Source organism: Lynx canadensis, chromosome A3, assembly GCF_007474595.2.
Source record: "Lynx canadensis isolate LIC74 chromosome A3, mLynCan4.pri.v2, whole genome shotgun sequence".
In the NCBI taxonomy this organism is placed as follows: domain Eukaryota; kingdom Metazoa; phylum Chordata; class Mammalia; order Carnivora; family Felidae; genus Lynx; species Lynx canadensis.
In genome coordinates, this window is record NC_044305.1 from 73,927,330 (window position 1) to 74,071,508 (window position 144,179).

Consider the following 144,179-nt stretch of genomic DNA (forward strand, 5'->3'; position numbering starts at 1 on the left):
ATGCTTAATTGACTGAGCCACCAAGGCACCCTGATACAGTTCTTGATGTGGATAAGTACAGTGATTTTGGAAGTCATTTGAAGATGGTAGAGCCCCAAAATGAAAGAAGTTGAGATTTCTGAATCTGTGCTTGGAAACCATTGCCTGCTTATCAGGTTATAGGAGCCAGAAACCTAGCTTGGGTCATTCCTGACATGTCCTTCTCTCTCACTCTCCACATCCAAGGCATCATTGAATTCTTTATTTTGTCTCCTGTGTATATTGAATTTGTTCACTTCTCTTCATGCTTTCCACCAACACTTTGTCCAAGTTAACATATCTTTTCGTGGACTGCTGGCATAACTCTATAACTTGTATACATTTTGGCCCTCTTCCAAAACTTGTTTTTCCTTTATCTCCTCTGGTGCCAGGTGCTGTAAGACACATTGTATTGTGATAGGCCCATTGGCCTTGAACCTTTGTACATGCTGCTAACACAGAGGGCAGTAGAAATATTTCTAGAAACTATTTCTACACCCTCTAGGAACTGGACTGTATATATAGAAGTGACTGTGAATTGTATAGATATATCCCACTAAACTGAAACTAAATGTACTCTGCTGACTTCCCCAGGCTGGATTCTCAATGCTTGTGACCACTCTAGAGCCATCCAACATGAGGAGAGATGTGATGTGACAAAGGAGGAGGGGCAGGCCGGGGGCAGGGGGCTAAGCTGAAAGAGCAGTCTCAATTCAGCTAAAATGTGTTACTTTTGCAAAGTTTAAAAAAAATATGACCATGTCAACACATTGCTAGAGTCTCTTCAGGGCCTTGGAAGAGACTGGTGCAAGGGAAGGGCCTTGAAGATTTAGCTTCATTAGCTTCCCTGAAAATTCACCTTTGAAGGACAACTAATTTTTTTTTTTTTAAATTTTTTTTTTCAACGTTTATTTATTTTTGGGACAGAGAGAGACAGAGCATGAACGGGGGAGGGGCAGAGAGAGAGGGAGACACAGAATCGGAAACAGGCTCCAGGCTCTGAGCCATCAGCCCAGAGCCTGACGCGGGGCTCGAACTCCCGGACCGCGAGATCGTGACCTGGCTGAAGTCGGACGCTTAACCGACTGCGCCACCCAGGCGCCCCAGGACAACTAATTTTATACAATGGTCTGTAGTTGGACTTGTGATATGCTCTGGAATCACTGAGGCTCATGGTGTTAACTATATGATTCCACTTTATATAACATCTTGTGTGTCTTTGCATCTAATTTGGAACCATGTGTCTTGGACATGGTTGGTGCCTAATTTGTTAAGTGATACTTAGAGGAGAAGAAAACTAGAGTAGAAGAAGAGAAAGACAGAGGAAGAAAGAGAAAAAAAAAGATGGAGAACCACCAGGAAAAGTCCAGGAAGAGGTTCATGTGATTTGAAGCCATCAGGCCAGTTACATGTGCTTCAGATGTCAGACTCATCACACAGTGTGCTGACCTCAGTCAGCAGATTTTCATGCCTCCCCCAATTCCTTCAGCCACATGGGTTTACTGGGGGCTGCAGTAGAAATTTCTAGCTCACTGCCAGCATCCAACATCAAGCCTCTGTGTCTCTTCTTGTCTGCCTGTGCTTTCTCCAGTGCTAGGGAGCTCCCTCTCCTGCAGGTAGTTTTAAGTTATAAGTGGGTGTGGTGTTAGTGCCCCTGGGGGCAGCCCTCACAAGAGGTTGGAAGTTGGTAGATAAATGTCCCAGCCTAGGAAGCTCCTGGTGGGATGATTTTGGGGTGAGTTCCACAGAATTTCTCAGAGGATCCTAAAGGAAATGTGTACCAGTTTCCCATAGAAGTGATCTACTCATTATCTCACTCATTTATTGGCATCTCTCCTTTCCTGGACTCATTTTCCCTACTTCCTTGCCTGTTGTTTCTGAGTTAACCTCTCAAACTACCCACACTCAATTCTTGTGTGAGGGTAACACAAACCAAGATACCTGGCTTAAGTCACACGCAAGTAATTTACCACTTAAAGAAATGGAATCTAAATATTAAAATAGAAAAACATGGAATACAGTTTTTAAAGGAAATAAATAATTTGGAGATACCAAAAAAACTCAACAAAATTATTTATTTGTGTTATATGCATCTGTTTAAAAATAATGCTGAGATTCTGCAGAAATTTGGTTTCTATGGGGAGATAAAAAAAAGAACTTAATTCTTACATTCAGGTCTTTAAAATTCTCTTGAGTTTGTATTCCAACTCTGGCTTATTAAAGAAAGGGGTCTGTGCTCCGTTAACATACACACGCACTTAAAATATAAACAGCTTAACTAGACATCTGTGTTGACTACATATGAGAGGCAGTTAACTTTTTGCCTTGTTTCTGTTCAACGATCTTGATATTTTAGTCTGCTGGCCAGATGAAACAAGATCAGTTTTTTGGTACCAGATGTGTCACAGTTTGGGTTTGTATTTTGCAGGTGCTCCCCCCAGCTGGGAGTATGGAAACGTGCCATCCTTCTGAGATGATGATTCGGGATAGAAATATAAGTCTGTTAAAAATAATTCGACATATTAATGGAAGGTTTTGTCCCTTGTGGACTTCTTATGCATACCATATGAGCAGGCCAGCAGCTGTTCTATATTTTAAAAGAAGAGTTAGAAGTTAGAAGCATACATGGCTATTCAAAACATAAGCAACTCCTTGGAGTCATGGAAACAGGATTCAACAATAAACTTGTATTTGTGAGGCTTCCCCAAAAATAATAATCCCACTGGGCTATGTTCAGGTGGTCTTTCTGAATGATCTTTCTATTTCCATCATTTGGATTCACCAAAACATCTCCCTTGTAGAGGCAAAGTGGTAGAGACGATTATATTTATTAGACATGGGGATTGGTTTCCAGTTGATTTCTACCCTTCAATATTTACATTATTAAATTACAATAAAAAAGCCCTACTTGTTTTGCCATTTTTGTTTAAACATATTGTGAAAGAACTAAAAGCCCCACTGAGGACTGAGTTGTTAATAAAATGAGTCATCTTATCTTATTCCAGGTGATGATGTTCATTGTTTCTTCCTTTAAAAATCACCTAATGAATATTACCTGGTGTCAAGGAATGGCAGTAATCTTTACATTAGCTTCTTATCTTACACAAATCCTATGAAAGGACTCTTACAGAGTCTTTTTGGCTCAGCTTCTGAGCCAGGAGAGCGTCAGCCTCATTCCCTCCTCACCACTGTTGCTCTCAAAGCTCTTCCATGCAGAGAACTACATCTGGATCTTTAGTAATGGACTTTATCTTTTGGGAATTGCTGTCCTTTCCAGTATAGTAATGTCTACATGACTGGTTCTTGATTTTGAGTTTCTAGAGTTTAGGAGTATTTTGTGTAGCACAATTACTTCTGCCTCTCTGGAGCTTTTAAAGAGAACAAGTCAGCTAAAGTTTAAGAGAATAAATCAGAATCAGGTTGGTATCTGTGTTATTTCAACACAATTGCACATAACAGCAGTGGTGACAACTGGTCATGACAATCAGCAAAGCTGGTCCATGATTTGGGGTGGATGCTTTGCAGGAAGAAGAGCGATTGCTTGTTGGTGTTGGAATTTGGAGTTTGGCCAATGAAAAGAGCTCTAATCTAAGTCAGAAGACCTGCATTCTAGGCACAGCAGTGTTGCTCAACAAACTGTGACCTTGAGCAAGTCTTAAAAATGAGATGATTTGACTAGGTGGCATCTAAATTTAGATTCCTATTATTATTGTTAAAAAGAAGTGCATGTAATAAGAGATTTTATGTTTGGAGAGGGTGGAGATTACAAGTTGTCAATGAGATTAGTCAAGAGGGAAATTTGGCACCTGAAGGGAATGTACTCTGTTTTGAGGCAATCTTAACAACCAAGAGGCCTTTCGTAATCACTGTCAGAATGTAACTGTCCATTCGAAGAGCATGGAAGTCTCTGAGCCCAGGTATAGTAACAGAATGGTGAAGTGATGGAAACAACTAGTTGTGACCTCATTCCTGAGACTTACTAAGAATATACGTATTTCCCTGGAAGCATGTTTGGAAGTGTGGGAACCCATGGCTGGATGTTTTCACTGATGAAACAAGGCAAAATGACTTTTAATTTAACATGAGTTTTTATATTTCAGTATAGGTGAAAAGGAGCAAAAACATGCATAATTTAACAGCTTGAATAGTAAAAAAAGAATTACTTTGAATTGTAATTTAAAAATTTGTAGCTAATTTGGTTCTTTACCTCCATAACAAACCCACATTGTGAAGACCTGTTGTGGGGAGGAAACTATTAGTTTTCTCTCCCACCAAGGCCCAGTGCTTCCCAGTAGCCATTGCATACAAGGAATGTTCAGATGCTTTGAAAAATTTGGCAAATTGAGCCACTTTATCTCTCAATGCAGCCCAGGGGTGGGGTTAGTTATAGTTGTTAAAACTGAAGGGGCACCTGGGTGGCTCAGTTGGTTAAGTGTCCGACTTAGGCTCACGTAATGATCTCATGGTTCGTGGGTTTGAGACCCGTGTTGGGCTCCATGCTGACACCTCAGAGCCTAGAGCCTGCTTTGATGCTGTCTCCCTCTCTCTCTCTGCAACTTCCCTGCTCATTCTGTCTGTCTGTCTCTCTTTCAAAATAAATAAACATTTTTAAAAAGTGAAAAACAGCTCTGGTGTCGATATCTCAGTTTTATGGGTAAAGAAAAACCCAGGGCCCCAAGAGCGAAGTCTCACAAGTAGTTAATGTTAGAATGGAGTCTAGAATCCTGGTTCTTCTCTACTACATCACACTCTTAAATGTTGCAAGGGGTTACCATAGAAGTTGCTCAATAAATGTTTGCTCCTGAATAATAATGACTCTGAAGATGAATTTTTCTTGTAATTCCCATCTAGGGGAGCTGGTTTAAATCAGTGATTCTCACAGAGGAAGGGGGGAGGGAGTCATGTGTAGTTTGAAAACAAAGCAGGTCTTTGTCTTACTGCTTTGGTTTGTTTTTAGTGAAGATGTTTACTTTATTTTGAATTTCAAATTACATTAAAAAGAGAACATGAGATTTTTATGTTGCTTTGAATGGTTGTATCTGTAAGGGAGCTCATGTGTTAGCTTTCCAAAGTTCTTTCCAGGATTTTGCTTCTGTGAATTGAAAAACAAAATTTTTTTCACTTGCTATTTTTTTTTTTTTAGTTAAAAATGAAACTAAGAATGGGTGATTTAGGCTGTGAAATGAGTGGATGAGTCACCTAGAAATCCGTTTCCTTTTGATAGGTAAGATAAAAAGGAATTGCTGGTGGAAACAACTGATGTCTATCAACTGATGAATATGAGACAGGGAAAATGAAGGATTCCAGAAAAATTTGTTTTTTGCTCCTTTTTCAACTTTTATTCTTGCTGCAACCTGCACCCCCCACTTTACATGTGCCACAGGATGTAGTGTATGTCCTTCTTGTAAGGAACAAGGAGTTAAGGATTTCTTTAGAATAGATAACATCTAAAGAAGGACCAAGTGAGAATGACGGGAGGAAGGCATCATATGTATGTTCTAGACCAACGGAGTTTGACTTCTTGACACTAAGACCCCCTGCTTCCAAGGAATGACACCTGGGCCCTTGTCTTTATTCTAACCAGTCCCTGGATGCCTGAGAGGACACGTACACCGGACCGCAATCCTCAGTAAAAATCCCCAGACCCCAAGCAAAGACCAGATGCTCTCCTTTCTTTTCTGGATTTCCCAGACACTCCATCTGTATCTTCTCTCTCTATATCTTCAATTAACTCTGCTCTCACTTCTTGCTGGCTCATGTTTGATTTCCATCCTGTGCAAAGCCAAGGACCCTCTTGGCTGGCCCTGCAGAAGCCCCTCTGGGTCCTTGGACCTGGTCTGCCAACATCAAATGGATCAAGTGTGGTAATACATGGAATATTATTCGGTCATAAAAGGGATGAAATATGGAAGTACATGCTACAAAATGGCTGAACTTTGAAACACTATGATAAGTGAAAGAAGCCAGACACAAAAGGGCACCTATTGTATAATTCTATTTGTATGAAATGTTCAGAATAGCAAATCCACGGACAGAAAGTAGACTAGTGGTAACTCCTATCAGTGCTTGTGGGTTGGGGAATGAGGAGTGACTGCTAATGGATATGGGGTTTATAATAGGTATGAAACTAGATAGTGTTGATATTTGCATGACAATGTAATGTACGAGATGGCACTTAGTTGTACACTTTAAAATGGTGAATTGGATGTGTATTTTACAATTAAAAAAAAGGAATTCTGTGACTCTTCACTATATCAACCCTTTTCATGTGTTTATGATGTGTGAATAGGGCTAGGCTTTGGGATGAAAGGGCAGCCATCTTGCCTGCAGTTAATGGTTTCTATATGTCCCAAATATACATATATATACACTATTATTTTATTATTATTATAAAAACATATATAAATTATTACATATTATATAATGTTTTATACATTAATTATGTAATACAGAAATAATTTATATATTTATGTATAATATATAAAATATATTATTCTATAATATATAAAATATATTATCCTATAATATATGTTCTATAATATATAACATATAATTATATAATAATATATATAATTATAGAAGATATATGTCTGTTTAGAGGTGGGGGTGGAGGGTCAGGGCTTATGTATAAATATTTCCGAGAAATTCCTGTTTCTTCTATAATCCTCTGTGGAGTCACAGATAAGACCTTGCCTCCTTATTTAAGCACAAAAATCTGTTGGAAGAAGATCTTAAACTTTCTTTTTAAACTCTCACCATTCCCATAACTGACTTGAGAACTGTGACTACATGTAGAAAAATCAATAGACTGATTAAAACAGAAAAGTTTAAATCAAGTCTTAACTTATCTGGACTGAAAGTGATCATGCAGATGGAGTGAACAACGCACTCAACCATCCTGCTGTGTTGTGGCTGGCTGTTTATTCTGCTTCCTCATATGGCTCTTGGTTAGACCTATTCTCTCATCACTGTTTCTGTGCCCCTTTAACAAAAGCCCATCCTCTGCTCACACAGGAAGTTTGTTTTGTTTCTTGATTTCTTGGTGAACTTTCCTTTTGACAATTACTGCACATTTAGTCAACTCTTTGAGAAACACTTGTTTCAGTGTCGAGGTTACCTGGGGGTCAGAAGTTATTCATATGTGCTTTCAAACGGGATGTAAGAGAAAATTGGCTGCACACCTTTTTGGGGCATGATTTTAGCAGTCTTTTTGTTTCCTTATCTCCTAGATTATCTCTTAAAAAAATCAAATGGTTGTTCTTGCTCTGGCAGCTATAACTAATTTTTTCCCAGACAAAATTATATTGGCTGTTACTGGTTACCTTTAAAAAACTTCCAAAGATAGAGTGATCCTCTAAAAGAATATTTATTTTTATTTAAAAAATATAATACATCAAAGAGAAGCAGTTACACTTTAAACAAGACATAAAACCTTTTCATTGAACTCAGAAGGAGGATAATTTGCTTTAGTTCACTGTCACTCTGGATGCCAAGAAGAAGAACAATTTCCATTTTATTCCTCTGTGAGCGTCAGAAATAAAGATGAGAAATTTTAGTTATAAGTGAAGTCTTAGAATTTTAATTTTATTCAGAAACTAAAACTTCCTCAGTACAATACCTTTTCTTCATTTTGTTCCACATCCTGTGGAAGTCCTGAATTCAGGGATGTTCTTACATTTACCGAGTGTTAAGGATCGAATGTTTGTGTCCTCCCCAAATTTACATGTTGAAATCCAAATCCACTTCCAATGTGATAGTATTAGGAACTGAGGCCTTTGAGAGATAATTAGGTCATGACGGTGGAGCCCTCATGAATGAGATTAGTGCTCTTATAAAAGGGACCCCAAAAGAGCTCACTCCTGTCTTTATACCATGGGAGGATATGAGTTTGCAACCCTGAGGAGAGCTCTCACCAGAACGTGATCATGCTGGCACTTTGATCTTAGACTTCCAGGCCCTAGGTTGTGAGAAATAAATTTGTGTTATTTATAAGCCACCCAGTCTATAGTATTTTATTATGGCAGCTTGAACTGATGAACACACTGAATTTGCTTCTTCAGGTCAACTCCACTATGGTTTAAAAATAATTTATTTTCTCATCTACTCTCTGCATATTTCTTCACATAATAATTGTTCTATGGCTACCTTATTCATTTTGGAAATTTTGCTTACTTTTTTGTTTACATTCATAATAAAAAATTCCTGACAAAATTTAAAATATTCAACAGAAACCAGCATATTATACAATAATTATTTATTACTAAGTAATAAACAACTGTGTTTACACTGATAATGAAAATAAAAAACCAACACAAATATGGCAGATCCTCATTTTCTAAAGAAATATATCTTTATTGACTTTTTCCATTTTGTTACAAAGCAGTTAAAAAATTCATCCTTGAACTTGCATGCTGTTCAATGTTATGAGGCTGCCTCCTTATGAGACTGTCAGTGGGGCTGTAGTAAGTTTCCTTAAGCACCACAGAAGATAATCATTGCTTTGTCCCACTTTTACAGAAAAGAATCCAAGTTTCATTGGATAGAGTATGCTTAGCTCTCTTGAAGAAGACCAGTTTAGTGGATTAATGTATAATTTACATACAGTAATAAAGACAAACTTTGAATCTTTACAGATTAAATGCCCACTTTATACCATGGTGTAATTGTTTGAATTATTGGTGAGTGTACAGCATATAGATGTAGATGTACTAGATACGTCTATAAATAAAATAGTGCTTTATTGTAACAATATTCTTTGGCTGATTTAAATGCCTATAGTGGACTCTTAAAAGACTAAAAAGAAAATGGCCCCACTATTATTGTCAATCTTAACACTGAGCTTGTGCGGAAGGTTCCTATACTGTTGACTGTTAGCATCTCCAGGTCCACGATATATTCTCTTGGTCCTGATAACGACTTCACCAGCACAAGCATTGCACTTACAGGACTTGTTTGCTAAAATAAAAGAAAAAAGAGGGAGGGAGAGGAGAATTTTTCTTGAATTGCAATTTCTATTATTTGTGAGTATACCTAATCCTATAAGAATTAGGCGAAGAATTTTGAGGGTAGAATAAAAGTCACTACTTAACTCCGCCTTGGTTTCAATCTTTCTTGTTTCTTTTTCCCTTGTCCACACAATAGTCATTACTTCCAAGTTACAGGGACCTGCTTTTCTGATAGTTCTGTGTTTTCTATACATCCCTCAGTATTAATTTTTCTCTTCACTTTTATTGATAGTACCAGTCTTTATAGAGACTGTAGTTCAGGTGAGAATGTGATAATGTTTGAACTGTTAAACAAAATTATCATCTTTCACTTCTTAGCATTATGTATTTGTTTACATTCTAGTAGGTGAAGAGACATGTAAATAGTTAATTTCAATAGAATATAGCAAATGCTAAGATATATGAGGTTATGTAGGGTATGTATGAAGATACACTAGGTGAAAAATACAGGGGAAAAGAGGAGGGACCCTAAAGCATTGAGGAAAGGCTTTTGAATGTGTGAGGATAGTCACCAAAGATAACTGGAAGTTTTGTTAAGAAGTGTGTTGAGGAGAACTGAATGCAGTTTCATTCTGATGAAGAATGTGATGAGTGCTGGAGAGTAGAAGGAGATGAGTTTGGAGGGGTAGGTTAGTAGATGTGCGAATCTGAATGCCAGAGGAAAGCAGGGATAGAGACAGAAGATTAGGATTTAGCAGTCACTTCAATGAGTGTACACTAAACTAAGGGACAGAATGTATGTGCGATAAGGCTGGATCTGGGAGAAGCCAATATTTAAGGAGTAGGCAGAGGAGAAGCCATTGAGGGAAGCTGAGAAGAAGCAGATGATTAAATGGGAAGCAAATGAATGCCAGCAGTGTCCAACAGAGTAGTGAGGCTGAGGGAGACTGGAACTGAAAAACGCCCTCTGGATTTAGCAGTACGGATGTCATTGGTGGCTTTTTTTTTTTTCAGAGCAACTTCAGTAGGGTAATGGGAACAGAAGATAGAAAGGTGACCAGGAGGTGAGAAAGCAGAGACTGTGTTTACAGGCTGTGCTTTAAGAACCTTGGCTGGGAAAGGAGAGGAGAACAAGGGCAACATCTAGAGGGAGGCAAGTTGAAAACGTAGGAGGTAAATGGGAGTTCGATGGAGCAAGGTTCTAGAGGAGATGGAAGGAAAAATACAGGTGGTGGATTGGCCTTGATTGACAGAAGTGAAACCTCATCTTGGAAAAACTCAAGGGAGAAGGTAAGAAGGGGGACACATGAACTTAATTTGCAGGGGTGAGTGGGAAATTCAGGTAATTCATGTCTGTTGGTCTCAGTGGTTTCAGAAAAGTAGGGGAAGGGTCCAAACTTAAAGCATGTACAAACTGAACTCACCTTCCTCTCCACACTGGTTCCTTCTTCCCTATCTTAATAAATGGCACCACCACCATTTACTATTGCTTAAGGCAGAAACTTATCTTTGGAGGTTATCTTTGGTGATTCCTCCTCCTCCACTTCCCCATAGCAAATGACTTACCAACTCATATAGTTCTTCCTATATCTTCATAAATCTGTTCACTGTTTTTGGACTCACTGCTACCACTACCACACTAGTACTGCATCTCTTGAACTACTAACTAGTCTTTTCATTTCTATTCTTGTCCTACTCCAATCCAGGCTCTGCATTGGCATCATTTTTAACATGATAATCCAATAGCAACTTCTCTACTTGAATCCTTAATATGATCCCTAAGGCCCTGCTCATCTCTCTAGGATTCTCTCAAGCCACTCCACTGACAGCACTTGGAGTTTCAGACCACTGGACTGCTTTTATTCCTTCTATTTGCTAGTCTTTAATTGCTAGTCTTCAGCTTAAGTCCACTTCTTTCAGGAGGCTTCCAGACCATTACTATCTTCTTAGCAGTTGACCTGTTAGGCATCCAAGTGCACTTGCAACTCCCTATTGTAACATTCAGCATAACTGTGAGCACTTGCTCAGTGTCTTGACTATGACCTCCACTGGGGTAGGGATTGGCTTGGTTTCATTCACTGTTGTGTCTCTAGAATCCAGCAGGTGCTTGCCCCTTGAAGGTAATAGTAATTCCTTGAAGGCTTTGGTTGAATTAATTCTTTCATTTAAAAATATTTTTTGAGCCCCTGCCAAGTGCCAGGTACATTCCATGTGCTGAGTATAGAAGAGTGAATCAACAGGGGAAGTCTGTTTTCATTACACCCATACTGTAGTGCATGACATAGACCAATGAATACTATGCAAAGTGGTGATAAAGGCTATGAAGAAAATAGGCTCAGTAAGGCATAGATACTGGGTGGTATGGTTGGGGAGGATGGTATTCTGCCTTCTAGTTTGTGTACTACTTCTTTATAATATGTCCCCTTTTCCAGGGAAGAAGGTTTTCTCAGTATTCTCCGAAAAGGAATATAAGTAAAATCCTATATCTTAGAATCTTCAAAGACCAGGTCCAGTATCATGACCACCAAAAAACATTCTTTGTCTATTCCAGCCAACATTAATTCTTTGATGTCTTGGACCACGGAATTAGACATAAAATTGCTCCCTTTCCCTGCCCAAAGGTGTTAACTTTCGCCACACAGCAATATTTAAAGCTGTTTAAAATAAGAGTGTATTACATACACCTCACATCGGTCTGAGGGTACAGTAGGTGCTTAATTAAGGCCTGATGATTGACTCATGCCTTCTACACAGGTGGGTTTTCAGTGGAGAAATTTTGTAGCATTTAACCCCGCTACTTTTTGAATTACGTGATAAGAAATAATCTTAGAATGGCTTTTTATTTCAAATAATTTTTGTTTTAAATAATTTAAATTTAGTCTGGGATTATAAAAATGGCAATGTTTTATATCACTTATGGGAAAAAAAGATTTTACTTGAGAAAAACACTGTGAGAATTTATATTGAAAATATCAAGTCGATAAATGCACTGCTATGAATCATAAAACTTGTGAACTGCTATGTTTATTGCAAGGAAATAACATGCTGGAACTTTTGCTTAACTGTCGCATTATGCTAGAAATTTTATTTTCTTAAACTATAGCTGAAAGTTGCAAATGGAAAGTTATTTTTTAAAAAGATTTTGAGATGAACCTGTTTTATTGCCATGGGTTACAAATAATGTCATTTGTTTGGGCTAGAATTATTAAATTGGTATTATCTGAACTGTGTGAAATTCATTTAGAGTAAACGTCTTACAAATATCTAGTATATCTCAAATTGAAAGCATCAAATGTTAAAGAAGTTTATTCTTAGCTGTTAGAAAAAAAGAATAGCAATAGATTTGGGGTTGGATTTTTTCTCTTCAGAAGTTGGTCATAAGAAATTAATCATTTCTAATTTACTGGCAAAGAAACAGAATCACATAATTCTGGAGTTGGAAAGGAACTTAAAATATCAAAGAACAGGATAAACATGTAAACATTAAAAATCTGTAAACTTCACCACAAAGATGAATTTCCCAATTTACTTTTCATGTTCTCAAAATGAAATATTGACTTTAAAATTTGGTTAAAAATGAAGAGTGCCCAAAGGAGTTTTGAGAAAATTGTAACTGGATGAATAACATCCTTAGCGTGAAATAGTTACCGTAACCCTGCAAACTGCTTGGTGGGGTGCCATCATTTTCACATGAAGTGGTGAGCCGTATTTGAAATATGTCAGAATTTTAACCTAAAATGAACTTTTTGAGCCTTTGCAGGGGGCCTGGAAGGCTGAGGCATCAGAGTCAGGGAGATCTGCTCGGAAGCCCTTGGAAGGATGAGGGGGTGGTGAGAGCCAGTTTAAAGGAAGAGAGGCAGGGGCATGGGGAAGCAAAGATAATCCAGGAGATACTGTGAAGAAAGAAATAGCAGAATTTAGAGAGAGATTTCATCTAGGCAGTGAAAGAAATGGAAAACACAAAGGTGACCTCACATTGTGTGCCTGGAGGTTTGGCAACAATGGTACAACTCCTGGCACATTTGGTGCAGGGGGTTGGGGTCATTTTTCAGGGACTTCCAGGTTTCAGTTTTAGTGTGAATGGAAATAATTTTGCAGGTGTGACAAGGAATTTATAGTTTCTGAAAAGTTCTCCAGGAATTAATTTTTCTATGTACAATTGAATAACTATCACTGATTTGTGGTATCTATTTGGGGTATGTGTGTTTGTGTAGGCTTGTGTTCTGTAGGTCACACACAACTCCATTAGAGTCTTCAACTCGGTTTCTGAGTGACTTTAGAGAAGCTCCTAAATCTGAGTCTCACTTTTCTATAGAGATGGAGATGAAATGTTAGTATCTCTCTGACAGTGTTACCAAGGGGATTAAACGAGATAATGCACACAGGAAGACCTTACACAATGCTTGCACATAAAAACTCTTTAAATGTTAGCTTTCCTTCCAAGTGAATACCACCAAACAGCAACAGCAAACTTGCACTTTTCCCAACAACTATGGCTGCCCTCAGTGTACTCACTCTTAGGTAGAACTCTCCATTTTCATTTCCAGATTTAATCCGAAAAGTATTGATAGTATTGGCATAAATGGTTGTGGCCTGTATCTGGAAGATGTCTGATGGCACAGACCTATCAGATCGGATGCTCATGTATTTGTAGACTATGGACTGGGGAAGTTCTCGGCACACCGCACTTGAGACTGGGCAAACACATCGGCTGCAGAGAAAAACAGAAATATTTCCAGTTTGGCTGGTAAGACCAGAAGCTTCCTGCTTTCAAAAGTTCTAATTTTCTCTTACTTCTCTGATGTTAGAATGTACGGATCTTGACAAGGATTTCGTGGGTAACAACGGAAGCCACCATGATAATTCCAACACATTTCATCTTCCCGACAGTCATTTGTGGTCTCACACCTCATTATATCTGTAGACACATAGGTAAAAGAATTTACTGATGTAAATAAATTGTGTAAGTGGCAAATTCAGGTTTTGTAAGGTAAGAGGTATATGGGGATCTAGGTTAATTTCATTTGTTTTTAGACACAAGACTGAGTAGGACTTGCATTTAATTCATTGCATTTAATTCAGGACAGATGTAGCTAAGTCATCCTAGACAGATTAGTATGTGTCATTTGAGAATATTTTTTATCAAGCACCTATTGTTCATCTGTTGAATTCAAAGCCAAATGTTAGCCATTGGCCATACTTATAAAAAAGTGAAAGAGGGGTGCCTGGGTGGCTCAGTCAGTTAAGCATCTGACTTCAGCTCAGGTCTTGATCTTGTGGTTCATGAGTTCGAGCCCCACATGGGGCTCTGTGCTACCAGCTGAGAGCCTGGAGGCTGCTTCGGATTCTGTGTCTCCCTCTCTCTCTGCCCCTTCCCTGCTTGCACACACACACACACACACACACACACCCCTCTCTACGTCTCTCAAAAATAAATAATAAACATTAAAAAAAAAAAAGTGAAAGACACCAGTTCTTGCCCTTGGGTAGATTGTAATTTAGTTAAGAATACAGATATGGCAATAATTATAAAATAAAATGGAATTAAACAAGAGATAGATATGTGCACTAGCAGATTAGAAGCGGAATTAAATTCTGCCTGGAGGGTTAGAAAAGCTTCAGGAAGGAAGAGGCATCTCCGTATGGCCTTGAAGTGTGGTGGGTAGACAGGATTTCACGGTTGGGGTAGGGAGGTTCTTCCAGTGTAGAAAGCAGGAAGCAAAATCTATGGAGAGGGCATCTGAATGTGTGGCTCAGGAGTTCCCAAAAGAGGTGACGCTTAGAGGTGTGGACATGCGGGTGGAGTACAGCATGCAGGTGGAGACTTGATGCTCTGGGAGTGGATGACACTGTCTGGAGGAAGCATAACACAAGAAGTGAAGCTATGAAGTGTTCCACCTTGGGCAGCATAGATAGCTATTTAGAGACAGTGTGTTAGAAGGGGAAATAAGAAGGGGCTCTGATGAGAGGCAACCCAGAGAAGAGGCAGTGTGAGGAAGCCAGAAGGGAAGAGAGCCCCAGAAAAAGAGGGCCACAGAAAGGCCAGGCTGGACAAGGACTGGTTTTAGATTTGGGAATTAGGAGCCTTCATATGACATCTGAGAGAACACTTTCACTGGAGAGCCATTATATTTACAACACAACAGCAACGAGAAATTATATTAATGTTAACATCCCTGGCTATGTCTAATCTCCTGTTACATTTGAATAATGATTTAGATTTTATTCAATATAAGCCTTTCTGAATCATTCCTCCTCATAATCAGGTACGTTCATTCATTAATTTACTCATTCCATAAGTAATTTACTGAATCCCTGCTGCAAGCCAGCAATGGGCTAGTTGCTGGGATTTAATCTGTTTTTCCTATTCAGAATCTCATACCTCATGTTCTTTTGGGAGACCTTTGTTGCTCTCTGCTTTGCATTATTGAAATCTACATGTTTGTCTTAACCCTTCCATTAGCTTATAAACCCCTTGAGGGCAGGGCTGTAGTATCCATCTTTATATCCCTTCATCACCTAGCATTAATGTAACTCAGGGGCACCTGGCTTTTAAGAAATATTAAATTGAACTAAGTTGTTCTTCACACAAATCATGTAGACATAGGTGAGAAAGATATTATCTCTATTTGACATGGAAGAAAACAGATAAGGGTTAAGTAAGTTGCCCAAGTTCATACAGTTAGTGACAGGCATCTTTCCACTGTAAGATACTGCATCCTCTAAATGAGAATAATTCCATGCCTTGTCTTTGGAGGAAAAAAAAATGTATTTTTCCCTTCCAAACTGGCCAAAGCTATCTGGAACCCAAGAGAGACTGGAAGTTTCCAAGAGTTTCCAAGAGTCAGTTATAAGAAGTGTCTTCTTTTGGAGTGGCTATGGCTAAAGAAAGAATTTAGATCCCTTAGAAGAAATTACAATCAACTTGTCCTTTCAATATTCTTCACTCCTCTGAAAAATAAAGATGCTGTTTAGCTACAAGGAAAACTAAGACTGGTTTGTTATGTGGAGACCAAGAAGGGCAAAAGGAAACTTTATGTAATAATTTCATTTATTACTTCCATTAATTTAGAGCCTAGCATAATTAACACCTTAATCATTCTGGAATGTTTTTCAGAAATTATTAATAGTATTAAAATATTTGATGAATGTGTGTCTGTGTGTATGTGTATTCTCTCTGTTTCTCTGTCTTTCTCCTTCTCTGTGGCCTCCCCCACCCCATCCAAACACACACAGTGTTTTCATTTTTGCAAGGCTGTGGAAATGAGAACAGTTATTTCATCCTCAAAATGAGCTTTTTGTGTAAAGGTAAGAATCTGAACTCTTTCGTTTTTACTTTAGTCTATGGACGACGTTGGGAAGAGATGATTTTAGTGGAGAAAACCAATTGCTTTGTACCTTAAAAGAATGTTAAGTCTCTCTTATAAAAAATGTTTTTGGCTTAGCCAAACATTCTGAAGCTGCATATCTTCAAGATACAACACTCATGAATCCCTTATTTGCAATTCTAGTGCATTTTTCACCTTTAGTTGTAACTGAAATGTTTTCATATACTAGAGTAAGCAGGTAAGATTCCACTGTATGTTAATTTGCTTCTGTCTTTTGCTGAGGATCAAATCCATTTGTGATAAAAAAACACATAGACATTTTTTTGCAGGACTCCAGGGAAATTGGTTAGGACATCCCACTGGCTAACATTTTCCTCCGTGTAATATTCATGTTAAAAGTCTTAGTTAGGCTTTAAAAAACAAAATCATTGGAATGCAATGTTTTCCCACAATTAACATTAAAGTCCCCAGTAACCTGGAAAGGGGATTAAAGGGGTTCATTGTGCAATGAATGCCATTCTGATTATGCTCATATTTAGTAGATGGAGTCTAGTTGAATGGCCATATGCATACTATAAAACCGCAGGTCCTGGGTGTTCCGGTGAATTAATATTTTCCTATAAAATCATGATATAGACTGAGAATCCCTAGTGTCTCCTTTCCTTGGTCTTTTCCTTTCTTGAAGGATTTATTGCTCCTGTATGTCCTTTCCCAGTTCTGATTAAAAAGGACTCTCTAGAGAAGATTTGCTACTAGTCACTTACATGGCTAAGTACATGTTACAAGAACATCTTGGGGGTGCCTGGGTGGCTCAGTCGGTTAAGCATCTAATTTTTGATTTTGGCTCATGTCATGATCTCACTGTATGTGAGATCGAGCCCTGCATTGGGCTCTATGCTATCAGTGCAGAGTCTGCTTGGGATTCTCTCTCTTCCTTTCTTTCTGCCCCTCCCCTGCTTGTTCTCTCTCCCCGCTCCATCAAAATAAATAAACTTAAAAAAATCTTGGATTGTAAGGCTTTATAGTTTATGTAAGGCTTTATAATTTTTATGTATATTATTTCATTTCATTCTCACAACTCCCTTTTCCAAAGTTAATGGTCAAAGATTTTCATAATTTGTTCAGAATTACATAGAAGACTAGGACTCAGATTTTCTGTCTTCAAGTTTAGTCATTTTTTTTTTTACTTGTTCACTGCTTTATGTAAATGTAGGGGTTTATACTAGCCTTTCTAGGATTATCTATACTTTTGGTTCTATCCAAGCAAATCTTTTCCCTGTTAAAGAAATTTTAAACGACATTGTAGCATTGGAGGTGTATAGGTGTGAAGATTACCTGAATGTTTATTTTAAAACTGGACCCTAGGATATTAGCTATTTTTGGATCTATAGGGTTTTTTTGCTGAAGAATTCAAGCTCATTTTAAGACACATGAGGCTGATTTTCTCAGTACCTAAATTACTACCCAATTTATAATCTTGGTATTTTAGAGAATTGAGACTAGTTTGAGGTTTGCCTAACCCACATATTAAGTTTATTCTCTGGACTCAAACTCATGGCAAGATACTTTAATAATTGAATCTTTTTGGGTTGGTGATTAAAAGATGTGTATCATAGAGATTATATAGGCTATATAGAAGAGATATCAGTATTTTATTAAAATTACATCTTAAGAAAGAAAAATAATTACTTTAAATTTCAAAAAAGTCAGTGGTAACTGAATAATACCCTTTTGATGAGATTTGCATAATGGATGATGAGCAAGGGAAAAAAGAGTTCAAATTATATGCAAGATGGAAAAAATGAAAGTCTATGGTAGAGAATCCTGTAACTCTGTCCCTGCTTTTCCTGGTTAAAAATGAACACTTAACAGATAGGAAAACAATAAGCTTACCTTGACATGTTCTACTTCTCACCACTTGGTATCCCTGGGGGCACATACACGAGAATTTCCCAGGTTCATTGACACACTGATATTGACACAGGTAGCTTGAGGTTCTGCATTCATCAATATCTGTTGAATTAGATAAGAGCAAGGACACAGAGTTGAAAAACGTACAGGTCACTACTTTGGTAATATTTTTAAAGATAAGGTAAGAGGGTAAAAATACTATAAACTCTAAAACAGAAATATAATACTTTATAAGAAGCTCAAAGGAAAATTATACAATATCAGCTCATTTCCCCTAGAACTTTGCCACACATCAGTTTTATTCAATTATTGCTGAGAGTTTGGCAAATCTCAGACCTCACAATACTGACTGAACAGACTGAATGAATGAATTGGGAATTCAAGTGAAGACTGCTTTGTATTTCCCAATGGTGATGTCTTTGTAGTTTGCTCAGAAGGGCAGAAGCAGCTGTCCAGAGCCAGGCCCTTTTGGTTTTGAGCATAGTGGCATGATGTGAAACCTCTCCAGGTGGGGTATGACCTCTGTGGCCCCAAGTAAAGCTGGAAGGAAGTCAAAGACATCAAGTGTCAATGGCATTCCCCTCAGGATGTCTTAGCCTTTTGAATTGCACAGTGGAACACTCATGGGCAATGGACTCTGAAGGTCATCCTTCCAATTAAATGGCCCTCTTTTTACTCATGTGGAAAGCGAAGCCCAGGCAACTTAAGAAATGTGTGCCCAAGTCAAACAGTGGCAGGAATAAGACTACAGGACAGGTCTCTTGGTTTATATTATAATGTTTCTGAATGTGATCATTTCTCCTCAGACTTAAGTGTGTGTACCAGTCATCTGGGATTCTTGTTAAATGCAGCCTCTAACTCACTAGGTCTGGTCTGGGGCCTGAGATCTCTATTTCTTGCAAGTAGAGAAAAGGAAGTGTCAATGCTGCTGGCCATCAGATCACTTTGAGAAGCGAGACACCAGAACACCCCTTCTAATTATTAGACCCAGTCTGTATCTAATATTTCAGTTATTTTGTCCCTTCTCCTTTCTCTTGGTGACAAACTAAAAAGCCAATGTTATCACAGAACTTAATTAAAGAATAGAATTCCCATGGATAAAAATTTGTTTTCATAAACAGGTACATAATTGGATAAAGCAGCAGAAAATATAGGGATTGAACTGTTATTGCAAATTATTTGGAAAATATTTCACCTTCACAGTTGAGCCTGTCACTGCTTAGTTCGTATCCTTGATTGCACTGACAGATGAATGAACCAAGAATGTTGTAGCATTGCTGAGCACATTGATTGCTGGCATCACATTCGTTTATATCTGAAAGGAAAAGTTATATACACTCATATATCTATGTCTTCAACCATATCCTTGCTCTTTTGTACCTATGTCATCTAACAATAAGTGAATAATTCCCTAGTTGGATTCTTTGCCCTGCAGAAGCTCACTGGAGAACATCCATTCAGGTTTCATATTTGTTGGAATAACTTCAAACATCTGCCATACACTTCTTTTAGAAATACCAGAATATTTCTTTCTGGGGATGACAGTTAGTTTTGTGTTTGATGAGTCTTTCCAAAAGAATTTAATGATTCTAATAAATATACATTCCAGCATCTATTTTCTTTTATTGTTGTTCAAATGCAAAGTGCCAAGTCTATAAATAATTGATATAAGACATTTGTACTGATACAGTCTCTCAGCATGCTGTGGTGAAGATTTATCTGTGCTATTTATTACTTTTTAAATGGGTTCTGTTAAATTCCATTACAATTATAGCATAAGCTGTTGAGACCCATACAGAGTTTTGCAATGCTCCAAGGCACTGAAAATGTTGTGAAAAGGCATTTTTCCTGCACTAGATTCTTTCCATGTCATGCCAATCTTAAAATTTGTGCCATGACACTGCATTCTGAAAGGGGAGAAGAAGCATGTAAAAATCAGATGCACTTTCAGTGGAAAGTTTATGTACTTGAACTTGCAGTAACCCTTTGGCACCTTCAGCATTTATATCACACACTGCTGACTAATTGGTGTGCGTATATCAGTTGATCTGTAGTTTTTTATATTTTTGATAAACCCACAGAGGACAACTAAAAACCAACATTAACAAAGTTTCCATTCACATCTTGATGTGTTTTAAGAGACAAATTGGTTACTGTCTTTTCAGCTTTGTGCAGGGAAGATGATGGAAATCAGTTCACTCAAGAACACAGAAAAACTGGAAATAGAACAACATGGTATGACGTTTCCTTTTTTTGAAGATAGAAATCAGTCAGTATGGCAGCGCCCCAAAAGCTTACCTACACAGGTATAGTTGTTTGCGGCCAACTGAAACCCAGGACTGCACTGGCAATAAAATGATCCTGGTGTGTTCACGCATCTTTGGTGGCAATATGGAGGGATGGTGCATTCATCTATGTCTGGGTTATCAGGCACACACACAAAGAGAACCAAATTATTAACTATCCATAGTTGTTAGCTCTTAAGTTCTCAGCAGGACATTATCTAGGAAACCTAGCTGGAGAAAATCTCCCTTAAAATAATTGTCCCTATCTTTTTAAATTAGTGTTTGTGTTTTAAATATACTCTGCATTCTGCAGCTGAGTGAGATGTTAGAAACAAAGACTTCATAAAGCTGGTTGAGTGGGTTGAGATTTAAAGACAGAAGAGTAATTATGACTATTTCACATATATATGAGTGTTAGTTTGGGGATCTAAAAAATTATTTGTAACGGTAAAAGTAAAAAACTGCAGAAGAATCGAGCGATGTAGCATAATCTAAGCGACAGGAGGTGTGGTCTGCTGCTCAGCTGGTTACATTGGCAAAGTCACATAAACGTCTGGTATCTCGGTTTTTTTCTTTTGTAAAATGTGGATAGTAATACTTGCTATGTGTATCTTATGAAGTTTCTGTGAGAATCAAATGAAAGAATGCCATGGAAGGAATAGGACGCTACACAAATTACCTCTTGAGAGTGACCTCTGACACACTGATGAAGTGTTCCAGGCTGTGTTCTCAGATAAATATTTCCAACTATAAAATGCTCAGCTGAGAACTTGCAGAGTAGGATTAACATCTTAGAAGCATAATAAAATTTCATTAACTCTACGCTTTGTGACAATTCTAACATGGAGTGTGTGATTTAAAATAACAATTATGCACGTAATATGTAAGACTATGTAGTGACACTAACTTCTGATAAAAAACAAAAACAAAACAATAATGCTGAACCCTTCTACCTAAAACTGTGGAAGGCAGTATGCTCAAGTGGCCTCAGGATAACCTGAATTGGAATCTTTGTTCTGGCAATTACTAGCATGGTCTTAACCTCTCAAAGCTTCCATTTCCTCCTCTGTAAGTGATAATACTACAATATGGTCGACTTGTTGGGAGGATAACATGAAATTATGTAGGCAAACTTTCTTGCACAAAATGGGTAAAAATAAATGGCAGCTATTATTAATAAGCTGCAAAATAGATTTGATTTCACTTGAATATTGAAATAAAAGGTAATGATATTGACATGGCTTTCTACCTCATTTATTGAGGTGTTTGCTCAAATGTCACTTCAGGGAGGCCATCTCTGCCCATTCATATAAAATAGCTTCTTCTGCCCCATCTGTTCCCTTTTCCTACTTTATATTTCTTTGTAGCCATTGATACTCCTTGGGATTGTGTTATGTGTTTATTTGCCTCTTGTCTGTCTCCCTCACTATAATGCATGGCAAATAAGACCTGTATCCTTTTGAGGCAAAGGTAAAGTATTTTTTGTCTGTTCACTGCTGTGTGCTTAATACCTGGAACAGGGTCTGGCATAGTAGGTGCTCGATAAACATTAGTTGAATGAGTGTAGACTTCATACTAATTAAGAGCAATTTTAGCATGGTTCTTCCTAGTACCCAGTATTATAGCCAGGTGCCAGTACTGACAGTTAGTTTCTATAAATGGTATCTTCTAATAGCTCCATGAGGGCCGTGATTCTGTAAACTGTGTTTGTTCACCATGATGGCCCAGCACTTAGAACAGTATGTGGTATATAGTCAGCCCTCAGTAATACTTGATGTATGTCTTCTCAACCAGTAAGCATCTACTGAATCACTGTTATTTGCAAGTGCTGTGTTTGGCACTGCTGGTTTTTAATGATGATAAATACATGTACATTGTACCTTGTCTAGCATGGAAGAAAGGCATGAAAACATATTACTGCATGGAATGATAAGATCAACAATAAGAAAGCTACACAAGGTACAGAGAGAGCACCACTCTACTCAAGGTGTGGCCTGCTGACCACTGCTGATCCATGGACTATTTGGACCAGTCCACGACAAATAAGTACAGAAATTCAGAATATGTATTTAGGAATAGCAATTTGGTATTGCCACAACATTTTTATTGTATTTTACAGTAGTATTGATCTGTAACAGACTAGAAATTTACAAAAAAAAAGATCCATCAAGGGGCACCTGGGTGGTTCAGTAGTTAAGCCTCCTACTTTGGCTCAGAGGTCATGATCTCACAGTTCATGGGTTTGAGCCCCGCGTCAGGTTCTGTGCTGACAGCGTGGAACCTGGGGCCTGCTTCCAGTTCTGTGTCTCCCTCTCTCTCTCTGCCTGCCCCCACCCTCCCACCCCCGCTCACACTGTCTCTCTTTCAAAAATAAATAAACTTTAAAAAAAAAGATCCATCAAAGTTTGAGAAGTACTGACAAAGAGGAGGGAGTAACTAATCATATCTGGGTAAATCATGGAAGACTTCTCAGAAGAAGTAACCCTGAGCTGGGATTTGGAAATTGAATAGGAGTTTGCCAGGGGTGCGTGTTCCTGGTGCTGAAAGAGCTTATGTACAGACACTAAGGTGTGACATTGTGTGATGTATGTGCGGAACTATAACTAGTGGACAGGACTGAAGTGTAATATTTTGTGGGGGAGGGGAGGTATTGATACCACAGAGGATCTGATGGAAGAAGATCTTATATGTTCTGTTGACGAATGTAGAGTTGGTTCTGTGGGTGAGGGGAACACCAGGGCAGCCCCATGATTAGATCTGAATTTAAGAATGTTTCTTCCTGCCATATCATATAGGGCTATAAGAATACATTTTATTTTTAATTGTTCCCGTAGTAGGTTGAGTTAGTTCTTTTTCTATACCTTTTATACCCTAAGGTGTTTATTCTCCTGACTAATCCAGTGGGCAAAACTTTGGTGCCTGTGGAGTTTTCCACACAGTCTTTTCCTAAATCACAGCTTCAGTCCCACAAATTCTGGGCCTTTCTCAGAGGCTGGGCACCAATCCCAGCACCTGGGCACAACCCCATGGCAGGCAGAACTGGGCCAGGGCCCATGAGGAGCTCAGTGTTGACATCCTGATGTCAACAGCCAGCATTCTCAGGCGAAAATTGATGCTAGCTCCCTGTCCCCACATTCTTATCCTCTGTTACTAAGAGAAAAGAAGTACTCTCCACTGATGTATGGTAAAAGCGGTATGTAAATCAATGTCAATATCATATGAATGCAATTGACACAGGGAGTCAATTTAGAAAGTTTTATTCCTGGTGCTGGACCTCATGACTGATCCCAGAACACATTTACTTTTTACTGTTTACTTCTTATTTTCCAGTCAGCCTCCTCATACTATATTCTTACAGTCATTCAAAAAAAAAAAATGCACAGAGCATCTACTTGGCAGGCACTCTTCAGAGACTGGGGAGACAGCAATGACACAAACCAGATCTGGCCCCTGCCCTCAGGTAGCTCAAGTAGAGCTCTCAAGTAGAGGCACATGCTATACTTGGCTTTGCGTTCCCAGCACTACACCCACTTGCAACATAAAGAATGTTTAGTACATGTCTGTTAACTCATCACATAATGATAGTACACAGCTATTCCACCCAGGACCAGGCGCTGTTCTAAGCACTCCCACATGTGAGCTCCTGAGGTAGGGGCTAGTATTATCTCCATACCACAAAGGAAAAAAGTTAACACACAGCCTATGTAAGTCACTTGTGAAGAGCCTCAAAGTGAGTTGGGGGTACAGCTGGGATTTGAACCTCACCATTTGCCCTATAAGCTATGCTATTTTATGAACTAGTGAATAAGGTTCATATCATCAGTGTTTTAGTGCTATGGCCCCCAAACAGCTAATTTAAAATGATCTCCTTGGTTGCTTTTGTGGTCCCATCCATATGCCAAATTTATGCTTTTGCTTAGTCTACCATGTAACCAACACTTTATACCCAGAATACGCTCACCCTTTAGGTTAGCTCTTTCTCATTAATGTGGAAAACGGATCAGTAGTTAATGAAAGAATAAGCAGTTGTTAGCCTTCATTCTCCAAATAAATATGAGTGCTTTGTTTTGAATGACTGAGGTTTAAGCAAGTAAGAGGATTAGGACAGGATTTTGCTTATTGTTCTGCTGTACTTACCTACACACTGCTCTCCCCGCTTCTGGTACCCCGGGGGGCACTGACAGGCGAAGGAGCCTCGTAAATTGATGCACACTTGGTCAGCTCTACAGTTGTGAGTCCCCGCAGTGCACTCGTCTATGTCTGTTAAAAGGTAGCACAGAGTTTGAGTTGCTTGGGCAGATGTTGCTATCTCCCCCATTTAAAAAAAACTGAAGTATGGTTGACAAATGAGTTACACGAGTTTCAGGAATACAACATAGTGATTCAACAACCCCACACATTATGTTATACTCACCGTAAGTGTAGCTATCATCTGTCACCATACAATGCTATTATAATACCATTGACTATATGCCCTATGCTGAAATGCCATCATAGTTTCTTTTAAGGAAATAAAGTTTTTGCCCTATTCTTAAGATAATACTCTGTAATATTATTATATTGGGAATGTTTAAAATTATAAATGATTTCAAGTGTTCAGATAACAATTTTGTAGATGCCAGTGTGTACCTCTCAGATTTAACACACGCTAACATTTAGCTGTACTTGCCTTGGCTCACTTTATTTTCAGAAATGAACCATTTGAGATATAGCTAAAGCCTTACTGTATTCTCATCTCTTTACTCACCCACCTGCCACTATCCTGGTAGGTGTGAACCCTTCCCTGAGATGTTTTTTTTTACATGTATTACATAGATCTACATCCATTAGAACACACAATATTGTTTTGTGTTTTAAAGTGTAAATAAATTGTATAATACTTGCCTTTTCCATCCAATATATTGCATTTGAGATCATTATGTTGTCAAATCTCTAAAAATCTGTCCAATAACCAGGTATAAATCAAATTTAATACTATGCATTTCCTGTTGCCTTTCCTTGCAAATTTCAAAATGCAAAGGATTCAACTAGATCATATTTGTCTAGGGGAGATAGACTGGTGTAGTTTAAAATACATATTTTCCCAAAGCATTAAATTTCAGTTAAAAAACAGATATTTCCCCAAAGCAGTTGTATAATTTACTAAGTGTGCCCTAAGGATTAGGGCACATTTTCTAGTTCTAGAAAAGTAAAAAATGCTCAGTCATAATATAATGAATCTGTTATAATGGATTCCTCTGGGGTCAAAGTGTGATGTGAATTTGTGTGTGTGTGCACTCATATTACAGTAATTTATAAGTGAAGTTTAATTTTGTCTTTTCAACATTACCTTCGCATTGTTTTGTTTCGTTTTTTACCTTCTCATTTAATTAACTCTCTTACATTATGAAGTTAAATAGATGAGTTCAGAAGATGAAAGGATTATGTGATTTTGGCATTCCTCAACAACTGAACAGTCTAAGCTTTGTTAAAAACTATTGTACAACTCAGGGCACCTGGGTGGCTCAGTCAGTTAAGCATCTGACTTGGGTTCATGTCATGATCTCATGGTTCGTGAGTTTGAGCCCCACGTTGGGCTCTGTGCTGACAGTTCAGAGCCTGAAACCTGCTTCACTCAGGTTCTGTGTCTCACTCTCTCTCTCTCTCAAAAATGAATAAACATTAAAGAAATCTTTAAATTAAAAAAAAAAATTGTACAACTTGGAATTCCTAGATGACAAATTTTGCATAAAAACTGAGACAGGCTTAGGGAGCCTTTGATCATCACTGTGGCAAACCCAGGGTGGTGCTTTGGAGCAAATAGTGGGCTAAAATTCAATACAAAAAATGAGCCATCTGCAATGAGAATGTATTCCTCAATTCCTGACTTCCTTTAAAGAAGCTCAGAGAGTGGCTCCTGGTATGTTGCCTTTCAAGTCTGTTTCCAGGGAGAACTGCTGCACTTACGCTACTAATGTAATAATGTAGGAGGTTCCGGTTAGAAGAGACTTGTCCTCAGATGTCGGCTTTGAATGATAAAAGAGATTCTTTCCAAAAGGAAGAGGGAGGGGAGATGAAAATACTTGGGGGATGTATGTCTGTTTATTGGATAATACCCTATAAAAGCATCTACTTCACATAATTCTTTGAACCTGGTTTTAAAATTTTGGTGACTTTTTGTTACGTTTTTTAAATTTTTGTTTTGAAATCCATCATCATCATCATCATCACCATCATTTTCACATCAGTGATTGTAACTCTGTCCTTCTAAGGTCCTATGCAGAGATGCCACGATCTTGCTTTGAAATTATCTGCTCTTTTTTTTGTGTCTTCTATTATTTTCTCTTATGCACTTGATGAAAACATTTCTACTGGGGTTTCTTTCAGAGCTTTATGACTCGCTAATGCAGAAATGACAGCAGAATTCCTATTGTTTTATGTCAAGAACATTTGCCAGCATTTGCAGTGATAACAGCCCTGAGAGATACAGAAATGTGAGATTCAGATGTGGCAAGTTCCCTCAGTACACGCTGGCAGAAGATCAAGGACTGGGGCTGGCTGCTGCATTTTCTAAGGGAGGCCTCGCCAGTGAGGGCGGCTTTTCTTTCTGAGACCTCTCTGCAAACCGCCTCCACCCCATCACATTCCCCATGTCCTACAATTTCCTTCCTACTTGCGTTCAGTTCTAAGGCTCTTTGATAAATAGGCTAATATTTCCAGTGGCCTTAATATATCATTAAATAGGTTTTAAACATAAACATTGTGCCACCTGGACCTACTCCATCTTAAGAACCAGGTCCATTTACTTTCCGAGAAAGATTATTGAATAAAAATATTAAGTGAGTTAAAATAATTTAATAGTAAAAAAAAATTCCACTGCCACTATATTCTATCCTTTCTCTGTCAAACAAACAACCAAAACTTCCATAGGACTCACTGCACCTACTCACTGACTTGTGATACTTTTAACATACTTTGTACATACTTGGACTCACTTTAATTTTTAATTCTTTCAGATGGGAAACTTCTTGAAATTCAATAAAACACAATTGCATCAAATCACCTTTAAGACATTATTCCAAAGGAGTTGATTGTTTGCTTCATCACATACTTAGAGCTGGATCTGCTAGGAAATGAACTGACTACATTTTTTTTTATGGCTTCTCCAACTCAAGCTGAGAATATTTATCCTCTCCTTTGCTCTTAGCACTTTATCTAATGCTAAAGGACACATGGACCGGATTTTTTTGAACTATCTTTGATTATACTATCAATTCATTAGTTTATAAAAATTTTTTTTTCATTAGTTTATTTAAATAACACAATTTTATGATTTTAAAAGTTGTACTTTAAGACCCTGTTGTTGGAGCACCTGGGTGGCTCAGTCAGTTAAGCGTCCAACTTTGGCTCAGGTCATGATCTCACGGTCCGTGAGTTTGAGCCCCACATTGGGCTCTGTGCCGACAGCTCAGAGCCTGGAGCCTGCTTTGGATTCTGTGTCTCCCTTTCTCTCTGCCCCTCCTCTGCTCATGCTCTGTTTCTCCCTGTCTCTCAAAAGAATAAATAAAACCATAAAAAAAATTAAAACCCTGTCATTACTTATTCACAAAGCATACGTCATATGAGAAAGTCATATAAGAATCGTTATAAATTGTTAAACTTTTACTCTTGTTTTTTTAAAGATCTTATTTTAAAGTAATCTCTACACCCAATGTGGAGCTCAAACACACAATCCCGAGATCAAGAGTCACATGCTCCACTGATTAAGCCAGCCAGGCACCCCTATGCTTTTTTCGACTTGTGTGCATTTCTATATTTCTTAAATATCAGAAAGTTAATGTAATAGGAAAGTCACTAAAACACACATCTATGTCAGAGAGTTGGAGCAGAACATCTATCCTCATGCAGGTGCACCAGAAGACCTGGTTTCCCAGGCTTTTTTGTTCATGAAAGGTCTCTGTGGTGAGAATATCTCTAGTGGCAAAAGCACTGCTTTATTCATATGGGAAGCAACTCAGGTCAGCTATGATTTTCCTGGTAATTTATGAAAAAGTACTTGGGGGAGAGGAAATTTTGTTTTGCTTTTCAACTAGCTTACTTGGTTCTTAAGCAGTTATTACTTAATACATTCCCTGGGCCCTGGACCCAAGCTCTTTGTGGATGGGGTCTACATCTTACTTTTTTCTGTATTCCTTTTTTTTTTTTTTTGAAAGAGAGAGAGTGAGCAGGGAGAGGAGTAAAGAGACTGGGAAAGAGAGAATCCCAAGCAGGTTCCTGTCAGTGCAGAGCCCGATGTAGGGCTCCATTTCACAAACCGTGAGATCATGACCTGAGCTGAAACCAAAAGTCAGATGCTTAACTGACTGAGCCACCCAGGCGCCCCACTTCCCAACCCCCACCCCCCATATTCCTAGCTCCTAGCAGAGTGCATGAAACATAGTGGGTTTTCAGTAAATGTTTGTTCAATAAATGGATGAGCGAATGATAATTGTTTGATGGGAACTGATACCTAGAGTGTAAGGAAAGTAGGATCAGTGTTTTATCTCATTGAATTAATCATTTACGTGGAAGGGTAACAGGCAAGATGTGAGAAACAGCAAAAGCAGCAAGATGTCAGCAAACGGAAACTGAAGTAAAGCAATGGCGTCGAGAAGGGCGGAAACTAGGAGGAATAAGGCAGCATCAGAGGTGGGCAACTGTGGAAGGTTTGCCAGGCTAGGTAAGTTTTGAGCTTCATTTTGAAGAAGGTGAGGAGGCTACTTCTAGGCAGGAGGCAGGTCACATTAGAAAACATGCCATGAAACAAAGAGGTTTGCATGAGAAGAGTGGCAGACAGCTGGAGTCAGCACGGCTGGAGGGGCGGTGTGAGGAGCCTGGTGCAGTGCCTGCTTGAAGGTGCTCAGAACATGGTGGCTCAAGTCATAAGCAAAAATTCAGGGCCTGAAAGGTGGGATTGGAATTTGAATTGAACACCACAGGGAACTGCACTAAACTATGTAGACACAGCCTAATGTAAACATAGCCAAAGAACAAAATAATAGAGTGTGCTTCCTAAAATATCACAACACGTAAATCAACTCACATTTCATCGTTCTAATGCATTAAGAATAGCTAATGGCAGTATTTGGTGATTCCCTCATTTTTCAAAAATGTGCCCACACTCTCCCTCCTAGTGATTTATACTGTTGTAGGGCCCTTTCTTGCTGACTTTGGCACCATCATTGCTTCAAATAATGCAGTCTGATCTTTGCTCGGCTCTCACTTCTAGCCTCTTTATCACACTGACCCCCAGTCTATGGAACTGCATATTTGGTTTCCTCTCAAAAGTTAATGGAGGCAACTGTGTCCACATCTCTGTGGTGTCCATTAAGTCCCTGCTTAGGCCTTCATTCTCTATGTTTTTGGCTCCTTCCTGTCATTCTGACTCATATTTCCCAAACCCCTGACTCATGCTGCTTTCTCTCTCTTATGCAACATTTTAATCTCTGCAATGTTCTTTTCATAATTTGATAACTTACCACGACATGGACATTCAGTGTGTTTTCATGGGCAAACATGTTTTCTGTAGCTTAAATGCTTTAGATTACCATTTAGACACTGTTGCTTTAGATTTAAGGAGTAAATCAGAATTACTTTGGAAATAGCCACCACTGACCAAGGTTGAGAACACACTGAAATAGGAGGAAGGGAACTGAAATGATTTTGCATCTGTCACTGCCTAGGTGATCTAGGACCACAGCATCAATTCTTTTTCTCTGTTTCTCCATCTGTAAAATAGACTGCCCATCCTTAATGATGCATAGATTTTTTGAAGTTCAGAATCTTCAAAATATATCTTTTTGTTTTCCAGACTGTAAACACTTAGGGTAAAATGGCCATATCTTTACTAGTTCTGTGGGGAGCACTGTGCATGCTTTGTAAATATTACTTGATGGTGCTGTCCTTTGAACTCCTGTGGTAAAAGAAAAGGCAGTGGTTAAATTCAAGTTGCTGCTATTTCTTCATCTGCGTGGATTTAAAATCTTATTGTATCTTCTACAACCATACTAATTTAATCTCATAAATGGAGTAAAGTAGGAAAAAAAGGTCAAGGATTCATGTTTGCTATAAGAAGGAGCTACTTTACTCCTAGCCTCTTCCTCTTCCTTCCTTCTTTCATGCTGAAAGGAGAGAGGAACCGAAGGGGAGGGGGGAGGGAGGGGGGGGAGGGGGAGGAGGGAGGAGGGGAGGGAGGAGGGAAGGGAGGGAGGGAGGGGAGGGGCGGGAGGGAGGGAGAGGGGGGAGGGGGGAGAGGGGAGGGGAGGGGAGGGGCGGTAGGGGAGGGGACGGTTAGGTTGACTTCCGTGCCCTTTCCCTTTTCCCTTTCCCTTTCCCTTTCCCTTTCCCTTTCCCTTTCCCTTTCCCTTCCCTTTCTTTCACATTCTTAACAGTTTAAATAGATACCCATCTGCTCAGAATGATTGGTCCTAATCCTTTCTAGTGACAGGACAATAAATTGTTTCCCAGAACTGTTTCTATTTACTGTATAAAACTTTTTCTTTTAATGTTTATTTATTTATTTTGAGAGGGTAGGGGCATGGGGTTTGATCTCATGAACTGTTAGATCATCACCTGACTGGAAATCAAAAGTAGGACATTTAACCAACTAAGCCACCCAAGTGCCCCTAGAACTTTTTAAATAAAAGGGACTCATTGTGTAAGGATCTTACTGTTATTCTGGGTTTTCATCTTATTTTTCAGTATAATCCTGGAAAGCAGGAACCATCTGAATAAGTGCTGAGAGCAGTGCTGTTTTACTACTGCCTCATTCATTCATGGCTCTTAATAATGATAAGCTGAGTAATCAAGACATTAAACCATATTGCTTAAATTTTGATTAACAAAGTGGTGTGTGACATGTTATATAACTTCATATACAAACTTGTTAAAATTCTAACATGAATTGGTACAAAAATAGACAAATACTTAGCAATATTTAAACATCTATTATTTGATTAGAAATTTGGATCTGCAAGCCTCAGATTTAATCCTGATAACAGCTCTATGGAATAAGTGGTCACATCATGCACAACTTATGGATGAGGCAGGAGGACGTCACTGAAATGTAGATTCGTGAGGTGACCTGCCCAAGGTCACACAGAGTAGAAACTGAAATGCTAGATTTCCATTTTGCCCCTGCAGTTTTGGTCTTCAGAAAGATTCATTTCCTGAGTTTTGGATAGCAGACCTTTAATTGTAGTTTTATATATGTATATATATTCAATTTTTCTTAGAATTAAAGAGATGGTTGTTAATCTGTAGTACCTTGATTCCTCCCTTGTGTCTTTCTTCTCTATTAGAATAACATTCATAGCTCTCCAAGTCTTCTGTTTCCCTCCCCAGTCCTTAGCCAATTATCAACAATTTTTGTCAAAGACTTTCTATTTCCCTTGCTGCTTCTTTCATAGTACTGGAATCAGATTTATCTGGGCTAAATGCCCAGTTCTAGTTAGCTTTTCACCCTTCTGAAATTATCAGCTAGAATTCGCCCAAGCTAAGCAGTTCTAGTGGAGAAAATAAATACTGATATTAAGTAACAAAAGAGAACTGTCTTCATCTATGGCCAGCAGTAGATTTATAGTTCTAGATTCTTATCTGTTCTGGCAAAACAGATTGTTAATAATTGGTGTGCTTTAAATGATAAACAAAAATATCACCAAAATCAACAAACATCAGCCTCACTGATAGTTCATTTCTTTGTTTTAGAGGGTGGTGAATCTAGTGTCCTGGAAGTCCTTGTCATTGCCCTGTGTTCTATCAGAACCTTGAAATATGCTGTTCTCATATGGAAAAACCATGCTACATGGACTTGGAGTTGCTTTTCCAGCAACGATGATTGATTTTCACTACAAATGGACCCTTTCTCAAGCAGTTTCCTCTGTGGCTAGTGGTGCTCATTTGCAAGATGATCAGATGAGATGAGGTTAGACACACAGTTCATGAACATGGGGGAGAAAACCAAGTGGTACACATGACCAGTTCAACTCGTGACTCACCTGTACTACACACAGACCAAAGGAACCAATTGCTCACAAGGCCAAAACAGAGCAAGCAAAGAAATGGAGTCCTTAATTATTTTTCTGCTCTTTTTGCACACTTGCAAAGTGAAACTTACTGCTTTCGGAATCTTAAGGAAAAACATTTCTACTTGATAAATGATTGCTAGTCGTCAAGAGTGTTCTCTCACACCTCTGTGAATATGACATTTCTCAGGTAAACTCCCTTTTTTTTACTTCTTAAACTTAATTACCTATTAAAAATATGTTTGGGAAAAGATGACCCTGGTATTTGGATTGATATTACAACCAGTCATCAACCCACAACCTTGTGTAGGTAAAACTGTATTTTGAAAGAAGTGGCACCATTAATCTTTGCTTTAGGGTGGTTCAGTACCAGGAATTAAAGACAGTCTGTGTGAAAGTTCCATACAAGCTGGGGACCAGCTTCAAACTGGATGGCTTTCAGAAGCATTATGATCCCATCTTATTATGGGATGCCTTTGAACTGACATTTCAATTGTGGTTTCCTGGTGCCCTACCATTTTACCTCCCTCCTCCCAACCACCTTCCATCCCCGGCTCCAGATCAAACCCCTGGAGAGTGATGAACTGAATGGAGACTGACTACATTCAGCTGAATCCACCATGCCCTGCCTAAGCACTGTGACTTGATTCCTGGCCCCCTCCTTGAGCCTTGCAGCCAGATTAGTCAGTCTTCCTAGCCCAAAGCACACACATTCTTGGCTTACTCCTTCAGGCCAATCATCGCTTGAGGTCACACAAGCCCCTGGCTATGGCAATGCCAATTATAACAAGCATGGCTTGGTGACCTCCTAATTGTATGAAACCAATTACATTATACTTGTTGTTCATTCAACAATAAACAGCTTTTGTGCCCACTAAATTGGGGCATACTACTAAATTTGCTGAGTGTAATTTGGCAATACTTCTCCAAATCATTAACTGCTTAAGGCTTTTTAAATAAAGCACATCTTTGTGCTTCTTGCCTTCAGAGCATGTTACCTTCTTGTGTATATTTTCCTACCCATTTCATTACATCTTACTTAGGATGTTTCTGCACAATGTTTCCCCATATGCCTCAGGGCCCTTATGTTTTTCTGAATTCCAAATGAAGCAAAGAGGTAGGATGAAGGAGGGGTGGAACTCACCAAATTTGCACTAAATTCCTTTCTCTTTTTGATTCAAAATTCCAGAACAATGAAAAGCAATGAAAGGATAAATATGTGAGTAAATCTAAATGAATACTGACTGTATTTGTTACAATAATAGGAAGGTCTTTGGGGATTTATAAAATATTTGGGGTTTATAACATATTTGGGATTTATAAAGTATTTATAATTAAAATACATGAGAATAATACGTTGGCAGGAAGGTAAATAGAGTTTAAGTATTTGAAGGTCCTTGCATTGTCTGGGAAGAAGTAAAACTACTAATTTATTTTAGACTTTGATAAATCAAGGATGCATATCAAAGTAATCCCTAGGGAAAACACTAAAGGAACAGTAAAATAGCATAAAACTACAAATCTAATTCGGGGAGAAATGCCATAATACAAAATGAGAAGGCAAGAAAAGAAAGAAAAGGAAACTAAAATGTGCAGGACAAATAGAAGGCAAATAGTAAAATGGTAGTTTAAACCGAATCAAAGCAATTGTTATATTAATATAAGTAGATTAAATGCTCATGTTCATTACAAAGAAAAAAACCTAAAAATTCTGTTTTAAGAGAAAAAATTTGTTTTTAATTTGAGAGAGAGGGAGAGAGAGAGTGAGTGGGGGAGAGGAGCAGAGGGAGAGAGAGACAGACAGAATATCTCAAGCTGGCTCCACGCCAGCTTGGAGCCTGATGTGGGGTTCGATCCCACAACCCTGGGATCATGACCAGAGGTGAAATCAAGAGTTAGACGTTCAACAGACTGAGCCACCCAGATGCCCCAAGAGAAACAATTTAAATATAAGGACACAAGTTAAAGAAAAAAAGATGAAAAAATACTATGCAAACACTAATCAAAAGAAAGTTGGCTTTGCAATATCAATATCAGACAAAGCTGACTTTAAGGAAAAAAAAGATTACTAGACAATAAAAAATAATACTATGTAGTGAAAAAAGTTTTAGTTTACCAGGAAAATGTAGAAATTCAGGATAGAAGTGCATTTAATCACAGAGCCTCCATATAGATAAAGCAAAAATAGGTAAAACTAAAGGGAAAATGAATACACACAATTACACTAAGAGATTTTAACATATTTCTCTTAGTAACTAAACAAATAAACATACATTTTCAGAAATGAATAGAAAATATGAATAACACGATTAAAAACTTTGAACTACTTGATATACATAGAAGGCTACACAAAATACATAATCTATTCAAGCACTGAGAGAATGTTAAAAGAAAATGATCATATGCTAGCCTTAAGGCAAGTCTAAATACATTTCAAAAATTACAATATACAGATTTTGTTCCTTCACTACAATGCAAATCTGATAGAAACAACATTGATGACAACAAAACCAGAAAAATCTCCTTCTTTTGGAAAAGAAGACACACACTTCCAAAGATCTCATGGTTTAAAGAAGATAAAATTGAAATTTGAGACTATGTCAAACTGAATGAAAATGAAAATATCACATATGAAATCTTGTGGGCCCTTAAGAAGGCCTATAGCCCCTCCTTCCTTCCTTACACCTCCTTATCTTTTTACCCACTGCACTCAATTTACAAGAGAAGAAAATACAAATAGAATTTGTATCTGAGATGGTCTGTTATAAAGTGAACTTTAGGGTTTTGAAGGGCCACTTAGAGAAGAAGGGAAAAATCTTGACCATGTCTTTCTAAAGGCAGAACTAGAACACAAGGGTAGAAATTCAAGGAAGGCAGATTTTTAAAAAAAATGTTTATTTTTGAGAGAGAGAGAGAGAGAGAGAGAGAGCAGGGGAGGGCAGAGAGAGAGACACAGAATCCAAAGCAGGCTCCAGGCTCTGAGCTGTCAGCACAGAGCCTGATCCAGGGCTTGAACCCACGAACACGAGATCATAACCTGAGCCCAAATCAGACGCTTAACTGACTGAGCCACCCTGGGGCCCCAAGGAAGGCAGATTTTAGTTCAGGGTAAGAAAAAAAAAAAAAACTATGGTCATTGGACATTTTAATATATTAATAAATAATGAGGTTCCCGTCCCTGGAAATATGCAAATGATGTAATGTGGATCTCAGTGGTGGTGGGGATTTGACAGGTCATCTGTGTTTAAAAACGATGTGAAGGCACTGCATGAAAATATGGCAGAATGTTAACAATTTCTGAATCTGAATCTGATGGCAGGTGTTGAATGTTCATTGTATCACACATTCAACTTTGAGTTTGAAAATGTTAATCAAAAAATCAAAAAACAGATGCTGCAGGAACCCTAATGTAGAAAGTTGTGAGGATTCAACAAAATTCAATGTCTATGCGTTCTCTCATTTGACACATGATGCACGTACATATATCTCTGTAGAGTTGTAATGTTTACTTCTATACTTTCATAATTTATCCCCTACCATCTGAAAACCTTGCTCTATGATAAAGTATAGCAAGGAAAGATCTCATCTTCAGTGGTTATTTTATTCCTCTTCCTTGAGCAATGTAGGAGTTAAAATCTAGACTTAGTATTTTTTTGTCCTGTATGAATTATTTTTCAGGAAGGAATGCTCTGCAACCTTCATCATATTAAGGCATAAGATTATTCAGTGATCAAAATGTTAAATTTGAACAACTATCAGCTTGTGTCCAAATCTTTCATATACTGTTAAACCAAGTGAGACTTGACTTTTTGGTTTTGTTCCAAATTGATACTACAGTTGCCATTTTCCCCAAGTTATTCATGAATTATCATGCATATTTGAATTTAAGTTGCTGATAAATTGTGTTTGACATACGCAGGATGTGGGATATCCCCTCCTGTCTGTGTTAAAACACGTTCAGTGTTGTGAGGTAACAGCATTCAAGTAACTCCTGAGTATTAGTTCAAGGAGTACCTAAAGGCAATAGGAAACTAAAGAAAATACTGTTCAATATAACCACTGACCCGGTGAGTGTTTCAATCCTAAAGACTTCTCAAGCTAGCATATTAAATAGTCTTTGGGCTTTTAAATGAGTTTGAAGCATTTTACCTTACATTTCCATCGGAGGCAAAATTATATTTGGACTATGTATTCTCTGTGCTTGCTTCAGCAGCACATATACTAAAATTGGAACAATACAGAGAAGATTAGCATGGTCCCTGCGTAAGGATGACACGCAAATTCATGGACTGTATGTTCTGAGATCTGAGAGACAGAGATCTGTTCTGAGAGGCGGAGATCTCTTTCAGTTTTAAAAATCCAAAAGTAACGCCTACTTTACCGAATTCCTGAATACTGTTGTAAAAAATACTCATTTTCCAACTCTTCTTTCTTCTGCCCTCTCTAATTTAAAATATTGGATCCTGGGAAACCTGAATAACATGCTCTTGCTTTTTGATGAACCATGATCATAGGTCTCTATTTCTTCTTCCCTTCTTTTTCATTTTTCAGCAGTGGATTCTGATCTATAGTATAAAAGGAGCATCTAAAAGTGGACTCATCTTTCAGGATTAAATGGCTCTGTTAGCAGAGTGGGATGAACAGAAAGTGCTCCTTCATGTTTAAATGCACTACTGTGTACCTGTAAAGTTACATACTTTCAGGAATTTAGAGTTGCTTAATGCTTGTTTGGCAGCATAAACTCTGAAAAAAAATCTCATGGGGAAACACGCCCCATACACAGTTTCTATGTCTGTAGAGTACAAAGGGAGATGGACCTTTGCCAGTTATACAGTCAATATGTTAAAGGTAGATGCCAAACTAAGTCAGTCTTTAAGGGAATTTCTTGGCATGAATCAACACAGAAGAGAAAAGAAAGACTGTGTTCTTAGATCTGTTTTATATATATATATATATATATATATATATATATACTCAAAATGGTTACTGCATGGAGCACATCCGTAGAGTCTATCATATTCCAAGTTTTCATTTTAGAAGAAAATGGAAAAATTGAACAGTTCATATTGTTAATTTTGAAATTAGCCTGGAATTATTTTTCCCTAGAAATGTAATAATTTGTTTATGGAAACCTCAAAATGAAAATCTTTGGCTTCAGGCATGTATGTGGTTAATGTGGATGATTGTGAGGCTGCCAGATAGGTATAAGGACCTATCAGCCAGGGATCTGTTTCAGGGCTTCCAGAGTTACAACAATCATACTATTTTCTCACTGCACAATATTTTTAAATCGTAGGTTATTATATTTGAGATTTTTTTTTGTTGCTTGTGCTAGCTTTTTTCTAACCTAATTATACCAAGAATTTATTATACCAAGAATTAGAGTTTATGGGAGGACTTGTTGATCTTTTTAGAAAGTCTGAGAACCCTAGAATAAATTTTTTTTCTTATGGAACTCACTGACAGAATGATATGAAATATGACTGAGACACAAGAGTGGGTAAGATCACAGGTCTTAGCATCGAGTAGGTCTCAGTTCAAATTCAAGAAATACCACATTTTAGGTGTGTATTCAGGGAAAGTTATTTAACCTTTCCAAGTTTCACTGCCACATCTGTCAAGGAGGAATAATACCTATTTCATAATGGTATTGTGAGTACTAATTGAAATAACACCCCCTCTCCTGCAAATGGTACCTGGTTGACACTAAGTGTTCAATAAATTGTATTTAACATTGTGAGATGACTATAAGTCAGTGTATATCAGGTTGGCACCTCTGTTGTCTACAGATGGAAGGAAGCAAAAAACTGCAGAAAGTCAGGGCTTTTAATATAATTTTCTATGCACTTGTCTATAATTACATATCCTATCCTTGTTTCCTTGCTCAGTGTCCTATTTTGAATGTGGTCTGTCATGACTGAAATCCAGTCAGGAGAATGACCACAGCATTGAATGACTTCCCTTCCTTTGGCATAGTCCAGATAAATGGATATGAGAATAGGCAAAATCAGCCTTTCTTAAAGTTTTTCTCATTGGGGAAACTGCATTTAAACAAAGGAGATATGGCAAAACAAAAAGAAATCTAGTATTATTTTGTGATACGAAAGGACAGTTAATTGCTTCACAGCAATGGAGTATTAATGTTTATAAAGGCTACTTAGCAAACATAGCTTTAATTAGAGCTCTAATTAGAACCTATATGTTACTCTGAGAAAGAACTTTTGTGTGAACAAGTTCCAACTATGAAAAAGCTATGAAAATGTAAATTTCAGCAGCAATTTTTATTATATTGGCTAAGAAGAGGATATTATGGTCATCATCTTTCAAGACAGTGCTGAAGTTACAAATCAGAACCAAAGAACAGATGGGGAATATTTTCAAGTGTAGTGGAAACAACTGCATGTAAAGTCAGGACAAGTATTTCTGGTTGTTTATTCATAAGGACAAGGCTCAGAGTTAGACTCTAAGATGAAAACATTGACATCTGACTTTTCACATGAGGAGTCTCCACAAAACATAATGGTGATCTGCATAATTTGCAGTTGATGAAGCATCCATTCAATCACATCATACAGGAAAGTTTGATTTTGAGCCATTTGTTATTGTTGTTGTAAATGCAATGCTAGTAATATGGTAAGACTGTGGCATATTAAAAATAGTCTTTAGGAAGATTAATTTTGGTTTCCTTCAAACACTAAATGACCTCTTCCCAATGCTTTCATTATAGTCGTAGGTAAATTATGTATGTGGATATGACAGACTCTTGTTTCGATATCAAGGGTTTAACTGAGAAAATTAACAGGAAAAAAATGAAAGAATTTCAAGCTTGAAGAAAAACACTGTGCATATGGTTATAGTGTGACAAACCGGCAGGTGGCTAGGCTGACTTCTTTCCGTCATCTTCTTATACTATCTTTCTCTATCTTCCACCTCTGACTCCTTCTTGCTCTTTAAACATTCAATTTTGTATTTGCCCTTTCTCAATTTCACCCTGATCAGTCAGACCATTCTTTTTAAGTTTATTTATTTTGAGAGAGAGAGAGAGAGAGAGAGAGCGCGTGAGCAGGGGGGGAGCAGAGAGAGAGGGAGGGAGAGAGAGAATCCCAGGTAGTCTCTGCACTGTCAGCACAGAGCCTGACAAGGGGCTCAAACCCACAACTGTGAGATAATGACCTAAGCCGAAATCAAGAGCTGATGCTTAACCAACTGAGACACCAGGTGCCGCAACAGACTATTCTTTTAACTTGAGAGCTCTGACTGCTGTCAAATCCAAACTAGTGTTAGGACATCTCTTCCTGGTTTGTAGGCCTTGGGCACTGCTGCTTCACCAATGGTTTGGGAGGGCTGTTTTCCTGGCCCAGCGCTGTGACCCTCCAGTGCACCATTTGGGAGCTCAGCAGGGTGCCCCTGCCATCTTTATCTCCTCAGTGAAGGTGGGCTGCTGTCCAGGCCCCCAGAACTCCAACACCTGCAACTAGTCTCATCATTACTCATGTAGATGTTGATAAAATGCAGAAGGTCCTGTATGATTAGCTTGCACCTCACTGCAACATAACAGGTGGTTTAATATAAAAACAAGTCTTTTCCTTAAATTCCAACTTATCAATGTATTCTTATATGATCATCAGCCAGGCTACATACCGCCATGTGTAAGACACGTTACTGTCTGTCTGACTTTGCCCCCCATTAGCCTCTCCCCAGCCCCTGTACTTTAATAGGATAGATTTCTTTTCAAGGTCCAGCTCGTGCCCACCTTCTTTATGCTTCTTTTCCCAGATTACTTTGGGTCAATGTAAGATCACTACAGAAAGCAGCTTGTCCAGTTGACTTTGGGACAGCTGTATCCTCGTTAAGAAAGAACAGTAGCAGCAAACTTGCTATCTCTAGAAAGTCAACTGCCTTGAGAGGTCTTAAATAGTTGCTCCCAACCTCCTCCTTAACCAGAGCCTTCTTAAGGGTAAAAGCATGCCCCTTTGTCTGGTTCAGGGTCCTAAACAAGTTGTGCTCTGACTACCGAATGCTGGCATTCTTTATTAGGAAACCAGCTGCTGGATAACCCGAGGTACACATCAGTGGCCCATATAAATTTTATGGCCCCAATTTGTTGAAGGTACCAACTGAGCTTTCCATTGGATTTGATGCATAAATTCTAGCACCGTTATATTACAACGTGGCAAAACACAATAACACTCAATGCTTCCATAGTATTTATACAATTGTTACGACATTATTTTTTTCTTTTACAAGACTAAGGGATTCCCTGCCAAATAAGGTGAATGTATAGAACTTCTTGTAGCTTCTGCAAAGGCTGAGTTAAATTTTACTTTCAAATTAGTCTTCCAATAAGTTTTAGTACAAGCTTTAAGATGGAATAAATCCCAAGTAGTAAAAATCCTTTACGAGTTACAGTTATATTCTGGATGGATAAAATCATAATGGCCTGGAACAACGCACTAACTGCTGAGTGGATATTTAATGCTGATGTTTTTAGCTGTTTCTTGAGCTATTTTCCCTATTGCATTGCATTTCATTAAAAATTTGAGCTCTGCTATTTTTAGAATGAAATGCATACTTAATTTGCCCTTATAGCACTGTTATAAATGGAGACTAGAACCAGTCCTGATTACTTACAATGAAATTATCTGAGTCAACAAAGTTAGGATTCAGAAATGTTTTAAAAGTAAATGATGTGTTTATCTCCTCTGTGAGCGAAGCAAGCAGACTTCCTTTGGGTTTGCAGTAGTCCCATATTTGTACAGGACATCTTTCACTTGGTGCAGAGGAAAACTCACTATGTCCTTTTCCACCATCTTCAGGATGAAATCTAAACTTTTTAATGTGCCGTGCAAGGCCCTTCATGATTTGATCCTTACCTACAGTCATGTGCTGCACACTGAATCATACAGAACACCTGTCCCCTTCTTTTGTCTTTTACTTCTGACCTTAGCAAGTGCTCTTCCCTCTGCATGGAACATTCTTTCTCCTTTCCCCCCTTCTCTTTCTCCAAATTGTTAAAGGCTAATGCCCACAACTTCCTTAGACTGAAGCCTGATGTCACCTTCTCTGGGAAGTCTTTAAAATGCGACTCAAAATGCCACGTTGTCAATGCTGTCCACTTCCTCATAGATGGTGAACTTTTGAGGGTGGGCAGGCAATATAAGCTTTTATCTTTGTATTCTCAGCATCTTTGTATTGTGTGCTCTGCACACAATAGTTACTCAACTCAAGCTTGTTGAATCATCTTACAGTTATAGGATAGTGAGTCTGTGGTCTTGTGCTATCTCCCAAACTGTAATTATGAAAGCAAATGTTAAAACTTTCTTTCCCCATATTATTCCCAAATCAAATGTAAAAGAATAAAGTAAATCTAGACAACTAATACATAATCTCCAGAAGACACCACTCTTGTAAAGGAGAAGCACAGGCGTGACTATTGCTTATGAAGTGTTTTAGAATGGAAGCTTAAACAGATCAATAAACAGACAAAATAGGTGTTTTACCTTTGCAAAGTTCTAGCTGTTGGGTAGGTCTTAAACACACACATGCGCGCGCGCACACACACACCCACACACTATCACGACTTAGTGAAGGGAGATCTAAATCTAGTTAAGACTCCTTTGGATTATTTCATAAGGTAAACTATATAGTCTTATGTTCTTAAGTTCTTGCTTTATTAGCTTAGCAGTCCAGGCTTACTCCCACTCTCAAACAGCCCCTTCTTTTTTTGTATTCCATTTAAATTCTTATTTTTAATGAAGATAATTTTTAACTAGGAAATGCATTTCCCCTAGACATACCAGGAGAACTTTTGCTCTCCTCTGTATATAACCAGATTATTTCTTGGTTCATGCTTACATGCAAAATGGATGATAGGGGGCATATAGAGGAAAGTGGGCCTATGGATAATTACCTCTTGCCATAATTTCCTGTAATTACGAAAACCTTGTTATAATCAGAGCATGACTCTGCTTCGGTTATGTTCATTGCATTTCACAGCATCACAGCCTTAACCATATTAGAAATAGGAGACTACTATTAAAGGTCTATGTTCAGACATAGTTTATGGTTAGAGACTTACTCTGTATTCCTTCAGCCATATATTATGACTAATGAACATTCTACAGTTTAATGGATGTGAACATGAGGTCGAAAGGCTGATTGTTCAGGAGGTCATTTAAGGGCTTGTTTAGCTTCTAACTGGTTATTTCATGGGGTGTAAGAGCTGAAATTATACCAAAATATTATTAATTTACAATTTGATGTTTACCTTTGTAATACTTATGAATAAATATGTTGCCAAACAATATTATAAACCATTTACCCTACTTAGTTAGAGTCATCTTTGACTCAAGATTTGAGTCATCACTTACATGCAAAAATAATGAATGTGTCTGTTAGAAATAGTTTTAAACAAATTACTGTGATCTGAAAATAGTCCTTGTGGATCAAACTCTTTTTGTGTTTCGTATTAGCATTGTTATTATATGTACAGTGCTTGAAAATTAATGCAATTCTTTTTTGAGGAACTCACTCACTTTACAAGAAGTCAGATCCATCCCAGTCCTATTAAGATGATTTAACGTATTTAACCATATGTGTATATTTATTTTTCCTCCTCATCCTACAACTGTCTGGAGGCAGTGTTTTCATTATGTCATTCTTTGCTCAAAATCTTTTACTAGTTACGACATTACTAAATCTGAATGGCTTAACCAAGAATTCAGGGTTCATATAAACTGTCCTCCAATGATTCAGTGACTTTTCCTATCTTGTTTCCTGTAGCCCCCACAACAGCCCCCCTTTCCCTCACCCCAAACAGTGACATGATATTGTCACCATTATTCTGTATACAGGACATCCACCCAGCAAAGCCTGCCCCTTCTCTTCTCAGGATTATTTATATCCAGTTCATCCTTCATGACTCTGATTACATCCACTACCTCCAAAAAGCCCGTTATGGCCTCTGTTTGCAGCAACCAATTCCTCCTCTGGACTCTACCACTGCTTTTACCATTGACTACATGGGGAATGAGGCTCTCAACTAATGTTTTGTTGACCTGAATTGTTAAGCTGAATTATTTGTGTCATCTAATTTTTTAAAAATCGGACCTTACTTTACCTCTTCAGCTAGCCTGAAAAGTCCTTGCAAGTAAGGTGTTATGTTTAGGCATCTAGTACAGTTTGAATACATATAAACTGAACACATCGATACATGATTTGGAGAATAAACGACTAAAAGCTGAACAAATGAATGCATGCATGGTGCATATTTCAGGGTGTACATGAGAAAATGTATTCTAAATTTACATTAACAATTTGGGGTCTAGCCAGGTAAAGGTGGAGTTCTTTAAAGCCAAGCCTCATGATATTTAAATTATCCTTTTATGCCTACAGGGTAAAAAGTAGTGGATCCAGCAAGAATGGCTAGAAACAGACTTTTTTATTTCCATAATCACTCAGTTGAGAATTTAAGATTGTGTTTGGGAATTTAAGATCAGCATGAAGTTATGGCGACAACCTGGCCACAAAATGTCTCCTTTTCCTTCCATCCAAGGAGGGAATGTGACCTCATTCTCTGAGAAGGGATTCTCCTCCAAAGCACTCAAGGACTATCTCTCTGAAAAATTAAATGAAATGCAAAATGGGGGCAGGACAGAACCAATCTTACTCAGAGCATGCATGAGTTCTGGGGTGGGGGAAGTCATTGTTGAGTTTTATAATTTTTTTTCTTTTAAATCTTTGAAAAAAGAAATCAACTCTGGTTTCAGTTTAATTTAAAAAAAAAAAAAAAAAAAACCTACATGACCACTTCTTCAAATTTGTTCCAGATGGATTTAGTCATAGAATGATTGATTATCCACTCAATGTGAGCTATGTGGTTAAGCTCAGAAACCTACAACAAACTGGTTTGGAGCTATGTTTCATGGTAAATGGCAGAAAGGATAATCCTTAAGCTGTCATTTTAGAGTTAGTGATGAGAAAAGAGGAATTTAGTAGGCTACTTATGTCAAGAGAATGTATTAGCAAATGGATGGCTGAATATGAGGAAATCTTATGAGCATAATACTTTTTTTCCCCTTTCTGGATTTCACAGTAAGGGGAACTACATCTGACTGGGAGCCCCCTTGAAGACTGCCCAAGCTCTCACTGACTGCTTCATGAACCAGACCCACTTCCCCAGGATGCTTCAGGCCTGAGGCCAGAGGTTGGCCTCTAACTGGTTTCCTAGTACCTAGGATATCCTAGTACCTAGGATTGTACTCTATCTAGTACCTACTCAACAGGCCCAAAGAGATTTTTATTATTGGCATCAGAGACACCTGGGAAAATCTGGAAACTAATTCTGGGGAAAGTGAACCAAAGAGAAAAGGTACTGAACTCCACACAGAGCTGTTTAATGCACTTTAAAAAGCAATTTAACAACATTTGGTTCATATTCATTTTAAGAAAAAATAAAACACTTCCTTTGGATTTTAATTACTCCTTTTAATAGCCGTATTAGCCTTTTATCTATCCTTTCCATCTGGCTAATTCACAATTTAGCTACTAGAACATTCTTTTAAGAGAGTTTGGATGTGGCTGGTGGCTTTCGACCCATGTCACCATTTGATTTTACAATTTCCTCTGTACATTGTTCCATTTTTTGGTTTCCACCTTCATTGATTTTTCTGTTTTTGCTTATGTATCTTTTCCCTTTTTTTTCCTTCAGAGTGCACTTCATTATTGTCTTCTTATTGAAAAACAAGCCACTATCCTGCCTCCTTATCAAGATACCTACTCCTTAGAATCCCAAGAAAGTCCATGTTACATTTTATGGCTTCTGAATTTTTAAATCTTACATAACCTATTTACTGTAACCTTAGGTTATATTTCCCATGTCTCCTAGTACACTTTTGAGGCAAAAGGTATAGACATGTTTAAACATGGTTAAACAGAGATTTCTATGGGAGAGATGGAGAACATTTTCCACAATTCCCTACCAAACACACAAATATCATAGATGTCTAGGACAAAAGTTAACATGAAGCAAAAAGGATGTTTATTAAATTTATTTTAGGTAACAGGCATGTAGACTTATGCTAATCTGCAAGAACAAAGGTAGTTCTTGTGTTTGCTCACAAAGTTTTTGTTTCAAGGCTATTGTTTATTTGTAGAGTAGATTAAAGGAGATTTTAATTACAAAGTTTTCAAATCAAGGGATATGGTCATAATTACTTAGGAGTAGTTTTGGGCAGGATTGGTAGGATTTTAGAAATTATAAGTCCATGAAGGAGAGAAAGGCCCATTCATTCAAAAGGAGCTGTCAGAAGAGTGAGGTTCTTATGGATAGTACTTTGCCTATTTCAACCACACCTATCAGACTCTATATCTGAATGAGTCATACAGTCTCTTGCACTGCTGTGGAGGTGGGTGCATTTTGCTTTTTAATTCATATTTTGCTTTTTGAAACTATTCATAATTCTAGATGTAACTCTAAAGGTTTGGCTGGAATCAATGAGGGGGAATTTTAATTACACATTATGGTAGGCAGCTAGTGACATGGATCCCAATGATTCCAGACTTCTGGCATTTATGCCGTTGAAAGTGGACTGGATCTTGTGACTGGTTTCTAGTGAACAGAACATGGCAAAAGTGATGGGTTGTCACTTCCATGATTAAGTTACAAAAGCCTGTGACTTCAGTCTTAGTAGCATTCTCTCTCTTGCTGGCACTTTCTCTTGCCCCCTCACTTGCTTACCCTGATGAAGAAGGCTGCAATGTTGTAAGATGCTCTATGGAGAGGCACATGCAGCAAAGAGTTGAAGGAGGAAGAACCCATGAGGAATAGAGGCAGGAAATGAATCCTGCCAACAACCACTGGGGAAGGAGCTAGGGAGAGGGTCTTTCCTAGTCAAATCTAGAGATGGCTGTAGCTTAGTGAAAGACCCAAAGCCAGGGGATCCAGCTAAGCCACACCTCAATTCCTGACCCAGGAAAAATGTGAGATAGTAAGTGTTGTTGAAACCATTAAGTTTTAGGGTTACTTGTTATCTGGCAACAGATAACTAGGGCATAGATTTCCTTATGGTTTCTGTGTGATGGATAATAAAACATAAGCTGAGTAAGGACTAGTTATTTTGGTTGTAAATCTGGTTTGAGTCTGAGGCTAAAAACAATCCCAAAATGTGAAATGAACAGGTTGTTCTTTGCTGAAAGGTACTTAGGAAGGCAGGAAATCTTAATTCAAAATCAAGAAGATAATACAGAGCCTTTAACATTTAGTGTTGGCACCTTTACATTTTAAAGCAGTTTATATTAATACATGCAAAAAGTATATTTACTGTGCACCAAAGTAAAAACAACTCCTTTCTATGCTAGAATTGAAATGGGAGTCCTGGGCTGTGCCATGAACTACAATAATTACCCCTGTCAGTGCCTGGAGAAAAGACTGCAGTGATCTAGCTTTTAAAGCTTCAGTGATTTGGTCCTGACTTTTAACAAACAACCAGTACAAGGTGTGAACTGTTTTGTCAATAAAGCTTCACGTCATTACAACTGTCTGGCTTTTTGTTTCTGAGTCATTAATGCTATTATAGTCACAGAAGGCACCTGCATTCTTCCCTGGGCAGATTTTAACTTGCTCTGGTATGTTTTCCTGATAAAAATACCATCTGAAAGGCAAAGAAGAACTCCTATCAATAGAACCACTTGACATACCAGGCATGTATCAATCAAGAGCCATATAGCTACCACCCTTGTAAAGCTTATAACCTAGGCAAAGTGCATTCTCTTGACCTCTCTCTTACTTTCTCTCATTTTTAAAAATTATTTTCAATAAGAGCTGGAAAGGACAATTCTTTTAACTTTAACATCTGAGAAGACTGAGGCCCAGAGAGGTTAACTGGTTTAACACAGTCTGAGTCACTTAGGGGAAGACCCAGATGGGAACCTTTGTCTTTTGCTGAGTTTCATGGGATTTCTGCCACTCTTGGCTGCCAAAGACTACTTTCTGGGATCCTCCTGAGCATTCAAGCATAAAAACATTCTACTGCAGGAGAAAATTCTATTAATTAGTAAGCAAAGAAAATATCTATGTATTACAGCTGTAGCTGTTACAACGGAATTTGCATTGGAGAAACTGAGTACTAACCAGAGGAGAAAAATACCTTTCTGAAAACAAAAAACAACTCACCACATGCAAATTATCCACATTATACTACATTTTGCTAAAGGCAGCAAGTATATATCTAGATATATCTGCTTCCTGGTGGGAAGCACAAATTGTCAACTACTGAAAGACATGCTCTGTTATATATCAACAAAATCTGGGGACTTGGTAGAAATGTGAGATCTCCGGTCTCATCCTAGACCTACTGAATCAGTATCTTCATTTTAATAGGATCTCCAGGTAATTCATATTTCATTACAATTTGAGAAGCACTGGTCTATCACACATAGCATATATAAGATTCTCAAAAAACATTAGACAATTGAATTCCAAATTTAAAACTCCCCTAGCCAATTTTATAAAAAAACAAAAAAACAGTAAACCTGATTTATTCAGGGCCATCTTTCCTTTTTTCCTTCATCGGTTTCTTCTTTGAGGAAAATATGCATTTATATGTATGAACATAAGTGGGAAGTTGGTAACTGTAATACTATTTTATGAGATACTTCAGTAGAACCTATTTTTGATTAGTATAGTCTACACTTGCTCATTGTCCTTAATGTTCCTATCTTGCTCTCCTTTCTCTCTCTTTCTCTCTCTACATCTCTCTTCCAGATGTAGATGTTCCATTCTACATCTCTCTTATTTTTTTTTTCCCTGCCCCTCAGTCTTCTTACAGCTTCTCCTGTCATTCAGGGTAAGAGGAGACTCCTGGAAGAGAAGGATATGACTCACCTGTTTGCTCTATCTTGCTTTTTCTCTCCACCAATGTGTGACTATGGTCCTGGCCTCTACCTGAACAGGTGTTCATTGCAGGTTTTGCTTTTTTCCTAGATGAGTGATTTTCATACTGATAAGTGGTGATGGTAGGTGGTGTTGGGGGAGAGTGTCATTGTTAGTTGAGTCACTTAGCAGAGGAGCCAGAGAAGTCCTATAACATGTATCGCCATTTCATCCCAATAATATTTGGTATATACATTTAAAATCAATCAAAGAGAAAGCAATATTTCAGTCATGAATTATTGGCAACTGATTTACTCAGTTGTGAACTTTGTGGATAAGAGGTTCCCCTAACTGTAACAAAGAAAAGAAATTATTTCTTCTTGAAGGGAAAGTGGTGTTTTTTTTCCTGCTGGGTAGTAGAATTTACATACTAGTGGTGTGTCATCTGTTAGAATAATTTGTAAATGTAGCTCCCCAAATCAAGTGCAAAGATGTGGTCTGAACTTGAATCTACACGGATTCTTCTTTTTCTAACCTGAGATCTACACTGAGTAACAGGCAGGCCCTTTGCTAGCAGGTAGTTTTACCCACTTAACAGGACCTTTATTTGATTTTTTAAGCTTGAGAAAATTCAAAACACCACTCATACTTAATCAAATAATTCATGTACTCTTCCTTTTAGAGGTCTTCCTTATTTTCTCGTGTCTCTATAAACTGTTCCCTATTTAATATTAGACCAGAAAGTGTATTTTTTCAAAGAAAAATACAGGTAAAAGCACTTTGTAATAGATTCACACTTTTGGTAATGTGTAGTTCTGCCTACTCCTGATATAACCAGATTTTCCAATAATTCTTTAAAACTTTCTATTAGAACCCTAATATTGTTTGTGGCCAGGTTTTTACAATGACAACTAAATAGGTCAAGATCTTCTAATAGAGCGATATTCTGATGGTCTATTTGGGGTATTAACCATCTGTGACAGCTTGGTTTATTGGAAACTATGGCTCTGGTATGGTTACACAATCCATTTTTCTGCTTAAATTGAAAAATCAATGAGAAGATTTTTTAGTTTACTTAGAGTTGAACTCTAATTTACAATGGTTTTGTTATTTAACTTTTTTATTGAATGAGGTAGTCGCCCAATAATCTTTCCTGCTATTTCAGAACTGTCATTAGCTGTGTAAATCGCACGATGATTAAGTTTCCTTCTTTCATTTAGCTTCTTTTTTTTATCATTAACTATTTATTTATTTATTTATTTTTTCAATCACTAAAGAAGGGAAGTCATGCAATTGAAGTTCAGAACAAAGCCCTGCATCTTTACCAGCTTGTGTGGGAGGATTTTCCCCCCCTCTGGCTACCTCCCTGGATTAGGGTTCTTCTGATATGCCAGGTCATGAACTATTTTTACAAAAAGGGCCCACAGCTTTTACTGGGAAGTTTACTTAATCATGAATTACTGGAATTTTCTGGTTTGCTTGTTGAGTGGAGTTTTATTCCAGGCTACCTCCTGACCATATTATTTGCCAAAGTCTGAAGAATAAAAGGGCTTGGGGATTCAGTGTCAGGTCCAGATAAGTGATTTTTTAATCCATTCTATGATGGTCTACATAAAAAGTTTATTTTGTTAAAAATTCAGTTGCCCATCGTAGAAGGCAAAGGCGGGTCAGGATGGAATCCCAGTAAATCTGTGAGAAAGATTAGTAAAGAAATGTGCAGGATGACCAGGACGCTTCAGAAGTGTAAGAGAGCAGGGCCTTTGAGGCTACACTGTAGTGCTTTCACTTCTATTTTGTTGACCCTGACTCTACTCCATCTAACGTAATTACTTGTTGATTAAATAATTCAGTAGCTGTCCAAGATGCCCTGTTTTCCTGCGGTAGGTAAACACATGAATTTAGAAAGCAGTTTCCAGGGTTGATTTTATAGAAATAATGAGCGAGTAAATGAATCATTTTAGAAGCTTTATCAGCTTTGATCAGCTTAATTTTGATATGAAATTTCCTACCAAAATGATGGTGCATCATATATGTCTGTGCATGTGCCCATAAATGGCTGTGAACTTGGTGTGTGTGCGTGCATATATGTGTGTGAGCTGGAATAAATGCAATCTAGGCAAGAAAGGGGGCACTGGGCCTGCATAGGCAGATTCCTAGGGTGTCTTTTAATAATGTCTTCTAGAATGTCCTTCTTTTTTTTTTTTTTTTTAATTTTTTTTTCAACGTTTTTATTTATTTTTGGGACAGAGAGAGACAGAGCACGAACGGGGGAGGGGCAGAGAGAGAGGGAGACACAGAATTGGAAACAGGCTCCAGGCTCCGAGCCATCAGCCCAGAGCCTGACGCGGGGCTCGAACTCACGGACCTCGAGATCGTGACCTGGCTGAAGTCGGACGCTTAACCGACTGCGCCACCCAGGCGCCCCTAGAATGTCCTTCTTTTTAAAGATGAGGTATCTTCTGATATCACAAACTGCTCAGGAAAGAACATGGCTAAGTAGAGAAAACCGTCTTACACAAAAATCTCTCTTCAGCATTCAAATTATGAAAAAGCAGTGACTAGAAAAAAATTCATTGGTGGATTTAGTAAAGTTAAATGATGCCAGATACCTAAATTGCTCCTATATTTTAGGAGAATAACTAGAGTTGAACTAATTCTCTAAGAAGACTCTTCAACAATAGTTTGAAGGTTCAACAGCAGACTCTGAGAAACAGACATACTGCTCTTCATAATTTTGGTAAATTAAAAATACTGAGATATTTAAGTTTTTTACTAAATAGTAAAAAATTCAGCCACAATTTAAAGGCATACTCATTTGTGAATATATGTATGACAAGAGAGCTTTGCTGCAAAATATTTCACAAGTGAAATTAACTAATCAGCACTGAACAAAAAATCTTTGAATCCAGATTGTGATAGACCTGGTCTCCAGCGAGGACACAGAATACAGCCCCTTGAGTTGTTTCTCATTCTCGATCATGTTCTACACCTCTACTCAAGGGAGTAGGATTAGATTCCTTGCAGCACACCTAGCTGTTTAGGGTGCAAGGCTTATTTCATTATCATGTATCCCATCATGATTCTTGTTTTACCTGGAAATATATAGAAGCCATACACTCTGCTTTTATGCATGTCTCTGGTTCACACTCTTATTTCATCTACAGTTCAAGTATAAGCTAGTCATAAGTTCCCAAGAGGCTCTCCATAAACTGGGTTCTTTCTTCCTGGGTCCTTGGGATCCATGGCTTTTCTTCTCACCTCTTAAGCAAATCAGCTCTTCCTACCCTGGGGCCAGCTCAGAACTACACGTCTTTAAGTCACCTATACCCAACTAAGTGACTTTCCTGGATTCTACCCTTCAGCACTTGAACAAAATTGACTTAAAAAAAGATAATTTCTGGGGCGCCTGGGTGGCTCAGTCGTTTAAGCATCTGACTTCAGCTCAGGTCATGATGTTGCAGTTAGTGGGTTCAAGCCCTACATCAGGCTCTGTGCTGACAACTCAGAGCCTGGAGCCTGCTTCAGATTCTGTGTCTCCCTCTCTCTCTGCTCCTCTCTACACTCATGCTCTCTCTCTCTCTCTCTCAAAAAAAAAACATTAAAAAACAAAAAAAGGATTTCTGGCTGGCAGTTGAGGAAAACAACCAAGATGGATTTCTCTGATCCTTTTTTCTTACCCTTGTTTTAGAGAGCTTTATCAAGTGCCTTGAGTTTGTTCACAGTATCAGAGAGTTTACCTATTTTCTAGCCCTATGATTATATCACTTCAAATATTACAAATAATATTTCCCCCAAACAACTGTATTTTCACTATTCACCATTAGATTTCTGAGGAATTATACATTTGATACAAAGATGCATTCACTAGTTAAATGACTTGCCAGAAAGCAAAAAACAAATTTTTTTTTTGGTATATCCAATTACTAGTCTTGCTCTAGGAATAATAGAAACCTGTTTATTCACCAATAATAGAAACCTGTTTATTCAATGTTTATTGAAAACCTGACAATCCAGGATATAAAGAATAGACTTTATAGCTCCTTTCAAGTGGCTTAAGCTTAAAATGGGAACAAGATATCTAAGCCCTCCATTACTAATGAGAAATTTGATAAAATACATAGTTGGGAAATATACCTCATATACATATGGTACTTAATAGTTCATTTACAAGGATGGTTTTAGAACTCAGAGTAAACAATAAGCCTGAGCTCCCTGATGGTTAGAAACCATTAATTTATTCAATTAAACACACACACACACACACACACACACACACACACACACACAAAGCATTTGCTTAGTGTCTATTCAAAATAAGTAAAACAGGACATAGTTCGGGATGATATTTAGGCAGAGCTGGAGGAACCTACTAGTATTTTGTTGGGGAGAGTTGCTGAGGATGGAAACAGTCACAGATGTTTGCTGTGCAGTGGCTCAGTATCATGAGTATTTTCTGATTGGGTTTTCCTCCCCTCCACCTCCCACCCCTTTCCTCATTAACGTTCCCATCTGCAGCACTGTGTTTCTGGAGGACTCCCCTGGGAAACCATTCTAAGGTAGAAGGAACATGGACACAATGCTGATTCTTACCAGTTCCGCTTGACTACATGATGGTTACTTCCTCTACTGTTTGGATTTTAATTTCCACTTTATACCTCTCAACTTCCCCTCATCATTCCTTTCTAAATGGTCCATTTGAGGGAGGAACCAGACTTTTGTTCTTGACCAAATTTCTGGGGACATGTTTTCTTTTTATGTCCAAATATGGATTTTAGTAACTTGGAAGGATGCCTAAAGCACACACTCGTTTTACTTCTGCTTGTGGCAGTTTGTTATGCACTTCTTGTGATGTCCCATGTGTTACTTTGCTGGGCTGTTGTTGGTTTCTTTTATTGCTTTTTTATTTTAATTTCTTGAAAAAAATTTTTAATGTTTATTTATTTTTGAGAAAGACACAGAGTGCAAGCAGGGGAAAGACAGAGAGAGAGGGAGACACTGGATCAGAAGCAGGCTCCAGGCTCTAAGTTGTCAGCACAGAGCTGGACGCAGGGCTTGAACTCACAAACCATGAGATCATGACCTACGTTGAAGTCGGACGCTTAACTGACTGAACCACCCAGGTGCCCCTCTTTTGTTACTTTTTGGTAACTGAGGGGTTGATGATGCCAAGTTCCCCGAGGACAATTACTACTCATTCCATCCACTCCGATTCTATCAAAGTGGCTCGCAACAGAAAGTGGTTCTCAAACTTGATTGAATTTACTGAACATGAACTGAATGGGTTTATGTTCTGTTTGATCAATTTCACTTGTGGTATTGCCTGGTTACCCTTGACTAGTACAGGTGCACAATTATTTGAAAAGTAGTTCAAGTTTTCGAAATTGATTTTGCCCAAATCTCAAGTTTTTTAGTCTATTTAGTACACATTTACATAACATTGATTCACTGTCTCTCCCTCCTTTGAATCTGTGGTCATATGAAATTGACAGCGATAAGCTATCCATGCTGCTGCCAGTATCTTGCTACTCAGCCTTCTTTTCATGTCATTTCTTCACTTCATCTTTATTAAATGTTTACAAATCATTTAGGTTCAAGCTACAAGACCGAAATTGTGGCTAAATGCTTGCAATGACAGCTGTAGTTTTCTGCCAGTATTTGAATGCAGTTTTCTTGATCAGTTTTGTTTTTGAGTGTGCAATTTGCAGTTACCTCCTGGAAAAAGAAGCATGCTAATGGATTTCAGATGTGGCATGAATTACTTATTTGTACATTCGTGCAAAATCAAACACATTTGGGACAAATTTTGTTTACTCGTTGGTTTCAAAGAATAGAATTGTGCCAGTAATTCAGCAAGTGCAAAGGCAATCCTTACAAATGGGGCAACTTGTTGATTTCAGAGAATACAGTTTGAGACTTTCTGCTGGAGAAAGAAAGAATGAGCCAGTACCAGTGCACATTCCTGAAGTTACCGAAGCTTGCAATTCTACTCTAATCTGTTTCTTTTTGCTGCTATGGGGAGAGGGAAATTCATTCCACAGATTAAGTGTTAACTAGTTTTAACAAGAATCTCATCTTTGATGAGAAGTAAATCTTTGATCAAGTTTGAATGGAACAGAGACACTATGTGAATATTCTTCTATTATCTGGTGATAGACACAGAATCTACATAGAATGAGATGTCAGCTGGGCCTCTGTTATTGGAAGGATCTCCTATCACTTTGGTGAAATGAAAGATGCTTTTAAAGCCAAAGTCAGAGTCAACCTCCTCTTTTGTGACTCTGCATGGACTGAACTTGCAAAGAGCATTACCTCATCTTGCCAGTTTGTGTCATGAGCATAAGGGTTATGCCTACAGGAGGTATGAGTATCTCTTAACACCAATTATTACCACAGCCAAAGCAGAACTTAGAGCTTCTGCTGACAATTTAAGGTCCTACTGGTCCTACTGACAATTTAAGGACCATTAGAGTATTTCACATTTGCAGGTTTTATAGAGAGATGCAAGGTCTCTTCTTTTCTTTAGATGCCTCCTTTCCCTTTCTCATGCCCTACTAATGAGACTCATGACCTCTCATGTTTAGGAATTAGAGTACTGGTGATGACAGTAATAAAGGTAAGAGAAGTAAAAGAGAAATATTATAATATCCTAGAAATAGAATATATATTTTTGATGGTTTCTCTTTTCTACTGCACATTTTCCATGTGAAGTATTATGACCCTGCCCTCTGATTTTTAGAGCTGAATGCAATTTCCTGATGTTAAGATTAAGTTAGGGTATTGGTTCTCAAACTTGAACACACATCAAAATCATGAGATTGTTAAAACACAGGTTGCCGAGCCCCATCCCCAGATCCAGTAGGTCTGATGGGGCCCAGGAATGAGCATTTATAATAAATTATTGGATGATGCTTAATGCTTCTGGTCTAGGGACCACACTGTGGAAATCGTAGAGTTGGGTAGTTACATAGCATAGTCTTTTGCTGCAGAAGTGTGATCATACTGACTTCTTTCATCCCTTTACCTAATAGCTGCCATACAATTTTTATGAAACAATTTTAAGGACACTTTTTGAGTGTGCATGAATCAGATACATATATACACTGTTCACAAATGTATATTAGAAATAAGTCCAATTTCTAATATGCATTTATTAGGGGAGGGGCAGAGACAGAGAGGGAGGGAGAGAATCCCAAGCAGGCTCCGTGCTGTCATCACAGAGCTCCACATGGGGCTTGATCCCATGAACTGTGAGATCATGACCTGAGCCGAGATCAAGAGTCAGACGCTTAACCAACTGAGCCACCAAGGTGCCCCTAGAAATAGTCTTAAGTTAACTGAACAGTCAGTGGTTATGGTATTTGGAGAAGCAAAATTATGAAACTGTACTAGATTTTTCAGGAGAAAATCAATTACTTCCATCCACACAGCATCAGCTTATTTAAAATGTAATTAAGGTATCACCATAAAATCAACTCCTATCCATTTATATGGCTTTAGAGAATTTTTATTTTTTTTATTTTTTTTATTTTTTTAAATGTTTTTATTTTTACTTTTGAGACAGAGAGAGACAGAGCATGAGCAGGGGAGGGGCAGAGAGAGGGAGACACAGAATCTGAAGCAGGCTCCAGGCTCTGAGCTGTCAGCACAGAGCCCGACGTGGGGCTTGAACTCACGGAGTGTGAGATCATGACCTGAGCTGTCGGACACTTAACCGACTGAGCCACCCAGGCGGCCTGGCTTTAGAGAATTTTTAGATACTCAAAGGCAACTAACAACTAAAAGCAATGAAAAGCAGTAAGCAGACTAAATACCCATTTTATTTTCTGCTTGAAGTATTCGTTTCTGCTAATATCATAATTTACTCAATTATAGTCTTCCTTTAGCAAAATATCTATTTTCTGTGATCAAAGTCCTTCACTGGGCTGTATAATTATACATAACAAAAATTAGACATTTCCTCACAAAACTAACCAAAGCAGTGAGAAACCCTAATGACATTAGTGAGGATCAAAAAAAAAAAAAAAAAAAGGTAGTGTTTGAAAGCTCTTTGGTAATGACAATGTCAGGTATGCTAAGACAGTTGATTACACTATAATTTCTAAATCCACCTTTGGATATGCGATCATTTAAATTTCAAATGAAAGAAGTCAAGGAAAGATGTTCCTAGCATCTGAGAATCTGTACATGTTAGCTCAAGTTTCTCTTTTTTTTAAAGTAGATGTATAGATAATAACTTCTTTACTTTTCAAAATAGTATTTTAGTTATCCTTATGTTTATGAAGAAATGTGCAAAAGATAATAGGTGATCCCCAAGAGCGTAGAGCTTCTTAAACCCTGAGCATATTTTTTTCTGTTCTTAAAGGCTTTTAAAAAATACAGTTTTTTCTTTTTAGTGTTTTAGTTGCTCCTGCATCACAGACAATAGTGATAAAAATCAAATTGAATCATTTAAAATACAGCTAAAAATAGAAAAAATATTTTGACAAACAAAACTTTATAGTTGAAGCATGGTATTTAATTTGGCTGTGTAGTACGTTTTTCCCCAGTAGAAATGTGGAAAGATGAGCCACCAAGGTATAACATGTATCTAAGTATGTAGGTGCTAATGACTAGGTATTCCACACATGCAAAGTCTAGAACAATGTGGAAAACAGCTCACTGACAAACTGGCAAATGGGAGCCTGTCAACTGTAAAGAAAGACTCTGTCCAGGTACTTAAAAATCAGTGAAGTTTGGTTTTTAAAAGTTCAAAACAAATTGAAAAAACAATTCCACTGGACAAACAATGCCTTAACCTGAAAAAATGGCTTTAACATTAGGATTTCCTTACTCTTGGCAGTGAGGTGCAAGAGATTTGGTTGTTGAGGATGTGCTAGGGTGATCAACCATCCCATTTGCTCAGGACTGAGGCATTTGCTGGGTTGTGGGGCTTTCAGTAGTCAAACCAAGATAGTCTTGGGTAAACAGGGACATTTGGAAACCCTAGGTTGTATTTTCGCCTCTCAGTTATACCTTATGTAATACAAGCTAGGTGCTGCATCCTGGATTTGGCTCCATAATCAGCTTTATTAAGCCCTTGTATCAAGTTCATTTTTTGATGTTTCAGTTTCTTTAGCAAATTAGTAATGATACCTGTAAATCCTGACTGATTTTAGTAATGGCATAATTACCAGCTAAACAAAATGCCCTATGTTTAATTTTTTGAAAGTTCAATTGAGTAAACAAATTCCTTCAAATTGGGCAATCGATGCTTTCTCTTACTTGCCAGTTCCCAAAAGACTTTTTTTTTTTCCTAGAAGAATGAGGCTTTTAGAAAGTTGTATATGATTTAAAAAAAAATCTGGGGCTCCTGAGTGGCTCAGTAGGTTAAGCGTCTGACTTTGGCTCAGGTCATGATCTCATGGTTTGTGGGTTCGAGTCCTACATCGGGTTCTGTGCTGACAGCTCAGAGCCTAGAGCCTGCTTCAGATTCTGTCTCCCTCTCTCTCTGCCCCTCCCATGCTCATGCTCTGTTTCTCAAAAATAAATAAATGTTAAAAAAAAATTTAAAAATCCTTTCTTAACTCAAACTAGTGATTTCCAAAGCCATTGCCTTTGAGGAAGATTACACAGAGACTATGCAATGAAGTTGTAGAAACAAAGTGACACATTGATGGGTTATAATATATTTCCCGTTCATTTAACTTCCTTTTGGAATAGATGAATATCTGTTGTCTTATAGGTAGGTGACAGCTCATAGAGAAATAATTTCTAAAACTTTATTTATATATGACTCCAAGTATGGGGCAATAAAATGATATTCATGTAGTTTTATGGCTGCCAAGAATGGTGCTGCTCATTTGAAATTCTCAGGGCAAACTGCTCTTTCAGCATCACCCATGGATAGCAAAACTTGTTTGAAAAAACTTGCTCAGTGTGAATTGATATTTGCATGTTATGTTACTCTTTTAACCCCTTTGCTTTTGCACTAAATTGAAAAGTTCTGGACAAATACATGAAAAGGAGTAAAAAAAAAATAATAAATCATGTTTTCACTGAATGTTAAAACATAGACAGTTGTTTAAAGATATAGGGATGCCTGGGTGGCTCAGTCAGTTAAGCATCGGACTTCAACTCAGGTCATGATCTCACAGTTCGTGGGTTCAAGCCCCACATCGGGCTCTGTGCTGACAGCTCAGAGCCTGGAGCCTGCTTCAGATTCTGTATCTCCTTCTCTCTCTGCCCCTCCCCCACTCATGCTCTGTCTATCTTACTCTCTCTCTTTTAATGTTTAATAAAACATTAAAAATATAAAAATAAAAATATATTTATAAAGCAGAACACACTTAAAAATACCTACTGGTATTTAAATTATTGGGTGCCATCTGTGGCTAGTAATAGTATGTTCAAAGGTACAGTTGAATTTAACACCAAAGCACAGTACACATTTCAGCCATTAAATAAAAAATGTCCTTAGCTTTAGGTTATGTAATGATAAACTGTACCTGTTGAAAAATATATGTGGAAAAAAGAAATAATTTTAATACAAATATGACTCATCTGCAGGCATTCATTTATTCCGATCCAGCAACCATGGTAAATGTGTTTGGATTACTGGGCATAGTACAAAATATTTAAAAGGGAGTGGAGGTCTTTATTAAAACAGAAGGCTCTTCAAACTCCACAATGATGTCAGAAATATAGGTCCTTGGAGCACATTATTGTTTTAAGCGGAGGTCCCCATACTTTCACATTGGTTATAAAACATTATTTTGTGCTGCTGGCCTGGACTGGGAATGTCGTACATCTGCAGGCAATTAGAAGAAGCTGGACTGCATGTTTGATTAGCTCAATAATAAACGGGCACAAGTGTGACTCGACTTATGTTAGTCAGATTCCCCAGACAGATTATCCTGTTGTTATCATATGAAATAACCCCCTTTTATCAACAATTAAGTAAATCCACATTTATGGGCACTTTGCAAAATTGTGAGGTGGGAAGAAATCCAACTTAAGCCTTAAGTCATCCAAAAAACTTTTAACCCTGCTTTCAATGATACAGACCCCAATCCCAAGTTTTAGAAATTGGTTGAATTATGCAGAACAGTTGGGCTGGGAATACTCTGTGTGCACACAGTAAGTGTATGTTTTTAGCATGTATTATAAGCACGGCATTTAATCGTTTTAGCTTATATGTAAAGAAAAAAATTCTCATAGAAGTAAGAATTACAAATGTTGTAATATGTGAAAAATAACTTTGTAAGGTAGTCTAAATCTTTTTCAGAAAAAGTAAATAGGATTTAATTTTTATTATTCACACTTTATTACACAGCTTCTACTGTAACCAGTACATATTCTAAGTCTTGAATATGCTTTATCCTAGAGCTTCTTCACTTGGTTCTAGGCTTTGTTCTTGAAGTCAACCATAATCATCAATGATAGACTATAAGCTACTTTGGGAAATGACCTATTCATTTATGTTTTTTTTCTCCTAAGTACCATTTAAAATATACATCTGAAGCATGAAAAATAATTCAGTACATAAAAGTCAATGCTTAAAAAATTTCAGCATAACTTTTCAGTTTCAGGAAAAATTCCACCAACCCTTCCAGTTCAACTATATATTTAAATAACACAATTAAAAAGTTGGTATCTTCAATAAGCTCAAGATACCTTTCACCAATATTCACTCAAATACGTATACATAAAGTAACCTCGTGAGGGTATCTCCTTGACATAATCCTTAAATTAAATATCAGAATATCAAGCAGATGCTGAAGCATTCATCATCAATATTGGAATTCTGACTCATGACAGTAACACGAAACAGATGCTAATATGATGCGCCCTCTGAAAAGTGACACCATCACAGCACGGGTTAGCTCTTGATGTGGGGTACTTAAAAATTTGAACACAAAATATAAAACAATAAAAGTCAGAGCGTGATAGGTGTCCTTACTTCATTTATAAGCCATTTGAAATCTATCTCCTACAGAAGATAAAACTCAACACTAATGAAGGAAAGGCAGCACCTCAGGGAACCAGAAGATGCTTCTTTCACTTAATGTAGCATGTAGGTGATCCCAATTGAGCCCCTCAGTGCTGAGGGAGGAAGGTGCTCTCTTCCTCACTCATGAGCAGGTAGAAGGTAAGAACTCCTGGGCCCTTTCCATTGGCCAGTGTGCACCAGGCACTTGTGGTATAATATGGGGTCTACTGTCTCAGCCCCTGGCAGTGAAAAAGGAGTCTGGGGCTCCTATGGCCCATCTTCGTAACAGTCTCCACACCAGGCAGATCTGAAAGGGTTTGCTAAGAAGGAAAAGGGGGGGGGAGGGGCGCCTGGGTGGCTCAGTCGGTTAAGTGGCCGACTTCGGCTCAGGTCATGATCTCGCGGTCCGTGAGTTCGAGCCCCGCATCGGGCTCTGTGCTGACAGCTCAGAGCCTGGAGCCTGTTTCAGATTCTGTGTCTCCCTCTCTCTGACCCTCCCCTGTTCATGCTCTGTCTCTCTCTGTCTCAAAAATAAATAAACGTTAAAAAAAATTTTTTTTTAAATAAAAAATAACAAAAAGAAGGAAAAGGGGAACAAAATCTCTTAGCACAGTCCAGTTAGCTAATATCCTACACATCTTCAAAGCCCAAGATTCTTATCATTTTGCTAGCATGAGTCTACAGCTGTTTCTAGAATAATGCACAGTGATGTGTACTCTTTGTGAAAATAAACAGAAAAACCCAAGTAGATGGTGCTATGGTGCAAGTGATATAAGTGAAATGTACTCCCATGACAACTTAAAAAGACATAAATGTGAGTGGGGGAGATTCCCTCAAAGGTAACAAGAAACAGAAGTCCCATCTCTTTACCCCTCAGTGAGGAAAATAAGTTAGTGGCAAGTGAAATGAAATCTTGAGAACCCAAAGGACATTTATGGAGTAGCTTGACAGGCACAATTTCAAATTCCGAATGAATAACCTGACTGCTCCTGCTGACAGCTGTGACTCTGGCCCCACTGCCGGGGTTTTCAGGCTAGCTCTGCTCTCACCACCTGTGTGACCTCTGGTTCTCAAACTTGGCTACACACTGGAATCACGTGGGGAGCTTTAAAAAATACTGATGCCTGGAACCCACCCCCAGAGACTGTTATTTAATTGGGCTGGGGTGTGGCTTGGATATAGAGAAGTTCTAAAAGCTCCCAAGAGACTCTAAATATGTGTAGCTAAGGTTTAGAAGCCCTGATGACCTCTCTGAGCCACAGTTTCCTCCTTTGTAAAATGATGACCATATAGGCAGCAACCACCTTTTAGGATTATTACAATGATTAATTGTTATTATTAACAATGACTAATTATTCATAATGATTCATTATTGCAATGATTATTGGCATGTGGGAAGCTCTCAGCAAATGTGAGCTGTTATCGTGCTCACCACGAGGTGCACCTGGACAAGAACTTTCTCCTTAGCATAATCAGTCATGCTTACCTTGACACACGTTATGCTCACTCTGCTCATAGCCCGTTGCGCACTGGATCCGGTGAGAAGGGTTGGCTGGGATGCGCTGAGGGTCAGCTGGGTTCCGTCGGATGACAAAGTTATTTCGGCCAGTCTGTACTTCAGGGCCTGCAACAGCAGCAGCACTGGCGACCAAGCCACCCCCAGGCATCACTGCACTGGCTGCCATGCCACTGGCTGCCATGCCCCCAGCGCCTGCACCTGATGTGGCGGCAGCATTTGCAGTGGCACCCACACCTTCCGCTGCCGCCGGTGTTTCTTGCTGAGGCTGTTCATTATTGACAATAATCTGGGCTGTTTTAGGAAGGCAGAGGTATCCTCCGTAGTGGTTGACACATTTCATTCCACCTTTGCAAGCGTCTGGGACAATGTCACATTCATCAATATCTGTGGTCAGCAATAAAAGAAATCAGGAATCTTCTCAGAGGGAAATCTGAACATGTAAATATATACTCATGCCTTTTTGGTAGAATATAAACAGGACAGGAAGAGTGACATGAGATGGAGACAGAAAGCTATGTTCAGATGAGAAGTCTTTGAAGTTGGCTCACCTTTGCACTGCTGTCTTACAGGATCCCATTCATATCCATCTGTGCATTGCTGTGAAGAAACATCAAAGATGGGGCCAGGAGACAGTTAATTTGTGTATCCAACTTCCTAAGAAGTCACTCTAAAAGCTTCATTCTTATGGCAACAATCCTTGCTCTAGAGTCTTAGATACATGATGTGATGGGTAGTTTAACATTCTCTAGATTTTCTTTCTTTCTCTTTTTTTCTTTTTCTTTCTTTCTTTCTTTCTTTCTTTCTTTCTTTCTTTCTTTCTTTCTTTCTTTCTTTCAGACATATCTGTGCATTGGATCACTTTAGGAGGTCCCTTCTCAATCACCAGCTGCCTCACCACTTCTGTTGTATTTAGAACAATTGCCCATCACCATGCTGGAATTCTTTTCTCTGTCAGGATACTCATCTTCTCTAATCTCCCTGAATGCTCTTTTTGCTTTATTTGCCCTCCTTCCACATTATAAATTTTACCAAAAGAAAGAAAGATAGATTCAACCAAGTTCTTTTTTTCCTTCACTTGACACTTCCCCTCCTCTCTCTATTGTCTTAAAGCATTCTAGCAGCTGGCTTTCCTTATTCCTGTTCAACTGAGTCCCAAGTCTTGCACTCACACCTTGACCTGTCTCCTAGCTTCAATTCCTACAGGTCCTCTCTAGTTCAATCACTGAACAAACCATCTACTGAGTACCTTCTCCTACCAGCCACCATTCTAGTACTTCAGGATGCAGAGGTCATGAAGACCTTGTGCTTGTTCTCAAGCAGCTCACAGATCAGAAGAGACAGACAGGTAGACAAGTTGGAGCAAGATGTCAGGTGCCGTGACACAAGCATGTATGTGGAAGAAGTGATGAATGCTATACAGGGTAGCGTGTGGGCATGACAGGGTGGCAGAGAAGTTTTATGGGGGAGGCCACAAGTGAATTGGGCCTTATATGCTCTTCCCAGGCAAAATGAGGGAATTCTAGGGGTGAGGAACCATGTGAGCAAAGGTGTGACATTGTTAAAGAGGAACTGGGAGTAGTCTGGGTGGGGGGAGGATGAGGTTAGAGGAGTAGGCAAGAACTGAATTCTATCTTGAATGTCAATGAAACTCAAGCTTTATGATCAAGCTTAAGAGTCACCCAGGGTGCTTGTTAAAATGCAGACTCAAAAGATCTGATTCTGTAGGTCTGGGTAGGGGGCTTGGAATCTGAATTCCTAACAAGCATCCCAGGTGACCCTGTCACAGGTTGCCTATAGGCTACTTCCTGAGAAACACTGCTGTAAGTGATAAGAGGCCCCTGAAGAATTTTTTTAATTATTATTTTTTTTTCTCTCCACAATTTTTAAGCTCAGGAAAACATTTGACCAGATGCAGATTTGAGGGAGATGCTTCAGGAAAGATTGAGCAAAAGTACAGTGAACAAACAAATAAACTTGAATTCTTTTAATAGAGCTGAGAGTTGCTCATGCACACAACAGATGCTTGGCAAGTAAATTGCTGAACGGAGACAGCTCAGTTAAAATATTTTAATGATATCTGAAACTTCACAGGGTGAAAGTTAAACTCGTTTTATCTTCTAAGCTAATTCTTTTTAGTTTCCCCAACCTGTCCAAGGCACTGCCACCTTTCTTAGGACCCAGGATTACAACCTTAATATCCACACTGACTTTTCCAACTATTCTCCTGCAAGCTCTGCCAACCTTGTGTCCATTTCTAGATCTACCACGTTGGTGAAAGCCTTCTTGGCTTCATGAGTAGGCAACGCTCTTGGCAGGTCTCCATAACTCTGTGTGCCACACACAGCTTCCACGACAGCCTTTCTTGCTGTCTTGGTTATGTTACTCCTGCATTTAAGAGCTCACACTGGTTTGCAGACCTCTCAACTCTGACTACTGCTATCTGCAGGTTCCCTCCACTATCCAGCTCCAGCCCATCTAACCTTGACATCTCCTCAACTTGTCTTGGTTGTTCTTACCTCTAGACTTTAATTATGTCACTTTCACTGATTCAGGGGCCACTTCAACCTTTCTAGGTTAATCTGAAGTCATTACTTCCTTTAAGGTTCAGCATGGAGCTCAACCTCTTCCAATATGCCGGTACTGACAATTGCTTCCTTGATTTTCTATTTCTTTAGCAACTTGTATAGTCTATATAATGATAATATTTGTACTTGCTCAGGAACTTTGTAGTTTTCAACAATATTTTCCCAGGGTAAATTCTCTAAGATGAAGATCTGAATTTTCTTAATAAAAAAACTTAAATTCTTTTGCTAGTGGTAAGAATTGCTTATGCACATGGCAGGTACTTGGTGAGTAAATGGCTGAATAGACTTTAACTTTAAAATGGAAGGGGGATATGAGGTTGTCTTGTGGATATGGGCTCAATCTTCTACCTTTCAAGTCAGGCACAATGACAGTTCACTTGAATAATCTGTATGCTAACTAGAGAAGACATGCAGATTGTTTTAGGTATTTAGTTCCAGTACATTTAATATGGATCTACTATTAAACAAGCCTGGACTGAGTTTAGCTTCACCACTTGCTGGCTGTGTAGCCTTCAGCAATTTAGATACTCTCTCTGGTCTGCGGTTCTCCTATTGGTGAAAGGAAGATGATACCACTTCTCTCATACTTCACCACGAAAATGAAAGGAGATGGTGTCTCCACAGTGGGGTACTCAAAAAGTAGTTACATCTTATTCTTTAACCATGAATCATTAGGCATACACAGTTCAAGAGAGAATAGACCCAATCTTAAAACAAAAAGGATGTCATATCTGGAAAATCTGCTATAAAAATAATAAACCCTAGTTAGTGGTCTAAAATTATAGTGTTTAATCCACAAGGAACTTTCTCTGCTAAAGATGAATGTGATTTAGCTGATTAACCAAAGAGAAGGGGGTATAAGACAAGCAATTGTAGCAATAAAATATTTTATTGGATGAATATAAAAAATGTGTAGTTAACTTCATTCTAGCTTCCTAAGAAGGCAGTAAGTTTAGCCTGAATAATAAAACATTCTCATTTGAAGATAAACAATCATTTCTTGTGCTTTATTTATCTTCAGCAGAGGAAGCAACTATATTTATCATTAAGTTAACAAAATATTTATGTGAAAACTTATTTGATTTATAGTTGATTTGAACAACAACAAGGAACATTTTCCAGATGAATACTAACATTCTAGGGATAATAGGATACCAAAAAGTGAGATAATGCTTATTATCAGTAATTGACATTAGCTCACTTTTAGGAGTTTTATTTTCAAAAATTTTTCACATTCTTTTGAGTAGGATTACTTAATTTTAAATTGGGAGAAAATAGAAAAATATGTTTTTCATATTATGATCCAGGACAAATACCACTTGTCTCACAACACAGGTTAAAGAGTAGAAAACACAAAACAAAAGCAAACAAAAAGAAAACACAAAACAGAGGTGCACAGAAACTCACCAGAAGTGAGGTTAAGTATTGCCCTCTGTTCTCACCACATTCATTCCTGATGGTGGGATGGGTCTGATGATGTTTTCAATATTTTATTAAACATTGGTTATACCCATGCAATTCACTAATTAATCAAATATTACTTGGAAATAATCAGATGTAATTAATTAGAAAATGCAAAACCAAATTTCACACAATGCATTTTAAGACCACTTTAGCCAATGCTGCATCCTGGTAGCACATAAAGTTTACCTGAAGGGCATTTATATGAATTATTATTTATACTATAAATGAATATATAGCCTTTATAAATTCAATACAGGCCATTTACATGAGAACATAAGTCACACACCCAAATGAGGCACATGCTTTCTTTGTGATGTTTGTTTTTATCTGCCTGTATATAGGGATCCAGGCTTTCCAATTCCTTACCTTCATTAATTTATTGCATGTTTTGGAAACATGTACCTTACTTAGGTTTTTGTTTTTAAAAGGGTCTCTCTCCTTTTTTGGTTTTGCAGAATCATTACATTTTGCTCCCTATCTCAATTGGTGATCTAAATGAACTTTTGGAGGAACCATGGGCAATTTAAATAAATCTTAAAATGTGAACTATATTAAAGTGTTGTTTAATTTATTACCCTCCACAGCCTACAGCCCACATACACTGGCAGGAGTGGATAAAGTCTCTCTTGTGTCACTGAATCCCGCTGAACCGCACTTATCTCAAATTCCATCACCCCTTACCGTGTACGTGATGGTTTCTTCGGTGTCCTGTGACTTGACCAGAGCCAGAGTCAGCATAGTTAGGAAAAGGGCTTTCAACATCATGAATCTCAAAGAAAACACAGGACAAACCGGTGCTTAGTATCTGCTGGAGGGGTGGGGGGCGGAATAACAAAAGTTTAGCTGTGAAGTATCAAGTAAGGAAGGGCAGGAGGGAGAGGTTTAGGTTCCATCATACCCAATTTCCAATCTACTTTCTCATTCCCCCTCCCCCTCCTCAACCTTCGTGGCCAAACGAGGCACCAAAGACTGTAAAACGGCTGCAGAATTACATTTCACTTTACTCCATCCAGCTGCGCTTAACATATACAAAGGATATTCAGCAAGCATTTTATACTGTACCTACACAACAGGCTCCAGAAATGGGGTGGAAAAGAAAAGAGAGGGTGCTTAATTTCAAAGGAGATGGTGCATTTGTGTGTGTGTGTGTGTGTGTGTGTGTGTGTGTGTGTGTGTGTGAGAGAGAGAGAGAGAGAGAGAGAGAGAGAGAGAGAGAGAAGGTGGGGCAGCAAATCTCAGATTCCTTGAACGTTAAGGCTTTCCCTGTGTGCTCACCTCCAGCTAGTAAAGGAAGTTCCTTGCACAGCTCAGCTGAAATACCTGTGAATCAATATGAATTACCTTGGCTTCAAGCTATTTTTTTTTTAACAAAACACCAAAACAAAACTCGAAGAGCAATCTCCTTCCCTAGTAGAATACCTGCACTTCAGAGTTCCTTCTTATATCCTCCAACACAAACTCTCTAAGTGGCATTTTCACGCCAGTTCTCTGCCTGCAGCTTTGTGTAAAAGCCCCAGGTTTGTGGAGAAGCAGCCCAAAGCTTCTGATTCTCTGCGCATTATCAGTCCTTTGGTATCAGAATCTGGCTGCCTACGGCCAGAACCGGGGAACCGCACCGCAGCCGGGTCCAGTTTCGGGGCAGCGGGCCTGCCCCCGGGGAGGTGAGGTCCCTCTCGCAACAGAAAGTCAACATGCGGCAGTACCCGGGAGCTGCTCAGCGCTCCAGCTTCAAACTAGCTCCTGTGGAATCCAGGTGTGGCTTAAATCTCGTACATTAGCCCCCTGAAACTTTCAAAGCCTCGTTTATGGGCAAAGCCCAGTCGGCTGATTGTCGGCGCGCACACACTTGCCCATCCAAACAGATGTCACCCGGGTACTCGCACATGCTGACAGATCGCATTCCGAGACCGCACACCTCCACCTTCCTCTCTGCGTGAGAGATCCTGCTCAGTCTGGGACAGTTCTCGGGTACCCCTGCACCCCTGAGGTCACCCCCACTTATTTCCCTTAGCGCTGCCCGGCGGGCACCGGGTGCACCGGGGGCTCCTACCTGTGCGGCCGCGCTGCGCTCCGGGCCTGGGCAGCAGGGGGAGAGCGCAGGGGAGGGCAGCCCGGTGGGTCTGAACTGGCGAGGTCTGGCAGCGGCCGCGGCGGCAGGAGGAGGAGGAGGAGAAAGGGAGGGAAAGGGGGAGGGCGAAGGGGGGCGGAGGAGAGAGCGGAGGGAGGTGCAAGAGCTGAGCCCAGCACTGCAGGCCGGGCGGGAGAGCGTGCTGCGCTTCTCGGTCCGCGCCCCCTCCTCTTAGCGCACTCTGCGTCCGCGCCTGCCCTCTCCTGTCAGCCCCCACCCCAGTTCCCAGACACCCGGAACCCCAGGCCGAAGATGGCACGTTTGGCGTGTGAGGTCTTGGGTTTGAATCAGCCTTGGTGATGCTCCAGCCTTCCGGACAGTATCTTGTGCCCTTTAGAGGGGAAACATCTCTCCCAGAGAGCTGCTGAGGGTCCTGAGGAACTGCTTAATCTTTTTTTTTTTTCCCTCCCAGTAAGTGACTCCTAGGACAGTAAATTAACCCATTCATTGAACTGGTTCTTTTGCCTTTTCTCTCAAATGCTTTTTTTTTTTTTTGCTCGTGGGGGAGGGTCTGCTTCCTCAAATGTAGAAAAAAATAGAATCCATTCATTCCACAAATATTGTTGACCTACTATGTGCCATGGTTGGCAATGGGCCAGGTATAACACACACTAACAAAATAACCAGCTTTGATTTTGGTCTCACACACCTCCTCTTTTTATGGGCCCTTTTTCTTATCCACTGCTTCTCTTTTCTGCACTGGTTCACTTGCAGGAGTCCCCAGGATGGGTCATTCAAAGTTGGGCATTTCACTTTCACCTTTCATACTAATGGTGGAATTTCAGGAATCTGGAGAGCAAAAAAATTTTTTTCTGGCTTCTTCAAATCATACCACACAGATTGCTGTTATCTCTGAAGGCTCCAACTCTACAGTCAGATTAATAGTTTGCTTCCAAGGCGGTCATGTCTTCTAAGAAGCAAACGGCCAACTACAACTTCATGAATGAGACAATGTGCAAACTGAAGATGCTAAGGACCTTGACACTGAGCAGGAGAGAGAGGGTGGGAGAGAGAGGATCTGCTCCCTTTCCTGCTGGCCACAGGGGAGAAGGTGGTAGACAGTGCCAGAGTGAGAGGCTGTTGGGTAGAGGCCTCACTCCTTATCTCTGGGATATGCAGTGGGTTGCCCAGACCTTGCCAGATTGGTTACAAGACACACAACATTGGGCAAGATCAAAGGAGCTTCATGGCCCTGAGCCTTACATAAGTATGTGGGGTTTTGCTAATAGTACTGAAAATTTTTACTATCAAATTCAAAAAGTTTGTTTTCTTAGTCATTAATGACCTCCAAACTTAAAAAACAAAACAAAAATTTGCCTTTGTTTAGTAAAAAAAGATCTACCCAGACATTTTCTTCTGTTATTATTATTTTTTAAAATTCTATCTATCCTCTGCTCTCTCCCCAGAAAAAGTGGGTTGAACCTCCCAAATTTCTATCTTCAGCCTGGAACTCTTCCTGCCGGAATATCCAACTGCTGACATTGTTGTTATCTTCATCTCACCTAGTGGGCATTTCAAACTTAGCAAGTCTGCTGGGTCTCACCCTCTCTCCCAGCCTGCTCTATCCACCTGTTTTACCATCCCAATTAATACCAGTTTCCAGTTTTTTCAGGTCCAAGATCATGGGTCATCCTTGATTTCTCTTTTTCTCACACACCTTGTATTCAATTCTTTAGAAAATTCCCTTGGCTCTGTCTTCAAAATATATCCAGAATCAGACCACTTTTCATCACTTCTTTTCTTAACATCCTGGTCTGAGCATGCATCATCTTCCACCTGGATTATTATGACCGCCTCCTAATTGGTCTACCTGGAGTTTTTTTTTTTTTTTTTCCTCAGCAGAAGTTCATATAAAAGGATCCTAGAATATGTACTCTTTTGTGTCTGGCTTCCTTCACTTAGCATGCTTTTGAGATGCATCCAGATGTTCATTCCTTTTTATTGCTGCATAGTATTCTAGTGTGTGGCTATACCCTGACTTGTTTATCTGTTCACTTGTTGCTAGATTTTGGGTTGTTTATGAATAAAGCTGTCATGGACACTCATGCATTTTTTGTGTGGCCATATGTTTTCCTTTCTTTAAGGTATTTAGGAGAGGAAGTACTAGGTTATATGCTAAAATATGTTTAACTTTAAAAGCAAGTGCCAAACTTGTCCCACTTCAAATGAATAAAAACTAGAAGGAAGTATTTCCTTTTCATAGTTAGGGGAAAGGCCTTCAAAGCTCACAGTGGACGGGAACAATGGAGCCCTTTGCCTGAGTTGCCAATGACAGCCATGTTATCTCCTGGAGGCAAGCCAGCCTGTCCACGAAGGTGGTACATGATGTGGGTGGCCAACCACGAACAGAACCTAGATACTTTATGGATTCTTCATAGGGCTGACTGATCTTAGGACCCATGATACTTTTAGGGATTCTCCACAATGTTTTATTTTCTTATGAAGTCAGAGGAAAAAATAAATGTCATACAGCCGGGATTAATTTGTCTTAATTCTATTACAGTCATGAACTATAATTTTTTTTTTTAATGGAGGAAGGGGCCCATAAAGGCAAAAGTGCCCAGGGACCATGAAAGTCATAATGTGGCCCTGATTGTTGCACTTCCAAATCAGCCATACGTGGACTCTGTTCTACCTCTGCACTCCAGTTTTGTGAGGTAATATATTTTCTTATGATTCAAGCCAGTCTCAGTCAGGTGTTCAATTACTTGCGGCAGAAAATATACTCACTTGCAGCGTGACAAAGCCTCCTGCCCTGGGAGCTCAGGCCCTCGTGATACCCCTGCTTGCATCCTGCACTCCAGAGTGACAGCCTGCGAGTGCTTCTTGGGAGAGGCTGTTGGGAGAGATTCCCAGGCTTTCTGTCCTTGGGCAAGCTGAGTGTTCAAGCCACTTCTGCTTGGATCAGTTTCTGAATTCCTCCCCACCACCCACTGGCATTTGTGTGTGTGTGTGTGTGTGATTTTTAAATATTTAAGATTTGAATTCTCCCTTTAATTCAAGTAGGTAACTCTGGCTTCTCTTCATGTGATTTGAAAAGTGATTAGTGACTAACTTTTATAAGGGAGCCTTCTGCTTCCTAGTTTACCAACTATTACACTATATGTATTGCAAAGAAAAATTTATATTGTATTTTAATATTTCCCTTTTAAAAAATTTCCTAAAAATAATTAGAAGTATCGAGGACCCACAGGCTCTTTCGTTAACTGAGTCATGGAGTCAATCAATCCTGTGGTTGAAACCTGATTAAGAATATTCACTGGTGGGGTGCCTGGGTTGCTCAGTCCATTAAGCATCCGACTCTTGGTTTTGGCTCAGGTCATGGTCTGATAGTTTGTGAGTTCAAGCCCCACATTGGGCTCTGTGCTGACAGTGCAGAGCCTGCTTAGAATTCTCTCTCTCTCCCCCTCTCTCTCTGCCCCTCCTCTGCTTGTGCTGTCTCTCTCTCTCTCAAAATAAATAAATAAACTAAAAAAAAAAGAATATTCACTGGTGTGTGGGCAATTGGAGAATGAAATGTATTAAAAATAATGAATTCAGGAGGAAGGTAATAAAAATGAAACAATTACATAGGGATTAATAGCAGGGTGCTCAATTCACCCCAGTTTGTCCAGGGCTTATCCACTTTCTGCACTGAAAGTTCTGTGTCTTGGGAGAGTCTCCAGTTCTAGACAAATTTAAAGGTTTGTGTAGTGGAAAGAAAGTAGGACAAGTAGCCAGGACTTCCTGCCTGAACTTTGCTATGCTCTAGCTGGGTTACCATGGCATCACTTTGAATCAGTTCTACACAAATGTTGACCAGGGTAACAACATTTGTAACTGCAGTTATTATATTATACTTTACCTGTATCTGTCACCTTGTTTTTGCCAGCTCCTTTTTTTCTGGTAATAATATCTTGATTTTCCCTTGGATACCAACTCTTACAGTGATAAGCCATAACCAGGCCTTCCCGTAGAATGCCACTAAGTATACATAAAGGGAAAATTCGTAGGCCCTAAAAATAAGGGGAAATGGTCCAATGCCAGCACAAAAAGAATGTCAAGGCCCAGAACATGGTTATTAGGTCTGGTGATGTGGCACAATTATTGTCTTAAGTTATTTCCACGTGCTGATAAGACTGAAGATATAAAGAATGCAGGCCCATAATTCCATGCTCCTCTGCCTGGAAAGAGCCCATTCTGCAAGGACTGTCAACGCTTCTAGGCTTTAGGCCGGCCTCTATGAGCTACAAGGCAGGCAGGGCACTGGGGCATCCTCCAGGAGCCCTTATTTTATTGCTTCCTTTGCTGGCTGATTCTTTCTATCTTTGAATCCAGACACCATGATTTAGTCCTGAACATTTCCAATCTGTGTGATTTGCATGGAGCTTATGTGACCCAGGCTCTGCCAGTCATAATATCAAGTCTCCTATATCCAAAGTAATTGGGTCAGAAATGATAGATACACCCTAAGACAACCCCCACTGAAGACTAGGATTCCAGGGAGTCTGGGTTCAAGTCCTGACTGTGCCATTCACTGGTTGTGTGAACCTGGGAAAGTTCCTTAACCTCTCTGGGCCTCAGTTTCCTCATATGGAAAATGGGGATAGTGATAATTCCTATCTTTAGAGTTTTTATGGTATTAAATAAGAGAATGCACATAAAGCCCTTTGTACAGTTCCTTACACATAGCTATTGCTGCTGTTATTATTAATCACAAGGACCTATCACTCATGGGTCTGTGCTGTAAGCTTAGTAAATCAGATTCATTGTATAATAGGATAAAAGAAGTTACTAAGGTTGAAAATTGTCTTCATATTTTCATTTGTAACTATTCGTAGTGCAGGGGATATTTAGAAGAAGCAGGGTCTGGACACTTAGTCCCCTGCAGTTTTATGACAGTCATGGAAATGTGTGGCCCCATACTGAGCAACATCCTAAGATGACAGTATTTTTGGAATAAGTGGCTCTGAGATACCTAATATTCTGAATTTCAAATGGCTTATAAAATTATACTTCCTTACTGATAATAAATAGTAATAGCTAACACTTATGTATTATTTACACTGTGTCAGGACTATAGTAAGCAGTTCATATGTGTTAACTCAATAGTACTAGTACTATGCCTATTTTATTAAAAAGGAAATTGAGGCACAGAGTAGTTTAGTAACTTGCCCTCATCGTACAGCTAGTGAGCAGCAGTGTGGGGGTTCAAAAGTAGGCTGTCTGGTGTCAAAACCCCTGCTCTAAATGCTCCTTTATGTCACTTACTCCCCGCCATCAACTGAATCTAGGTTTGTAGGCACAGAATAGGGTCATGAATGATGTTTTCAATGTAATGCAACTCCAGAGATTCAAACTGGATGAATAGATTGAGAAGACTGCACTTAGAGACTGCAATGAATTCACTTTGCTAAATTGCTATGAGCTCAAGGGAACCTGAGATTTCAAAGATTTGAAGATCTTGTTGGTGGGGAAAATATCATAATTTCAGAAGAGATTCACAGATGTTGATGGCCATGCATTGTACTTTAAGTTTCCACATGCTTTAGAATGTGTATCTGAATCAAAGATGTCCTCACAGTGTGGCTCAGTTCTAAGAGTGACTGACTGAAAAGCATAGGCTAACTGTGCCCAGCAAGAACCCACAGTGAGTATCCCAAGACATGAATTGTAGAATTTGCCTACAATTCCTGGCCGTGTTGCCAAACCAGACAATAGTTGGGTCCAGTTTGTAAAAGTATATTCCCTTATGAAGCTGTTGAAGGAAAAGCCAACACTGGAGCCAGAATTGGCTGTAAAAGCCTCTGCCTTTCATAGAAAGAGTTCATTTGTTAAATACTAGGGTTCTTAGTGACATGATAAAAATTGATCACTGACTAACGATAGCCCTGTAACATACTCTTTCAAGAATAATGTTGATTAAATTATGTATTTTCTTGGGGTGCTGTCATATTGATGCTTAAAAATTCAATATTTTTGAATAGCTAAGTTTACCATTATTATCTGTGAAAATATTCTCATGGTGAATACACATATGGATTTCTGATATACTTGCCATTATTGAAACAAATCCTTGGAAGAGATAGCTTCTAATACTCTTTTTAGTTCTAAAATTCTTTGATTTTAGCTTGTATTTTGGAGTCAGCATCAGGTCAAGAGAAAAGATGAATTTAAGTGGGCTTTCAGAAGATGTGAAGTCTTTTCTAATACACCTCCCCCCAACAGACACACATACACAAACCATTGTATACAGAAGATGGTATGTATTTATTAAACTGATTGCTAAAATACCCCAAACATTAAGCCATGTGACTGGTGGCTTGCGCTTTAGAAGAGAACTCACTGAAATACATGAAGGTTGGATTGCAGCTCTGGCCTCGAAGAATATTGGCAAATTTGTATTTATGTGACATTAATTTGCCTCAAGTATGTCATTGGTGAGTTTTTTATTTTAGTGAATGCCAGATGTATTCTTCTTCAGAATGCATTTGGTGAAACTCTTTTCCTGAATGCCAAACTGACATGAGAAAACTTTCAGTCATCTGGAGCTTGTAAATTGTTCTGAAATTTTTGGAATTTTATTGAAGGCTTGATTTCATCACAGAGCGGAGGATACCTTGGATGAATAAAAAGCAAATCAATCAGAAATGATTGGAACCAGTAATTAAAATTTCCTTGGAGAGATAAAATGTATGATGTAAATCCACTGCCTTGCAAAAAAGATTGCTTTCTAACAAGTTATCAGATCTTACAGAGCAACTTCAGATGCTGACACAGATGTGAAACTTTATTTTGTTTTCCGCTCTAAGTTCCTCCCTCTCTTTTCAAACAGTTTTTCCGGAAACTTCATTTGGCTAATCGAGTCTGATGGGGTTTCAAGATGATTGCATATGGGGCATGGAATTAGAAATAGTACCTCCTGAAAATTAGTAATTTGATTTCAATATGTAATTTAAAGAAATGGGCCCTCACTCTCCCACTTTTGCCAGTTTGGAATCCTTACATAATATTTTGTGGGCTTTTAGAATTTCTATGTTCTACTTTCCAACTTGATTTTACCTTATGTGCATTATTTTTTCCCTCACTCTGTGGGTTTTTATTAGAATAGAAAATTCTTCTTATCTGTCCTTTTGTGAAGACTTAATCTATCTTGATACTGAGAGCAGATAACAAAATGGGTTTTAAAATCTCTGAAAATATTTAAATTAACTTTTTAGGAAGCAATGGTTCAAACAAAATTGAGATGTTTTTGTTGAAATCTAAAACCTGAAAAATGTAATGATATTTTTATAATATTAATAATACTGATTTATGATTTTTCCCCTTAGTATGTCATATCCTATACAAATGGAACTGCTGAGACCAGAGCCTACATTGGGATGGATATTATTATTTTCTCCTTGCTCTTTGAGGAATTTTAAAGCATAAATTATTTTGGTTAACTATTATTAACTTCTTTCTTACTGTAGAATGTGGAAGGGCCAAAAAAAAAAAAAACCCAAAAAACCTTTTGTACTTGGAATTTATAGTATGCTGCTAATGCAAAAAATATAAGGAATGACATATCTGACTTTTATTGTTGATTAAATAGGACAAATGTGGAAACTCTATCTAAGGTAAGAGGTTGAAAGTTTACATATCCACAAGGGAGATATCACAAGGATATTGCTTAGATTTAAGTGTGTGTGTGTGTGTGTGTGTGTGTGTGTGTGTGTTTTAAATAACTGTTCAAGCAGATGCTTCAAAATGCAGTTGATTTTTAAAAGGACCAAGAGATATAAAACACTCAAGTTTGTTCAACTCAGTTGGAAGAATGGCAAAATCAGAAAAGACTTTACAATCTGATTTAAGATAGATGAATTCCTTTTATGGTAAAAAGGAAATAGAGGAAAAGGGGGTCTTTGCAATCATCTGCTCCAACTCCCTCATGAAACTTGGAACCTAAATAACTTGTCCAAGTTCACCCTAGTTAGTGGCAGAGCCAAGGACTAGAACCAGGTGTCTTGATTCCCCGACTTGGGAGCATTCCACCTCCCTGCCCTCTTTATCTACAGCCTTCTTTGGGGCCCCTGGGTGGCTCATTGGTTAAGTGTCCAACTTCAGCTCGGGTCATGATTTCATTGTTCGTGGGTTCAAGCCCCACTTCGGGCTCTGTGCTGACAGTTTGGAGCCTGGAGCCTGCTTCAGATTCTTTGTCTCCCTCTCGCTGTGCTCCTTCCCAGCTTGCACTCTGTCTCTGTCTCTCTCAAAAATAAAAATAAACATTAAAAAATATGTACAGCCTCCTTTGTCTGTTTGACAATCTTCATTATCATCATCCATTCATACAACACAAATTGAGTGTTTGACTGAGGTGTATTTCTAGAACTGTTGGGTGGCGCTGACACATAGAGAATGAAATGAGTGTTATCTCTCTTTTCTGCCAAGCTGTGATCTTGAAGGCAGGGATTATGTTTGTCCACTTCTTTCCCATTCCACATTGCAAATATATTCTCTATGCAGAATGCACTCTGCCTCAGGAAATTTCTCCACTTGTCCCTACCTTGTGAATCCTCTTGTCTGTTTTGATTTCTGTTCCATTGTCTCCTACTAGGAGTCCTCCTCTCTAGTACCCCTTTAGGACTGACAATTCACTTTGTCAGCCTGAATTTGATTTTTGTACATCTCTTAGAAATGACCTTTTATATTCTTTCTGCTTAACACTATGCTCTGCAGACCTTGGGCAAGTGATCCACATCTCTGCCCCTACTGCAAACTTCTGGGGCACTGCACCCACCCCAACTTACTGCCCATGCCCCGCTTGTCTGGGACCTGAAATTATCTTATCTTTGGGACCTCAAATTGTCTTATCTTTGTATTGCTGAGGAAATGAAGATAGCCTGGCACGTGGTAGATACTTAATAGAGTTTGTGGAATGAACAGTGAAGACACGTCATAGTGTTATCTTTGTCCTCATCCTTTTCATCTTTCTATTGAACATTTAGCTTGGAGAGATGATGTTAAGCACTGTGTGTGATGTGAAATGGCCTGTGGTTCAATTGATCCCACTCAGATACATATAATAAAACCTACTCTTAGTCTTGAACCTCCAGATGTTTGGTTTTAAATACTTAGAGAATTCTATAAAGAACTGGTTATTTTTCTCCCTCTCTGAGTATTGTTAAGACTTAGTTTGGATAGAATTTTGTGCTATAGTAAGGGATTATTTTCTCTTCCCTGTCTAATCAGTAAAGATTTTGCTATAAACACATGCTGAATGTCTATCACTTAGTTTTCTTTTAAACACTTTCAGAAATTCTGGGTTGGAGCTAACTAACAACTAGCAATTAAAAAATAATGTGTGAATCAGGGGCACCTGGGTGATTCCGTTGGTTGGGCACAGGCTCTGATTTTGGTTCAGGTCATGACCTCACAGTTTGTGGGATCAAGGCCCATGTAGGGCTCCACTGACAGCTTAGGGCCTGCTTGCGATTCTCCCTCTCTTTCTCTGCCCTTTCTCCACTTCCCCACTTGCACGTGCGTGCAAAATAAATAAAATGAATCAACATTTAAAAAAAATAAAATGTTTCAAAATAAATATTTTAAAAAATAAAAATAAATAAAATATAAAATAATGTGTGAATCAGCTATATCTTAGAAAAAATAAACATATTTTTCTTCTGCAGAAGTATATGAAAGGAGAGAACAATGAATTTAGCAATTGCAATTTGATTAGAAGCTTCTTTTTCAGTGATTTGCTAACATTTAAAAATGAATTTATTATGTTTCTAAGCATTTTATAATTTTCTTCTTCCTAATGACTGTTTTAAATAATAGTGTTTTTTTTCTGGTTATAAAAGTAATATATGCTCAATGTACACATTTTACAAAATATAGGAAAATATGAAGCTATGAAGTCATCCATTATCCATCCGTAAACAACTTAAATATTATCTAAAAGAAGGGCGCCTGGGTGGCTCTGTAGCTTAAATGTGTTTTCTGTTCAGGTTATGATCTCATGGTTTATGGGTTTGAACCCTGCGTTGGGCTCTGTGCTGACAGCTCAGAGCCTGAAGCCTGCTTAGGATTCTGTGTGTCCCTCTCTCTCTGCCCCTGCCCCACTGGTGCTCTGTTTCCCTCTCTCTCAAAACTAAATAAACATTTTTAAATAATTAAGAAAATATTATCTAAAAGAGAACCAGTTAACATTTTGTTGTATTTCTTTCCATATTTGTTTTTATATATATGTATATATACACATATTCAGTCTTCCTTGATTTCTCTCTCCTTACACATTTATTAAGTATATGTGCAAATATGGACAATGGTGTTATTTTGAAGCATTATACATTATACACGTGTACAAATGTTGTTTATTGTTTTTCCTTTATCAACATTATATTTATTTTTTAAAATGTTAGTTTTAATATTTATTTAGTTTTGAGAGGGAGAGAGACAGAGTGTGATTGAGGGGGAGGCAGAGAGAGGGAGAAACACAGAATCTGAAGCAGGCTTCAGACCCTGAGCTGTCAACACAGAGTCTGACGCAGAGCTCCAACTCACGATCCATGAGATCATGACCTGAGCAGAAGTCGGACGCTTAACCGACTGAGCCACCCAGGCACTCCTCAACATTATATTTAGAACATTTCTTCATATTTTGTAATGTTTTGTAAAGCTTATCTCTTATTTTCTCTATGAGCAATCTCTAGACCTAGGTTCTGGTCATTACTGAATTGTACAACCATAATTTCCTGGATAATAATCATGCTCCACTTTCATAGATTGAAAATCTGGCTTTCATGGGAAATTTTCCCTTCCATTTTATGACACAGAGTGGGTTAAATACTTACTTGTCTACACTACAACAGCATCACGTGTATTTCCCTTTTCATTATACTGACCTACAGTCTATGATTGCACTGTGCATATATGTCTGTGTGTCTGTGTCCCCTGTGGGAATAAAATCTCCTTGAAGGGTCAGGTTGTTTTAATTTTGATATTCTCAGCACTCAGCAGTGTGGCTCCAGTTGGTGCTCCATATATGCTTATTAAATAAAAATGAAGAAATGGAGGCCCAGAGACATTAAATGATCCCAGTGAGCAGAATTAGTCTAGGTCTCTTTGCTAGAGGGCAGGGCTGATCGCCCTAGTTTCTTTGCTACTGAAGTTACTGCAAACCACAGCGGCCTGCACTGAGAATAATAAGTTGTTTTATGGCCTTTGTATCTGTTTGTTACTGCAGGACCTTTAGTTCTAAAGTCTTTTCTTCTGGGCAGGTCAGGCCTGGGACTGGTGGTCCCACATGGGCTCATGAATGTGTCCTTCTCACTTCTGCTGAGAGCTAAGGGCTGCTGAGCCTGCCATTTTGCAGGAGTAGCTCTCCTGAGGATGTAGTCTAAGGCATTATACTGGGCACTGAAGCTCCCATGTTTGGATTGGAGCCTTTAAGGTTTCCAAAGTGAACTGTTTTCTGGGACCTCCAATGCTCTGACACTGCCTTGGACCCATGGTAAATAAGGGAAATGTCTTTTACTTCCTCTTAAGCTACATTTTATCACATGGGTACCAAAGTGGCATTTCATTGGACATCAATATTTATACACTCAATAGCAGAAACAGTTTCTTGAGTCTAGGAATCAATGTGGGAGGCTTTGGCCAATGGGACAAATCTCAGTAATGACATGATACTCAAGACATGCTGCTACCCTCCTGTCTTCCTCCCCAGCAACTGTGTCTTTGCTATTGAGTCAAACTGGGTTTTCTCCAGAAGGCTCCTCAGTCTCCCAGTGCAAATCATCTTCCAGCAGGCCCACCCCACCAGTTTACCAGACAAACTCATATGTCTGGATTTCAGTGGAGAACATGACATATGTATCTCTATATCAAATTACACTTCAGTCTGCAAAGGTGATCTGTAGGTTGACAGAAGATAATGAAGATAAAAAGGATTTTGAGCTTCCAGCACAGAGTGAAGAACCTTTGAACATTTGCTAATTCTAGAATTCCTTTTGGATTTTTCTTGACAAGTTTTGCTATTCTTGCTACATGCTGGCTCTTACTGGTATGCCTAATTGCTATTACTGTTCTTCTCTTCCGCATAGTATCTGCTATATGTCTTTCTTCCCTAGCACCTTTTAGCCCTTCATTTATTTTTCTACTAACTGCTGAAGAAAGCCAGATTTCTTAAACCAACATCATTGTATTGACATGAAATAGGTAACAACTGGGTCACAAAAAATAAGGGTATCCTTGTCCCTTTCACTTTTATTCCTTTTTCTACAAAGAGCTTTGAAACTTGAGTTGAGCAAGTTAAGAATTAGTTTAAATAAAATAAAACATTTCAGGGTTATATAAAAGCATCTGTCTTCTAAATTTCAGCCTGAGAATCATTTTTTAGACCTTTCTTGTTTTTCATATTTTCATATTTATCAAAATTCTGCAACATTAAATAGGAACTAGATCTTTAATCCTTTGACCTCCCATGCCATTCTTGTTCCTTTATGATTATACTTCAGAGCTAGAGCTTAAATCCTACTCTGTTATTGATGAAGAAATTTACACGTACACACGTACACACACACACACACACACACACTCACACACAACACATTTAACAGCAGAGCTGGGTCTGGGATTTCTGTTTTCTTGATTCTTATTCTATATAATATTCATCTCTTCATTCATTCTTAAGGGCTTTTTGAATGGTTACTATACTCCAGGACCTGGGCTTGGTTTCAGGGATACAAAAAAGAAAGTCCAGACTGTGGCCCATTCTAATTTGGATGAGGGGAGACAGATAATGCTTAATCCTTTCTTAAAGAATCAAAGATATTTTTTGAGACACACAATACATGTTTATAAGGTAGTTATCCAGGTCTGAGAAGTAGTTTATAATAACAAGTAAAATTATAAATGCATTGGGGCTAAGACTTAAGAGATTCAGATTTTTTTTTCAGTAAAAAGCTGCTGTCAAACATAGAGTACAACTGAATCTAAGTGCTACAGGGCGGAGGCTGTTTCTGTCTGTCTGATTCTGTGTCAATGCTTGCCATGGAATAGGTTCTCAACAAAAATGTTTTGGATGAATTATTGAATGAATAGTTAGTTTTTTCCTGGAAGCTGTAACTTAGTTGAAGAATCTCATGGAACATTATGAGGATATTATCAAGAATATGGCTTCCTTCTTTCCACCTTCTGCTAAAGAGTGATTGACTTCAACAAATGTTTATCAGTTTCCTTTTCAACTCTGTTTTGCTACTATTTAAAACAATTTTTTAATGTTTATTTATTTTTGAGAGAGAGAGAGAGACAGCACAAGTAGGGGAAGGGGCAGAGAGAGAGAGGGACACAGAATCCAAAGCAGGCTCCAGGCTCTGAGCTGTCAGCACAGAGCCCTATGCGGGGCTCGAACCCACGAACTATGAGATCATGACCTGAGCCGAAGTTGGACACTTAACTGACTGAGTCACCCAGGTGCCCCTGCTACTATTTTTTTAAATATTGAAAAACCTGAAGAGACTGCTTGTTTGACAGACCTTAGAAATACAGTAGAGTAAATTTGAATATGTCTTAGTCCATCCAACTAGTTTTCTTAAAGTGCAAATTTGTAGAAGTGAAGGTTTATGTCCTTTTTTTTTCAATTTCCCATTTTGTTTGGACAACAGTGAGATTTTAAAGCACCCAAACTCAAAACTCCTTTCCAAATGGAAATGAATGTGTATTTCCATTATTTATAAGTGGTAATGCTTTAAGTTTGACTAGCTTCTGATCTGTGGAAATAATGTTTATGTGAGGAAACTCCTAGTCATGTATTTAAACCTGATCAACAGACTATGTACAAAGTACCCAGTACTATGTTCTAAGCATGGGTTTACCACCATACCTCTAAGGATATTATAGTCTGGAGGCGTGTGAAACACCTAAGCAGGCAATTATAACACAATGTGTTAGGGCAGCCCAGAAAGGTCAAGGAAGAGGCAACTAATCCCTCCTTGGGAGGTCATGGAAAGCTTTTCTTTGGAAGGAGAGACATCTAAGGGGAGTTCTGGAGAATAAATTGGGTTAGCCAGGGCAAGGGAGGAAACAGCCCTTGACAAAGACTCAGAGAGCCTCCAGAGAAGCAGTAAGCAGTAAATTATAACCGGGGTAGAGAGAACAAATAGGGGAGTTGGGGCTGGAGAGATAAATTAGGGCTAGATTATGAGTCCTTTGTTTGCCAGGCTAGGCAATCTGGACTACATGGTCCTATGTAAGTGGGTTTCAAGTATATTTGTCTTGAATTGGTAAATGTTAACTGGATTTAGAAATAGAGGTTATATTTGACCTTGAAGAGAGCAATTAATGGGAGGGGTGGGAGTGGAAAGCAGAATGTAGCAGGTTGAAGAATGGATAAAAAATGATGCTATAGAGTTGGTAGTTGCTGTCAAGAAGTTAATTCAATTTATGAAATAGTTAAACTTTGTAAGTCACTAAATGTATGGAGTTAGTATGGAACTTTAGGTTGGCTATAATAAGAGAGGATAGTATTACTATTATATATCTCTCTTGATATGTGTTAATTTTATTTTTCAAGAGTACCATGAAGAAAATAATGTTAGGTGATAAAAATGTTTCCACCAAAAAGAAGTCTTCATGATCAAGGTTAATGCCTTCTACTTAAGAATTATGGTGCATATGAGGGGCACCTGGGTGGCTCAGTTGGTTGAGCGTCTGACTTTGGCTCAGGTCATGATCTCTTGGTCTGTGAGTTTGAGCCCTGCATCTGGCTCTGTGATGACAGCTCAGAGCCTGGAGCCTGCTGCGGATTCTGTGTCTCTCTCTGCCTCTCCCCCACTCATGCTCTGTCTCTCTCTCTCTCTCTCTCTCTCTCTCTCTCTGTCAAAAATAAATAAACATTAAAAAGAATTATGGTACATATGAGATCTGAGAAGTTTCTACAAAGTTTCATTTCATTGTGACTAATTGAGAGAACTTAAAGTAGATTATATTGTGTGTGGAATCTAATTTAAAAAAACTGAGCTCATGGAAACAGGGAAAAGATTGGTAGTTTTCAGAGGCGGGGGTGGCAGGTGAGTACAATGAGTGAAGGTAGTCAAAAAGTTCAAACATCCAGTTAAAATAAATAAGACATGAGGACATAATGTACAGCATGTTGACTATAGTTAATAGTACTATACTGCATATTTTAAAGTTGCTAAGAGGATAGATCTTAAAAGTTCTCATTACAAGAAAAAAAATTTGTAACTAAAATTTTCATAAGTCTAAAATGGTGATGGATAGACTTATTGTGGTTATCCTTTAGCAATATATACAAATATCGAGCCATTATGTTGTACATATAAAACTAATAGAATCTCAGAAATGTTAAAGTAGTTACTGCTATAAATAAAGCAGTTAACAAGAATTTAATTTTTGGAAGTAAATTTTTCATTTCATACAATAATTCTTGACATTATAAAAACACTGGTTGTAGAACTTCCTGGGCTATTTTCTACATGTAATATTGTTTTTTTGTAAGAATACTCTATTCAAAATATCATACAAAGCAGTCCACCTGTCCTGTTAAGTACCATGCTGCCTACCTTCCAATAAAAATTTTTTTCAGGCTATCAGCATTAAAAATTAAGCCAAAAGATGATACTTCTGTTGTTAAAACTACTATCAAGAGTGGATTTACCATGAAGTTAATGAAATTTCAGAGCCCCCTCACTTGCACAGCCACCTACCTAATTTTGTATATCTAATTTCTAGGGTCTTATACCTACTCTTGTATTTTTAATTTCATATTCTTTTTCATAAAGAGGGCCCCCAGATTATATAAATTGCAAACCAACAAAAATCTGGGTCATCTTTGATTTCTCTGTAATAGATAATCTCTAGAAAAAGAAACCCAGTACCAGAGACATCGCTACAAACATGAAACCTACAGACATCACAATGACTCTAAACCCATATCTTTCTATAATAACTCTGAATGTAAATGGACTAAATGCACCAACCAAAAGACATAGGGTATCAAAATGGATAAAAAAACAAGACCCATCTATTTGCTGTCTACAAGAGACTCATTTTAGACCTGAGGACACTTTCAGAATGAAAGTGAGGGGATGGAGAACTATTTATCATGCTACTGGAAGTCAAAAGAAAGCTGGAGTAGCCATACTTATATCAGACAAACTAGGTTTTAAATTAAAGGCTGCAACAAGAGATGAAGAAGGGCATTATATAATAATTACAGGGTCTATCCATCAAGAAGAACTAACAATTATAAATGTCTATGCGCCGAATACAGGAGCCCCCAAATATATAAAACAATTACAAACATAAGCAACCTTATTGACAAGAATGTGGTAATTGCAGGGAAGTTTAATACCCCACTTACAACAATGGATGGATCACGTAGACACATGGTCAATAAAGAAACAAGGGCCCTGAATGATATGTTGGATCAGATGGACTTGACAGATATATTTAGAACTCTGCATCCCAAAGCAACAGAATATACTTTCTTCTCGAGTGCACATGGAACATTCTCCAAGATAGATCACAAACTGGGTCACAAATAGGCCTTCATAAGTACACAAGAATTGAGATCATACCATGCATACTTTCCGACAACAATGCTATGAAGCTTGAAATCAACCACAGGAAAAAGTCTGCAAAACCTCCAAAAGCATGGAGGTTAAAGAACACCCTACTAAAGAATGAATGGGTCAACCAGGCAATTAGAGAAGAAATTAAACAATATATGGAAACAAACGAAAATGAAAATACAACAATCCAAACGCTTTGGGATGCAGCGAAGGCAGTCCTGAGAGGAAAATACATTGCAATCCAGGCCTATCTCAAGAAATAAGAAAAATCCCAAATACAAAATCTAACAGCACACCTAAAGGAAATAGAAGCAGAGCAGCAAAGACACCCTAAACCTAGCAGAAGAAGAGAAATAATAAAGATCAGAGCAGAAATAAACAATATAGAATCTAAAAAAAAACTGTAGAGCAGATCAATGAAACCAAGAGTTGGTTTTTTGAAAACATAAACAAAATTGATAACCCTCTAGCCAGGTTTCTCAAAAAGAAAAGGGAGATGACCCAAAGAGATAAAATCATGAATGAAAATGGAATTATTACAACAAATCCCTCAGAAATACAAGCAATTATCAGGGAATACTATGAAAAATTATATGCCAACAAACTGGACAACCTGGAAGAAATGGACAAATTCCTAAACACCCACACACTTCCAAAACTCAATCAGGAGGAAATAGAAAGCTTGAACAGACCCATAACCAGTGAAGAAGTTGAATCAGTTATCAAAAATCTCCCAACAAATAAGAGTCCAGGACCAGATGGCTTCCCTGGGGAGTTCTCCCAGACATTTAAAGCAGAGATAATACCTATCCTTCTCAAGCTGTTCCAAAAAATAGAAAGGGAAGGAAAACTTCAGACTCATTCTATGAAGCCAGTATTACTCTGATTCCTAAACCAGACAGAGACTCAGTGAAAAAAGAGAACTACAGGCCAATATCCGTGATGAATATGGATGCAAAAATTCTGAATAAGATACTAGCAAATCGAATCAACAGCATATAAAAAGAATTATTCACCATGATCAAGGGGGATTCATTCCTGGGATGCACGGTGGGTTCAACATTCACAAATCAATCATTGTGATACATCACATTAATAAAAGAAAACATAAGAACCATATGATCCTGTCAATCGATGGAGAAAAAGCATTTGACAAAATTCAGCATTCTTTCTTAATAAAAACCTTCGAGAAAGTCGGGATAGAAGGAACATACTTAAAGATCATAAAAGCCATTTATGAAAAGCCCACAGCTAACATCATCCTCAATGGGGAAAAACTGAGAGCCTTTTCCCTGAGATCAGGAACATAACAGGGATGTCCACTCTCACCGCTGTTGTTTAACATAGTGTTGGAAGTTCTAGCATCAGCAATCAGACAACAAAAGGAAATCAAAGGCATCAAAATTGGCAAAGATGAAGTCAAGCTTTCGCTTTTTGCAGATGACATAATATTATGCATGGAAAATCCGATAGACTCCACCAAAAGTCTGCAGAACATATACATGAATTCAGCAAAGTTGCAGGATACAAAATCAATGTACAGAAATCAGTTGCATTCTTATACACTTATAATGAAGTAACAGAAAGACAAATAAAGAAACTGATCCCATTCACAATTGCACCAAGAAGCATAAAATACCTAGGAATAAATCTAACCAATGATGTAAAAGATCTGTATGCTGAAAACTATAGAAAGCTTATGAAGGTAATTGAAGAAGATATAAAGAAATGGAAAAACATTCCGTGCTCATGGGTTGGAAGAATAAATATTGTTAAAATGTCAATACTGCCCAAAGCTATCTACACATTCAATGCAATCCCAATCAAAATTGCACCAGCATTCTTCTCAAAGCTAGAACAAACAATCCTAAAATTCATATGGAACCACAAAAGGCCCTGAATAGCCAAAGGAATTTTGAAGAAGAAGACCAAAGCAGGAGGCATCACAATCCCAGACTTCAGCCTCTACTACAAAGCTGTAATCATCAAGACAGCATGGTATTGGAACAAAAACAGATACATGGGCCAATGGAATAGAATAGAAACCCCAGAACTAGACCCACAAAAGTATGGCCAACTCATCTTTGACAAAGCAGGAAAGAATATCCAATGGAAAAAAGACAGTCTCTTTAACAAATGGTGCAGGGAGAACTGGACAGCAACATGCAGAAGAATGAAACTAGACTACTTTCTTACACCATTCACAAAAATAAACTCAAAATGGATAAAGGACCTGAATGCGAGACAGGAAACCATCAAAGCACTAGAGGAGAAAGCAGGAAAAGACCTCTCTGACCTCAGCTGCAGCCATTTCTTACTTGACACATCCCCAAAGGCAAGGGAATTAAAAGCAAAAATGAACTATTGGGACCTCATGAAGATAAAAAGCTTCTGCACAGCAAGGGAAATAATCAACAAAACTAAAAGGCAACCAACGGAATGGGAAAAGATATTTGCAAATGACATATCAGACAAAGGGCTAGTATCCAAAATCTATAAAGAGCTCACCAAACTCCACACCCGAAAAACAAATAATCCAGTGAAGAAATGGGCAGAAGACATGAATAGACACTTCTCTAAAGAAGACATCCAGATGGCCAACAGGCACATGAAAAGATGCTCAACGTCACTCCTCATCAGGGAAATACAAATCAAAACCACACTCAGATATCACCTCACGCCAGTCAGAGTGGCCAAAATGAACAAATCAGGAGACTATAGATGCTGGAGAGGATGTGGAGACACGGGAACCCTCTTGCACTGTTGGTGGGAATGCAAACTGGTGCAGCTGCTCTGGAAAACAGTGTGGAGGCTCCTCAGAAAAATAAAAATAGACCTACGCTAGGACCCAGCAATAGCACTGCTAGGAATTTACCCAAGGGATACAGGAGTACTGATGCATAGGGGCACTTGTACCCCAATGTTTATAGCAGCACTCTCAACAATAGCCAAATTATGGAAAGAGCCTAAATGTCCATCAACTGATGAATGGAAAAAGAAACTGTGGTTTATATACACAATGGAGTACTACGTGGCAATGAGAAAGAATGAAATATGGCCTTTTGTAGCAACGTGGATGGAACTGGAGAGTGTTATGCTAAGTGAAATAAGCCATACAGAGAAAGACAGATACCATATTTTTTCACTCCTATGTGGATCCTGAGAAACTTAACAGAAGACCATGGGGGAGGGGAAGGAAAAAAAAAAGAGGTTAGAGTGGAAGAGAGCCAAAGCATAAGAGACTCCTAAAAACTGAGAACAAACTGAGGGTTGATGGGGGGTGGGAGGGAGGGAAGGGTAGGTGATGGATATTGAGGAGGACACCTTTTGGGATGAGCACTGGGTGTTGTATGGAAACCAATTTGACAATAAATTTCATACATTTAAAAAAAAAAAGAAAAAAAGAAAAAGAAACCCAATGTAAGTTTTTAAAGCTTCTAGTTTGAACAAGAAATTGGGAGAATAGGCTACTGAAGGGATAAACACTCACATTTAAATTTTAAAAAAGTGTCAATGAGTAGAGAATATTCTTGGAAACCAACAAAGCAAAACATTTCTACAACTAAGTAATTTTATATTATCTTTGGGTGGCTTTGTTATCCAGTAAGAGGCCACAATTTTAGGACTCACTGTGAACTAGGTTTAAATTAATCTACACAGCAAGACTGGGAAGTAGGACCTATTTCTGTTTGCATTGCACAAAGATAAAACTGAGGCCTACACAGTTATATATATATATATATATATATATATATATATATATATAGGCAAATTATATATATATATGTATATATATATATATATATATATATATATATATATATATATAAAGGCAAATTCCCTTTGTAATAAGGAAACTATTAGGGGCCATGGCTGGTCAGGGCACATCCATGACCATATAGGAAAAGGGAATCTAAGCTTATGTCTCTTCAAGAATGAATCTGTCTATGGCATCATTAGCATTGATGAATGATGGCTTATTCCTTTGGTATATTTTAGGTAGTTGTTCTACTTAAAGTGTTTTATTTATTTTCCACCCCAGGAGAGCACTAAACCACTCAAAACCACTGGTTGTCCATAACAATTAACAAACGGTGCTGGGACCATTTGAATGGCTAACATTTGAATGGCTATCAGGAAATTGACTTTTTAAGAAAGGAGGGGTAAAGATATAGTCTTCTGACAAAATAAAATGAAAGAGATGGGCCTAAATTAGCTATGGCCATGGGAAAAAGAAACATTCAGTAAAAATGTTCAATAAAAATACACTTGAATAGTTTCTTATATGACCCAGATACGTGTTGTCATACAAACAGTTAAGATTTATTTTGTCACTAAAATACTCAGTGTGCACGGGGCTTGTGGTAGACATAGCCAGAGTCAGGAATCTCATCCATGCTAAAGCTTTCCATGAGTAGCTAAAGAGCAGGTCATTCCATTTTTGTACCCAGCTGTCAAAGCATTTATATTACCAAAATGGAGTCGTGTTATTCCATAGAACCAAGTGTATGTTTAATTGAATCCTCCTGTAGTAATTGTGTTTTCAATCTGATCCCTAATCTTCAGAATTCTTTCTAGAAGCCTGCAAAGGGTTTCATTGTTTATTATAGGCTTTTCCAGACTAGTAAGGCCTTCCTTACTTCCCCCCACACTCCAGCAATATTTTATTTTTAAAGAGCACCTGGTACTCTGAGCATAGTTTATTTTTATGTTTCAAATCTGAAATCTGGTTTTTAGAAGAAAAAAAAAAGCTGCTGAGATCAGGCAGAATCTACTAGTTTTAGTAACATTTTTAGGGTCTCTATATATTTGTTAAATTACAAAATAAAAATCTCCTGTTAGAAATTTACCAAATCATTTTATAGCTGAAAGTGCTGCTTCTGAATGTTATGTTTAACCTGAATAGCTGACAGATTTATCCTTTCAATAACTTCCCACTCCTGCCCTTCTAACCCCCTACCTACTAATTTTGTCTTATTTAGTCATGAATAAATAACATTTATGATTACAGTATGTGATAGCCCTTGGGAACTGTGAGATGGTCTCAACTGGAATTTAAATTTCTATAAGCAATAATCCAGTTTGTCAGATTTTGGGATCTTAGCCATGTATACTTAGCATTATTCAATCACCAGAGTCATATCTTTAGAAAAGAATTGGTCTCACCACATAAATTTAGTCTCTGAATGAAAGTCAGCATGAGTTAAACAGACACAACTAATTGGGTCTTCACTGTAAAGAACCATAAAGAACAATTGTTAGTAAGTTGTGGCATAATTGTTCATTATTTGATAGAAAACTCTTCATTGGGAAGACATTTTGCTATGAAAATATAAAATATATGAATTGAGGGTACTTTTTGGGAGGTAATTATTGGGAGGTTTAAATCATGCTTTAAATGTAACAGAAGTCTTTGCAATTTGATGCTAGGGAAGCAAATTTGAAATGAAATTTAAGATATTTTTGGACTGATCAAGTTTGTCTTCTAATTACAGCATGGTTTAGTTTGTTTAACAAAAAGTTACCAACACTTGGGTGAAAGATAGAGCTGGATGATTTTAGGTGGAATTTAAGCCACCTGTTTCCCTGAATTTTTCACTTTCTCATTACCTCTTTTATACATACACAGTAATTTAGAGAATCAGTAAAAATCAGGATTGATCTTTAATTTCTATAGAGTTTGCAGGGTCCTAGTAGAAATACTACCTCAGTAGGTAGCTTTTTGGATTGAATACATTTTCTGCAGGAAAGGGGGCTTGTAACCACTGGGAATGAAGTGTAGGTTGTAATTCTGAGTTATTTGTTGATGTAGGCCAAATTCCAAACAATGAGCTAGAGGTGAAAGTCCCTAGGTCCAATTACAAATCCCCATGGCCTCTTTGGTTCCTTTTGTTTTTCTTCTCATTACATTATTAACTATAGAATGTCAGGGGATACATCAAATTTCCATAATGGAAGCACAAAGTACAAACAATTTATACCTTAGAAAATTCTTTATTTTAGATGTAAGGTCCTCATATTTAATGTATACCATTATTGAACTCTAGATAACTTTTTCTTTGTTACATTTCTGCAGATTTTTTCATTTTTCCCCCTGATATTGGATCTTAATTTTTATGACTTCTTTTCTTCTCTTTATATTAAATTTGTGTCCACATCAAATATGGCGTTTGAAAATAATTTCACCTGTGACTTCCATTATTTTCTTTAGTTGAATAGTCTTGTATTAGATTCCCCTGTACTTCTTTTTTTTTTAATTTTTAAATGTTTATTTATTTTTGAGAGAGAGAGACAGAGAATGAGTGGGTGGGGGGCAGAGAGAGAGGGAGACACAGAATCTGAAGCAGGCTCCAGGCTCTGAGTTGTCAGCCCAGAGCTCCATGTGGAGCTTGAACTCACCAACTGTGAGATCATGACCTGAGCTGAATTTGGAAGCTTAACTGACTGAGCCACCCAGGTGCCTCATGGATTCCCCTGTATTTCTTGAGCTTCAGCATGTTCCCTTTGGAAAGCATTAGATCTACCGTAAAGAAAAAGGCGAAGTTTTAAGAAGTGGCAATATTATCTCTGGTGCTGTTTACACACCATATTATTTTTCTAAAAAAATTTTTTTAACGTTTATTCATTTTTTGAGAGACAGAGTGTGAGCAGGGGAGGGCCAGAAAGAGAGGGAGACACAGAATCCGAAGCAAGATCCAGACTCTGAACTGAGAGCACAGAGCCCAATGCGGAGCTTGAACTCGCAAACCATGAGATCATGACCTGAACTGAAGTCAGACACTTAACCCACTGAGCCACCTAGGCGCCCCACTGTATTATTTTTCTAAATACCACATTTAAGCTTTTTTCTTTTGAAGTTATTCATTATACATGATTATTGTACAAAATAAGAAAATAATGACAGGCAAAGAGGCATAAATGAAAATCACTCAAATGACCCAGAGGTAACAAGTGTTAATATTTTCATTTTGATATGCTTTATATCTTTTAATATCTTTTCATTTATACACGTACATGTATTATGTATCTATAAGGGGGTCATACTATGCCTACTTAGAGCACAACTATTTTTTCCCATCTAATATTTTTATAAACACATTCTTCTGTCCACGATTAGGTATTAATGCTATCATCTAATAGTTGTTTAATGGTGTTGTTGTAGACTCCTGTGGTTTATTTGGCTAACCCCTAATAATTGGATACTTAAATTGTTTCCAACTTTATACTGTCATAAAGAGTTTTCCAATGTATACGAGTGTCCTTATACATGTATCTTGTGCATTTGACTATTAAGATGAATTTTTGTTTCTTTTATTATTTTTTAATGTTTATTTTTGACAGAGAGAGAGTGCAAGTAGAGGAGGGCAGAGAGAGGGGGATAGCAGATCCAAAGCAGGCTCTGCACAGACAGCAGCAAGCCTTATGTGGGGCTTGAACTCGCAAACTGTGAGATCATGATCTGAGCTGAAGTCGGACCTTCGACTGACTGAGCCATCCAGGTGCCCCAGGATGAATTTTTAGAAGCATCATTTCTGGGTCAAAGGGTAAGCACACATTGATATCTTTGCCAAATTGGTCCCAAGAAATATTACATCAATATATAGTTCTTCCTGTTGAATATAAGTGATATTTTATCCCATACTATCCCTTTCTTTTTAATCTTTGGCTCTCTTACTATTGAAAGTGACATCACACGATTTCTATTTCAGTGAGGCTGAATACATTTTTATATATTTAGTGGTACAGTTGTGATTTCTTAAAACGGATTGTCTGTTTCAGTGTTTAACCTATTTTTCTATTAAGTCTATTTATAGAATTTAAGAAATGCAATAACTCTTTGTTTATTAGATATGATACAAGATTCAAAAAATTTTGTCACTTGCCTTTCAATGTTTGCAGTATTTTTGATATGCAGTTTAGACCTTTAAGTTTTATTTAAAAAATTAAATATTTGTACAAAAGAACATGCCTACATACAGTGTTTGAAACACTAATTATAATAAAACAAGTAACCCTGTACTCACATCCCAGTTTAAGGGTAGTACATTTGCAAAACTCCTATCATATCACATTTTCCCTTCTTTCAGAGGCAACAGATTTCTTTAATTTTGACTTCTTTTCTTTATAGTTTTGTCATATATGGATAATTCCTAAATAACGTATTATTTAATTTTGTATATTTTTGAATATATACAACTAGAATCACACTTTATAAATTCTTTTGTGACACTATTTATTTATTTATTTATTTATTATTTTTTTAAGTTTATTTATTTATTCTGAGAGAGACAGAGACAGCACAAGTTGGGGAGGGGCAGAGGGAGAGGGAGACAGAGAATCCCAAACAGGCTCCATGCTGCCAGTGCAGAGCCTGACGCAGGGCTCCATCCCACAAAGTGTGAGATCATGATCTCAGCCAAAACCAAGAGTCAGATGCTTAACTAACTGAGCCACCCAGGTGCCCCGACACCATTTATTTTTTTAACTAAACATGACCCATTGACACTCACCCACATGGAGGCACCCTTTTTAATGCATGTAAAGGCATTCCATTATGTGGCCAGATCACAATTTATTGATTAATTCTATTATTTCTAGTTTTTTTGTTATTATAAAATAATAATGCTACCTTGTACACTGCTGGTGCTAGTACAAAATGGTACAAACCCTTTGCAAGACAATTTGGCTTTTTTTAAAGCAGAAAATATGATTACCCTACAAACCAAAATTCCAATACTGAGAATACACTTTTTGTACATAAGCACCAGGAGATATGTACAAAAGGTTTACTTTTGTAAATATTACTGGTGAAGTGAACATCTTTTCCATGTGTTTATTGGTCATTTGTGGATACTCTTCTGAGGAACGCTTTTTATTTATTTTATTTTATTTTTTTGCGCTTTGACCATTTTTCTGTTGAGTTGTCTGTTTTTGCTTCCTTTTCTTCCTTTCTTCCTTCCTTTCTCTTCTTTCTTTCTTTCTTTCTTTCTTTCTTTCTTTCTTTCTTTCTTCTTTCATTTTGAGGGGTTCTTTACGTATTTTGGATACTAATCTTAAATAAGCTTTATTTGTGAAAATGCCTTCTCTCAGTTTGTGACTTATTTTTTCCACTTATTTTTATGGTATCTTTTGGTGTCATCATAATTTAATTTATCAAGCTTTCCTTTCATGATTTGTGCTTTGTAATTTCTTGCTTAAAATTTTTTTCTACTCTAAGGACATAAAGATATTCACTTATTTTTTTTCCTGAAAGATAAACAAGTTTGTTTTTCATATTTATGTTCCTTTATACATCTGAAATTGTTTTTTTTTAAATAGCACTTGATGACAGTTAACAGTCACCAAATAGTAGGCACTGTGGTCAACCCCTTTGCTGCCTCCACTGATCACAGGTATCATTTTTTTAATGCTTATTTATTTATTTTGAGAGAGAGAGAGATGGAGCACGAGTGGGGGAGGGGTAGAGAAAGAGGGGGACAGAGAATCCTGAGCTGTGACCCTACAAACTGTGAGATCTTGCCCCAAGCTGAAATCAAGAGTCCCACGCTTAACTGACTGAGCCATCCAGGCACCCCTGAAATTGATTCTTGTGAATGGTTTCACTGCGGTAGAAGGTTATTTTAATGGTCCCGGTTCTTCACCTCTTCTCCTATCCTCTTTGTGACTTCAAGTTCCTCCCACAAAGTTAGATGTTAGTTAACCAGCTCTTGCATTGGGATCAGTCTCTGGCTTGTTTTGGCTAACAGAATAAGCTTCAAGCCTAGGCCTTAAGAGGCCTTGTGTGTTTCTGCTTCTTCCATTGCTACGAGAAAAACATGTCTAGGCTTGTCTACCAGTCCCAAGAGGAAGAGAGCTATTCCAAGCAAGCAACCTGAGCTGAGTCCAATGGATTTCAATAGAATTACAAATAATTAGGACTTGTCACTGATGATAAACCATCACTGTTTTAAGCCACTGGGTTTAAAGTGGTTAGTTCTGTAACACTAGTTAACTGATACAGGTGCTGATTCAATTTCTTTTCTTTTCTTTTTTTTTTCTGGATGAAAACCAATTGTCTCTCTTTTCATTATATATAGTGATATCTCTAGTCTTTTGGTTTTCTTCTGGTTAGCATTTGCCTATTAAGTTTTTTTCCATCTTTTTACTTTCAGCCTATTTTTTAGTCCTTATGGGTTAACTGTATCATTTTTTTAATTCCATCTAACAATGTTGCTCTTCGAAGTAGAAAGCATAGTCATGTTTATTTATAGTGATTATTATGATTTTGAATTCATTTCTACCATCTTAACTTTCCTTTTCTCTTTGTCTTACATTTTCTATGTTCTTTTTTTCTCCCTTTTGCCTTCTTTGGGACTTGTTTGTTATTATGTTTTTTTTTTTTCATTCTACTTTTTCTTCTAGTTTTTAATTAAATATACCCTTTCTATTAAATTTGTGATTATCTTAAAATTTGAGTATGTATATTTAACTTAAAAATGTTCAAAAATAATCACTATTTTAATCCTCTTGAAAATTATATGGACTTTAGAACTCCTTAACCATATTCTTGATAACCATATTCTGTACTATTGTTTTCTTTTACTTTTGTTCTTCTTATTTATTTTTATTATTTTTTAAAAGTTTATTTACTTAAAAAATTCTTTTTAATATTTATTTATTTTTGAGAGAGAGAGAGAGAGAGAGCATGAGCAGCAGAGGGGCAGAGAGAGGGAGACACAGAATCCGAAGCAGGCTCCAGGCTCTGAGCTGTCAGCACAGAGCCCAATGCAGCGCTCGATCCCATGAACTGTGAGATCATGACCTGAGCCAAAGTCGGACACTCAACTGACTAAGCCACCCAGGCACCCCTAAACTTTATTTTGAGAGAGAGAGTGTACGTAAATGTGAACAGGGAAGGGGCAGAGAAAGAGAGAGAGAATCCCAAGCAGGCTCTGTGCTGTCAGTGTGGAGCCCAAGGCAGGGCTTGATGCCATGAACCATGAGATCATGACCTGAGGTGAAATCAAGAGTTGGACATTTAACTGACTGAGCCACCTAGGTGCCTTTGTTTTATCTTTTTAAAAATGCCACAAGTTAGACATTGTTATCATTGCATTCAATGTTTATTTAATTTGCCAACATATTTACTATATTTTCTCCCAGTATTTCCTCCTGCATTTCAGATCTTTGGGGCTTTGTCTTAGAGTCCTTCCTTTAGAAGTTCCTTTAGTAAGCATCTGCCAATGATAAACTTTCTCCAATTTTGTCTGAAAATGTCGTTATGCTTATCTTGAAAGTTTACTACACAATTCTAGGCTGAGAGTTATTTTCATTCAACATGTTGAAGGTATTATTTCCATAATCTTCTGGCTTCTATGATTACTTTCAAGATGTTAGCAGTCATTTTAATTGGTCATTTGTACATATTCTTTCTTTTCTCTCTAACTTCATTTAAGACCTCTTTAATTTAGGTATGCTGCAGTTTCTCATGATGTGTCTAAATAAGGATTTATTTACACTGGCATTGTTGTAATTCTTGAATCTGAGGATTTAAATCTTTCTACAGTTCTAGCAATTCTCTGGCATCTCCTCATTCTCTTTATTATCTTCTTTTGGCTGTCCTTTCAAACATATTTCTATCTCTTCTCTCCGCCAAGTCTCTTGACCTCTCTTTTTTTTATGGTCAGTCTTTGATTCTCTTTGCTGCATATGGATACTCAGATTTACCTTCTGGTTTACTGGTTCGGTCTTCAGTTTTGTCTTATCTGATCATTAATTTGACAATTAAGTTTCTAACCTTAATTATTGTAGTTTTCATTCCTAGAAGTAACATTTCATTTAGAAAAATATTTATTTATTTTGAGTGAGAGAGAGAGAGAACACAAGCAGGGGAGGGGCAGAGAAAGAAGGAGAAAGAGAGAATCCTAAGCAGACTCCATGCTGTCAGTGAAGAGCCCAACTTGGGGCTCGATCTCACAAACCCTGAGATCATGGCTTGAGCTGAAATGAAGAGTTGGACGCATAACTGACTGAGCCACCCAGGTGCCCCAACATTTCATTTTTTAAAATCCTGTCCATTTTTTTTCTCATTTCTTATTTCTTCATAATTTTCAGTACTTTTAAAAACACATTAAACTCACACTTTTTTATTGAATATACTATAATTCCAATATCGGTAATTTCCATAGTCTGATTGAATGAATCGATTTTTCTGCTGACTCTTGTTTATGGTGACTTGGTTCCTTCTGCGTTTTGTGGTTTTTATTTGTAAACTCACAGTTATTGGAACTCTGTCCATGGGAAGTCTATGAGGCCTGGTTTGAAAGTGTCTTCTGTAAGAGACAATTTTCATTTGCTTCTGTAAGCCAATTAGGGTGTTACAAAATCAAGAGCTATTTTGGTTTACCTTAAATTTGTTTTGTTTTGTTTTGTTTTTAGTCCACTTAGATAATGTGAAGTCTGTTATCAAATCAAAAGGAAAGTTGACTTGAAGCTATTAGTTTTCAGGCATTCTCACCATCTTTTCCAGAATCCGGAATCCAGAGCCCTTCCTCTGTGTGGCAGAGGATAGGGATTTTTGTTTTGTTTTATTTTGTTTGTTTTTTTCAGCTTATCTTTTTTCACTGAGAATGTTTCCTTTCATGACTTCAGCTTTGTGGAAGTATCTTAATCTTAATTTTTGCCTTAAATTGACTCTGTTTCCTTTTCCTTATTAAACTTGAAATCTTCAGACTTCTAGAAATCAGAAAATATCAGCAAGTGGCCTCAGAAAACTCTGTCCTTTAGTGCTTGACTCTCTTTTTGCATTCCAGCTATTAAATAATTTTTGCCTCTGAAGAATTCCTTTATTTTCTTCCATCGAGGCTATGGTCCTAAAGGTTTTAAAAATGTTTTATTCTGAATTTTTCTGGTACAGAAGCATTCCTTGGGGGTACACCATGTTGCTGCAATTGTAAGTCTAGAAATTTAAATATTTGATGTAGTCAAATCTATCAACGTTTTCTTTAATGGGTTTTGGTTTTGGTATTAAACTTAGGAAGTCCTGCTCCATTTCAAGAATATTCAAATATGTGCATATATTTTCTTTTGTACTTTCATGGTTTCATGTTTTAAATGTTTAAATATTTAATTCATTTAGAATTTATCTTTTTTAAAAAAATTTTTAATGATTATTTATTTTTGAGACAGAGAGAGACAGAGCATGAACAGGGGAGGGTCAGAGAGAGAGGGAGACACAGAATCTGAAGCAGACTCCAGGCTCTGAGCACAGGCTCTGAGCCTCAGCACAGAGCCCGAGGCGGGGCTCAAACTCACGGACCATGAGATCATGACCTGAGCTGAAGTCGGACGCTTAACTGAGTGAGCCATCCAGGCGCCCCTAGAATTTATCTCGATGAAACACAAGAAGTAGAAATCTACTTTTATTTTTTCTTAGGCAGTTAACTTGTTGTCCCCAAATCTAGGTAATTTGTCAAAACATAAAAATATGAAATAATAAAGGCTGAATTAATTATCACCAATGAGAAGGGGTACTTGTTAGCTGCATAATATGGAAAACCAATTATGAAAATGAATGGTTTTGTATTTTTTAAAGTATCTTAATTTCCTTTGTACTCTTGCAAAGATAATGGACTTTGCCTCCTTGGTTTTATTTGCCAGTGCCTATTGTGGAAGATATCTTTTTTTCCTTAAAAATTCCCAGGATACTATAAAATGGGGCATTAAAATAAGGAACTCAGGGGAACTGGAGATTTTTGCTGACCTCATGTATAGATTCTGTTTTTCTGAAATCAGAATCTTGCATATATTGAATTTCATGAATTGAATTATATTGTGACATGATTATTGGTGGTCTACTAGAGAATTAGAAACAGATACACATTAATTTAGAAGGGGAAATTGGAACTTGAGAGGGGTGCAGGGATAACCTCAATGGAGGAATATTAGGCTCTTTTTCATAGATTAGATTGTGCTTTCTAGTCAAGTTTCCCTGTATCTATAGATTCATTTCCATGCAAACTAGAAATTTGCTGTTCTATGAGGACTTGCATTATGGACATACTCTCAATCATTCAGCAATTATTTGTTGACCCTTTGAAATCTCATGTTGGGTTTTGTGTAGGATACAAAGAGACTTCATCCCTCATTTATTTATAATGTAGGAGAAGAGGCTATTTTTATTAATGGAACATATGAATTATTAGCCACGTTTTTTCCCCAGAAAGTCAAATAATAGGGGTATGTTTGAAACTAAAAGTCCGTGGAAGAGACTTGACTCTGTTTCATGCTTCCAGATGTTATAGTGTTTTCCACTTACCATCAGAGCATTGGCTGCTATTGGCCTGTGGTTAGAGATGAACAAGGCAGTTTGGAATTGAATTAGGATTCTTTTTGATGTGCTAGAAGTTGCTTTGGGGACTACATTACTTTTTGATGTGTTAGAAGTTGCTTGTTTACTTGTTATTTTTTTCCTTATAAAAGGGAAGTTATGCAATTCTAAGCAACATTTGTTACATATACCATAGAATCCAAAGCAGTGTTAGGAACATAATAGGCATTCAATAAACACCTGTAAATTAACTGAAAAGGGAGCATAGACCATCACCCTATTTATTTTAACATTCTGGTTGATTGCATTCTAGATAAATGGCAGTTTATTATAGAGAGAAAAACAGGACCTGATAGAATCTAGGAAAGATGTGGAAAGGGAAGGTTGTTCAGCAGGTCAGGAAATTTGAACCCGTTGTCAAGAGTTCTGAATGCTTTTCCTGTCGAATGTTATGAGGTGCTTACCCATCATCAATTTTAGTTTGTTTTTATGTGAGCCTAACTTTGAGTGATTTCTTAACTAGTACTTTTTTATTTAACATCAGGGTTTTTTTTTTAATGATTTGCATTTTGTTTCATGACAGTTGCCCAAAATATCCTTGAAAAAGGAGGGCTGTGTTCACCTTTAATACTTAAAAATCACTTGGAGTCAGTTCAATTGAGCATGAGTATGTGTTTGCAAGAAAGTAAAACATAACCCAAATGAGTAACCTCTGTTCTCTGAGGCTTATTGCATATCATTTATGCTTGAAAAAACAGAGTGAATTTATTTGTTTTAATGTCCAAAAACTTTGACCCAAGAGTTAAAAAGAGCTAGCTGACCAATACAGTAAAAATAGCTGCAAACTTACTTTTTAACTGGGGTGATATTTAACCTCACATCTCTTTATCACAGAACATGTTGAAAACAGTTTGAAATAATTTTCTAGTGTGAGAAGCACATTTAAAATATCTACTATGGTAATATGAAGTGTAGGTTGGCCAAATTATCTGGATAACCCAGGTCACCAAAACCACCCAGGAGATAAAGGAGAGTTATTTTTTTTTTTTAGTTTAAATTATCCAAATAGCTTATCTTTATAATCCCATGACACTAAGTAATTGCTCAATCTTCATCGGATCCCTGCTGCCTTGTGGACACAGTTATATTAATAAAACGAAAGGAGTTAAGGAAATAGCATGTCAGGAATCAGAAGCAAAAGCCTCATTTTACTTTAAAAATGTTGTTTTTAAATTAGAAATGATACATAATAATTTAGTTAAACCTGAAGAAATCCTGATTAATCTCTTCATATATCTATATTTTGTTGATTAATCCTGCGAGATTTTGCTCTGTTGTTTTCTATTTTCTCTCAAGGAGTGGGTGGATCTTAGCTTGATTTGATGTTCCCTCCCAGGCCACTAATAAAGGCAGGCATCTTTCCCAAATGATTTTTTTTATTATCTCCCTAGAAAATATTGCTGATGACAATATATTTTTTATTACCTTTTTTATACTGAACCTCTTCATTCTTACCCAAATGACTATAACAGTCAATTATTTAATATTTAATGAATAATTTTGGGGGTGCCTGGGTGGCTCAGTTGGTTAAGTGTCCAACTTCGGCTCAAGTCATGATCTTGCAGTTCCTGAGTTCGAGCCCAGCACCGGGCTCTGTGCTGACAGCTTAGATTCTGGAGCCTGCTCTGGATTCTGTGTCTCCCTCTCTCTCTGCCCTTCCCCCTCTTGCACTCTGTCTCCTTCTCTCTCTCAAAAATAAATTAACATTAAAAAAATTAAAAAAAATTTTTTGGATCAAACAAGGGCTTTTCCCCTCCTGCCAGGTTTTTAAAATTTTTTTTTTACTGCTGTTAAATGTACCCTAGAAGGCACAATAGAGAATATGAAAATCACACATTTGGTTATCTTTTAGACTCTGAGTTTGCCTATAGAGACAGTGATGTTGATAAAGTGACCTGTCAATAATTAAACACTTTTTTCCATGGTACTGTGCCTTGCACACTGTGGGGTATAAAATTTTAAGATGTGGTTACTGTCAACAGCTTACAGTCTGGATGAGGTGATCATATTTACATCTGAGCATTTGGCAATTAAATAGCGGCCTAAGACAGCGTATGACTAACTGTGAAAATAAACAGTGCAAACAGCATGTACTGTAAGTGCTTCTAATGGAGGTTAAGTATCAGTAGAGGATATATGACTTAGCCCATGGAGTCACATCTTACTTGGGGGAGACGTGCCAAAGTCAATACACAATATAAAAACTATGTGAAGTGCATATTTTTGAAAGTCTCTTAAATCGCTCATAATTTCACTATATATAGTCATAAATAGGTACTACACTGGATACCGACACATATTCTCTCTTAGCAAGTTCTGTTCAGTTAGTGTTTTGTTTACTGTATAAACAGATCCTTAAGGAACCTGGCTTGAATTTGTATTCAAAGCCCCAAAATCAGCCTCAGCATCATGAGCTGCTTATACAATGAGGGGTGCGTGGGGAGAGCATCTGACTGGTTCCGCATCACTTGCTCCTTTACTGGAATAGGTGACAGAATTGTCCACACTTTATAGCTCTTTCTCCCTCACCCTCTCCTATCAAGTCTCTAGAGGTAACTTTACACAAGTTAAATGTGTATATGATATGTTCCATTGTATATAAGTTACACATACTCTTGCCATCTCTTTATCTACTTGTTCATGGTAATTTCTGCTTTGTTTTTGCTTGGCTGCATTTAACATTTGTGTGGCATACTTAGCTTAGTATATTAATTTTTCATGATTATTTTTATAAGATTGAGGCTCTCTTACTCAGGACTTTTGTATTCTCCTTTATCATTTTTCTATTTCTTCCCTTTCAACTGTTTAGTTTAGCGGGAGGAAATATACTCTATATTTCCATAAGCTAAAACCACTACCTGTTCTGTGTCCCACTCACTTCCTCCAAAATTCCATCCCCTAAAAGATCTACCAAATCAGCCAATATTAAGGAATACCTTCAACCATGTAAATATTGAAGTAAAGTTTAGAAAAGGAGCTTTGAAGTGCAGTAGGAGGGAAAACAGAGATATTTAATAGTTCAAAGCATCGTGTTGTAAATGTCAAGCTGGTGATACAGAAGGTAAGTGGTGTAAGAGGGAGACACTCACTGCCTGGAGTGAGTGCCCTGAAAAAGTCTTTGAAAGTGCTGGGACTGAGTCAAGCCTGGAAGCTTGAGTAGGATTCAGATAAGCAGAGGACAGGGTGCATTCATAGCCACATTCATTTAGACCAAGATAAATGAGTATTCTCTGGTACTAGTCCTCTGTGAGTTCACGGTGTAGTGATGGAGACAAACAGGTAAAAAGATAAATTTCAATACAATGTGGTAAATGTGCTTGTATAAGGATTGGAACAAAGTCCTGTCAGGGCACAGGGACTGTTAGATTCTGATGGGAAGTAAGAAAGGAGGAGTCATTTGAATTGTACCTTATTTTTAAAGAAAAAATTTTTTATTTTTTTTTTAATTTATTTTTTAGAGAGAGAGAGAGAGAGAGAGAGAGAGAGAAAGCACGGATGGGGGAGGGGAAGTGAGACAGGGAGACAGAGAATCTGAAGCAGGCTCTACGCTCTGAGCTGTCAGTGAGAGCCTGACGCAGGGCTCAAGCTCATGAATTATGAGATCATGATCTGACCAAAGTCGGATGCTTAACCAACGGAGCCACCCAGGTGCCCCTTGAATTGCACTTTAGAGGTAGGTAGGGGCTTCTCAGGGTGCAGAAGGAAGAAACGCATAGTAGATCAAAGAAAGCACTCCTCCTAAGCATGGATCTGGAAAGGAAAAGAAGCCACCATGGCAGTGACAAAAGGCTGGGGGTGAGGGTTGTGGCACCTGGGAAAGCAAATTGTGAAACATCTCTTATGATAAGGGGAGGTCTTATGTTTCATCTTGAAGAATAAAGGAGTCAAAAGAGAGTTTTAAGTCACAGCATGACATCAGATTTTATTTCCTATAAGAAAATTCATTAAGCCTGTGGCTGGGAGACCAGCTAAGATTGAAAGCTACACAGGGCAAGGTTGTGTTTAACCCCTTTGGTATCTATCACTTGGTAGGTAGCACCATCACATGGTAGGTGCTCTATAATATTTCAGTGAGTTAAACTTATTTGGTAGCCTGAGTAGTTTAAGGAAAGGTTGAGAGCCCAGTAAGACTGAAGCCTTAGTAGTAGAGATGGAAAGAAGAGATCAAATTTGAACAATGTTTGTGAGATGGAATCCATAATGGCTATTGTCTGATCTGATGTGGTGGGAGGAGATTAGGAAGAAGAGAAAGTTGAAGATAATGTTAAAGCTTTTCACTTAGAAGACCAGATGAATTTATCATGAATTAAAACATAAACCATAGGAGGCACTTCTCTTTTGGAAGTGGACATATTTTGTGTAAAGGGCCCATGGATTTCTTGCTCATCTGTGTCCAGTTGGCAATGGGAAATACAGGCCTGGGAAGTGGGGTTGTGATTACAGCTGAGGATACAGATTTCACAGTCATGAGCAGAGATTAGATGGGTTGGAAATAGATGAGACCACACTGGAATGGCCATTGTCTGAGGAACGGTTCAGAATTGTACTGAGTTGAGTAGTATTCCCTCCCCCACCCAATTCATGTCAACCTGGGATCTCAGAATATAGCTCTATTTGGAAATAGGGTCGTTTATGATGTCATTAGTTAAGATGAAGTTATACTGGACTAAGATGAACCCTAATACAATGACTAGTCTTCTTCTTCTTCTTCTTTTTTTAAAGTTTATTTATTTTGAGAGAGAGGGAAAGAGTGAGCATTCATGTGCAGGGGAGGGGCAGAGAGAGAGGGTGAGACAGAATCCCAAGCAGGCTCTGCACTGTCAGTGTAAAGCCTGATGCGAGGCTTGATCTCATGACTGCAAGATCATGACCTGAGCCAATGTCAAGAGTTGGATACTTAACCGACTGAGGCACCTGGGCTCCTGGACTCATGTCCTTTTAAGAAGAAAAACAGAAGCAGAGATGGTGGAGAAGGCCATGTGAAGACAGAAATAGAGATTGGAGTCATGCTTATGTAAACCAAGGGATGCCAAGGATTGCCAGGAACCTAGGAAGGGATAAAGAAGGATCCTCCCCTAAAAGCTTCAGAGAGAGCAAGGCCCTGATGACACCTTGCTTTCAGACTTCCAGTCTCGAGAATTGTAAGAGAGTATATTTATGTTGTTTTAAGCCACGTAGTTTGTGGCACTTTGTTGTGGTAGTCCTAGGAGACTAATACAAAGACTAGGGATGGACCCTGGAATCTGGCAATTGAGGGTAGCTGGGGACCTGTGACAGAGGCAGAGAAGGAAAAGTCCCAAAGGGAAGGAAGAGCCACGTGAGTGCAGGTGTGGATGAGTGCAAGCATGGTTTCATCAGAAGAGACAATTTGTGTCAAGAGATGGTTTCGAGATAGAGTCCCAAAGGTATTTAGAACCAATCTGAAGTATACTTCTGTGCTGGATGCAGGTATGTGGTCAGCCTCTGACTGTTGTGGCTGAGCAGGGAGCAGAATGGTTCTGGGTTATTTCCACATCTCAAATCTTCTGTCTCTCAGGGTCATCCATTCCCTCTCTTGCCTCCAAACTCACACTGGTCTCCCTATTCTGTAAAGGACAGAACAATTTACCCTGTGTCTAGTCTGCCACCCCCTCCCATCTCTCTTTGCACTTACTGCCTCCATTTCCTCACCACTCACCCTCTGGGATTTGATTCTCTCCTTACTTTCCTGATTAGCCTTTAACTTGTTAAATCCAGTGCCTTTTCCCTCCTCCTCATTTTCCTTGACTTCCCTGCATCTCTGCAGCGTTAACATTTCTGAACTTCTCTGCTTTGTTGAAAGTTTCTCTTCCTATGAATTCTCTGCTGCTATATTATTCCAGTTCTTAAATTACATCTTGGTCTCCCCAGGGTTCATTCTTCCTGCTGCTGCATAATGTGGGCTACATGATTCTTTTGGTTTAACTATGACTTCTGTGATTCTCTTCCTCCCTCCCACAGTCAATTTATATAACTATTTATTGAATGAATTAATTATGAGTTAATTCAATACATATTAATACCACCAAAATCCCTTCTCCACATCTGACTTCCCTCAGGCCTAATCTAATTTTGGTCAGGAATATTGAGCATTAACTCTAATCTGTGCCTGTTTTGTCCCTCTTATTTTATTTAAAATGTTTCCTAAAGGAGCTCATTGAAGAAAATTTGGAAGATATAGAACAGGTGAAAGGAGAAAAAAATTACCCAATCTTTTCATTTTTTCTACATTTATTGTTCTTATAAGCATAGTTAAAAGCAAGTGTTTTTTTTTTATCTATGTGTATTGGTAATATATGTTTGTCTTCTGCTCTTAAATTTAGTATGATATAAGCATTTTCATGTCATTACTGATGTTAACAAATATTTCTTATGGCTTCATAGTATTCTGTTGAGAGGTTATATTAATTTTTCCTTAACTATTTTCTTAAGTTCAACATGAGTTGTTTCTATGTTTTTCTGTTATAAATAATGCTGCAGTAAGTATCTTTGTGCACAAAGCTTTACATTAGTCTAGATTTTTTTAAATGATACATTCCCCAAAAAGGACTTTTTGGATCCAAGGTATAAATATTTAAAACCTTAATATGTCTTGTCAAGTTGCTTGTGAGAGAGTTCTACCAACATGCACACGAGCAATCTATAAGAGTCCCTATTTACCACAGCCCTGCTAAAATGTTTACTTAAATTTTCTGCTCTTTAAATACTTGATTGTTTTCCTCCGAGAACACTGATGGTGTGTGTCAGTGAATAAACCTACAATTCTGATACTTTTCGTGATACATGTGTTTAAGGACTGATAGTAGAAACGAAGTTGATGACAAGGGTTCGCCTTTCACTAACAAAAGCATGTTTACTTGGAAAGCAGAATCTCAGAAAAAGAAAGATCTGAGAAGAGAATTTGATATGGTTTTAGAGGCAGTCTGTTTGAATCTGTGGGACAGTATTTTGGCTTGGATTTCTCTGTAATTCCTCTGCAGAAAAGAAAATATTCTTAATTTCTTAATTTTAAGCAGAAAAGCAGTTCCAACAGAGAGGGAATAGCTTTCTCTCTGCAGATATGGGGTTCACATATCCTCACAGAAATCGTCTTCCCACAGGCATGTGCAGATGAACATTTTATCATGTGCTTGTTATCTGCTCACCAAATGAAGTGATTCTTCAGCAAAACTTTTTGAGAGAAACATATATTACCTGAACGTAGGCATGTGTCGCTTGTGGTGTGTAAGGTCAGCTCAAAACATTAATTAAATTCTTGCTAGCTTATATAGATCATAGTGTCAGTTCATGGAAGGGATGTTTATGTGTTTGCAGAATTCTTTCAAAGAGTCTAAGATCTGATACATTACAGAAAACAACTCATGTCTTACCAAGTCTGATTTCTGAAATCACTTTTTTCATAGCTTCCTGAGTTTCTGGTTTGTGATACTTGAATAAAAGAGAACATATAGGTGCTTGATAACATGCAACTGTATGTTCTGTAGTCTTTTGGGGAAACCAAACCACTATTAATATGTTGAAAGCTAAATTTTGTAGAATGTTAAACATTCATAAAAGGAATGATGAAAGAAAGGATAGGTTTCCTGCCAGCTTTGCGGTCAGCAGCAGGGCTCTGGCCTGATTACTTAAGCCCATGTTTTTCCTAAATCAGTCATGAATCAGTAATTATCAAGTTTTGCAATACCAGGCGATTCTCTTGGGAATAGCAAATGATTTGTAATGTTAAGTTGATAGCTTTTTTTAAAAAAAGAAATAATTTGGCTCCTCTTGGTGGGTTTCCCTGGGCACTGGGCAGAACCCTTATTGATTTAGTGGAACTTTGTCTCTGGAAGCTTTGTAGATTGATCTTTCCTACACAATCAAATAGCACATACATGTTTTCCTTCCCCGAAAAAAAAAAAAAAAAAAGAATGCTGCTGGTGTGTGGTATGTTGATTTCACTTCCATTCATTTGGCTTAACTGTTTAAACCACAATTTAATCCCAAAAGGAAAAAAAAAAAAAGAGGTCACAGATCAAAATTCAGGAATCACGGTTTTTGCTTTATTTAGTTTCTTCCAGCATATTTTGTGATGACCTGTTTTCTGTTTTCTTCAGCTATAAGATGTTCTCCTTTGCGCATTGAGATTACAGATCTTAGAGCTGGAAGGGACTTCATGAAAGTCTTCTCTTTCACTGTCCTCTTTTCTGAAGCTCATAGGAATGAAACTGCCTCAGTCACAGAGCCTAGAATTAGTTAAATAGGGTACTTTCTTACTCCATACTGCGTTTCCTATCATGCCCACATCAATGCAATTACCTTGTTTAGATACAGGAAACCTGGAGTTCAGTGAATTACATTCTTTGCAATTTGTCCTGATGTGTCAAGTGACATCAGGATTTTAAACAGCTAGTTCCTGGTTTCTAGGACCTTCAAACTGTTGCCTCTCTTTTTACACCCACCATCCTGTGCCTACATATTTCAGCCAGGAGGCCTGTATAACTTTGCTTTGTCCACCCCCTGCTGTGTCACTTTGGAGATACTCTCTTCCTGGGCACATCTCTAGCAACACCTCTGCTTAAATGTTCCCAAGAATTTTGATGCCTTAATGTCCAGGAAGGCCCCTCAGTGTGGGGACCAGGAAAGCCTGCATCAGATGATACTTTCAAAATACTCTAGAGTCCTACGTGTATTCTCCAATGGGCTATATTTTTCGTACTTTGTCTTGGGGTGCTCCTTGTCCAATAGCCATTATCTCCTTTCAGTACTAATGAGTTTTGGTGTTCTGAGGCTCTCCCAGACACTCTGACCTCAGCAGTTTGGTTAGGCTCTTGGTAAAAGTTACACGTTCCCATTTTCTCTGTTTCCTTATCACTATTCACTCTGGGCTCTGGTGCCCTGAATGAGCCTAACCCATGGCTAATCTTCAACATTGTGGCTGTTGTGTGGTGTGGGTTCCCAGACTCGTCTATTGTGCTATCAAATAGGAGCTGCAAAAGTTCACACAATCACAGGATTGGAAGGGAGCCTAGTGGTCATCGAATGCCTGAGTCACCTCTACAAATTACAGCCAACTAATTATCTAGCCTGACGGGAAACTTATTACCTCCCAAGGCGGTTCATTCTAATTCGGACAGCTCCGGCTGGTGGGAAATTTTTTCTCATACCTACTCAGTGTTGATGGGTTTCCTGTATTGAGTAAAACAGAATTCTTATTAATTAGTGCCCCACCCCCTCAGAGTCTTTCCAGAGTTGACTTAACCCAATACCTTTGGGAGGAAAACTTATTTGCATTTACAGAACCTGGTGGATGCTGCTTGTGAAATTCAGAATGCAGCCTTACATCATCAACAGACCTGTAGTGGGCATTTAATATAAAACACTTGTTGAACTAAACTGAATTATTCTCTGAAGAAAGCAGTGATGGCTAGAAGTACGGTGCTTATAGCATGCGTCATTCTTTTGGCAGCTACTGCCTTGGGCTCTTAGTTACTTTACATGCACGAATCTTGCCTATACAGCTAGTTGTTAAACTCCTGGGGGTACGGACCTGTGTATTATGTGTAGTCTCTAACAAGCTTTACTCATGACCTTGCACTCAGCTCGTGTTTTGCAAGAAAGTAAAAGTGCAAGAATTACTGTTTCTGTCACTGAATTGCTTTTCTTTCTTGTCCCACATGATGAGTGGTGGTGGTGGTGATGGTGTGTGTGTGTGTGTGTGTGTGTGTGTGTGTGTCTGTGTGTGTGTGTTGGTATGAGCCCAGGACCAATTTTGTCTTATTGAAGGTTTTAGAACTTATCTCCCAACAGAAACACATTTTCCTAGACCATCCTACAAAAACCTGTTCCCTTTCTGTCTCTGACAGTGCTGTGGCATTGGCAGAGCTACATTAGGGGTTAAATTGACACTTGGGTGTTGGCCTGGCAGCTTGACAATCACATACCAGGAACACCCTTCTCCACTCATCTGCCCGGTGCACATTTCCTCATTCTTTAGGCCTCATCAGGAATGTCTCTTTGTGGAACCTTGTTGATCTGCCCATGCAGAGGGATCACCTTCTCTTTCTTGTCCTTGCTGTGCTGTGGACATTCCTCTATTTTTACACAAGCTGAACTGCATATATATTATTTACTTCTACCACTGTCTCCTTTGTTATTTTGTGAACTTCTGGAAATGGGGGACTGAGTCTCATTTCTCTTTGTCTCCCTGTGCCAAGAGCAGTGACTAGTGCAAAGTAGGGAGATAATGAATATTTTTGAAGGAATGACTATTAAAATAAGTGAATTGTCTATGAAGACCTGGGAAATGCATTCTCAAGTGCTAGAGAAACTATTTACAAACAAACTTTTGGAACATAGCATTTTTCAAGGTTGGACATTGCTTTCCCTGTTTGTGTACTCCCAGGGCTCTACCCATGATAGGCATGACTAAATAGCATCCTTTCAGTTAACTGTAGTGAGGGTCATTCAGTCTGGGGTAAGCCATGAGCTGCATCAGGAACCAAGAGAGGCAGGCCCTGATGACATGAACCACTATAGATGTCCTGAGGGAGTACAGGGTGGCAATAGAACATGGTGGCCTGGGTATGGCAGCCAAGAACATACAAGGCAAGCAGTTGACTTTATAGAGTCGACTGGAATCAGTGACAAATCCCAAAGGTGGTTAAATAAAGTGGTAGGAGTTGAGGAAGAAGTGAACCTCATTAGTGTTGAGTGCTAATTGGTCAGCCAGCATCAGAGAATCTGACAGCAGGTAAGAGGTGTTGTATACGAGGGGAATATTGGCAAGTGCCTGGCAGAGCTCTAAACCTAGGGGAACACTGGCATAAAGCCTTTTATCATTCATTCAGCAATATTTATTGAATATTTGTGTCTTCCCAAATTAAATGTTGAAACCCATTCCCCATTGTGGCAGTATTTGGAGGTGGGAGTCCTTTGGGAGGTGCTTATGTCATGAGGGTGGAGTCCTCATGAATGGGATTTGCATCCTTCTGAGAGAGACCCCATGTGAAGACATAATGAAAAGACAGCTATGAACCAGGAAGTACATTGTCACCAGACACTAAACCTGCCAGCATGTTGATCTTGAACTATGAAGAATTAATTTCTGTTGTTTATAAGCCACCTGGTCTAAAAGATTTTGTTATAGCAGCCTGAATGGATTAAGACAAATGCCTCTTGAAAATACTTCCAAGAGGAGGTGAATTCCTGATCTGGTTGTCTTGGGAAAAGAAGGAAGATACCTAGTTACCAGCATCGGGGCACATGATCAGGGCTGGACTGAATACTGTGACATGTGTGAATTCCTTGTTATGGGGCCAGAGCTCCCTTAAATGCCTTCTGTTTTGATCAGAATGTATCCTGGAGACAGGATGGGGTAGAGAGGCCAGGGCCAAATATGCCCAGCTGTGGCAAGAAGAAGGTCTGGGGGCTGGGTACCAAGGAGGGCCTGACAAATGTCTCTTGACTGAGAGAACTGCATCTAGCCTATAACTGTCTATTAAACCATCATATATAATTCTTTGACCACACCAAATGTTGGCATTACATAGCAGAGAGCAAGAAACACTGATTTTAAGATCATCTTGCACTTGAAAAATACTCCATACTTACCAAAATACTTTCACATTTCACTATTTCATGAGACTCCAAAATTCTTTGATATAGACTGGGATGGTGTTATACCCATTTTCTTGGATGGATATGTTAAGGCACTAACAGTTTAAATGAACTGCCTTACTCCTGTTTAACTAATGGCCAGGGCAGAACTAGAACTATGAACCCCTTATTGCTCCTTTTCTTATGCCACTGCTTTGCTCAAGTGATGCTGTGATATCTCTTAAAGGATCAAGTTCACTGAGAATTCAGTCCTGGTTTAATTGACTTCTGGGACAAGAGGGTACTCTCAGCAATAATTGTGAACCCAAGTATTGTTTAAGATACCTGCTTAAGAAATATGCTTCAATTCTGATTAAGTAGGTTATATCTATTTAAAGGCGGTCTATTTAAATGTAGTACAAATTAGGCACTACTGAAGATTTTAAAATGCCAGTTTGTAGTAACATGTTCCCATTTTTGTGTGTGTGTGATTTCACCAAGCTGCTGAATTACTGAGTACTTATGATGTTCTAAGCACTGTTCAAGCTTTGAGAACATGGCAATAGACAAAAGAGACAAAATTTCCTTTGTCATAGGGCTTTTGCTCCAGTTGGGGAGAGGGCGTTGGAAGAGGAGACTTACAGAAACCAAGTAAAATAAAAAGTATGACAGATGTTGATAAATGTCATAGAGAAAAATACAGCAGGGAATGGGGATAGAATATGTGGGAATTGGGAGGGACTACAATTTAAAATAGGATGCTTAGGGAAAACCCCTCAAAAAACTTGAAGGAAATACCTACCTGTGTACAAATTCAAAGTAGTACACATCCTATGTAGTTATTATCAGTAATTATTAGTGAGTACACACATGCACACACAAATGCACACACACACATTTAAAAATGTAACCTAGCATTTACTTTTCAAATTAATTCTCAACTCTATTCATCTAAAAAATGAAATAAACTTGACTTTATGTTTGTGTAGAACTACAAGGATACGGAATTTAGCTATCACTAATCTCTGATTTTTGTTTGCAGACCTCCCACTGTTTAACAGTGATAAAATTCCACAATAAATTTTGACTTGAAAGATTTCAGGATATCACAAAAATGAGAATGACGAATGATGGCTGTGAGATGGGGTAAATACTTGGCAAATCCTGGAAAGCACTCAGGACAAGCTTTATTAAGTGTAGAGGAATCAAATGATCATTATTGTTTTTATTTTTATCTGGGGTCAAGCATAATTAAAATAAAACCTCTTCTGTGGGTTTCCAAATTAGCCTAATGATTTATTGGTCTCCAAAGATCTTTGTAGATGGTCATCTTGGCACAGAGTTCTAAAAGAGGGCTCTCTAGATCTGGAAAGAAGTTGGAAAATAATTTGTTTAAAAACAAAACAAAAAAGTCCCAAGAAACACCGTGAAAGAATGTTTTGTGACATATTGAGGATTCGGTTGAAAGTTGCTATCAGTGATCTATGGCAGGCTGGGCCCTTGAAATAACGTTTGTCCTTGGGTTAGAACTGCAAAAATCAAGGAGGAAATGTTGTAGCTGCCCTCTTGTGGCCAAATTGAAGTTTTTGCTCCTCTGTCTCAATACATGAGGGACAGGAAACAACAATATCTGCCCCACCCTCAGCCCCTGAGCTATTCATGAAGTAATGTAAGAGTATTAAAACATTTAAGGTTTTCAGGTGGACTCAACAGATCTTTCCCCCAAAGCAAGACCCTGCAAGTCAGTCAAACACCTGTTTTTCAGTTGAGCAAAACCCCTGGCTATTGGTACATTATATTAAAATTGTGGCCCATTCCACCACGGCTTAAGGGGAAACCATGTGCGATTTCTGGGAGGGTATTAAAGATGAAATCCTCAAGTCTACAAGTATTTTTTTGGGAAGTGAAGAGGCAGGTATAGGAAATAACAAGATGGGCTTTGGCACCTCTCAGCTGGATAATAAAGGCTAAGTCACTTAACCTGAGAGCTTAGACCTCACTTTCCTTTTATGTTAAAGAAAAGAGTTCAAAGGCAGGTTCCAACATCCCAATAGCTCTAAAACTCTATAAATCTGTGAGTTAATGGACAGAGCAAATTACTGTTCGGTCTCTGGGGTTTCTTTCAGGTCAGGTGGCTTTATGGTTAGTGAACTGAAGAGCCATGGAAAACTGTATGATGAAACCTTTGAAAATTGCAGGGCTGCAGAGAATTTTTCAGGTTATTAATGTAAGCACTGAATTTATTAAGTATCTTCTATGTGCTCTGCATTATTTTAGATGCAGGTAATACAACAGTGATGGAAGAAAAGGAGAATCCTTATCTTCAAGGAGCTTACAGTTGGAAAAAAAAATTCAATCATTTTTTATGGAGCTTTACATAGTTTGCTTTTTTGTTCATATGCTTCTGAAAATAGTAAGAGAATTTACCTTAAACTTTACATGCCTCCAAAGATCTTCTAAGTGAGATTATCTCAAAGTTTAAAAAAACTCCCAGTAAACTTGGGCAAGAAGTGGTTCTGGAATTGAAACTTTGAGGTAAGGGGAAGTGTGTCTTTTGATGAAACTTCTAGTGGAAGAGATGCCTGGTTATGCTTTGGTCAATTGGAAAACTGTTCTTCCATGGACCACTTTTTTTTAACATAAAAGAAATTTCTAGTGGGTCCCATATTATTTTGGAAAACGTCTTTCTGCATCCTATTTTCACATTTATGCCATGCTGTGGAATGGTTTAATTAAAAAACAATGTTGTATTTTAAATGACTTAAAATTTTATTTAAAATTTTTATTTTACCAGGATATTTTTATTTTCCTTGTTTTTTTTTTTCCTCCTCAAGTCTTTGTGCATGCTCTCATGTTTACAGAAACAATAATAAATTTTGTAATATTAATTGAGAAATCTTGAGTTATACATTACTAGGATGAAAGATGACTTATGTTATTAGTGTATTAGGATATACACATATGTGGTAGGACCAGGTTACAGGGTCCTGATAGAAATTATTATTTCAGATTACAAGAAATTCTGGGAGGACCTCTTGATGACAGAGATTTTTTTCCTGTTGCCTTGGTATTTTTGGAATATCTTACACATCATCTACTATATGTGTCTTTGTTGTAAGTTAGAGTCTAGTTAGATAGAACATTTGAATTCTATTCAACTTGGCAGTGTAAAGAGCCTGGAGTCCAATGATTTGTCTTTAGGGCGGTGTTTGGGGAATAACAAAATATTTCAGAATCATTAAGGGTATCAAGAGGGAATTTGGGAGTGGTTGAAATGCTTTGTGTACTTCTAAGAAAGCAGGATGGGAGAGATTAGAGGAAGAAAATGGTTTTTAAAAATTTCACTTAGTGATTTGTAAATAATAAGCCCTACTGCAGGTTCATAATAAAATGATTATAAACTGGTAAAAAAAAAATGAGGTTTATTTTGATCTCAGTTTAATAAAACTGAGAAGGTAAAACAAAAAAAATTCAGATGTTACAAAGCCAGGGTTATTGATGAGTAATATTAGAACTCCCTCTTGGGCAAAGATAGATTTGTTAGGAAGATATCACACAGGGTGTGTGATATCATTTTGGTACAAATGGTGATACCATAGATCACTTCTTTAAACATGATTTTTAGGTTGATAGACTCTGAGAAAGGTAGTATTAAGTCTTAGAAAGAACATAGACTCAGCTCAGAATATGCTGGGTCAGCTGGCTATATGGTCTTGGATAGCTCTTTAGTCTCAGTTTCTTTCCTTGTAAATTGAAGTGATTCCTTTTCTCTCATAGGCTTATACAGAGAAGGTTCCATGCCTTTTCCTCCCCACATTTTCCAGGTTTCTAGGAGAGTTTTGCTATATACCTGTCTGTTCTCCGAGATCGTGCCAATCACCAAGGCCCAAAGAGCTAAAAGAAGAAAATGAGTTAGAAGTTATTGCTTGAATTAAGTAGTACATGAAAATTTAAGCTACCTTATCCAGATATGCCAAACAAAGAAGGATGTTTTTAACATTGAAGGCAAATGGTTCTTAGCCCTATGGCCTAAAAGAAAACCTGCATTTTTTGCTTTTGGTTTAGGTGTGGAAATGTGTACAGTCTTGCACATATGGCTCAAAGGCCAATCCACACTTAAATAAGTGGTTGTGATTTGAACCTGATTGTTGATTGCTTCTTACTCAGACTTCTTTTCTGCATTCATTTGTGCTTTCATGTCATTCAAATATTTTGACCATTAGGTGTACATTATTGAACATAGTTCTTGTATCTTTATGGACAAGAGTATGTTTAGTGCATTGCCTAATTCTGGATCACAAGCTCAAATGCATGTGCAGGTCAGAAGTGAAGCTGGGCCTACCTAATAAAACTGTGAACACTGGTAACTGTGCTGAACTAGAGAAAATGTGTTTAGTCCAGAGAGTAGTCACCAGTCAGTGGCTTATTGCCACAAGGATGGCTGCATATTGCCAGATCTTCCAACTTTTTTTGCGAGAAGTCAGAAATATAGGCTCTAATGTGGACTGTCTTGATTTTTAAAACACTGCCAAACAAATAGAGCCCATTATCTGAGGACTGCTGGTTTGTGTACTCAGATTCCAGCCGCAGTTAGCTTTTTTCTCATGATCTGCCTCCTGATAGCATGATGGTTAAGAGCTAGATAACTTGGGTATGAATCACAGTGTGTGTGACCTTGGCAAGTTACTTGGCATCTCTGTGCCTTGGTTTCCTCACTTATGAAGTGGAGATGATAATAATAGTGCTTATCTCATAGCATTTTGGGGGGAAGTTAAAATATGTAAGGAGTTTAGAATGGTGCCTGGGACGTAGCAGGTGATATAGAAGTGTTTGATATTATTAAAGCCTCTTCCATGTCCTCTCATTAAAGAGGCCACACCCCTCTTCCTGTGAGGTCTGGGAAGAAGGGAGGAAAAAGAAAAGGGAAACAAACCTTTATTGTGTGCTAGGAATTATGCCAGGTGCTTTGTATGACATTTTCTCACTTAATCCTCATGCAGACTCTTGAGGCCAGTTTCATTCCCATTTTATAGTACAGAGAACTGAGACGCTGTGAGACTCAGTAGCTTGTCCAAGGCAGAGTTGGGATTTGGACTTAAATGGGTCTGATTCCCAAACTCATCATTTTACACCAGAAATCTTACCATTCTCGACCCAGGAGATTTGTGAATTTGATGCCTGACAGGACCTTCTTCATACAGGGTTTTAAGAGAAATTGCCCTGTAAATGAATCTATTTGGGTTCAGATAAACTAGGGAGAGCTTTGTTACCCATAAACCCACTCACCTCTACCCAGGCAAGCATGAGCTCATTAAGGGCAAGGAATAGGTCCTGGCTCTTTCTGGAGCTCCCAGCACATTGAATGAGCTCAAATGCTTACAAAGGAGCAAAAGAGGGGCTCAAAATAGGAGGCTCTCAGCCTACACAATTTGGGAAGTCTGGACATAGCCTGCAGTGACAATTGATTAATTAATTACTGCACTAAAAGCCTCCCCTGGATGTTATAGAACCTTTACCTCCCTTTCCAGAGGGTTCCTTCTGGTGTCAGTGAATAGAAACAGAGTGGATGGGCAGAGTGAAGGTATGCGTGAACGGAAGGAAGAAGGGGGGAAGAAGTATGAAAGTGGGAAATCTGTCTGTTTAGATAAAGGGAGCAGGGGTGTGAAAGGCAAAAGCCATCAAGCAAACTTCCTGTCAGCTGCACACGATGATCTTAGGCTCAGATGAACTTCCCAAACCAGGACAGAATAAAAAATCACACACAACAATTTCTTTGGAAAGCCCTTTTCACCTCCACATGCTCTGCAGAAAACAGCTTTTGTTTTTGGTAGATGGAATAAAAGAGTATGGGAAGTTTACTTAAAAGAATATCTGCTATTATAAATCACACAGTCTTTCCCAATTAGGGCTTAAGTCACATCCATTTACAACTCTGAAGCAGAAAAACACGGACGTCTTTCTGCTGGCTGGTGATATGTTTTTAAAGGATTTCAATTCCTCTTCCATATGAGAAGTTTGAACGTCTACAGATCATGCTAATCCTCGCCTCATTGACTCAAATGTGTTAGGAGTCAGTGAAGTTATGAAAACCACAAACTAAATGATTACTAGGTTTATTTTCAAGTATCAAGTGGAAAACAGGGGCGCCTAAGTGGCTTAGTCAGTTAAGCGTCTGACTTCAGCTCAGGTCGTGATCTCATGGTTTGTGGGTTCGAGCCCTGTGTGGGGCTCTGTGCTGACAGCTCGGAGCCTGGAGCCTGCTCCGGATTCTGTGTCTCTCTCTCCCTCTGCTCCTCCCCACTCATGCTCTGTCTCTCTCTCTCTCAAAAATAAACATTAAAAAAATAAAAAAAAAAGAATCAAGTGGAAAACAAATAGGCCAATAGAATTATAGTTCCCAGTCTGTCCCTTTATCACTTTGGTCTCTCACTAGAGCGAGGGGATTGTCAGATCTGCTGCAGCATCACACTGCTGCTCTTCTTCACTCTATCCAGATGGAGTGCCAACGCTATGAAGGCTGCACCGTCCCACCCCAGGCGTCAGGCAGCCTCACAGATGGGCCTTTGGAACGAATCCAGATGCAGAGCAACACTGAGCCCATCCATCCAGAGTCAAGCATCCGTGTCTGAACGAATGTCCAGCAAATGTTCTTTAATAGGCTTAATCTGGCAAGTTACTAAACCTATCTATATCTCAATTCCCTCATCTGTGAAATGGGAATAATCCTAGAACTGACCTCACATGTTTGTGATGATTAAAGGAGCTTAACTACATGTAAAACACAGCAGGACTAGCAATGCTCATTAATATTTTCAATCAAATGCTTTAGAGGTGATACTGATCACATGTGTAGGTGATCGTAATTGCATTGGCAATAACCTCTATCAAAATGCTTTGGCCTTTCAAATGATTTTAAAAGGCCTTGACATGAGATCAAGCTCCTTTATTCACCTCTCTCTGACAATTAGCCATTTCCATTATAGTCAGACTTCTATCTCTTTCTGTAAACTATCCAGACTTTCAATATGGTCTTGTTCCTCAGAAGGAAAAATGGTGTAACTATACAGCAACTTCATGGAGATGAAGCAGTGGTTGATCAGATGAATTAAGCATGATTTAAAAAAAATAAAAGGGGTATTAGCTTCACTTTTTAAAAAAAGAAACTTTGTTCTGTACTGTTTCCTATACTAGCTTATTTCTCATTTTCACTAAATGAGAAACAAAATTGTCAGGCCCAAATTAAAATTTCACAAAGCTTGGTTTCCTAGTTTATATCACAAGGTGTTTTTTTATCAGTGGAATGCATCATTGTCAATTCTCAGGGACTGTCCTTCCAACATTTCCCTATATCATATTACTGTAGGTAGGAGAGCTGATTAGCATTATAATGGCAAAGCAGAATTCAGAATTATGCTCTGCAGTCACACTTCATTTAAAATGTTCAGTCTTCAAGATCTTCCTTTGATAAGGTTGAGATGGGGAAGTATCATTTAGAAAAAGGCTTTGACACCAAGTAGACCTGTATTTGAATCTCAGATATACCAGTTATTATTGAGTTTTGAATATATTAATTATTCTAATAAATTTATGGAACAAATTGATCTCAAACCTTAACATGACCCAGAATCACCTAGAAGGCATGTTGAAACACAAATTGTAGACACCATTCCAAGAATTTCTGATTCAGTAGGTTTGTTGTTTGGCCCAAGAAGTTGCATTTCTATTTTGTTTCCATGTAAATATGGCAATGATGCTGGTCTGAGGACCATACTTTTAGAAGCACCAGGATACATTATGTGCAATAAATTAGGTTCAGATGGTTCCTGAGTTAGGCCAGAGTTTCCATATTTGTAAATGGGAAGAATACTGACTTGCAAGATTTTCTGTGAAGATTAGAGATATTGTATAAATTCACCCAGACCTTAATGGATGGTCAATAAATAGTAGATATTATTCTCCAGAATCAGACAGCCCTGGATTCAAGCTCAAGTGCTGATTGTTGACTGAATGATCCATTATAAACTCCATAACCTCTCAAAACATCATTCATTTGTAATGTGGATGCTATGGTCTTACTTGTATCCCCCCCCCCATTCATATATTGAAGTCTTAACTCCAATGTGACAGTATTTGGAGTTGGGGTTAGGGGGAGATAATTAGGCTTTGGTAAAGTCATGAGGGTGGCACCTCATGATGGGATTAGTCTTCTTATAAGAAGAGACCAGAGAGCTCACATCCTCTCTTTCTCCACCACGTGAGGACATAGCAAGAAGGTGGTCATCTGCGAACCAGGAAGAGAGCCCTCATCAGTCTAAATGGCTGGCACCTTGATCTCATTCTTCTCCAGAACTTTGAGAAATTCCTGTTTTCAAGCCATTTTATGTATTTTGTTATGGAAGCCTAAGCTAATGCATATAATCCCTACCCTATAAATTAGGGATGTATAGATGTGTGTGTGTGTGTGTGTGTGTGTGTGTGTGTATATATATATATATATATACACATAATGCTATGTGTACAGCACTTGGAACAGTGCTGGCTGGCTATCTCTAATAGGAGGAAACTAATGTGTATTAATGGTACTATTTAATAATTGCACTCATCATTGTGCCCTGGCTTCCAATTCCTTTGCAGGATTTCTCCTCATGTTAACTTTGCTAAGAACTCCTCAAATCTGATGGTAAAATTGTTGTAGAGTGAGAATTGTTGAGGGCTAATTTACATCATTGCCTTTCAACTTGGTTGCTACAGATCAATTTCTGTCCCACATCTCATCTTTGGACCAGCACATATTTATATAAGAACAATACTATCAACCTTCTTTCTGGGTTCGGCCTATCCAAGAGAATAAGTCCTCTCACGTGGCTCATTTTCTGGTGACGTTCCTTTTGTCAGAGCACAGTTGTCTCCTGGGTGGTATCTTGCACATGTGTTTTCCATTAAAGTAGCAACTAAAGAGTGGCAGCTGTGAATCTTTTCTGGCTGGAGCTCATGTTCCGTTTTCTTCTTTTGCAATTAGCCTAGGGTGGAAGTTTTTGAAGGAAGGGAGGGGGAGGTTTATTTGTGAATTGAAAATTGGACTTCATACATATGACATTGGGTTAAATTGCTCAAACTTAGCTATGATGAAAACTTTCCCTCAGTTCTTCCTCTCTCATTAAAATTTCCTCGTTTAAAAGTAGATTCCTCAGGCTTTACATTGCTACAACTTTCAAGCATCTAATTTTGTTTAAAACATCATGTTAAAGTATTAAAAACTTGATTGATGCCTTAAAAGTGAAAAGAAAGAAAATGAAATCAAATGCTTCTGATTATTTTAGGGACAATATTTCATCATGGTGAGTAACATTGTTGTAATCACCTAGATGTGAATGAGCAAGCTATCAGGGGGTCGCTTTTAACTGGTCTTAGTAGTTTACTTGTGAAAAAGATATTGTGTGCAGCCACTCTGGAAAAGGTTGGGGAGTTTCTTATGAAGTCAAACATACATGTACCATGTGACCCAGTAATTCCACTCCTAGGTATTTACCCAAGAGAAGTGAAAGCTTATGTTCACAACAAACCTTGTACACAGATTTTTATAGCAGTTCAATTAATAATTGTCCCCAAACTGAGAAAAACTCAAGTATCCTTCAGTGGGTGAATGGATAAAGAAACTGTGATACATTCATACAGTGGAATACTACTCAGCAGCAAAAAGGAGCAAATTATTAAGAGAGGCAACAATTTGGATGAATCTCGATGGCATTTAGATGAGTGAAAAGTTTCATTTAGATGAGAACAAAGGTTATATGACATTTTTGAAGAGATAAAACCATAGTGACAGAGAACAGACCAGTGGTTTGCCAGTGGTTAAAGGCACTAGTTTATAAATTAGTGGCACCAGAGAATTAAGGGGGTGATAAAATTGTTCTGTACCCTGAAGAGCAATGGTGGTTCTATGTCTCTATACATGTACTAAAATTCATAGAACTATACATCAAAACAAGTCAATTTTACTAAGCCAATTAAAAAGAAAAAAGATTGGGTGCCTGTGTGGCTCAGTTGGTTAAGCGTCTGACTTGGGCTCAGGTCATGATCTCATGGTTCATGAGTTTAAGCCTTGTGTCCGGCTCTATGCTGAAAGCTCGGAGCCTGGAGCCTGGTTTCGATTCTGTGTTTCTCTCTCTCTGCACCTCTCCCACTCATGCGCTGTCTCTCTCTCTCTCAAAAATAAAAAATAAACATTAAAAAAGAAAAAAAGATTGGTGAGGTGGGGGAAAGACATTATGTCTCTTTCAGGAATACAAAAGACTGTCCCAGTGTGCTATGCAGTGAGGTATTTAAGTGTGTATTGATTTGAATCTGTTATGGAATTACTGTACAGGTAAGAAATGTCACAAAGAGATTTATTTTTTATTACTACCCATAATGAAGGGAAGAAAAAAGGATAGGTTCAATTTTACCCATAGTTTCACGTAAAACAACGGAAAATCATAAGACAATACAATGAGTTAACAATACTCATAGATTGCTTTTTGAAATCTCCAATCCTCACCAATTATTAACTTTCTGATCTTCATTGCATTTTCAGCATGAATTGCATCTGGATTCTGAGATGCTCGAGATGGGAAGTAGTTGGGTCAAAAGTGGGAGTTCACTTTCCTTTATACTGTACATCAGCTCTTCATATCCTACCATCTGAAACTAATTTGTTTTGTGTGATTTATTCCATAAAGTTGCTGGAATAAACAAGGCATGCACAGCTCCTCAGATGTGTATTCAACAGGGACTTGCTTGCTGTGTATGATTTTTAGCTTTCTCAGAGCTTTCGGAAATACCATCCAGCACATGGGATGTCATGTGGGTTCTCAGAGGGCCTATGATTTATTAAACTAGGGTACTTGTGTGTGTGTGTGTGTGTGTGTGTGTGTGTGTTTAAAATCTGTGATTGATATGATATGGGCCATGGTCTCCATTCCCAAATTGTTCGTAAGTCCAGTTCAGTGAATTAATAATGGGGAACAGACTCGTCCACTCTATGTCTCTGGTCCAAATAAGCACAACAGGATTGGGATTGTTTAGTTAAACAGATGAGAAATTACAGCATTGTGGTCTGTCACTTGCCTCCTAAGGAAATGAAAGGTTACCTCAGATGGTACATTTTCCATGGTGGCATTTGGTTGCTGGGTGTGCCTGACTTTACTTCTGTGATATGGACACAAAAGGATTTCACAAAGTTTCTCAAACCCTTCCACCTCCCATTCTTACTGCCAGTAGCTTTTCTAAGTGATGGCATGATAGAGAGGAATAAATCACAGTCCTCATGGACCTCACAAATTTCTTCACAGTCCTTGTAATGTAAGCAAGTCCTTATCACACTACACATTCCAAACTGCATTTTGCCTCTTTTAAAGAAAGACTATAACAGGACAAATATGGGTCACATCTAGTGCTCTTTTCCCCCTAAATCCATATTTTTTTGTCCTCATAATAAATCCAAGCATTACTTAAATATTTCCCTTCTGAATCCATATGCCATCATTGTCACTTTAAGATAGAGAGTATGAATAGTATGAATAATCACAGAATATCTTAGAATGCTCTTGTCAGTCCTAGAACTATACTTTTGAGTTTCTCCACGTAGTGAAAAGACTCCTCTAGAAATCTTCTGGCATGAGGTTCTCTCTTGCTTTATGATCTTAGAGGTCATCAGTCTTTATGTTATGCAAAAGTATTTTGGGGGCATCTTTTTAAAAAAATTTTAAATGTTTATTTATTATTGAGAGACAGAGAGACACAGAGCGTGAGTAGGGGAGGGGCAGAGGCGGGGGGAGACACATAATCCAAAGCAGGCTCCAGGCTTTGAGCTGTCAGCACAGAGCCCGATGTGGGGCTTGAACTCACAAACCACGAGATCATGACCTGAGCTGAAGTTAGGTGCTCAACCAACTGAGCCACCAAGGCACCCCTGGAGCATCTTTTATACACCAGGCACTGTTCTAGCTATTGAATAAATAAGACAAAGTCATAGGCTTGTTGGAGTGAGGAAGAAATAGAGTCGACAAGGAGATAAAAATAATTTCAGAGTGTGTGAAATGCTAGGAAGGAAATAAGACATACCTAAGAGTGAGTGTGATTATAAGGGTGGGGAGAGTGCATTACTTTAGAAAACAGGTGGTCACGGATGACCTCTTTGAAGAGGTCACATCTGAGCTGAGTTTGGAAATAAGAAGCCAGCTGTGTAAAGACTGAAGGAATAATATTCTAGAGCAGGTTGTTTAATCTATTAGGCCCTATTCTCTTTGTGTTTGAGATAGGGGGATGGGAATTGCCTCTCTTACATTTTACTTAATATTCCACCTAAGGAATTACTTCCTCTCCTTAAAGCCTTGGGATGGGTGTTTTTGGAGATCCTAGTATCCAAGAGAATATCCACTTCCACCAGGGCACCGAAGTCAGAATTCTGCGAAATTGGAGGTTTCTGTAGTTCCTGCTTCTGTAGCTGGTCACAGGCCTATGTTGACAACCATAACATCAATTGTATTGTATTCCTTACCCTCTGCCAGAACTTTGGCTCATCAGGAATTTTTACCTGGTGGAGCAAATCAAATGTTTGCACCTAGAGAATAAAAGTCCCTGGTGGTCTTGTCTTTATTGGGTCACCACTATTTCCACTGACCAGTATTTCTGTGTTTGGGAGTACTATGGTGTATTCCAATGAATCCCTGGGTTCTAGACATAACCTTTCTTGCCCCTACTGTGTAGCAGCAACCCAATTTCCCCTTGGTAATTGAGGCCAATCACTTTGGACAGTACAAAGAAGTGCCTGTTGGTGTAGTGGTTTAAAAAGCTCACAGGAGTCTCAGTTAATAGAACTGTGTTTGAATATTAATTGTTTCTTTTCCTTCCCATCTTCTGCCACATTTGAAGAACTCTGGTGATGACTAACTTTGCAATTTAGGTTCGAGGTAGGTGTAACTGAATTGACATCATACCCAGCGTCAATAAAATGGGTACAGGATCTTCTGTTTCAAGGTACATGCGTTTTTCATTCAGATAAAGGACAGAAGAGAATGTTGAGGAAAAACAGTGATGAATTGTACTGGAAATTTTGCATTTACCTTTCCATATATACTTTCTACTCTTCTGTGTACCAGTAGGCTCACCTCTCAGACTATATAATCTGGGCTCTTTTGCCTTTTGTCTTCCAGGTGAGTTTAACCAATGGGAAACACTAGATGGAGCTCAAAAGGCAAGAGGAGGAAAGAAGTTACATATTTTTTTCTGAACACCCACACCCATCTAGGCTATGATTTCATAGAGATTTTTCTCTCTGCCTTAAGACATATATACACTTGTCAGTGACTCCTTTCTTAGGGCCAATTCTGGTGACCATTCTTTCTACTTTCATCCCTCCAAGACTAGTGGTATTGGATCTCTGCTACTGCCACAGTTAAAAGTCCTTGGGTCCTTCAAAGACTCTGAGTCCTTTAACCCTGTCTAGGCCTTTGTGAAGTTCCTTAAGTTACCTTTTAGAGTGTCTATCAGGTTTCTGCTGGAACCTGGACTCCTAAATACAGGGAACAAATTATCTGGCATAACCTGGGAAGGGTAGGTATTAATTAAAACATGCAAATTAGGCAGCAGTAACCAGCATTTATTGTATTGCACAGTTAACGTGAGGTTGAGGATTTTTGGCAGGGGAATCATGCCCCTTGTTTCTCCACTCCTCTTCGAAATATTTATTGTTCATATGTGTATGGAGGTTCTCTCAGTTGTCAAGCCTCATCTCTAGGTAGCCAACGGCAATAACATCATTACATATATTTGAATTATATTCTGTATTTTAAAAATTGAGGCATAACTGACATATTATTTATATTAGTTTTAAGTATAAAGCATAATGGTTCAATATTTATATATATTGCAAAATGATCACCACAGTTGGTCTAAGTCATGCCCCCTCCCTTTTTTAAAATATAATTTATTGTCAAATTGGCTTACATACAACATCCAGTGCTCATTCCAACAAGTGCCCTCCTCAATGCCCATCACCCACTTTCCCCTCTCCCCCAAACCTCATCAATCCTCATTTTGTTCTCTGTATTTAAGAGTCTCTTATGGTTTGCCTCCCTCCCTCTCTGTAACTATATTTTTTCCCCTTCCCTTCCCCCATGGTCTTCTGTTAAGTTTCTCAAGACCCACCTATAAGTGAAAACATATGATATCTGTCTTTCTCTGACTGATTTCACTTAGCATAATACCCTCCAGTTCCATCCACATTGCTGCCAATGGCAAGATTTTATTCTTTCTCATTGCCAAGTAGTATTCCATTGTCCCCCCTCCCTTTTTTAATGATTATTCCGGCTATCTAGGGAGAAAATGGCTTTTAGAAATACACACACACATAATAGTAATAAAGTAATAAATGAATAATTATTATGTTAATAGCTAATATTTGAATGCTTATTTTATCCCAGACATTGTTTTAAGCACTTAAATGTATACTCTTCTCTTATCATCATAAGCTCCTCATGAGTTTATTATTTCCATTTTGGAGATGGGAAAACTGAGGCACATGAAGTCAAGCCACTCTCTCAATAACACTAAGTAGTGGAACATTCCAACTCTAGAGTCTTTACTCTTAACAATTAAGTAGTGTCTCCCTGGGAATGGAAAGGGGGACCTGGAGGAAGTTTTTACAGAAATACAGGAGACAGGGGAACTTGGACTATGATGGAAACAGTAGTAATGATGAAGGTTGTCAGATATGGTCTATAGTTGGGATGAGCTGGAGGGAATGATACAGGGAGGGGTCAAAGTGAATCCTAGCATCATGACTTGAGCAGTTAGACAGATGCCAGTGCTTTTAGCTGAGATGGTGAAGATAGGCAAAATGCAAATTTATGAGTTCAAAAAACTAATTTATGTTCTGGTGTGTTAATGTTGTCCATCAAAATGGGGATGCCCACTACATTAGGGTTCTCCAGAAAAATGAAACCAAAAGTATCTATCTAATCTATCTACCTACTGAGAAAGAGAGAGCTTTTTATAAGGAATTGGCTCACATAATTATGAAGACTGAGAAGTCCCTAGATCTATAGCTGGCAGGCTAGGGATCCAGAAGAACCAATGGTGGAAGTTCCAGCATGAGGGCAGAAGACTGATGTCCCAGCTCAAGGGAGTCAGGCAAGTGGAGCTCCCCCTTTCATGTGAGAAGTTCAGCCTCTTTTTTTCTATTCAGGCCTTCAATTTATTGGATGAGGGCTACCCTCTTTACAGAGGGCAATATACTTTACTCAGTCTTTTGATTCAAATGTTTATCTCATCCAAAAATATCCTCACAGACACACCTAGAATACTGTTTGACCGAATATGTAGATACTCTGTAGCCCAGTCAAGTTGACACATAAAACTATCACAGTCCACTCTTTGTCATCTTAGCCACCCAGCAGCATCTCCTTAATCCATACTTAATCTCCAAATAAATATAATAACAAGGTTATCATTCCACCTAACATGATAGGACTATCCTGCATATAACCCAAAGTGCACAAATCCCTTCCCCAGAAGAAGGAGGTCTTCGAGTAAAGTCTACTCTTCTTGATATTCTATAACTTATGTACTATGATTTAAAATTAGCAATACTTATATGATAAGGGAACAAGAGAGAAAACAAAGATATTTGCTGTGTATGTGTGTGCACACACATACACAAACATACTCATTAAAAATAAGGAGAACCCCTCATGACAATTGCAGTGTTCATTCCTGTAACTGGTTATGTGGCTAAACTGGTATTTATAATTTCCTTTTTCTCCTATCCATTCTGTATTCTCTGCCTTCAGGAAGCACCTCAGCTGATCATGGTTCTTTACCTGGTGGGGTGATCCAAATCTTCACACCTAAAGGGTCTGAGCCATTGGTAGTCTTGCCTAGATTGCATTGTTGTAGTTTTCCGTTGACTTTAATCATGGGGCATGGCAATAGTAAAAGACACACTAAAGGAACTCCTGTTTTCCAGATATACTCTTCCTTTCCTTCACTGTGGAGTAGGAGCCCAATTTCTCCTTGGGAGTGAGGATCAATAACCCCAATCAGCCCAGTAACTCTCTTCTTTGCCTGTTGATTCAGTGGCATGAGATGTTCAAAGTGGCTGGGCAAGAGTCTTAACTTTCAGTTCAATGGAATCATTGTTGTGTCTCCTGGTGGAAGCATTCTTCCCTTTGGAACAAAGACCTCTAGCTTAAGGTCATGGGAACAGGAAACAAAAGTTGTGCTAGTGAGTTGCTAGGGGTAAAAGTGAGTGGTACCACTCCCATTCCCCCCCCCCCCCCCCTTGATTCCTGGACCTGCAAATCCTGGCTATGGGAGAAACAATACCATATATGGATGCTGATTTAGAGTATATACAGTCTTCTAGAGAACCTTGCCCCAATCCTACAAGGTATTACCAGCTGATGTTGTAACTGAGTCTTCAAAAGGCCATTCCACCATTCTGTCAGGAAAGCTGTTTTGGGATGGTGGGAAACATAGTAAGACCACTTAATTCTATGAGAATAGGTCAATTGTTATACTTCTTTGTCTGTGAGATGAGTTCCTTGCTCAGAAAAAATGCTGGGTGGGGTAATATGATGGTGGATAAGGCATTCTATAAATCCATGCACATAGTAGTTTTGGCAGAAGCATTGCATGTAGGGAAGGCAAATATATATCCAGAGTAAATGTCCATTCTAGTGAGAACAAAATGCTGCTCCTTTCATGGTGGAAGTAATCCAATGTAATCAACCTGTCACCAGGTTCTGGCTGATCACCCTAGGCAATGGTGCCATCCTGGGAACTCAGTGGTGGTCTCTACTGCTGACAGATTGGGTACTCAGCAGTAGCCAGATTGGCCATGATGAATGGAAATCCATGTTGCTGAGCCCATGCAAACCCTGCATCCTTGCCACCATGGCTACTTTGTTTATTAGCCCATTGGAGGATAAAAAGAGTGGCTGGAGAAAGTGGTTGACTGTTATCCATGGAATGGGTATCTGATCCACTTGATTATTAAAATCCTCTTTTGTTGAGGTCACCCTTTGGTGCATATTCACATGTAACACAAATATCTTCACGGTTGTTTTGCCCATTCAGAAAGGTCTATTCCCATACCTCCTCCCCAAATTTCCCTGCCACCAGTTTTCTAACCATGTTCCTTCCAAACCCTTGACCATCCAGCCAAAACATTGGCCACAACCAATGAATCAATGCATAATTATATTTCTAGCCATTTCTTCTTCCAAGCAAACTGAGCAACTAGGTAAACTGCTTGAAGTTCTGCCCACTGGAGGATTTGCGTTCATTGCCATCCTTTGAGATATCCCAGAAAGAGGCTGTACTGCTGCAGCTGTACATTTTGGGTGATGTCTACCTATCATGCAGAACAACCTGTAAACCGGGCCTGAGTCTTTTCTTCCTCTGTCAACTGGTCCTAGAGAACTCTCCATGAGGCCATAGGAGCAGGCTGGGAGAGAAAAGGCAGTGTAGCAGGAAGGGGGCCCAAGGGCATTTGGGCCACTTCATATAACTTACTTGTGTCTTTAGAACCTGCTTAGGCCACACCACATATATACCTCTTCCATTTGATAATGGAATGCTACTGTGCATGCCCAACTTTATGGCATGCTAGATCAGATGACACTCACTTTTTGAGGGGCATCTCAGGTCACATGATAACTTAGTGGTCCATGGTAAAGCATTCAGTCTCCACTCAGGCCCAGTATCAGGCCAAGATCTGTTACTCAAAGGAGAATAGTTATTTGGTGAGGTTGGTAGGGTTTTGAACCAAAATCCTAAGGGTCTGCACTGTGACTCACCTATAGAGACATGCCAAAGGCTCTGAACACATACTTATCTGACATTCCAAGCCCCATTGGATCTGTGGACCATATGGCCCAAGTGGAAGAGCCGCTTGTACAGCAGCCTTGTGCTATTGCAGTCTTATCTTGGTCTGGTCCCTGCTCAAAATGAACAGCGTTTTCAATTACTAGTAAATGGGCTTAAGTACCACATCCAAAAGAGGAAGATGTTGTCTCCAAAATCTAAAAAGGCTCACTGGCATTGTGCCTGTGCATTGTTGTAGGAGGGTCCAGATACAACTTACCCTTCACCTCAGAAGAGCTTTCTTGACATGTTCTATACTAGCAAATCCCTAGAAATTTCACTGCGGTAAAAGGCTCCTGAATTTTTTTCAGATTTATTTTCTACCTTCTGACAAGTAAATATCTTATCAATAAGTCTAGATTAATTGTTACTACTCATTTACTAGGGTCCATCAGCATAATGTCATCAATATAATGGACCAGTATGATATTTTGTGGAGGTAAAGGTGATCAAAATTTCTGTGAACTAAATTATGGCAGAAGGCTGGAGACTTGATATATCCCTGAGGTAGGATAGTGAAGGTGTATTGCCAGCTTTACCAGCTGAAAGAAAACTATTTCTGGTGGTCCCCATTGGCAGGTATGGAAAAAAAGCATTTGCCATATCAATAGCTATATACTAGGTACCAAGGGATGTGTTAATTTGTTCAAACAATGAAACCACATCTGGTACAGCACTTGATCAAGCTTGAAATAATCCAGTCATTCTTCTAGATCCATCTGTCTTTTGCAAAGGCCAAATTGGCAGAAAATGGAAATATGGTAGGAATCACCACTCTTGGCTTCTATCAGGTCCTTCATGAAGGCACTAATCTCTGCAGTTCCTCCAGGAGTGAAGCATTGCTTTGGGTTACTATTTTCCTAGGTATATACAGTTCTAGTGACTTCCACATACCCTTTCCCACAATAGTAGCCAATTATGATCAGGGAACTAATGTGAAAAATATGCCTGTTTCTGAGTATATCTGTTCCAATTCTGTATTCTGGAAAATGGGAAATAACCACAGGTTGGGTCTAGGTACACACTGGGCCTACTGTAAGACAGACCTGAGCTAAAGCTTCATTGAACACCTGACCTCCATAATTTGTGGAACACAGTAACATTTTGGTCCTTATGGAATTAGTGTTAGTGTAGAGCCAGTGTCCATAGTCCCCAAAGGTCTGATTATTTCCTTTCCCCAATTCATAGTTACCCTGGTAAAAGGCTGGAGGTCTCTTTGGGAATGACTGGGAAAAAGATAGTATAAATTTTGTTTTGTTTTTTGTTTTTAATTTTTTAAATGTTTATTTATATTTAAGAGAGAGAGTATGTGTGAGCAGGGGAGGGGCAGAAAGAGATGGAGACAGAATCGGAAGCAGGCTCCAGGCTCTGAGCTGTCAGCACAGAGCCTCATGCAGGGCTTGAATTCAGTAGCCATGAGATCATGACCTGAGCTGAAGTTGGACACTTAACCAACTGAGCCACCTAGATGCTCCAACAATATAAGTTTTTAACTGTCCTGGGGTTCTGCCTCAAGGGGATTCAGTCTCCCATTCACTCCAGGAGTTCTGGGTATGTAAACTGGTTCAAGTCTGGGAATTGATGGAGAGTGGTGACTTTTTATGGTTCAGATTAGACTTTTGTTCACGTGGCCTAGAACTTTTCTGCTTAAACAGATAAATAAGAATTTAGTAGGCTTCCTATGTATTTTCCTTCTAGGAACACCATGATTGACTAACCAGTGTTATAGTCCACGTGAGTTAGACTGTTCTGATTGCTGCTTTGAATCCACTGTCGCTTATGCAAACCATGCCCCCTTCACCTTTGCTGGTTGAGCACTGCGACCCCTTCAGGATCCAATTATTCCCCTCATATTTAGGTTCCCTAATACAATGATGGCAGTTCCCACTATAAGATCTGGCTTCTAGAGGAGCTTTTCAAGGATCTATGGTTCCCTCGTGAATTTGTATGTCACAGTTGCGGTCAAGGTATGTCTTCCTGGACCCTCCTAAGGTAGGTGAGCAAGTCTTAAATGACAAATCCATTCTAACATTCCAATCTCCCTAAGACTTTGGACACTTTCTTTACATTAAACCAAGGTAAGTCTGGCATTTCTGACTCACTCATTGTAGATCACCTTTTTTGGTCCATGTATCAGCCAACCAACCAAACTATTATGATCCTTTCTAACTCTCTACACTGCAACATTAAATGCAAAATCTCTACTTAGTGAGCTCATATCAATGAATTTGGCCTGATTCAGCTTTATGTTCATTCCAACATTTTTCTACACTCTTATTATCCTTTTCTACCCTATCCTCTGGATTTCTATCTGTGTAAGTTAGAGAACTCAAGTAGTTCTTCTGGAGTAGAGCACATATCCTTATGGGTCACATTTTGTACTTCACCTTTAAGGGCCTGCTGGGTGCTGGGACTGTGTCTTCTTACAGGTCTAGAAGCAAAAAAGGGTGTGGGGATTGGGTCCTGAGGAGACTCAGCTTTGTCTGGCATGGAAACTACTGTAGTAGAGGTCATTACAATTTTCTCAGGCAGTGCAGGGTTAATTCCCTCAAGTTGGAGGGAAGGAAGAGGAGGTAGAGAAGCCACTTTCACTACCAAACTCCTCAAAATTTAGAGGTTCAACGTCCCCAGCTTCATCATGGACTTCTGACCTGTCCTCATTTCAACTTTCAGGATCCCATTGCATCCAATCTATCCAATCCAAGGGGTGCCTGGGTCACTCACTCAGTTAAGTGTCCAACTTTGGCTCAGGTCATCATCTTGTGGTTTGTGATCAAGCCTCATGTAGGGCTCTGTGCTTACAGCTCAAAGCCTGGAGCCTGCTTCAGATTCTGTGTCTCCCTCTCTCTCTGCCCTTCCCCCACTCATGCTCTGTCTCTCTCTCTCTCTCTCAAAAATAAATAAACATTAAAAAAATTTTTTAAAAGTCCAATCTATCCAATCCAAGAGTTGTATATTTTAGTCTAGAGCTCAGGGAATAGTCAGGGCTATAGATACGAATTTGTGACTCATCAGCATATGGATTGTATTTAAAGGTATAGGGCTTGATTGTAAAACCTCTCACCCTCCCACCACCCCTTAGGTGAGACTAATTAAGGGTCTTTCTAAAATTTCATATTTAGATATGCACTATTGTTCTGAAAAGAAGAAGTGATGATTTCCAGTACAAAAAAACACATTTATTCAAACAATTATTAAAAGCCCACTAGATGCCAGGGAATCTTCTACATGCTAGGGATACCTCAGTGAGCACTACATGGTCCCAGCCCTCAAGCTACCTAAACTTTGATAAGCAAGACAGAGAATAAAAAAACCCAAACAAACAAAATATAATATACTAAATGTCAAGTAGTGATAGATACTATGAAGAAAAATCAAGCTGAGTAAGTAGGGAGTGGCAGAAATTAGAGTTGCTATCTTATTTTTTTTTAAGTTTATTTATTGATTTAAGTCATCTCTACACCCAAAGTGGGGCTTGAACTCACAATCCCAAGATCAAAAGTCACACTTTTGTGACTCTTCCGACTGAGTCAGCCAGACACACATGTTAGTTTAAATAGAGTAGTTGGGGAAGGTGTTTTTGAGGAGGAGTAGAGACTTGAAGTGAGAGAGCTAGCTATGTGAGTGGTTGGGAATGGAGTAGCAAGCAAGGAAGAATGGAAGGAACTAGAAGAGAATCCAGGTTCTGTAGGGTCTTGAGAGGGAGAGGGGAGGGGAGAAGGGAGGTAGAAATGGGGAGGCAGAGGGAGAGAAGTGAAGATGGGAGGAAAGGAGAGGAAGAAAGATACAAAAAGCCAGGAGGGCTGGGGTCCCGCAGTTGGCAGCTCTTAGAGAGTTGAGATTCAGAGGCTCTCAAGCAATTGTGGGGCAGTAAGAACAAGAGAGGAGATTCCTATAAGTATGGCTCAAGGTTATGAATTGCTTTCCCTTTAAAATTTTTTAATGTTTTCTTATTTACTTATTTTGAGAGAGAGAGATAGAGAGCAAAGAGGGGAGGGACAGAGAGAGAGGGAGAGAGAATCCCAAGCAGGCTCTGCCCGGTAAGCATGGAGCCCGATGCGGTGCTTGAACCCACAAACTGTGACATCATGACCTGAGCCAAAATTGAGAGTCAGACGCTTAACCAACTGACGCACCTAGGGGCCCCAAATTGCTTTTCCTTTAATGGTTTTTGTCAGACTAATGACTAGAATTGGGGATTATTTTTATAATTACTTATGGCCATTAGCTTGTGTTTCTTTTAATAGAACACTCCACTGGAAGTGGGCTGTATGACCATATTTGTTTTTTTTTTTTAATGTAATAAATGTTAAATTTATATCTCACATTACCTGTAGGAATGACTATTCAGAGATCCTATGCAGTAGCCTTTTTTCTCTTTGGGGAACATATTCAGCTGAACATATGAAAAACATATATATATAACAGTTTATGGTAAGGAACTTATTACATTGCTTCTGAAATTTAATAAGTATGTATACACAAAATTTGCATTATTGCTTGTATACAATATTGTTCCAACCATGTTAAAGCCTATCTATTTCAAGACTGTTATTTTTCTGGGAACTCTTAAAAAAAAAAAAAAAAATATATATATATATATATATATATATATATATATATATATATAAATGTTTATTTTTGAGAGAGAGAGAGAGAGAGAGAGAGAGAGAGAGCGGGGGAGAGGCAGAGAGAGAGGGAGACACAGAATCTGAAGCAGGCTCCAGGCTCTAAGCTGTCAGCACAGAGACTGATGTGGAGCTCAAACTCACAGATGGCGAGATCATGACCTGAGCTGAAGTGGATGCTTAACCAATTGAGCCACCCAGGCACCCCTCTTCTGGAAACTCTTGATTTCACACAGAATGTCATAAATTAACTTTTAGTCCACTCCCTTCACTAGTATGGAAGGTATCCTTCATTAGGACAATGATTTTACTCACTCCTATATCACAAGTGCCTAGGATAGTAGCTTCTATACAATAGATGTTCAGCAAATGTTTGATAGGTGAATAGTAAGTGAAGTAAAATGAACTAGTTTGTCAAACTGCCTCAACCTTTTAACTAAAAAATGCTAGAAGTACAAATGGCTTTAGGCTAATTAAAAGTAGAATTTAACTAACAGGTTATCTTTTATAGTAATTTCTTGGTAGCATTTTTTCCTATAATTACATTTATTTCAGTGGTAGCTGTGGGAAATAATCCCAATTCAAATAGCAATACCTATTTAAACCCCATAGACCCTTAAGTTTAAAAACAAAGCAAAGAAAACCCAAAATTTGTCTTTAATTTTTTCCCCAAGTTATAAAAATGATCAGCAACTTTAGGCTGCTTTATTTAGTTATATATTTAGCAAGGAAAGTACCAGTGTGTTATAACACAGAACCAGATTAAGTTATTTGGTTTCAGTGATAAATCTATAAGAGTGGTAGGCTAATGATAGGTGATTTAGCATTTTGGGACCACTTCTCTGAGAAACATTTCTCTTCAGGGGTCAATTAAGAGTGCTTATTTTACGTCTAGCCATAAACACATCATGCACATCTAACATGAGGTGTTCACTGATGCTTGTTTAGATGCTGAAGGCAATGCATTAGGAACTGATGGTGACCCATTCTTATCCAATCAGTTCCTGATGCAGTATCTACGACATCAAAAACTCTATAATAATTATATAAAGTATTTATTTCCAAATGCAACAACTTTGTTCCCTTTGTTCCTACATATAAAATTTGCCATTAAGTAATGCTTCTTGTCATTTGATAAAATCAATCTAATGTCACACTAATGAGTAATTTCCCGTTTACCAAGAGACACATTGCAAACACGATGTGTATAAAACTCGTGTAGTATAATCATGTATTTCATGGCAAACTAGTGTGGGTAAGTATTTTTTAGAGAGGATATTTTAAGTTTTTTTTTTAATGTTTATTTGTTTTTGAGAGACAGAGACAGAGCACAAGTTGGGGAGGGGCAGGGAGAGAAGGAGACACAGAATCTGAAGCAGGCTCCAGGCTCTGAGCTGTCGGCACAGAGCCTGATGCCGGGTTTGAACGCAAGATCATGACCCCAGCTGGAGTCAGATGCTTAACTAACTGCACCACCCAGGCGCCCCTTAGAGAGGATATTTTAAAAACAGCTTGCCTTAAGCCACTTGTTTCTGTTTTTTGTTTTAAAGGATAATTTAAAAATATTAAAATCCTAAGGAGATTTGAATGAGACAACCTGGTGAGCATTTAGTTTTGGATTCATTGATTAGGATAAGTTGCATGTACATGTTCAAGATAGATTTATCATGTCTTTTATTCTAGAATTCTCGCTCACTGAAATGATAAGGTTAGAATTAGAATTAATAGATATAAAAGGCATAGGATACCAAGAAGAACATAATGGTCAGATACACAATTTCAAGAATGTTACTGGTTTCCTATCTTATTGATCATTTTGCAGGTCAGTTTTTGATGATCTCATCAGAAAATTCTAATTAGTCTTCTAAAATTCCTCCAAATATAGAATTAATTAAGGGCTCTAGTATTACCTAGAAATCCTGCCCTTCTGTCAGTGGAACTTTTGGTTTACATGGGATATTTTAGACATAAAGGGTAGGGGATTTGGAAATAGAATCAAAGTGGAGATCACAGAATGGAGACTGGAAAGTCCACTGATTGCTCTCTGTCTTCATTTATCTGAATACCAAGTAGGCCTAAGAGTTAATACTTCACCATGTTTTAATTCTATCAGTGGTTTAATTTTGGAATACACTAAAACACTCTATCTAGCTTATCATAAAAATAAGTTCCATCTTATTCTCCTTCCGGAGTTCTTATCTATGATCAAGTACGTTATCTCAATTGTTTAACAGGCATTTCCTTAAGGTTTATATAGAGGTTTATATAAGGTTTATATATTTTCATAGAGAGTATTGCAGTAAAGCCAAAGAACTTATAAACAGAATGGTTCTGGGGACCCTGAAGACTTCTGTTGGAGAAGCAATCCCAGGACCAGGACCTGAAAAGTCAGCCCATATTTTCCTATAGCTCTCATGGTCTCTTATAATTTTGGTTTAGCAGGTAGATTTGGCAGATTAGGGAATTAAGTTAACAACTCTAGCAGTGTCTGGGAAATTAGGTGGTATTATGTCATTTGTGAGCTAGAAGGAATGTAATAAGGAAATAAAAATAGGTGAAGAACAGGATCCCTCAAGATTTGATTGTTGCAAATATCCACTGTAATTTTCAAATAGCGTCATTTATCAAAAGTAACATAAGTCCATTTGCCCACATGTCATGATTCTAGGCTATTGGTTATTTGGAGTACCTAGTATAGTATTGCAACAGGTTTTGAAACTCCTCAGTACTGGGACATGGTGGCTGGGATGGTTGACTATGGGAGTATCATCTTTAATTACAAACTGCTACAAGGAATTTGGTGGGGAAAGAGGGATTCATGGAGTTGGGTAAAAGCTCCTATACAGGCCAGTGGTTATCAAACTTGAGCATGCAGAATTGTCCAGAGGTTTATTAAAAGACTGCTGGGATACACAATCAGTTTCTAATTTAATGGCTCTAGGATGGGGCCCAAGAATCAGCATTTTTAACAAGTTCCCTGGTGATATAGTTCAGAGACTATAATTTGAGAACAACTGCTCTATCCTGGTCTGAGACTATATGGGCTATTGGAAACAAGTGATCAACCAGGACTGTGATAAAATGAGTGTGATGATCTAGAAGGAAAAAAGACCAGAATGAAGCATCTACAGAAATTCAAATCCTAGTAATTATTGGAGTTCAGGAATGTTGCTCTTTAGACATCATATTACTACAGATATTTTAGGAATACATTTGCAACTTTCTCTTTTCATTTCCTTTCACTCCAAAAAAAAATCATAGATTAAAAACTCTTCAGTTCTCTGGATTACTTGAGTTTGGAAATAGAGCTAGTCTGCCTGTAGATGGAGCAAAATGATAGTAAGGAAAGACAACTCAGAGACAGGCTGCTATGAAACAGGAGAATGTCAAAATCTAGGCTACAGTTTTGAGCAATCTTTGGAGCATTGTATAGGCCAAGGGCATCTCCCAGTAATTGAGGTGTCTCTAATAGAACCAAAAAGAAGAGGGTCACTTTTTCTGGAAGATCTCCCAGAGGTTTTTTTAGAGAGAGCCTCCTGGTATGTCCATTCCAGGTGACAAAAATGTTGTACAGCTAAGTGGCAGACTTATCTGTTCCTAGAGTTGATCAAACTCCTCCCTTCTCCCAAGGTTTTCACCATGCTGTTCCCACAACTCCTACCCATTCTTCGAATCTCAACCTCACCTTGTTCAGATGAGGTCTCCCCATCCTTTGCTCATAGCAGGTAACCATCTATAATTACAATGGAGATATTTCCATGATTGGTTTCACAATCAGCTCCCTACTAGGGTAGGGATGGTTTGTTTACTGCTGCATTCCCGATACAGGGCCTGGTACCTCACTGGCATTAAGTACTTGTTGAATGAAACATGAAAAGCAGCTGTACCTTACAGAGAGAACTTGAAACCAGGTTTTGTGGTCAAGCATGTTGGCTGAGCTTGGAACCTTCTCCATCCTTACCCCCTCCAGACTATCAATGTTCGTTGCTAGTAGAGTGTGGGATACAAGTGCAGCAGGTTTTGAGACTGTAAATTAAATAATGCCATAACCCCCAAAAGAAAGTGTGTTTTTAAGGAGAAGTTTGGGCTTCAAAAATGATTCAGAAGAATGGGTTATACAGGTACAAATTGGGTACCTGGCAAGATTACTAATATCAAAGTGCTCTAGCCAATAGAGGATTGAATCTGTAACCAGTAAAGGTTTCTTTAACCCTGCTCTACCTTCATGGAAGACAGCTCTGTCTTAGATAGGATGGACAGCTGTAGACTTCCTGAGATCTTGCAATCATCACTGGACACATAAACCCTCTTTGTTCTGTTGTTTAGTTTTGATTTTTTAATTAATTAATTAAAGTAATTTAATTAATTGACAAAGGAAGACAAAGATGGCCTTTCTGGGCATTCAACGACTATTTATTCTCCAGTAGTACAGCCTGGAGAGGGCCACAGCAAGTTCTAATCTGGATGTACAGAGAAGACAGACATTGTGAGCCTGGGGTCACTTTTAGCTTGCATAGGGGTGCTGCTAGGATGCCTTGGGCTTTTTGACTTTGTCAGTGACTTCAGAGGCCTTCTTGGTGGCAGATGGAATTTTTGCTGGCTGACTTGAGCCTGCCCACATTCCTTACTACATACATTCAGAAGCAGAGAACGATAAAATCCTTTGAAGGCAGAAGGATGACCACCATCTAGCTAGCTTGTTCTCATTAATGGAATAAATAAAACCTGCTGTCAAGTTGGGCTTACAGCATGGGGCTCCCTGTAGTACCTGAAAGCCAAGGTCAGCCTTCTGGGCCAGCTGAACTGCTAGCACTAATGGTCTAAGGAAGGCTGGTAATCTTACTTCACTTTTTGGGCCAGGACTGAAATGTTGATTTCTAGCACTAAGAAGGTTCAGTCAAGAGTTGTCCAGGGGAATGAGCTCAGGAGGAGACCTTCGCTCATTTGGGGAACTGAAGGTAGTATGAAAACTAGGAAATCAGTGGGGAAATCAATGGATCTCTGGACTTCTGTCACTCTGGTAGAAGCCAGGGCTGGGTGGTGGTGGGACACCTGCAAGCTCGAAGTGTACACCTGAGGACAAAGCCAGGGATGCATAGAGAACGCTCAGGGCAAGTTTTAAGCACCACAGGTTTATGTGCAGTACATGCTGGGACACAACTGGTCAGGGAAGAATCAGGCAAGATCTAAAGAAGCAGCCTTGGGATGCCCTTTACATGGGGACCCAAATAGTGAAGCCTGTAGGCGACACATGGTCACCATGGTTCCTATGTGCAAAGCCAAATCCAGGTGTAGAGGTGAGGTCTGACCTGAGTAATGCTTAGAGCCACAGTGAGTTGCAATCTGTGATCAGACAGGAACACACAGGCTGGAGGATGAAGAGAGCATGGTCAGCTGCACTGAGCAGGAATAGAGTTCAGGTTTAGTGCAGCAGATCAGGATCACAGGTTCAGCACACATTTAAGGTGCAGGCCTGCAGACTGGCAGTAGGCTCTGCTTGCTTGCTCTGGGAGAGAGACCAGCTTCTTCCACTTTGATGTAGATAGTCTTCATGGTATAGGTAGTAACAAGGAAGAACAAGGGCCATACTATAGGTGCTGGTGATTGAGGGGAGGACTTGGTTCCCAGGAGCCCTAACAAGGTCTCATATAGTGAGCAAGACAGAGCCTCCATAGGAAAAGGCTGGGAACCCTGTTGCACTCTATCCTCTATTAGCACTGTCATAAACTAATCCCATCCAACAACAATATTTTGGGTGTCTCATTGACAGAGATGCCAAAGCCTTCCCTTATTTCGATGCTAATTATCACCAGGGTGATAAAATTTTTAAGTTTTTTTTTTTCAAGTCAGATTCTATGTGGGTGAAAAGATACATGATTTCCCCCCCCCCCCCCCTTAAAGCAGCAAAAAAGCTAATTAGTTTTCAAAAGGAGTTGGGACTCCTAATTCCAGAGCCAGTTTTCTCTTTGGTCTTTTATACTAGCTCTCCTCTTGGTAGGAACCTGCCTGTCCTGTGGTCTATGCTTCTCAAGTTTAATTGCAAGGTTGCTATTTGGAGCCCACAACACATGTTTTTCCTTAGAGTTTATAAGTTATTAAGTTCTGAGAAAATCCTATTCGATCTATGTTACCTAGTAAACAAGTCATGCTACTTCTCTAATTAAAAAAAACTCTCCCCCAGTGTTTCTCAAGTCATTCACATTAAAACCCCAAATCCTTACCATGGACCACCCAGTTATTGCTCCAATTCCATCTCCTACCAGTTTCTCTTTCACTCCACTCCACTCCATCCACAGCCTTCTCATTGGACTCACATACACTGATTCTCACCTCTGACTGCACATTAGAATCTGCTGGGCAGCTCTTAAATAGTGATGCTCAGGCCCCACACCTAGTCATTCTGATTTAATTCAGCTGTGATGAAGCCCTTGCCTTTGGCCTTTCTGAAAGCTCCCCTGGTGCTTAGATGTGTAGACAGTACTGCAAACATCTACAGTACTTACCGCATGTACCAACATGACCACAAACACAATTCTTGAAACATAGTATGTGCTCATCTATTTAAAATTTTTTTCTTGTCCTATTTAATTACATTAATTTTCTTTCCTTTTGAAAAAAGAATGTATCTTTTTTGAAAAATTGTCACCAAGAATTGGAATTGGTAATTTTTTAATGTTTGATGGGGAAAAAAAGGCTATTTCAACTAGCAGGAAGATACAGATGATATCTGGAGAATTTCATAGCTTTAAAGGGCCCTAATGAGTGATGCAGATTAATATGAAGCCCTCTTCTTATGAGAGGTAAGTTATTTTCTGGCTTATATTTCAGTATTTGTCCTGTTAGTCTGGGAATAACTGGTCCTCAAACTGACTTCCTACTACCCAACATCACTTTCTGGCAAGGAAACCTAATAGGTCACAATAGCAGATGTGTAATCTAATCAGATAGACACACAGGCTTCTTCTCTTCCTGAAGATACCCAAGGAACTACATGTCAGCCAAGACCTTTGAAATAGCATGTTTAATACATTTTGTTGCTAAAGTTAATCTTACATTAATTACAAATTTGTTCCATCTAATTGGTTTGGTGCTGCTGGGTGAATGAGAAAGAGAACTGGCCTTGATTTTTTTATCCTGAGGAATCACATTTGTTCTCAATCTTTTTCCAGAATAGTCTTCTGCCCCTGTTTCCAGGGGTCACCAAGAATTGGAGTTGGGCATGGCTCAAAAAAGTCTTTGAGGCCAGAGCCACAGTTGATTCTAAATTTCAGTATCAATTAGGACAGTTGAATGTGAAACGTTCATAGTAGGAATGAGGAAGAGACTTTCAGTGTGAGAATCTGGGCAGTTGAAGTTTGAGTAGGGCCTGGCAGATCATCCTCTTTTGGACTGCTTGGAATCTGACAGCACCCCCAGAAAGAGTGGGAGGAGCTTTCAGAAGGAAAACATTTTAGGTTTAGCTTCTAACACCAAACTCCCTTGGCTGATTTAAAAAAAACAACAAACAAAAAACCAAGGAGCCTTAAAGGAGTGCTATAAATGGAACATGAATCCAATAAAGACAAATTAATTCCCAAGGCTGGTTGCCTTTCTCGTAGAGCAGGACTTCAGAAAAGACTTTAGTAAGATTAAAAGAGGTTGAACATGAAACAGTAACCATAGCAACTTTGCTTTTTTTTTTTTTTTTTGTCATGAACTAGTAATTCCGTACTGTAATTTGGGTTGCCTACAAGTCTTTTGATCCATGAGGGCAAGGAAATTGCTCTGTTTAGCATAATCCCAGAGACCACTGTGGGGGATTGTATGAACATCTCACAGTTGCCAGCTGAGATTAAGCCAACTCACAGCCATCCAGGTTAAACCTGCAAGAAGAGCATCATGTGAGCAGAGGCACATGGGTGCCTTGGGTAAAAGCATAGCGCTATTCACTGAGCACATCGGCTAAAGAGTTACTATGTCTCCTGGCTTTTTTCTTGATGAGACATTATCAAGCTACTTCTCTTGGTGAATTGAAACCTATATTCACACGTTGCTGGTATGTGCAGCATTGCATATCATGTCCTAATTTTTGCATTTAGAAAGGATTTATTCTATTTAATCCTTACATAATAAGAAACACCAGTAAGTATTGGAGGATACAAAACCAATCACTCAAAAACCATTTATAAGCAAGCTTTATAAGGAATTTGGGAATACCAACAACACCCTAAAATAGTTCCTCAGGTAAAAAAAAAAAAACAACAACCAACAAACAACAATTATGTAAGTGAAAAAGGTAATGAGCATATATATACTCACCAAAGGAGCAGGTGTGATAATGGGGGTCCAGGTCTTCACCTTTTTTAGATGGTAGTTTCTGTGTCCTTCCCTTTGCTCATGCTGCTTTATTCAGTTACATTGGATTGGGCCATGAGCCTCCGCCCTTCTAATTCATTGAGTGGGGCTGATCAATCATAGGGATAATGATCAAGAAAGGAAGGAGGGAGAGACTGCAGAGGTTCTCCATCATCTGCTGCGGGGATTCTCAGCTTCAGGGAGTATAAGAAGCATCAGAGGACCTTGTTACAAACATAGATCCCCAGAGTCCGTGTCCAGATTTTGATTTTGTATGTCTGGTTTAGGGCAAGGATTTCCATTTTGATGGGGATTTTCCCAGCCTTTCTCTCTAGTTTCATTTCATACTAGTCCATTTCTTCCCCTAAATTGTAGACTCAAGCTATAACAAACTGCTTGAAGTTCCATAATCCAATGAGCTGTATTATGCCTTTGCACATACTTGGGACAGTTTCCTTTTCCTCCCTCCCTCCTTGAACAAACACATACACACACATATGCATACATACATACCTTGTGTGACTGACACACATTCAATCTAAGACCAACACCAGACACTTTCTCTCTTCTGTTTCCCTTCTCTGTGTTCAATTTGTACCCTCTCTATTTTCACACCTGTTATACACAATGATGTTTTCTTGCTTACATGTTGTCTCCCTCATTAGACTATGACCTCCTATATGTAAGGACCACCCTTATTCATCTTTATAGTCTCAGCCATACAATTCTCTGTATGGGCTCTACTACTTAAAAGTTACACAATAAAAGTTTGTTGAGCTAAATGAAATGTTTGTTGAAGCAAAGTATTATAGATTCCAGCTCATAACTTGTCCCTAAATAACTGAGACTTGACAGAATTAGGATAATGATAATTTGCTTGGTTAGGAAAAAGGCTTTTCAAGGAAAAAATTCAGGCAGATATGAAGTTACAAAACAATTAAGAAAGAACAAGAGAATATAATCTTGCTTTTCATATGAACTCCTAAGTAGAAGGCTACTTGTTGAGAAATAAAAATGTCTTCTCACTGAACTTTAGCATTTAAAATATAGTCTATGTCTATTTTCTGGAGTCAAATTGCTCAGGATCAAAAAGAAATAGAGGATTTTATCCTAAGCAAAAAACAAGGGCCTATCATTTCTCATGTCTTTCTTCTCAAGGGGTTAGGATAAATCAGATCCAACTCCAAAGCAACATGCAGGCTTGTTCTTTTTTTCTTTTCTCTTAACCTTAGATTTGATTTCCCTTTCTTCCTAGAAGGTTTAACACTGAAAGTGACTGTTAAGAGATAGCAAGAATAAAGATGTAGTTCTTCTTCCCTCTACTGGAAAACATTAGAAAAAGGTCGTAACTGGAAGTACTGTATATTGATGAGGAAAATAAAGAGCTGCAGGTGAACCCAAGACATAGGGTATATCATGCCCACAACTGCAGTGGGGAAGGCACTAGGGGGAAAGTATAGACACATACTTTGCTGCCTTGCCCACCTTACTGGGTTGTTGTCATGGGCACTTAAAAGGGAAAAGGAGGGCAATGTTATAAAGAAGTTTTGGTAACAAAGCTATGCTAATGTGGCTGGTTAGTCCATAGGCCAGATAAACTAAAAAAAATAGTAGCAAAGTATCAAGAAGTAAGCTATTTCTGAAACCATACATCCTGTTCAAGGATTTTAGGGATATTACCAAAGGAAGGGAGACTCTAAATCCATAGTAAAGTATTCCTACAGGCATCTTTGGGGGCATTGCAATGTATGCATTTGTGATCTTAATTCTGTAAACTCTTAGATCTTACTCTCTATAGATTTGTATTTGGATGTAACAGAAGTTTCTGTTAGGTCATTGGATCTGTTTAGACAGTTGCAATTTCAATATTTCTCTTAAGATCATGTTATTTACTCAGAGTCAGAATTACTTAGATAACTTCTGAAAACTCGGAAGGATTAACCCTCCTGCAATTGACTGTGGAAGATGGCATAAGGGGTTGGGAAGCACATGAGCTTTGGAGTGAGGTAGAGCAGGGTGTGATTCCTGGTACTACACTTACCAGCCTGGTGCTTTAAGGTGAATCATTTTGTTTCTTGGAGATTCAGTTTGTGCATTGTTAATACTTGTGGGTGACATTATTAACAACTAACTGAGATAATATTGTGGAAATGTCTACCTGGTACAAAATCTGATACATAGTTAATAAATTCTGGTTTTATTTTAATTTTACCATGATGTCCTTTGGTTAACTCAATTACTTGTTTTTTCTTTCCAACCTCTAGATTTTAGAAGAGGTGCCCAAATTCCACTCTTATATTTATGCTTACGTTATTATCTTCCTTCCTAGAAGTTTTTCTTTTCTTTTTAAAAAAAAATATTTATTTATTTTTTGGGAGAGTGCAAGTGACGGAGGGGACAGAGGATCTGAAGCAGGCTTTGCGCTGACAGACTGATAGCAGTGAGCCTGACATGGGGGTTGAACTCATGAACTGCAAGATCATGACCTGAGCCGAAGTCGGACCCTCAACTGGCTGAGCCACCCAGACGCCTCCTTCCCAGAAGTTTTTTTTTTTTTTTTTTCTTTAACGTTTATTTATTTTTGGGACGGAGAGAGACAGAGCATGAACGGGGGAGGGGCAGAGAGACAGGGAGACACAGAATCGGAAACAGGCTCCAGGCTCCGAGCCATCAGCCCAGAGCCCGACGCGGGGCTCGAACTCACGGACCGCGAGATCGTGACCTGGCT

General features: G+C 38.5%; 1 protein-coding gene, 1 long non-coding RNA gene and 1 other non-coding gene across 4 annotated transcripts; 1 reads left to right on the forward strand and 2 right to left on the reverse strand.

Moving 5' to 3' along the window:
* Positions 1–7,578: 7,578 nt before the first annotated feature.
* EFEMP1 (EGF containing fibulin extracellular matrix protein 1) lies at positions 7,579–68,079 on the reverse strand. 2 transcript variants are annotated; one of them, XM_032592645.1, is made up of 12 exons: positions 67,986–68,056; positions 67,211–67,255; positions 66,617–66,704; positions 62,435–62,483; positions 61,854–62,270; positions 24,625–24,747; positions 20,501–20,620; positions 19,398–19,517; positions 18,185–18,304; positions 13,758–13,881; positions 13,479–13,674; positions 7,579–8,973 (listed from the first exon to the last, which is right to left on the reverse strand). In XM_032592645.1, the coding sequence occupies exons 3-12, from the start codon at positions 66,698–66,700 to the stop codon at positions 8,812–8,814; spliced, it is 1,515 nt and encodes a 504-aa protein (XP_032448536.1). In that variant the 5' UTR covers positions 66,701–66,704; positions 67,211–67,255; positions 67,986–68,056; the 3' UTR covers positions 7,579–8,811. The 2 variants fall into 2 exon arrangements, with proteins under 2 accessions (XP_032448536.1, XP_030166502.1); XM_030310642.2 differs by lacking the exon at positions 67,211–67,255 and having other exon boundaries at positions 67,986–68,079.
* Positions 36,726–36,829, forward strand: LOC115511418. The gene has a single exon (XR_003968060.1). It is a non-coding gene; the product is annotated as a U6 spliceosomal RNA (small nuclear RNA).
* Positions 68,080–111,807: 43,728 nt separating the features above from the next.
* On the reverse strand, positions 111,808–120,006 carry LOC115510599. Its single transcript, XR_004343400.1, has 3 exons — positions 119,444–120,006; positions 114,433–114,476; positions 111,808–111,947 (listed from the first exon to the last, which is right to left on the reverse strand). It is a non-coding gene; the product is annotated as an uncharacterized LOC115510599 (long non-coding RNA).
* Between the last annotated feature and the right edge of the window lie 24,173 nt (positions 120,007–144,179).

Coding starts and splice junctions, on each gene's coding strand:
- EFEMP1 (XM_030310642.2), bottom strand. CDS start 66,700: ATGATGTTGAAAGCCCTTTTCCTAACTATGCTGACTCTGGCTCTGGTC. Junction 24,748..61,853: donor TGAGCATAACGTGTGTCAAG/GTAAGCATGACT, acceptor ACCTTTTAACAG/ACATAGACGAGTGCACTGCG. Junction 8,974..13,478: donor ATGGAGAGTTCTACCTAAGA/GTGAGTACACTG, acceptor CTTTTATTTTAG/CAAACAAGTCCTGTAAGTGC.